Source organism: Bos grunniens, chromosome 15 (assembly GCF_055505025.1).
Source record: "Bos grunniens cultivar Pamir isolate PY7600 chromosome 15, Bosgru_T2T1.0, whole genome shotgun sequence".
In the NCBI taxonomy this organism is placed as follows: domain Eukaryota; kingdom Metazoa; phylum Chordata; class Mammalia; order Artiodactyla; family Bovidae; genus Bos; species Bos grunniens.
The window spans coordinates 55,198,267-55,342,445 of NC_141179.1; the positions used below are offsets into that span (position 1 = coordinate 55,198,267).

General features: G+C 45.6%; 2 protein-coding genes, 1 long non-coding RNA gene and 1 pseudogene across 3 annotated transcripts; 2 read left to right on the forward strand and 2 right to left on the reverse strand.

Moving 5' to 3' along the window:
* Positions 1 to 276: 276 nt before the first annotated feature.
* LOC147358281 (uncharacterized) lies at positions 277 to 3,915 on the reverse strand. The gene is made up of 3 exons (XR_015142190.1): positions 2,959 to 3,915; positions 771 to 1,148; positions 277 to 421 (listed from the first exon to the last, which is right to left on the reverse strand). It is a non-coding gene; the product is annotated as an uncharacterized LOC147358281 (long non-coding RNA).
* A 3,765-nt stretch (positions 3,916 to 7,680) lies between these two features.
* On the reverse strand, positions 7,681 to 92,320 carry MAP6 (microtubule associated protein 6). Its single transcript, XM_086340879.1, has 4 exons — positions 89,978 to 92,320; positions 29,833 to 30,046; positions 27,006 to 27,205; positions 7,681 to 9,695 (listed from the first exon to the last, which is right to left on the reverse strand). Exons 1-4 carry the CDS (start codon positions 91,360 to 91,362, stop codon positions 7,823 to 7,825), a joined length of 3,672 nt encoding a protein of 1,223 aa, XP_086197005.1. The 5' UTR covers positions 91,363 to 92,320; the 3' UTR covers positions 7,681 to 7,822.
* A 31,808-nt stretch (positions 92,321 to 124,128) lies between these two features.
* Positions 124,129 to 124,466, forward strand: LOC147358283 (TP53-regulated inhibitor of apoptosis 1 pseudogene; annotated as a pseudogene).
* A 3,460-nt stretch (positions 124,467 to 127,926) lies between these two features.
* MOGAT2 (monoacylglycerol O-acyltransferase 2) lies at positions 127,927 to 143,586 on the forward strand. The gene is made up of 6 exons (XM_086340880.1): positions 127,927 to 129,658; positions 134,863 to 135,041; positions 139,735 to 139,939; positions 140,249 to 140,423; positions 141,028 to 141,227; positions 142,648 to 143,586. The coding sequence occupies exons 1-6, from the start codon at positions 129,568 to 129,570 to the stop codon at positions 142,800 to 142,802; spliced, it is 1,005 nt and encodes a 334-aa protein (XP_086197006.1). The 5' UTR covers positions 127,927 to 129,567; the 3' UTR covers positions 142,803 to 143,586.
* Positions 143,587 to 144,179: the final 593 nt, after the last annotated feature.

A 144,179-nucleotide genomic window follows, 5' to 3' on the forward strand; every position in this document is an offset into this window, starting at 1 on the left:
TACAATGTAACCTGATCATCCTTCCATAACACAGACGCAGAATGTCTAGTACATTGATAACATCATGTTCCTAGGATTCAGAGAGTTAAAAGTAGCAGATACTTTAAGATTAAAAAATGTGCTGATAATGGGAGATGAATCCCATAAGAACATAGGGGCCTGCCACCGGAGTGAAGTTTCTGGGTGTTCAGTGCTCTGGATCATGCCAGGAAAGAGATACTAGTTGGGGTTCTTCAGAGAAACAAAATGAATAGAAGACACAGCTATAGACAGGTGTATATAGAGATAGAGAGATATAAGGAGATGTATTATAAGGAACTGGCTCACTGGATTATTGAAGCTGAAAAGTCCTGTGATCATCTGTCTGTAAGCTGGAGAGCTAGGAGTTCCAGTGGTATAGTTTCAGTTCAAGTTTGAAGGCCTGAAAAGCAGGAGAAGTGATGGTTAGTTCCAGTCTGAAGGTAGGAGAAGACCAACATTCCAGCTTGAAGATAGCCAGGCAGACAGCAATTGTTGCCTTACTCAGTCCTTTGTTCTATTTCAACAGATTAGATGAGATCCACCCATACTGGGAAGGGCAATCTGCTTTATTCCATCTATAAGTCTAATGTTAATCTCATTCTTTACAAACACACCTGGAATAATGTTTGACCAAATATCTTGGCATCCAGTGGCCTAGTAAAGTTAACATATAACATTATCACATCCTGCAAAGTAAAAGGAACTTGCTGTACTTTCTGCTTCCTAGTAGAAGTAAGAAAGAAGCATACTTGCTGGGTTTCCATGTATTTTGGTGGCAATATATGTCACATTTTGGAGTGCTGCTCTGATTCATTTCATTTACAGAGTAACCAGTAAGGTTGCCAGCTTCAAGTGGAGCATTGGAGAAGGAAATGGCAACCCACTCCAGTGTTCTTGCCTGGAGAATCCCAGGGATGGCGGAGCCTGGTGGGCTGCTGTCTATGGGGTTGCACAGAGTCGGACACGACTGAAGCAACTTAGCAGCAGCAGCAGCAGAGCAAAAGAAGGCTTCCAGATGTCCAGGCTGAAGGGCAGGCAGCTCTTTCTCATAGCCTTGATGACTCAGCTGATGCAAAGTGATTCATGTGTTTGCAGCAGATGGGGATGAAGTCAGCCTGTGGCAAACCCTGAAAAAAGAACCGCAGTGGAGTGTCTAGGAGTCAGGAGCAAAGCCAAGTACTCCTTGGTAAACAATTTTCCTCCTTTTGAGGAAGAGCTCCTGGCTGGCTGCTGGGCCTGCTGAGAAAAAGTCCCTGTGTGGAGGTACCAACAGCTATGAAAAATTAATGACTGTCACACACAATCTTCTCTTTTCCCAAGAATACTTGGGTGTATGTGCCCAGTGATTGCTTACTGGAATATTGGTGAGTCCTGAGTCAGGTATGAGAAAATCCTCTATTATTGGAATTGGGTTTCTTCTCCCTCCAGAGACTATGCAATTGCCAAGTTCACCAGTAATCTCCTTATTGTTAGTCCAATGGATACTTTAAAAAATCACTTTGGAAATATGGACAATTTCAAATGTGCATGAAAGTTGAGAGGATAGTGTAATGAACTTTCAAGTACCCATCACAAAACTTCAATAGTATTGACAGTTTCAACTTCAACTGTATTGACAACTTACCCATTTTGTTCAACGGATGTTTTTAATAATCTGTCTCATAGGGAAGCACTCATGTCTCTGATCCTGTTGACCTGTACTTCCTTGATGCTTTCTCCAAGGTGAATCTTTTCCAGTTCTCCTCTGACCTTGCTGCTGCTCCGTGGCATGCTCTGCTCAGAGCCTCCTTCCTCTCCTACCCCTGAAATGTTGGTGCTTCCCCAAACTCTGTCTTGGACCTTTCCCTCACTTTCCACACTCTCCCTGGGTAAATGCAGCCTTTCTCATGGCCTCACATAACTTCCCAGGGCTAGCGAAGCCCACATTTTAATGAGATCCCCATCTCTGCCTTCATCTCAGACTCCTGTTCCAGACTGAGACTACAATATCCAGAAGTCTCCTAGATACCTCTCTCCTTGTCTCAAAAGCATGTCCCACTCAACATGTACCAGACTGAGCTTGTCCTCCTGCTTAAACCTGCCGTTTCCTGTTTTCCTATTCATCTGTTCAACACACAGTTATTACATATCTATTGGGTGTGTAAGAAAGATTGGAAGATTCTGAAATAGGCAAAGAAATCACTGTTATAATAAAAAAGATTGACAATAACAAGTGTTGACAAGAATGTGGAGAAGCTGGAATGTTCATATGTTGTAAGTGAGAATACACAATGGTGCAGCCCTTGCCCCCCAAGAATTAGTTCTATGTCCATGGAGGATGTTAAACTGCATGAGCCTAGATGGAGAGGGGGTAAAAGTGTAGGTTTTGACAATGCCCTGACTTGGGAACAGGAGTGTTTAGAAAGGGCGGGGAGCTGGGGGTCTGGATTATGGGGCCTCTGAGGGATGTGGGTGGTGGCAGGAATATCTGGGGAACGATGTTAACACCACACAACCTGGGCAGGCTTAGGGAGCTCCCCAGCCAAGCATGGCTCAGGGGCATGGGGCCTGCAGTGCCCCTCTAGCTGGGTTGGGGCAGCCATCATGATAACCATCACGTGTCTTCCAAGAGGCCTAAGCCTCTTGGACCTAGGGAGGGGGGAGGCTTCAGGAAAGTGACTAAGATTAATTAGAGTTCCTGCCTACCCTGGCAGGGAGAGGAGGAGCTTCAACTAGATTTGATTTGATTTGTCAAAATAAGAAAATTCCTCCTTTCTTACATCCTGCGTGCCATCAGGTAATTCACATACAGATTTGCAAACTGTGATATGTGTGAGGTAAGAGGGGGTGGCCATAGAGATAGAAAAAAGAGGGCAGATTCATTATTTATTTAGCTGGCAGAGGGCATAGGTCTTAGTGGCAGACTGGAAGCAGAGGCTGGAAATGGATGCAATTTACCTCCCCAGGTTTCGGACTGAGACTGGGGTGCATTCCCCATCCCCTTCCTCTGGATGTCCATCCTCGCCGCCACAAAGACTGCGGAAGGTGCTGCTGGAATAGGACTTGGCCCTGTGATCTGCCCCGAATCCGCAAGCGCCGTCTCCTTGCTACTGAGAATGCCAAAAATGTGCTCCGGCGGTACCCGCCCTCGCACCCCCAGGTGTTAAGGGCGGGGATCACAGCGCGAGAGGAGTTAAATATCAGTCTTTCCTCAGATCAGCCACCAGGGGCTCCAGCGAGGCCTCCCCCCAGCTCCTAAAGGGCCCCCCGGACCCGCCTTCGGGTGGCGCGCGTCTGCGGGTCCCCAGGCTTCTCTAGGCAGCCTTCTCTAGCCCAGGGCCAGACCCCGCGCCCCGAAGCTTTGGCAACTGGAACCGGGGCTGGCGGTGCGAGCTTAGAGTTTACAGCCCTGGGGCCACGTCCGATCCCCAGATTCGGAGCCTGGAGCCAGGTTCGAGGCTCTTGGGCGAAGACTGAGCATCTTCGTGCTCCGAGTCGCGGATCCCTGCAGGCTTCCAAAGCAGGGGCGCAGCCCTCTCAGGCAGCCGCGTCTGTGTGGGCGGGGTTGCTGGCTGCGGCCAGTCCGGGTCCTTAGTCTGGATTCGCCAGACAGCGAAGGGGAGAGACAGAGAAGGGTGGGGACAATGCGTGCAGGGGAGGGGCTGGGAAATGGCTGCCCCTGGGAAGAACGAGGTCAAGGATGAAGTCTGTATCTGAGAAGGGCTGAGCATCTAGTTAATTTCCCGCCTCTCCCTGCCCCAGCCCAGAACGCGGACCTTGAGCCCCGCTCTTTCACTAGGCCTTCTTCCAATGCAGTGGAGAGCTGGGCGTGATGCAGGTGAGGCGGCGGCCTGCAGCTCAACCCTGGGCTGGAGGTTTTCGGCCTCAGAATTTCCTCTTATCATCAGGACCATTCTACAGATGAGGAAACAAGTGGCTGGCGCTGGACTGGAGGTCGACCTGCTCCTAAGCGGAAGCTGCCAAATTCCACAGCTTCCTCTCCCTCACCTTTCGACTGAGTTGCACTCTCTCTCAGCTTTTGACGCTGGGCATCATCTCCGTATTGAATCACTCCTGGCACCACAGGCCCTGGTTTCTCCATACAGCTTTGGACGAGCACTTCCTCAGCTTCCTTTGTGCCTTTCTCTTCCTACCTTTAACAAGTCACCAGAGCCTCAGGCTGGGTCCACTTCTCTTTCCATTCTGACACTGTCCCTGAGGAAGCTTAGCAGGGGCCATGGGGGGCTGACTCCCAGACCTTGTTTCCAGGCAGCTCTCACTTCAGAGGGGGAGCCCTGGTAGCCTATGGCTTTCTGGACATTTTCCCCAGGTGAGATGTTGCCCATTCAGAGATAGCACCATCTGCCTGGCCCACGGAAATGTGTGTGACTTGGGACTGGGTGTGTGGGTCAGAGGGAGAGCTGAAAGGAGGAGGGGTGGTATCCATACACAATACTGCTTTAGCCTCAGTGTGGCCTTGTCTTGTCTGCAGGGCCCTATTAGAATTCATATAGCAGTAAACTTGTGATGGGCCAGGAAGAATCCTCATAATCGGTGTGTGTGGGTGTGTGTGTTTATAGAAGTGGCTGCTGCTTCTGCTGCTAAGTTGCTTCAGTCGTGTCCGACTCTGTGCGACCCCATAAATGGCAGCCCACCAGGCTCCCCCATCCCTGGGATTCTCCCGGCAAGAACACTGGAGTGGGTTGCCATTTCCTTCTCCAATGCATGAAAGTGAAAAGTGAAAGTGAAGTCGTTCAGTCATGTCTGACCCTTAGCAACCCCATGTACTGCAGCCTACCAGGCTCCTCTGTCCATTGGATTTTTCAGGCAAGAGTACTGGAGTGGGGAGCCATTGCCTTCTCCATAGAAGTGGCTAGTGGGGGCAGAAAATCCTGGTGCTATTAGGAATAGAGTGAGGAGACAGGCTTGGGGTCAGTTGCTTAGAAAATTGGACCATTTGGAAATCATCAGTACTTCCTGTGATTTCTCTGTAAGAAAATTTCTCTGTGCTCCTTTAAAAAGAGCCCTTTGGGATTTCCCTGGTGGTCCAGTGGTTAAGACTCAATGCATGGGGGCATGGGTTGGATCATGAAACTAAGATCCCACAAGCTACAGGATGCAACCAAAAAGAAAAAAAAACAAGAGACCTTTAAAGGGGTTAATGACCATAAGGGGTCTCAAAAGTCTTAAAGGGGTAGGAGTGTTCCTTGGGAGCCAGCTTTGTTGGAGGCAACAGTTGCTGCTTCCCCAAGGGTCCCAGGCCCCTGAGGACTTTGGTTCCTTTTTATTTGTTTTAAAAATATTCATTTATTTGGCTGCATCAGGTCTTTGTTGTGGCAGGTAGGATCTTTCATTGTGGCATGCAGGCTCTAGAAGGCACTGGCTTAAGTGCCATGTGGGATCTTAGTTCCCTGACCAGGGGTCAAACCCACATCCCCTGCATTGGAAAGCAGATTCTTAACCGCTTGACCACCAGGGAAGTCCCAGGGCTTTGGGCTTTAAAGGGTAGGCTACTGTGACTTACACCAGTGGGATTCTAGCAGGAAGCACCTATGGGCAAGGTGGGCTTTAGCCTCCGCAGCCCCCCAGATTTTTTCCCAGTGATACACTCACAGCCTACAGGACTGGCTCGCCTCCACCCGACTTCCCCCCTGACATCCTGGGCTTCAGAAAACTGGTCACCCCTGCCTGCTCTCAGTTGTCTACTTCAGAGGCCTGCTACACTCCTTGGTCAATCCCTCATGCAAATCAGGTTTCTTTCATTCAAGGACTTCCAGAGGGGGCTTACCCTGCCCGCCCACCCCTGCCCCGGCCACATCCATGATACCCCTTCCTACCTCTGCTGTCTGTACTTCATGGCTACTTTGTCTGAGAAGCTTTCCTGACTGCCCCTGCTAGACATTTTTTCTTCACTCTCCTCTCAAAGTCGGGCCTTTAGTTGGCCTAGGGCTTCATCTGACACCAGCTTTTATTGTCCGAAGTAGGACTTCTTTACCTCTGTGACCTCATGCCCAGCACGGAGTGAGTCACAAAGTGGGTGCTAAGGACAAGTCAAACTGCGTGCATGAATGAGTGGGGGATTTCAGGCACTGTTTGAGAAGTCCTGGCTGAGCTGTCCTGGATACTGAGTGAGGACTAGCAAATGCTAGGATCTGCTTCATGAGTGTCCTGGGACTCTTCTGATCGGAGGCCTAGTTTTCTCAAGAAGCACGACCTCTGGATGACCTTTGGGACCCTTGGCAAACAACTGTCATCCAGAATTAACCTGGGCCAGCTGGGCCCCTGTTCCCATTTTCCTCTGTAGGCTTCTGCTCTGAACAATCCAGGACTCAGCCTGCTGTGGTTTGATATCTGTTTGGTACCTAGACTTTCATGGAACTTGACCTGTGAAATAATAGAAAATAGACGTGTTGGTCTCTGCCCCTGGTTCCTGGCACAGAGCTCTTAAAACTCTTGGAATTTCTTAGGTGATAGGTGTCTTTTGTTTTATTTTATTTAAAAATTTATTTATTCACGGCACTGGGTCTTCATTGTTGTGCACGGCTTTCCTCCAGTTGTGGCAAGTGAGGGCTATTCTCTGGTTGTGGTGTGTGGGTTTCTCATTGCAGTGGCTTTTCTTGTTGCGGAGCATGGGCTCAGTAGTTGTGGAGTACAGGCTTAGTTGCCCCTCAGCATGTGGAATTTTCCCAAACCAGGGATCAAACCTATATCCCCTGTTTTGTCAGGCAGAATCTTAACTACTGGACCACCAGGAAAGTCCAGGAATGTCTTTTGTTTTAATGAGGAGACTCTTGGTGGTCTCCTGGATAGCTTCGGGATGGAAGCTGGTCGCCAGAAACACAAAGTCACAATTAGAAGCTTGGAATTTTCAGCCCCACCTTCCATCTGCTGGGAAGGGGAGAGGGGCTGGAGACAGAATTAATGTTCCATTATGCCAACATGATGAAGTTGTCATAAAAATCCCCAAAGTTTGAGGTTCGAAGATCTTCCAGGTTGCTGGAGTTACTGGGAGGGTGGTGTGCCTGGCCAGGGCATGGAGGCTATGTGTCCCTTCCTCTATACATTACCCTATTCTTTTCTCCACCTTGGTGTGTTATTTATCCTTTTAGGATAAACCAGTAAACATAAATGTTTCCCTGAGTTCTGTGAGCCATTCTAGCAAACTATTGAACCCAAGCAGAGAGTTGTGGGAACCCTGATTAAAGCAAGTCAGTTAGAAGTACAAGGTATAGCCTGGGACTTGCACTTGGCATCTGAAGTTGGGGAGACAAGGAGGCAGGCTTGTACGATGAAGCTCTTAACCCGTGGGAGCTAATGCTGTCTCTAGGTAGATAGTGTCAGAATTGAGTTAAATATAGGATCCCCAGCTAGTGGTAGATAATTGCCTGATGTGCAGAAGTCCTACCCCCTACCTGTGGTGTCACAAGTGAAATGTGGTTGGAGTGTGACAGTGAAGGGGAAAGACAAGTATGTCCTGCCTACACCCTCACAATGGGGTCCAGTTGTCAGGATCCTAGCATCTCCCACCTACTCCCATCTCATGCTAACAACTCACAGGAGCTGGGGATTTCTCAGATGGCCCAAATGAATAAATGCAGAGCCCTGCATGCCGGCTCTCCAGTATGCACGGTACACACACACACACACACACACACTCAAATGAATCCAGAGAGACACTGGTGAGCCAGAGAGACCAGTTTTATTAGATTCCAGCAAGACTATACAATATGTGTTTCATGCAGATTAAATAAGTGTCTTCGCTGCCCCTGAGAGGGAGCACTTTCACCTCCAGCTCCTTCTTTGGTATGTCAAGGGGTGAGTGTCAAGGGGAACCATCGACATATTCTGCATGGGGAACAGTTGGGATCATGACTGGAGGTGGTGGTGGGACCGTGGGCAGCTGAGGGCTCCTGAGACCTTGAGTCTTCAGAGGCTTAGGAACCACAGGACCTTGGTCCTTTGCTGCTGGTGGCACCTGAGGATCTTGATCTTTCAGAGGCACCGGGATTATAGGAACTTGACTCTTGACAGGCTCCAGGACCACGGGGCGTTGATCCTTGACAGGCGCTGCAGTCACAGACTCATGATCCTTCAGAAGTTCTGAGACCCCTCTCCCTTGATCTTTGACCAGCTGTGGGACCACTAACCCTTGTTTCTCTACAGACTCAGAAAGCACAGAACCTTCCTTCTTCACAGGTTCTATGACCATGGCACTTGGATCCTTCAGTTGCTCTGGGACCATAGGACCTTTGTCCTTGACAGGTGCTAGGACCATGGGGCCTTGGTCTTTGACAGGTGCTGGGACCATGGGGCCTTGATCCACAGGCTCAGGGACTGTGGGGCCTTGGTCCTTGACAGGTGCTGAGACCATGGGGCCTTGATCCACAGGCTCAGGGAACGTGGGGCCTTGGTCCTTGACAGGTGCTGGGACCATGGGGCCTTGATCCACAGGCTCAGGGAACGTGGGGCCTTGGTCCTTGACAGGTGCTGGGACCATGGGGCCTTGATCCACAGGCTCAGGGACCGTGGGGCCTTGGTCCTTGACAGGTGCTTGGACCATGGGGCCTTGATCCACAGGCTCAGGGACTGTGGGGCCTTGGTCCTTGACAGCTGCTGAGACCATGGGGCCTTGATCCACAGGCTCAGGGAACGTGGGGCCTTGGTCCTTGACAGGTGCTGGGACCATGGGGCCTTGATCCACAGGCTCAGGGACCGTGGGGCCTTGGTCCTTGACAGGCGCTTGGACCATGGGGCCTTGATCCACAGGCTCAGGGACCGTGGGGCCTTGGTCCTTGACAGGTGCTGAGACCATGGGGCCTTGATCCACAGGCTCAGGGACCCTGGGGCCTTGGTCCTTGACAGGTGCTGAGACCATGGGGCCTTGATCCACAGGCTCCGGGACCGTGGGGCCTTGGTCCTTGACAGGTGCTGAGACCATGGGGCCTTGATCCACAGGCTCAGGGACCGTGGGGCCTTGGTCCTTGACAGGTGCTGGGACCATGGGGCCTTGATCCACAGGCTCAGGGACCGTGGGGCCTTGGTCCTTGACAGGTGCGGAGACCATGGGGCCTTGATCCACAGGCTCCGGGACCGTGGGGCCTTGGTCCTTGACAGGTGCTGAGACCATGGGGCCTTGATCCACAGGCTCAGGGACCGTGGGGCCTTGGTCCTTGATAGGCGCTGGGACCATGGGGCCTTGATCCACAGGCTCAGGGACCACAGGGCCTTGGTCCTTGACAGGTGCTGAGACCAGGGGACCTTGGTCCTTAACAGGTGCAGAGGCCGTGGGGCCTTGATCCTTCAGAAGCTCTGGTACCATGGAACCTTCATCTTCAATTCTTGCTGGAACCATAGGACTTTGATTCTTTAGAGGCATGGGGGCCAAGGAATCTTGGTCCTTGACTGATGCTGGGATCACAGAACCTTCTTTCTTTAAAGGCTCAGGGACAGTGTGATCTTGATCCTTAATTGATGCAGGGAGTATGGGACCTAGATCTTTCAGAGGCTCCGGGACCACAGGAGCTTGATGCTTCAGAGGCTCTGGGACTGTGGGGCCTTGACCCTTTGAAGGCTCTTGGATCCCAGGACCTTGATCTTTCAGAGGCCCCGGGACCACTGGACCTTGATCCTTGTCTGGCTCTGTGGCTACAGGACCTTGATTCTTAGGTGAATCCCTGGTGGGTTCGACCTGGCTCCTGCAGAGGAGAGAGAGGTTGTCACTGTGAGGGCCAGCGCTTAGACCAGGGACAGGGCAGAGCACAGATTGCCTGTTAAGTCTTGCTCAGTGGAGCCTGGGCAGGGCAGCTCCTGCTGGGGAGTCAGGAGGAGAATCTGATCTCCAGATCCTTAGTATAGAATGTGGGGTAGGGTGAGAGGCAGGCTGGGAATTGGTCATTCAGTGTGCTTGCCAATTGATTATAACCAGCAGGTGGCATGGAGGGCGGCCCCCAGGTGGTAGTGGCAGTACTCTACTGGGACTCAGAGTCTTCCAGTGGGCATCCTAGCAGCCTGTCTACCCCACACTCCCCCCAGGCCTCTCTTCCTTCCTCCAGAATAGGTGGGGTCCATCCTGGGGGCCCATCTTTGCTCTCCACTCAGGTGACCCTACAGGCTAAAACGCTTCTGTTCTCAGAGCTTCCCAGACTCCTCCCTTTCCCTGACCCCCTTGTTAAGTGCTCAGGTGGGAGGGGCAAGGGGTCCCAAGGCACACATGAGAGAAAGAGGGCAGTGGGAAGGTCTCTCTTCCCCACCTCCCCTAAAAGGGTAAAAAGTATTTTATCACATTGTTTAGGACAGCTGGCTGGGGTGACAGTAAAAAACAGACCAGCTTTTAATCAGTTTTATTATAGCTTTAAATTCTTGTATAGACCATGTACCCCACTGTCACCTGCAGCATATTTGGTGGTGACTGGCTGGGACTCCCCATTCAGACAGTGAAGAGGCCCTGCTCCCCTCGCTCTGTCCCCACTCTGGCCCCCTTTACTCTCCCTGGGCCAATCAAGTCTTTACACTTAAACCCACTTCAGTATTGTAACTGTTCCTGTCATTTAAAGCAGGTCCTGTAAGACTTCTAGATGTACACTTTCTTAGCTCATTCTGCTTTTGTCTCTCTGGGCCTCAGGTGTGTCATCTAGTTCACTGGGTAAAATGATATTTACTCAGAAATTTATGATGATTAGAAGTTATATACATAGATCACCTTGTACTGTGTTCTATGTAATATTGCTATTATTTTTCTGTCTACTTAGAAGTAAAGTTACACATATTTGGACTATTTTTATTCTGACATGTCATCCCAGTCCAGAAGCTTCTTACCATATTTAGCATCTTGAGCCTCCTAGGAACTGACATTTCTCAACAGAGTACAGAGTGCCACAGGCATCTTGTCCATCCAGTCCCTCTGGATGTCTTTGAGCATCACAGTGGAAGAGAGGGGCCGGGGTGGCTCCCTAGTTCAGAACAACACAGAGCACAACTGCCCTGGTCACATGGACACAGCTGGCTACCTTTAGTAGGACCCTAGTGTTTATGGAGGGAGCAAGGCTACGAGAAGCATGCAAAGTCTAAGAGTGGCATTACAATACCTCTAATACTTGGTGGTTGGCCAGAGAGGAAAAGTAAAAACCGAATTCAGAGGAGAATCCATCAGGACATTGATTAGATAATCCTATCGAAGTGAACTACCTGGATGGAGTCATCCCAAATGGGGTGATGAAGCTGAGACATGAGACAAAAGAGGTGACTATGGCTTAACTGGATGTCGGGGCTTGGGTTGCAAAACCTATCCCACTGGCAGGATATGGGGCCAGTGTCCTCTGCGGGCATGGAGATTTAAAAGAGAGCCAGACCCACAGCATGGAGTGCAAAGTACCTTTCCCTGGATGTTTGTGCCACTGGTTCCCATGCCTTGCCTCATTTTTCTGCTTAATGAACATTCTCAGCCAGCTATGAGCTAACCCCAAAATTGCTCTGATATACACCTCTATATTGATTTGGTTAGTAAACTTGTTTCCTTAGTAAGTGTCCTTAATTATGGAAAGATTTAGAATTAGATTAGAAGTGATAAATAATATTACCTTTGGGGGTATTAAATTTAGGAAAAAAATCTGTGTAGGTTTAGTTTGAAAGTATTGACGCTGTTTAAAATAATTTGCATATTATATCTAATATAATAATATATTATTATAATATATATATTTGGCATATTATATTTAGACTAGTTTTGTGATTCCAACATAAAATGTGTAATGGAATAATTAATTTAGAGTTGTTTTAAGTTGAAAGATATAAGACAATTTTATAAATTTTATAAACAATGATGAACTTTTATTACAAATTGATAGTAAACATATTTTTAAGCTTAATTTTTAAAAAAATTACTAATAATTTAAAAAATTTAGGGGAATTGAATTAAGTTATAAAATGCTCCTTAAAAGGGTTTGTTCCATTTTACTAGATTTTTAAGTTTGTTACTTTTATAAATTAAACATTTCTTTTTAAAACCAAAGCAGTCTTGGTTGGTCTTCCTGTGAACAAAACCACTCTCAAGTGCAACATAAAACTCTCATTGACATTGACTGGCCATCGCTTGGTTCCATGGTGGCCTGCCAGTCTCCCCATCTGTAAAATGCCCCGCCACTCACAGTGCCCTCTGTGTGAATGAGACAGAGCCGCACACCCAGGGTGGCAGCCGGTGTGTGGTTGGTGAGTGATGATGGGCCATGTTCAGCCCACAGGCCAGCTGCCTAGGGGCCTGGTCCAGCCTTCGGGAGTCTGGGTCTGGTGCCTTGAGCCAGCTGTACATCTTCTCAAGACAGCATACAGGACAGGCTCCTCCCGCCTCCCAGCCTGTATACTCTCTCAGAAACTAGAATGACCTGCTGGCTTTTTCTTGGCTTCTGTGCTGCTTATTCCCTGCCAGATCTTGGGCAATTACTCGACCACAACAGACCTCAGTTTCCTCATCTGTAAACTGGATGACAATACAAATGCCAGAGAGCATTATGACAGAGGATCAGATGATCCTGTTTGGGTCTGAAATCATAATTGGTGACATTTGTAGGGAGCTTTGGTGCCTTATGGGCTTCCCTGGTGGCTCAGACGGTAAAGAATCCACCTGCAATGCAGGAGACCTGCATTTGATCCCTGGGTTGGGAAGATCCTCTGGAGAAGGGAACAGCTACCCACTCCAGTATCCTGGCCTGGAGAATTCCATGGACAGAGGAGCGTGGCAGGCTACAGTCCATGGGGTCACAAACAGTCGGACACGACTGAGTGACTTTCACTTTCACTTTCACTTTGGTGCCTCACATAAGTAAGTCCATAACCACAGTAACTGTGTAAGAGTTTACCGGACGCTCACAGGCGCATTATTTTAGCTCACTGGAGCCTCTGGCAGCCCTGGAGGAAGGCAGGAAGGTGGTGGGCAGCCTTGCAGCCTCACGCTCTTGCACTGTCCTCTGGCCACCCTTGCTGCTTGACATACTTTCAATGTTTGTTTCTTTGTTTCTGCTGCCTGGATTGCCCTCTTTCACCCACTTTCCCCTGTCTGTCCCTGATGGCTCAGCTCGGATCTTACCTCCTCACAAGGTCTTCCTGGATGCTCCAATTAGTTTTGCCTATATCTCCCTGCAGCACCATTTTATAGTCTCTCCCTGCATTCATAGATACCCTGGTTGCATGTAAAGCTCCCCCCCGCCCCATTTGACTGTGTGCTCCCTGAAGGCAGGGACCATCCACCTGGCCTGCAGCCCCAGTGCCCAGCACAGTACCTGGAACAAAAAAAGGTCAAACAGAATCACAAATTACTATCGCTGAAACCTGGTTCATCATCTATCCCATGGCCCCAGCCAGAAATTCCGAGTCATCCTAAATACCTTCTGCTCCCTCAAAGCCTTCACTCAATCCATGAGGAAGCATCTTTTCTGGCTCCTAACATGTATCTCCTAAAGACTCACATTTCTTTCCCTCCCTACCTTCCCCCCAAGCTGTGCCGTCATCTCTGTGGACCACTGCCACAGCCCACTAACTGGTATCTCTGGCCTCTTCTCCAACATAGTCTTCATACAGAAATAAAAAAAAAGGAGCAAATCCTTGGCACTTCCCTGGTGGCCCAGTGGCTAAGACTCTGCTCTGTCAATGCAGGGTGCAGGGTTCAATCCCTGGTCAGGGAACTAGATCCTACATGCTGCAGCTAAGACCTGGTGCAGCCAAAAAAAAAAAAAAAACCCAAAGGAAGTCTTTTCTCCTGCTGAGACATCTTCAAGGCTTCTCCTTGCACTGAGAATAAACAAGTTTTACCCTGTTCCACCGCCCTCCCTCGATGACCAGCCTGCTCCCATCGCCTTCCAGCCACCTGTGCCCTAGCCTCTCAGCACGCCCTGCTCCTTTCATTCACAACTTCGCATGTGTTGCTGTCTCCTCCTGGGACATTCTCTTGCTCCCTCTTCCTTGCTAATCCTGCTCATCCTCCAGGGAAGCAGATGTGACCAGGCCACTGTACAGGTTCTCTTGGTCCCTGACATTTTCTTTCCTATCCCTTATCACAGATAATTACTCGCATTCTTTTCCATTAATGTTTCCCCTTCTAGACTGAAGTGTTCAAAGGGCAGGACCATGTCCATTTTGTAAATCATTGTACCTAAAACAGTACCTGACTCAGGGAAATCTCTGACTTGTCCAATCAATGAATAAATGAGAGGCTTTTCTGTACCGGGCTCTGTCCTATTTGCAAAATGTAATATTCCTAGGTTATATGAGAAAACCAAAGTCTTAGAAACTTAATTTACTGCCTGTTTTCCTGTTTCCATGGTGACAGGCAATGCCTCCTGGGTATATACACGCTGACATTGAAGCCAAGCTTTATTAGAGTCTGGAAGTAGGATTATCAAGCCCTGCCTGAGACTGGAGAAAAGGCTTTCTTCCCTCACTGATACTTGCCTTTGCACACAATTCTAATCTCATAATCCACCTGTGATTTTTTTACTTCCCAGATTGACTCCTGATGCACCATCACAGCAGGCCCCAGTTGAGGCTGTGTTCCTGGCATAGGGCCTTGTTTAGAAATCAGGGGCCTGTGGACCCTATCCTTGAAACCCCTGCTTCCTCAGCTTTGAAAAGCTCTGAGAAAGAAAGAAACTCATATGTCAGTCTAGGTACTGGGTATTTTAAACCTAGATTATTTCTTTTTCAGTGAAGAGCAGTCTGCTGGAGGAGAAAGTACACTGACGGGACTCGCGGCCAGAAGAGCTGGGTTCAAAGGCTGACTCGAGTCCATCCTAGCCGCGGATGTCATCATGGACATCCAGGCTTCCAGCTTCAGTTTATTAATCTATAAAATGGGAGAATTCCCCCTTCATTTATGGGAACACTCATGGCATGACCCCTGGAATGCAGGAGATATTTCATAAACTTAGTCCCAAAAGGAGCTTGGTGATCTGGTCCAATGTCTTATTCTACAGACGGGAAACCAGGCCCAGAGTGGGCAACCAACTCCCCACAGCCACACAGCTAAGAAATAGCAGGTCCAGGTCTTAACAGAGGCCTCTCAAAATTCACTGGGTCGGTGGGAGGGATGAGCAAACTCACTTGAAGCAAGGATGGGCAGGAGAGACTGAGAGGGGCCAGGCTGTCTGTGCCTCATGGGCCCTGCAGGAGGAGGAGGGGGGACAGTGGGCCAGGCGATTTCACAGCTTTGTCTCCTTCTGTCTGCCTCCAAGGACCCTGTACAGATGCGCACGTTTCCCAGACACAGAGCTCCCAACATATTATAAGAGATGCAGCTACCCGAGGGAGAGTGTCAAGGAAACTGCCTTTGAAAGGCTTGTTATTCTTATAAAGAATTGCGGGAGACAAGGCTTTCTCAAAACAAGAACTCTTGTCCCACCCCTGTCTCCCATGAGGCTCCATGGCCTCTATTTTAGCAATTATTATGGTGTTTGGTAATTACCTGCCTCTCCCCACCAGCTCGTGCATCATGAGTATCTAGTGTCTGGCTCCTAGTACCTGGCAGATATTTGTGGGAGTGCTGGGTAGCTGGCGTAGAGCTATTTCTCTTTATTCTATCAATATTTGATGTTTTTTCTCTTTTATCCATTCACTGGACCAAGTTTGCTGAGCCCGTGCTCTGGGTTAGGCCGTGTGCTGGGGGGCACAGGTGGGCATGAGGGAGGTGGGAGCCCCCCACTGTGGGGACCACACCACGAACGCTGTAAAGCTCCCAGCGCACCAGGACCACCAGCCTTGGCCCCAGGCCCTCATCTCCCTATGTCTCTCCAACCAGAGAGGCCTAAGTTCCTTCAGTGCAAAGACATCACTGTGCTGGGCAAGTCCTTCCTCTCTGGTCCCAGAAAGCACAACTCCGCAGAACTGATCTGAAGGCGCCCAGGCTGGAAGGACAGATCGGAGGGTCATGGGTCTCCTGAACTTGGGCTGCTGTCTCCCCACCCAGCCCCAGCTGCTGCCTGAGCTGCTCAGGTCTGCGGGGTAGGGCACACCCCTGCACAAGGCAGCCCACCCTCTGTGGCCAGGACCCTGAGCAGATGCTTGGATTTCTGTCAGCGCCACTCCCTCCCATCCCTGCCCTGCTCTGGATCCTGTGCTCTGGGGTCACCCTTCCAGAGAATGCCCTGTTGACTGATACGTGAGGGTAGTTGAAAGGACAGCAATTGTGTCCGAATCCCTGACTTCTCCGGGCAACATGTGCCCCACCACAGCTTGGAGCCCTCACTGTTCCGCTCTCCTCACTACACATCTCTGTTGGCTCCCTTCCTTTGGAAAGTGTGACCCCAGAACTGAAAGGGATGTCCCCGTTAGGTCTCCAGACAGCACACCCCTCCTCTGCCCCAGCACCTGTACCTCCATGGATACAGCCCCCGCTGTCGTCTCTCAGCAACTAATGGTTCAGTTTCAGGGTCACTTCCTGAGTGAAATCACCCTGACCCTCTACCATCAGGGCTCAAAGACCCCTTCTCCTGTGTCCCCACATCCCCGCTCTGTGCCCACACCCTCGCCTAGACACAGCAGCCTCCATCAGGATAGCTGTCAACAGTTTTGAAGCTGCCTCTCCAGAAGGGGGCTCTTTAGGGCAGAGACCACATCTGCTTCCTTCTCCTTCCCCTCTCCTTCCCTCCCTCCCTAGCTCCTTCCCCATCCCCCGCCTTCCCCTTCTTTTTACTCCCTCCATCCTTCCATAGGGCTTCCCTGATAGCTCAGTGGTAAAGAAGCCACCTGCAATGCAGGAGACCCAGGTTTGATCCCTGGGTTGGGAAGATCCCCTGGAAAAGGGAACGGCCATCCACTCCAGTATTCTTGCCTGGAGAATTCCATGGGGTTGCAAACAGTCGGACACAACTGAGCGACTAAACAATCCTTCCACAACATTTAATAAATGCCTCCTAAGTGACAAACTGCTGACCAGAGTGGAGAGCTAGAGTGCCGTAGCATGGGGCTAGCACCACAGGAGGACTCCACCCCAAATGGGAAGCTTAAAAACAAACAAACAAACAAACTCACACAAGATAAAATTCGAACAACTGTATTTACATGATACACACATGCTTTCCTATTTTTAACTGCCTTAGCACCTTTTTTGTCCTCCCAAACTGCAACCTTCTTTTATGGTTTTCTAAGAGGACTTCATATTCAAGGCGGCACATTGTATTCTCACAGCAGCCCATCACCCAGGCAGATGGGGTTCACTTGTGTCCCTGTTTTCCAAAGGCAGAAGCAGGGCTCCAGAAAATCACATAGTGAGCCTGTTAATGCCAAGACCTTAACTGAGGACGACAGACTTGCAGTCAAGCGCTTTCCTTTCTGCAACAATATCCCTTAGGGATGTGACTTCAACCACAGAGATCCCAAATTTGTCTGCAGATGTCTGAACTAGGTCTGGCTTGACATAACTCTGATTGGTTCTGCATGGTCCAGGAGGCTACAGTCACTGAATTCTACAGGTCCTCAGCTCTGAGCTCCCAACTGCATCTCCTGAGAGTTGCCCCTCTGGGACTCCAACATCCAGCTCCCCTTTGCCTTGGTCCTTCCTGCATCTACTGCACAAGGACTTCCTTAATTTACCTCCTGGTGTTCAGCAGACCCTGGCAAAGAAGATAGTCTCAGAAAGCTTGTACATCCTGGTCTAAGAATGCCCATTTGCACCCACACCTGTAAGCCCTACCTGTATGGCTGCCAGTCAGTCGATCAGCCTGGGGCTACACAGAGTCCATCTATTTGTGGCTTATCAGCACAGGAAGAGCAACTAGGACGATGGCTAGAAAAAAAGGCTGCCACCACAAGGCTTAATTCTGGGCGCTAGCTGAGGGGATGGAGGGGTGGGTAGTGGGTAGTAATGTCTGAGCAAACTCAGCATCTGTGACCCTCATCTGACTCACTTTCCAAAGATGATTTGAGTACTTAGGGTCACTGAGGTCTTTGGAGCAAGGAAGGGATAGGATGAGGAGATTGCTCTTGCAGGAATTCTTTACAGTAGGAATCCTAGAGATGGTCCCAAGTGCTGGACAAGGAATGGGTTTCAGTCACCCAAACCTGGCTCCAAATCCTGGCTCACCATGTACAAGTTGTGTGACTTTGTTATCTAATCACTGAGTCTCATTTTTTTTTTTTTTTAATCTGTGAATCGGGATGGTGCCTACAGTAGACTCTCTAGCCCTATTGTGAGGATTAAATGGGAACAAGTGTGTAAAGGCCACACACATGCTCCTTCCCTTCCCCTAGGTTGTGCCACCTCTGCCTTTTACAAAGTGGCACTAGACAGCTGGAGCAGTTTCCTAGTTTGGATTTTTCTCCACCACTCCCAGATCTCCTGATGGCTTCCCTGATGGCTCAGATGGTAAAGAATCCACCTGCAATGCAGGAGACCTGGGTTTGATCCCTGGGTTAGGAAGATCCCCTGGAGAAGAAAATGGCAATCTACTCCAGTATTCTTGCCTGGAGAATCCCATGGACAGAGGAGCCTGGCAGGCTACAGACCATAGGGTCACAAAGAGTTGGACATGGCTGAGTGACTAACACCAACTAACACTAACCAAGTCCCCTGTAGACAGATGTATCCCTGTTTCTGTTTTATTTTCCGTTCTTTCTTCCTCCCTCCCTTCCTTCCTTCCTTTCCTTCTTTTTCTCTTTCTTTTTTAACCTGGCCACACTATGTGTGGCATCTGGGATTTAGTTCCCTGACCAGGGGTCAAACCCGTGACCCCTGCAGTGGAAGTTTGGAGTCTTAATCACTGGACCTCCAGGGCAGTCCCTGCTTTTTCCTTTTTACTGTTAAATACCTTTTCTAGATATAACCTGCTAAGAACTAAATAAATTCCCGGTTGTATAGTAGATATTTTAAAAGCTTCCTTGGTTGTCTTAACACCAGGAAGGCTAAGTCAAGAGCATAGTTGACTGTCTTAATGAGCTATCATGAATCTGATAATCCTGCTAAAGACCCTTTTAAAAATGTGAAGTGCTGGACTAAGGCAGCCAGACGTAATGGCTCAGTTCTTATCTAGCTGGGAACTTGCAAATCCATCTTTGTCCTTCTCCCCATCCCATCTAAAGCAAAGGATGGGCTCTTGAGCCATTGATCAAAAATTGGTTTGGTGTGTCCAGAGTGAATCAGTGAAAATGACCAGGTAATTGCAGAAATAGAGTCTGCACCAGGAGATTGATAGGGTGCTCGGGGAGGAGGGGCTGGGGAAGGGCTGGGGAGGGGAGAGGGCAGCAAGAGCCAGTGCTGGAGGGGCTTCACCTCAAGCGGTTGCATGGCAGAAAGAGTGGATTTGCCGTGTGTTGCTCCAGCTACCACCACTCTGTTGGGGTGAAAGGTGGTAAGTAATGGAAAGTGGTGGTCAGCAAGCTACCCCCAAAATCAACTATGACAAGGGTGTTCCAGAGGCCTTCTGGAAGTTCACAGGGGCCTTCGCATGCCACCCCATGAGGCCCTCTCATAATAATCCTCTGAATCACAAACAGGATTTTCTGTTACCACCAGCTACCCCACACTGGAACCAAACAGATTTGGATCACACTGTATCCCTTGCTCCTACTTTCTGAATCTTGGGATCACATAGATCTGGGTGGTGATGGATACCTGTATGCTTGTTATCCTCTTTGAGGCTCAAAGAAAGTAAGAAACTCAGCCAAGGTCACACAGCTAGTAACTAATGGAGCTTGGATTTAGAACTTGGAGAAGGAAATGGCAACCCACCCCAGTATTCCATGGACAGAGGAGCCTGACAGGCTGTAGTCCATGGGGTTGCAAAGAGTCAGACATGATTGAAGCAACGGAGCACTGTCCGCTCTAATTCTCAGCCCTTACGTCTAAGACATACCCCTTGAGAGATGCCTCTGCCATCTCAGAATTAGGAGCTCTGCACTGGGCAAGGGATGGGCTCAGCCAGCCTCTTAAGATTACCCTCTAACCTCAAATCTATGTTTATAAAGTCAGGACTGTTTAGGAAAAGCATCCATATAAAGTACAGAGGGGGCTGACCTGGAGTCTGGCCTTTTTAAAACCAGCCATTGACACCTCTGTGCTCTCCTGCTGCCATGACCTTTCTCAAAACCACCCCTGTCATGTGAGCAAGCCAAGTTACTAGCAGAATAAAGCCTTGTGGAGGCATGGTGGTGGGTATGGAGGCAGATGGTGAATATCATCATTCATTCATTCACTCACTCTTCATTCAACAAGCACTTTAGAAGACATTATCTGCAGGAGACAATGGGCCAGAAGCTAGGACTACAAAGAAGAGCAGAAGGACTGAGTCCTTGCCCCGCAGGGGCACATTCTTGTGGGGGGACACATACACAGATATGAGCAGACACAGTACATGTGCTAAGTTCCATGATGAAGAACACACAGGGAGCATCTTACCCAGCCTGGGAGGTGCGGGAAAGGCTTCCTGGAGCTGTCCCCTGGGCGGAGTCTTGAAGGATGAGTTAGCCGGGTGGAGAAGCAGGAGAAGGGCAATCTGGGCAGGTGGGGCGGCGTGGGTAAAGCATGGAGGTGAGAAGCAGCATGGTGCGCTGGGCAGACACAAGCTTCTGCGGGCCGAGAGGAGCCCACAGACGGTTTAAAGCAGGATGTGACATGATCAGAATTTCATGTCCTATGGATCCCTCTGGCAGCTTAAACCAGTACCAGTGACAGCAATTTGTGTATCTGAGTATCTGAAGCTCCCTTGGCCCCAGATAAGATGTTTGGATTGAGATAGATATAGACAATACCAAATCAACCAGTGACCGAGGGCCACTTATATGAGGACAAGGGACAGAGAGTTAAGCTCAGTTCCACTATTTGAAATAAAAAGCACAAGGTGATGGTCTCTGAGCAAAGCCCTCCAATGTCAGGTTTGGACACCAGTTTTATCTTGGTATCTCCAGTATCAAGTGTATTTTTTACGAATGGAAACTGTCGGAACATTCTGTATTCAATAACCACGCATTTTAGTCACCTGGTCAGTTATTTTAGCACCCTAAGGAGAATATCTATATATTTAGCAGAGACAATAGGTCAATTCATTCAGGATGTATGAGCCAGTTGTGTGTGAAGACCTGACCCAACTCTTACTTCCCCTCGTTTGTATCTAGTTCCCAAGATTTAAAGGGGATCCTAGTGAGCCTGCAGATGCCGGAGCAGATGGGGCCCCTCGAGGGAGTGAGGATATAACTTAGTTAGGAATCCACCTCATCGGAACCCTGTCTCCCTTCAGGCTGCCGGCCCCACCTTGGGTGAAGGGCAGAAGCAGCCCAGGCTGCAGCGCAGGCAGACACCCTTTCCCTCCGAGCTGCCTTGGCCTGTCTGTCACCTGGTGGAAACGCCTGCTCCACTACATCAGGAAGGGTCAGTGGGACCACATAGAAAGGAATGCTTTGTAAGCAATCAGTAAATATAAATTCTTAGAATGTTACTGTTTAGGTTTGTGGACTCAAGGTAATTCAGTAGCTGGAGTTCTATAAAAGCATTCTTCTTAATCAGTGTTTGCCTCAATCTACTTCATACATTGTCAGAGATTAATTATCAGAAAGATGAAGAGATGAAGAACACAGACCTCTCCAGTACTGTACAGGGAAGGTGGAGGGGCCTGAAATGAGCTCTACGTAGTGTCCACTATGGGTTCCCTAGAGCCATCAAGTCATTTCATCCTCACTCCTCTCACCTGAGGTGCGTATTAGTGTCTCCATTCTCAGAGGAGGACACCAAAGCTCAGGGAGTTTACTGTATGTCACAGACTTGCCTAGCTGGCACCGACTTCCATCCATGAATCTGGTAAAGCCTAAGGGCACTGCCACTGTTAACCTGTATTCACATGCTGAGGAAGAAAATATGTGATGATGGCAATTCTGTTATTAGAGCTACTCTAGGATGGCCGAGTGTCATGAGGATTGATGCATTAATGGCAGTGGGATGGAGAGCTTTGGACCACGTGCCTGGTTCTGCGTGAGGAGAGGCTGAGGAGGGAACTGCTGCCTCTCCTGTCTCAGCTTGGCTTCACCACCATCAAGCCCGCCGCTGTTCCTGCCCTGTTGTTCTCAGCTGGGGCTGCGGTAGGGTCTCCCCTTAACTGTAGATAGTCCATGGCCCATGTCCAGAAAGAAACTTTCTATATCTGAGGCCCTGAAAATGTAAAACGCCCTAAGGCATTTTACCAGGGAGCGAGCCTTGAAACCACCATGACACACAGAGGGGGTTCACAGCCTTTGTTAAAGAAGACTGGACAGTCCCTGTGAGTCTACAGGAAGCAGCCTGTGCATTTTTAAACCATAGTGGACAAAAAATGAGGGAAGAACTTCACTAAGAACACACAAACTCTAAGGAAGGATTAAACTACACTTACATCTAATGTCTTAATAGCATTGGGGACCTATTTCAAAATCAGAGGCTGGTTTTAACTTTGCTGTTTCAGAGAGGTGGTGATAGTAATGGGTGAGGATTTGCCTCCAGGGCTTGGGAAGCATCAGAGAGCACGGTGGAAATGAGGCCAAGGCTCTGGGCGAGCCTGAGCACTGGGTGCTGCCCACCTTCCTGCTCCTCCACTGCCCACCCTTGCCCGTTCTCTGATTCTGAGAGATCTCGCCTTCTCCTGGGTTAATCTCAGTGCATCGTCTTCTCTCTCTGCCTCTGTTTCTACCTCTTCTGCCTTTTCACCTCTCTCAAGCACGAGTTTTGATAAAAAAAATTCTTAACTGATCAAAAGAGAGTTAAATAGTATACTTTTATGTGTGTTTTATTATTGAACAGTATTTTGCATTTCTGCCTCATACAAAAGCAGGCAGGTGGGTGTGGAATGTTTTCTGTTCATTTGGAAAACAAATATACAATGCTTTTTTTTATACATATATGTGACCCTTGATTATTCTGACCACAGCTCCTCCCCAAAGTCCAGATTTTTGAGAACCAGCAACAGAATGAGTCCCAACCTAGAGCTCCGAGCCTAGGGCAACAGAGGGCTTGTGGCTGGTGCCCGGTGTGAGAGTGGGGGTGAGCAGCATAATGGTAGGAGCATGCACAGGTAGGGTACTAGCTGAGGGTGTGGATGGAGACCCTGGTTAGTGACCCCACCCCCCGCCGTGGCATCAGGATGTACACACTGCCCTGACCCTCCCCGAATGAACCACTCCCCAGGACTGAGCTCACCTGGTGTGGGGCCCCCACACCTCTGCTTCTGGCCAGCCCTGGCTCTGTTCACTTGGTGACCACCTGCCCATCCACGGACACACGGAATCTGCCAGAACAGATTCTTCCTCCGTGTCTCACTGTGATTGGAGGTGGGGGGTCTCAGCCATCCTGGTTCTCTGCTCGGGGCACAATGCCCAGCACATGATAGATATTCAATCAACACGCACTGGAAAAAGGAAGTGGGATCCCGAAGTACAGAATCTTTCATCGCCCATTTCAGCAGAAGGATATCAAGGTGGGCACCCTTGGCCCTGGTTCTGGGGTGCCCATGCTTCTGCTCTCCCACCTGTAGGCCAGTCCCTGCATGCCCCCCACACCCACATCCCACCCACTCTCCAAGGTCCCCCCACTCATCATGAAGCTTTCTGATTCTCCATTCCCGGTGGGAAGAATCCTGACCTCCATCTGAGCTCCCCACTACCTGGTCTGTCGTTGCCTTGTCTGGATTCTTTTATGGCAGTTTCCACACTCCCGCGTTAGGTACACGCCAAGACTGTCACCCCAGAACCCACACAGTGAGCTAGCCCCCAGGGAGTGGAAACTCCACAATGACCAGATTAAATGAGTATGGGAAGGCATCTCTGCCACCCCTTGGGAGGAGAAAAACCAGAACAGACAGTCCTGCGGGTTGATAGGAAGAGGGTGGGGGTCAGGAGCCAGCCTCCCAGCTTGGCAAGGCTGTGCTGACCGCCCACCCCCAGCAACAGGGTATCAAATCGTTACACTACCTTGTTGGCCACTGGGTCTCCTGGTCCATCGTCGCCTTTCCCAACACTTAGCTCTGACTGCTTGCAATTAGTATCTGAGAGGCAAGTATCTAAAAGAGTCAAGCTGTGTTACAGAGGACCCCCAGAGAAACTGCAGGGCACAGCTCCTCTCGGGGAGAGCAGCTCAAATGGCAAAAGGTGGTTCCTTCACCTACTCAGCTGGGCCTTACCAAGGAAAATAAGATCAAGAAAGTGGTGTTCGTCTTTAGCATTTATTTATAATTGGAAAAACCGTTTGTTTGTTTGTTTCTGAGCAAGCACAGACCACAAGCACGGCACAATCAATTGGCTATACATGAATATTTTTGTCATTTTCTTACTAACAGCAGGAATGAAATAGCACCAAGAAAGGTGTGCGCTACACATACATAGACAATCTGTGGTACGCAACAAAACCCAGGCCACAAAATCATAATTAGATGCTTCCGGTCTGCCTTGAGAGCAAAGGCATCATGGGAGCACCAGCGGAAAAGGGACAGCGTTAAGGACCCGAAGCACAGCTGCAAGGATCGGGTTTGCGGGCGAGTGAAGCAGATGGTGGGGAGGCTCCAGTCCTCACTCTTTCGTCAGGGGGGTTCAGGGAACTGCAGGGAAGTGTATAAAAATGGGCCGAACAGGCATCTGAAGCTTGGCCGCCTTCAGAAAGGCAAGGCCGAAACACTGCTTGTGAGGCTGAAATCAGTTTCAGTCAGCATGTTTGGGATGCAGAACAAGACCGACTGAGTTTTATTTGTAAACAGCAGAAATCAAAGGAGGTTTCTTGCCAGTGAAGTGACACATTCAAGAGTCAAAGTGAACTACCAACGGATTTTCTCAGCGGGAGGTGCTATAAAGATGGGCAGACTGAAGACGTGAAGAGACACCCTACAGGTCATGGAAAGCCTCAGGTGGGGCAGGGAGGAAGCTCGGTGCCTGGGGCTGCAAGGGGGCAGGAAACACTACAGTTTGGACAACGCAAACTTGGATCAGACACAGGGATAAGTCCTATGCACCCTGGTGGTGCTGTGGTGGAGCCAGATTTATACACACTACCCATCATGGCCAGCTCCCTGTCAGGCACACAGGCCTTGAACAATCAAATGTTGAGGGAATGGTCCCTTGTGTGATGTAAAGTTTGGTTTACTTGATCTGCAAAGAAAACCAGATGACTATTCCATGGAGAAATTCAAACTGTGGCTAACATCAACATGTTTGATGAATACCAGGTATCTCAAGAGAACGAATGGACGTTGGCGAGTTTCCTGGACAAAGTTAAGGTCATGTGGATGGAGCTCTCTGACACTGTTTAGACCATTTAGCAAATACCTGAATCAGTACTCAGATCTACTCTAGTCCCTTCCATCGAGGCATCCAAATCTGTGATTCACAAACGCTGACACTCACTCACATCATCTACCTCCCTCAGTACTTCCCCTCACAGTTCCTTCTCTGGAACTGCCTTTTGGAAGATGGCGGAAAGGCCTGCCTGGCCCAGAGCTTTGTTTATGCAGGTCCTGTCCTCTTAGGAAATAGGGCCTGCGTAGTGAAGGCTTAGTTAATTTACAAGAGACGTATTAATAAGCCCGAAGGGGACAAATAAAACGGTGCAAATGGGGATTTTGCTGCTTGAACAGTCAGAATATGAGAGAGCTTGTGGAGGCTCTATTTCCCCCAACCTGAAGGACCTAAAGGGACTTCTGAGGTAGGGAACTGTGAGGACTTCACTCTTCACCGCTTTCAGGACAAAACAAAAGTACTTCTGAAGAGGCCCCAGCAATTTCAGAATGCTGGTGACAGGAAGCACCCTGCATACATGAGAAACAAAGGATACCAAGGAACGTACACGCCATCAGGTTTGCAAATGTAATTGTTCCGGTAGGTATATGGGGTCTTTCCACGACTCCCTGACTAATGCCCACAACACAACTCAAACACAGCTGGGGTGGCACTGCCACCCCTGGCTGCTTTGGCCACACAGACACAAGATACACAATACAGGGAGAGCTGCTTTTCTTCAGGAATGAGGTAAAAAAAAAGATGCTTGCTAATCACCGAGCAGGGAACGCTCCTCGTCTTAGGCTAAGTCACAGAAATCTCCCAGAACCTGAAGTTCAGCACGTTCCATCCTCTCCAAGAAACAGAGCAAGAACGGTCCAGGCAGGGACAGTAACCATTGACACAGTAGCCGCTATGTCTGCTTCCTGCTGTGTGTTTCTCAGAAGCAAGAAAGCCACATTCTAAATACACTATCGTTACACCTTGAACTTCCTTCCTCCAGTCCCCTGTAACGAGTCACTTTGCAAAATCAGCAGCACTGGATAGGTTGGGGGTTAACAGGAAAACAGTCTCACTTCTGTCACCTTCCTATGATGTCTGGAGGGTACCTATGACACCTAACTATTTTGCCCTGGCCTCGTGTTGGTCATCAGTGGCACATCTCTTACTCAGCATAGAGTTTAAAGCCCACTGATAGGAAACTAAATGTAGTCATCTGTTTTAAGCAAAAGAGTCTATGAAAAAATTACTTAACAAACACAACTCATTTTATTGAGATTAAGGCCAAAAACATTTTTTTGTTGTTTTTTTAAAAAATATTTCCACAAATCTTGTCAATTGCTGAAGCCCAGGTCAAGCTTCTATAGCACATGATAACTCTGCGAATTTTGGAGAAGAACACCTTTACCTAAGTTCAAAATTGATCACCGGCGCAGACGCTGGGGAGGAACAGGAGGAGGATGCCCCACATTCATGTCGAAGCATCAGGACAGTTCCTCTGGTGTCCTCCTGCCTGCCTCACCAGGCGTGCCTGCCCCTGCCCGGAGGGAGGCACTGCGCTGCAAGTCAGCCGCTGACGGGTCCAGGGGCCCCGTGGCATGGCCCTGTCTAGATCTGGACAGGAGGCAGGTCGCCTGGTCTCTGAGCAGGATCCCCTGCTCAGAGAAACCAAAGAACTCCTAGAACACTCAGGACCCATGCAGATGGGAAGCCTCTAATCAATTTTGTGGCCTTTTTTGTTGATTAGTGAAAGAAAAAAAAAAAGGAAAAAGAAGAGAAGAAGAAAGAGAAGTGCAGTGCATTACTCTTTAGCCTCAGCCAGCTTATTGTTCATCTCTGCGCTCTGCTCCTTGTCGGCGGTGGGAGGGGCGGTGCGCGCACCCTCCGCGCTCTTCTTCTTGGATGCCCGGCCCGACGCCCCCTGCTTGTCTTTGGCCTTCCTCGGGGGCTTATGGCTCACTGAGGTCTTTTTTGCTTTGGAACTCTGGAGACTAGGTTTCTCCACCTGCACGGAGAGACAGACAGACCGCAAACAGAAACACAGAGGGGGCGGGATTTGGAGGGAGAATTTAGAGAGAAGATGTAATTAGTGGAAAGATAATGAAAGCACAGGACTCTGAGAAGCATGGCATGTAAAGCCGCTTTGCTGACGCCTGGTCACCTGGCATCTCTCACCTGGAGCCCCTGGTCCCCCATTCTAGCTGCCCTCTTGCTAGCCACTCTGGCTTCTGATGCCAGCTCTGGCCCCCATTCCCCTCCAAGGCACTGGACTGTATTTCTGGGCTGCTGTCCCTCCCCGTGGGAAGATTGTACCTCACTATCCTGCTCAACTCAGGCAGGCGCGGGAGTGGCTTTAGTCAATGAAATGTGAGCAGAGATGAGGAGTCCCCCTCCAGGCAAAAGGCCAGGGGTCGGCCCACGCTTCCCAACTTACTCCTTTCCTCTGCCACAGAGAGGCCACTGCTCACCCTGAGTTTCAGCCTGAAGGGGTGTGGACATGGAGAGCTGCAGCCCACCCATGGTGGACACATGGTAATAAGAAATCAACCTTTGTTGATGGAAGACATCAGGATTCTGGTCTTTCATTCACAGCAGCAGCCGATCTTCCCTGTTTCTGACCTCCGGTGGACAGACGTCCTCACTGAGAGGCTTGGGCAGGCAGTCTCGCCCAGTGAGGCCTTCAGCGTTGCCCAGCATCCCCTCCTTCTCCCTGGCTGGCTCCCCAGATGGTCTTCTCCAGAACTGCCGTTCAAGTCCACTTTGCTCTCCCCAAGTTTTCTCTGCTAGTTCTTCCCCCCGATTCCTAGAAGACAGCTGTGGCTTTTCTTTCTCAAGAATTCTGGGCCACTGGATATGATCCCCCAATATGTTACCCTCCTCCCATCCATCTCTGGATTTCCGTTCCCCAATCTTCCCTCCTTCCTCCACTCGAATCTTCTTTTGTCCAGAGCCAACCCTACATCTCAGCCCCACTTCATCTGTAGAAGGGGGACAGAGACGATGCGGGGCCTCACCAGCTGGGTCATCCACTCAATGAGGTTCAGGGGCTCTCAGTCACTGTCGACCTATCAATAGGATCATCCTGGCTTGCCTAGGCCTGAGGGCTTTCATGGAATATGGAACCATTAATGTTATAACTGGAGTAGTCCAGGCAAACCAGGTTGGGTAATTCCCTTACCTGTAAACCAGTCCTGGACCAAAGAGGAAACTCCGCTGGACTACAAGACTTTAGGTCAAAGCAGAGCAAAGCCTACATAGGTTCTCAGACTTTTTCTGCTATTATAGAAAGGAGAGCTGATACTTTCATGATTCCATGTGGCTTGATATCATAGAATAAGTTATGGCATGTGTGATTCCAGCCTCAACAGCAGAATCTCCAACAGGCTTTTCCCCTCTCATGATTGCACATTGGGATACAAATAAGGCAAAGCATTATTGGATGGCATCACCGACTCAATGGACATGAGATTGAGCAAAACTCTGGGAGATGGTGATGGACAGGAAAGCTTGGTGTGCTACAGACCATGGGGTCACAAAGACTCAGACATGACTTAGTGACTGAACAACAACAATCGTCTTCATAGGAAAACACCCGAATCCACTGTATCTTCCTTAGAAATGAAAATCATTCACAAACTGTTCATCATAGTAACAAATTACTTGGAACACTTCTTGCAGCTGATGTGACAGGTGTGTTCTGACAGACTAAGGATTGCTGCTGGATGGAGGGAAAGGATAAGAAAGAGCCGGTGATTTTCAGGGACTCGGGAGGTGAGAAAGTGTCCAGTGATTGGAGCAGAGGATGAGGCAGGAGCTGGGTGGGAAAGAAGTCAGGCGAGGATGCCCCCATGTCTGGGCTAGCCCCTTCAGGGGCAAAAGCACAGTTATTTTAAGACAAGGGGGTTTAGGGCTCAGGTGAGATTTTCTACCATTTCTTTCTGAGTTTCTCAAAATCAGAAGCTAGTTCTCTGGAAATCTAACAGTTTTTAAGCTGTTTTCATTTTAGGAAATGTGTGCTCAGTCGCTCAGTTGTGTCCTACTCTTTACGACCCCATGGACTGTGGCCCAGCAGGCTCCTCTGTCCATGGGACCCTCCAGGCAAGGATACTGGAGTGGGTTGCCATTTCCTATTCCAGGGGATCTTCCCGGCTCAGGCATCAAAACCTTGTCTCTTGAATCTCCTGAATTGGCAGTCTCCTGAATTTACCACTGACCCACCCGGGAATCCTTGTTTTAGGTAATGTTCCTTTAGAAATTCTGTTTTGATTTAGCAAAGGTTGGGGTTCCCTTGTGGCTCAGCTGGTAAAGAATCCACCTGCAATGTGGGAGACCTGGGTTTGATCCCTGGGTTGGGAAGATCCCCTGGAGAAGGGAACGGCTACCCACTTCAGTATTCTGGCCTGGAGAATCCCATGGACTGTATAGTTCATGGGGTTGCAAAGAGTCAGATAGGACTGAGCAACTTTCAGTTTCACTTTCCCGGTAAGAAGCCACTCTGTCTCTATGTGCTAAGACGGAAAGAAGGGACTTTAAGGTTAAGGACCAGAGTTGGCAGTAGCCCCGCCCCCATCTCTGCTACCATTAACCCCTCCATGTCAGGCTGCTGATGGGTCCCCAGAAGATCTGTCTCACCTTTGGAGGTTCCTTGAAGGGCTCGCTGTAGAGGCTGCGTATTCTTCTGCGATCAATGACCTTATTGTCAGCTGGGGTTGGCTTATTGGCCTCCCCTTTGAACTGGGCACTGTAGCTGGTCTCATGAGCCATCTTATCATCTGGGGGCTTGTACTGGGGCTTGGCTTTTATGGGTTTCACAGGCTTGATGTCCGTCCATGCTCTGAATTCATTCCTGCAAATCAAAGAAAAGCTAAGTGATTCGATACATCCTCTACCTGGCAGCAGGGCCTTCTCTCAGAGCTGCAAGCACAGCAAGCTCTCTGTTAGCGCCCGTCATTCTGACTGATGTGTGGCTGAAGAGTGACCTCTCTCTCCTCCTGTAAGCATCCGTTCTGGCCCAGTCAAGGTAGATTGTGGCAACAGCAGTAGTACCTCAGAGAAAGAGTGCAGGCTCCCAGCTCCCACCGCTTGATCGTGGACAAGCTGTTCTAATCTTTGGGCCTCCTTTTCACAATATCTAAAATGAGGCTGAGAGAAAAAAAAAAGATCAAAAACTAAGATCATGGGATCCAGTCCCATCACTTCATGGCAAATAGATGGGGAAACAATGGAAACCAGGACAGACTATTTTCTTGGGCTCCAAAATCACTGCAGATGGTGACTGCAGCCATGAAATTAAAAGACACTTGCTCCTTGGAAGAAAAGCTGTGACAAACCTAGGCAGCATAGTAAAAAGCAGAGATGTTACTTTGCCAACAAAGATCTGTCTAGTCAAAGCTATGGTTTTTTCCAGTAGTCATGTATGGATGTGAGAGTTGGACCATAAAGAGAGCTGAGTGTCGAAGAATTGATGCTTTTGAAATGTGGTGTTGGAGAAGACTCTTGAGAGTCCCTTGGACTGCAAGGAGATCCAACCAGTCCATCCTAATGGAAATCAGTCCTGAATATTCATTGGAAAGACTGATGTTGAAGCTGACACTCCAATACTTTGGCCAGTTGATGCGAAGAACTGACTCACTGGAAAAGACCCTGAGGCTGGGAAAGATTGAAGGCAGGAGGAGAAGGGGACGACAGAAGATGAGAGGGTTGGATGGTGTCCAAACTTGATGGACGAGTTTGAGCAAGCTCCAGGAGTTGGTAATGGACAGGGAAGCCTGGCGTGCTGCAGTCCACGGGGTGGCAAAGAGTTCGACATGACTGAGCGACTGAACTGAACTGAAAATGAGGCTGAAGACTCAGTCTTCAGTCGTTTATGAGTTCAGCACATATGACCTAATGCTGCTGTGTGTGAGGTGAGGGAGTTGTGACTGTTACATGGACAGTCTGCCTGGTAGGTTGTGGTCAAACAAAAAATGCCAGTTCTGTCCCTTCGTTTGTTGTGATGAAGACATTTTGTAACCCTGAATCCTTAGTTTATTCCTCCCTGTGATAGCAGAGGGCTTGATTTTTGTGTGCTGCCTGAAACTTAACAATCTCAATCACTTTAGGTGAAAGTCCTTATGAAATGTCTAAATGCCTGCAGATCATAAGTGAACTGTACTGAACACAACTGGATGTCACCATGAGGACTTGTGTTGGGATGTATGATGTATAGGAGAGTCTTGGTGGGGTTGGTGTAAGTGGCTGATGGCTCTTACCCCAGTGATCCCCATCTGCTGCTTTTTACAGTCACTGTGCCAGGCTGCTTGTTCATAGCACTCTCTCTCCTGGTTTCTGATCTGTTGCAGGACTGGAGAGGAGATGGTGACAATGTTCAAAACAGGGTGAAATTAATATCGCTGCTGATGGAGGCCACCAAGTTTGTCCTGTTTGTTGAGTGCAAGACTTTGAGTGCCTAAGCTCTGTAGCTCTGAGGTTTTTCTCAGGTTTCCCTTCATTTGGGGCTGTGAGAAGCTGTGGGAGAGGAAGAGCCAGTGTACTATCTGTCGAGTTAGGTTCTCCAGTGCCCTCTCTCATCCTCATGGTAACTCCCTCCTTTGGGGCTCAGACATGAGTGCCACCAACAAGAGGCCCCAGGGGACAGTAGAGAGAGAGCTCAGACTGTGATGGAGACACATGGATTCTAGCCCTGGCTCTACCTCTAGGTAGCTGCTGAGAAGGTTTCTCCCCTCCCTGAGTCTTAGTTCCCTCATTTGTCAGAAAAAAAAGGCTGACCAGATGATGTCCTTATAATGTCCTTCAGGCTCTGAGGCTCTCTGAGTTGATACAGCTGGTTTGGCAACACTGAGCTACACACTGGTCATTTGAGCTCCTGAGGGGCACAGGCTCACGTGTGAACAGAGAGACTACAGTTTCTTAAGAGACCTTCCCCAAGCTTCAGGCTCACCTTTCCAGTGTAGCTGGGACCTCCACCTAGATGCCCCCACCAACTCAAACTCAGCATCCCTCGAAGCAAATCATTCTGTCTCCCCTGCCAAGTCGTCTTCTCTTCTTGGACTCCCTTGCTGCTCCTTCTCACTCACTCACCCACCCACCATTCATTCATTCATTAAACATTTACTGAGTGCTTAGGTCTGCTTAGGATGCTGAGCTCAAGGCGAGGGAGTGGGAGGGAAGGGAGGACAATAAGGGAGGCTCCGTGTAGGAGAAGGGTCTGGGAGCACAGGGGAGGAGCTCCTGGGCCAGGTTGGGAGTTGAAGGACAGGTTCTGGAGGGAATCACAGAGGTTGGCAGAGAGCTGACCGAGAGAAGGGGTGGGTTCCAGGTAGGATGAGGAGCACACAGAGAGGCGCAGCCCCCCAGGGGGATGTGTGGGAAGCTGGGGTGACAGGGCTGAAACCTGGGGGGGACATGAGAGGCTGGGTAGGTCATGAAGTTCCTGCCAGTCTGGCCAAGGGGATGGTCTGGACTGTAACAGGGAGATGCCAAACGAGTTCAAGGTGCATGTGGCCAGTTTCCTTTTGGGGAAGAGAACTTTGGAAGCAGTGTGAATGGGGACAGAGCAGAGGGGTGGGGCTGGAAGCAAGAGGGCTGTGCAGTGAGCTGGGAGGAAAGCAGAGGCCTGAACTGCGAAGAGGGGTGGTGCTTGGAACACAGCGCTGAGGGGATGGGCAGGACTTGAACTCCACTGAGCCGGGGGAGGCAAGGCTCAGAGAGAGATTTGGGGGTTTGTGGAATGGGGTGGGGGGATGTTACCTATGAGCCAGGGAACCTTGGAAGAGAGGGGATTTAGGAGGAGGATTGACACCCTCCTGATTCTCTTAATGGCAGCACCTACTTAGCTTCTAGAGAGCTTTTTGATCCTCTCCTCTTTCCTGTGCTGCTACTGCTGCTAAGTCACTTCAGTCGTGTCCGACTCTGTGCGACCCCATAGACGGCAGCCCACCAGGCTCCCCAAGTCCCTGGGATTCTCCAGGCAAGAACACTGGAGTGGGTTGCCATTTCCTTCTCTACTCCTCTTCCCTACACCTCTGTAGACTCAACCCATTGCCACAACCTGACTTCTGAGCCATTCTGTCTCCACAACAGGCCCAGCTCTGGCTTGGGTTGTAGCTGGGTCTCTGATCACTATTACCTGCCTGAGGTGCCAGGCCCTCCCTCCTTCCTCCCACTCTCAGTTCCAAAGCACTGATACTTGGCCCAGGTCTCCTGGTAGCCAAAGCAATAAGAACCTGGCTCCCAAAATATGATGGCAGAAACCTGGGTTCTCTGCTCCCACCTCTGCCTACTTGCTACAGAATGAGGTCTGAGGTAGGTATATACCGGCCCTAAGCACTGTTTCTAGGTCATCTCTCCTGGGCCAGCTTTCGCAGCTTTCTCTCTACAGTGGCTGGCAAAGGTCTCACTGTGAGCATTATCAATGGGACGTGTCCTTGAGGGGACAGCTCTGTAACCCTGGTCTTGAACAACTTTGATACATCATCTCTATGTGGGATGTGTTAATGAGTCTCATAATAAGTTCACCACAGTTACAACAGGCTGTTAGGTTTAAACCAAAATTTTATTACCTAGAACTTTCTTTGAACCCTCCACAAAGCCTTCCCCAGCCACATGGAACAACTAATCATATGTCATAAAAGAAGAATTATGTACCATTCATTTGTTACCTCTTATAAGCTGGAAGATTGTTTTTGTATATTTTCTATAATCCTTACAATGACTTTGAAAGAAGGTAGTATTATTTTTCCTTTTATGAAAGAGGGTCACCAAGGCTCAGAGAGGTTAAGTGGCTTGCATAAGGCCACACAGCTGGCAAATAGCAGAGTTGATTCTCAGCCCAGGTCAGTCGGGCCCCACAGCCCACCTCCTTCCCACTGCACTTGGACGATGTGCTGGAGCTGCAGTGTGCCCGAGACCCGCCCCCCCCCCCCCCCCCCCCGGGCAGGGTCCGGCCTGCTGTCTGCAACGCCCTGGAGGCTTTATGTGACACAGACTGGACAGAGAATACCTGTGCTCCTCTGGCCCTCAGATGCTCCACCCAGAGCAGTGTGGGCCACACGCCCAGGTCAGTCACATCTAGTATCTCTTGTCATGAGTTTCATGGTTCCCTGTAAACATCAATTCCCCTTTCTCTGCAACTAGATTTCCACTTGTTCACTCACTCACTCATTTGTTTGGCATTTGCCAAACTCCAGCCATGGCATGGCACGTGGCCCACAGAGAGGAGGAAGCCAAGGTAGAGGTCTCTACAGTTTAGTGAGTCAGGGTTTGTCCATGTGGGATCCCAAGGAAAACCCGAATGAAGCAAATGGGACAGAGTCCAGGAGGAGAGAGGGGAAAAGATGCTCTGTTCTAAGGGGTGAGGTGGGGAAGGGGGCACTGAAAGATGCAGATGGAGAAGTGGGTGGGGGGAATCGGGCAGCAGTGAGGTGTGTGGGACAGGTTCAGAGGGCAAGTGACGCGCTCAGGGAGTGGGTGGGTGGGGCTCTTGGAGGGATGGCAAGGTGACTGGGTGGGCAGGAGCTGGGAGCAGGCCCCAGAGCCTGGAATGCCATGTCAGGATGCTTGTTCGAGGCCTGGGGAGCCACTGAACACTGCTGAGCGAGGTGACTCACTGTTCCTATTCCTCCACCGACAGTATCCCCTCCTCGTGGACTCTCCCAGTTTTATTCTTCAAGGCCCAGTTCAGGGCTCTCCTCTTCCAGGAACCCCTCCTGGATTTCTCAGTCCAAAGTCTCCCAGTTCTTGGCTCCTGGGGCCTCTACTGTACTATTTGACTCTGTGGTTACCTAGCAGTCTCACGATGCTTTAATTCTTTCATGATTCTATTTGTCTCTCTTGGGAGATAAGATGCTTAAGAGAAAATTCAGAACAGAACTCTCCTTCAAGTCCAGTCTCATTTGCATGGCTATAGAGCCATATTCTTTAACTTTTCCTATGGCAGACTGCAGGTTAGGGGCCTGGCTGGGTGAGGACCCCAGTCCCCACCCCCCTGCCAGGGCCCTTCCCTCACCCTGGGCCATCATTCAGAGCCATACTCCATGTCTTTCCTATATTCTTTGTAAGACTGAAGGGTTTGGCATTCAGTAGGCATTTACTCGGAGAAGGCAATGGCACCCCACTCCAGTACTCTTGCCTGGAAAATCCCATGGACCATGGAGCCTGGTGGGCTGCAGTCCAGGGGGTTGCTGAGAGTCAGACACGACTGAGCGACTTCACTTTGACTTTTCACTTTCATGCATTGGAGAAGGAAATGGCAACCCACTCCAGTGTTCTTGCCTGGAGAATCCCAGGGACGGGGGAGCCTGGTGGGCTGCCGTCTATGGGGTCACACAGAGTCGGACACGACTGAAGCGACTTAGCAGCAGCAGCAGCAGCAGCAGGCATTTACTAGAAACAGCTGTTAGTGGAGTTCCTTTCTGGTCAGCTCCTGGCCCTCCTCTGAGCCCCTCCTGTCCACCCAAATGGGGCAGTGCTTGCTCCTTGGAGACAAGAGAACATCAGAGACTTCTATCTAGTGTTCATCATGCTGAAATGATGACGGCCTCACCAGCGTGGCTCCTGCCTTTGCTGGAGGCCCTTTGTACCAGGCACTGAGCTCTGTTATCTGTGTTTCCCTGCTGCCCTGCAAAGCACAGCAAAACATCCAAGAAATATTTGGAGGATCAAAGAAAATCAAGTGTTCTGTTCTACTGCAGAGACTTGTGAAGGCTGCTTATATGTAGGGCTTCTATTATTACTTAAAGCGTTAGTTGCTCAGTTGTATTTGACTTTGCGATCCCATGGATCGTATCCTGCCAGGATCCTCTGTCTGTGGGATTTCCCAGGCAAGAATACTGGAGTAGGTTGTCATTTCCTTCTCCAGGGGATCTTCCCAACTCAGGGATTTAACCTGGGTGTCCTGCATTGCAGGCAGATTATTGCTTAAACCACCTCCCTTAAAACTCATGAACTGCAGGTCTTAAGTCCTTTTCCCTTCCTAGGGTGAACATGCGAAGTCACCCAGCTTGCATAGACTCCATCCTCCCTAGATGGACGGGAGGCACCCAGCACCCGGCTGAGCGAAGCTGCCCTGGTGGGAAAGGGGCTGACTGGGGGCCTCGGGAGCAGCTGAGCCTCAAGGCAGGTAAGGAGAAGAAAGCTTAACAAACACTTGCCCAACAGCTACTTATTAAAAGGCTGAGCCCTTTAAAAATCTAATCCTGCTTTAGCCTTTGAACACCATGAGTGGTCACTGTTATTTACCCCATGCAGAGTATGAGGAACTGAGAACAGAGCAAAGGGAAGGGACGCCAAGTCAGTAGAAGCTGGTATGCGGTGAGGCAGTTACTGGAGCGCAGTCTGCCTGACTCAAAGGCCTTCTTGTGTCTGCTTCCCTGCACTTGGGGATGGCTGTGTAACCCACCACTAGCTCCTGGCAGTAAACACAAGAAAGCACTGCTCTTCAGCCCATCTGGTGCGCACTGCAGCAAGGCTCTGGGTAAACTGGGAGGGCGCCCCTTCTCCCCGCATCGGCCGGCTGCTGCCCTGGCCTCCTGGAGTTGTTCCTCATCCACAGCTTTTCCTGTATCAGGATGTAAGGAAGTCACGGGGACAGGATGATCCAATCACTTTGCCAAGGGTCCCCTGTGCCCGCCATAGCAGACCCCCAGATGGACCCCATTACTGGAGGGTCAGTGCATGACTGATGTCCTAATAATCCCTGAAGGGGCAGAGAGGGTTTGAGACTATGATGTCTCTCCATGGTGGGTCAGCTGCACAGAGAAGTGGCTCCACTACCATGCTCAGATCTGGGCTTAAGGACTCCTTAAAGGACGCTGCTGATGGCTCCACATGCTAGGAAAGCCTATGGAGAAAGCCTGGGCTGGTCCCCAGGCCCTAGCCAGGGATGGCAGAACAGGCCCAGGGCGTGCTGTCTCAGGGGGAAACAAGATTTTCCTGACCTGCTCTTTCAGGACTTTTAAATCCCAGCCTGGTCATGTCCAGAGTGGCTGCTGAAGCAGGGCTTTTAGATCGTGCTAACCAGGTGAAGTTTTTAAAGGGGTCAACAGACACCCTACCTTCACCTTCTCCTGTCCAGCCCCTCTGCCCACCTCATCTGGGCCCTCAGCACCTCTTCTGTCTCCCGGGACCTAGCATCGGAATCCTGGTCCCTGTCTCTTCATTCTGACCCACATGAGACACGCTGCAGGGTAAACCTGACTCCAGCTCAGCTGTGGGCACACTGCTCCTCTCTGGAAACACCTTAGCTGTTCCCAAGGTCCTGAAGGACCAAGTTCCCAGCTGAGGGCCCTTCTGTCATGTGTCATGACACGTGGCAGTCAGAAGGGCCCTCAGCTGGGAACTTGGTCCTTGAGGACCTTGGGAACAGAAGAACTGTACAAAAAAGATCTTCACAACCCAGATAATCACAATGGTGTGATCACTGACCTAGAGCCAGACATCCTGGAATGTGAAGTCAAGTGGGCCTTAGGAAGCATCACTACGAACAAAGCTAGTGGAGGTGATGGAATTCCAGTTGAGCTATTCCAAAACCTGAAAGATGATGCTGTGAAAGTGCTGCACTCAATATGCCAGCAAATTTGGAAAACTCAGCAGTGGCCACAGGACTGGAAAACGTCAGTTTTCATTCCAATTGCAAAGAAAGGCAATGCCAAAGAATGCTCAAACTACCGCACAATCGCACTCATCTCACACGCTAGTAAAGTAATGCTCAAATTCTCCAAGCCAGGCTTCAGCAATATGTGAACTGTAAACTTCCTGATGTTCAAGCTGGTTTTAGAAAAGGCAGAGGAACCAGACATCAAATTGCCAACATCCGCTGGATCATAGAAAAAGCAAGAGAGTTCCAGAAAAACATCTATTTCTGCTTTATTGACTATGCCAAAGCCTTTGACTGTGTGGATCACAATAAACTGTGGAAAATTCTGAAAGAGATGGGAATACCAGACCACCTGATCTGCCTCTTGAGAAATCTGTATGCAGGTCAGGAAGCAACAGTTAGAACTGGACATGGAACAACAGACTGGTTCCAAATAGGAAAAGGAGTTCATCAAGGCTGTATATTGTCACCCTGTTTATTTAACTTATATGCAGAGTACATCATGAGAAACGCTGGACTGGAAGAAACACAAGCTGGAATCAAGATTGCTGGGAGAAATATCAATAACCTCAGATATGCAGATGACACCACCCTTATGGCAGAAAGTGAAGAGGAACTCAAAAGCCTCTTGATGAAAGTGAAAGTGGAGAGTGAAAAAGTTGGCTTAAAGCTCAACATTCAGAAAATGAAGATCATGGCATCTGGTCTCATCACTTCATGGGAAACAGATGGGGAAACAGTGGAAACAGTGTCAGACTTTATTTTTCTGGGCTCCAAAATCACTACAGATGGTGACTGCAGCCATGAAATTAAAAGACGCTTACTCCTTGGAAGGAAAGTTATGACCAACCTAGATAGCATATTGAAAAGCAGAGACATTACTTTGCCAACAAAGGTCCGGCTAGTCAAGGCTATGGTTTTTCCTGTGGTCATGTATGGATGTGAGAGTTGGACTGTGAAGAAGGCTGAGCGCTGAAGAACTGATGCTTTTGAACTGTGGTGTTGGAGAAGACTCTTGAGAGTCCCTTGGACTGCAAGGAGATCCAACCAGTCCATTCTAAAGGAGATCAGCCGTGGGATTTCTTTGGAAGGAATGATGCTAAAGCTGAAACTCCAGTACTTTGGCCACCTCATGTGAAGAGTTGACTCATTGGAAAAGACTCTAATGCTGGGAGGGATTGGGGGCAGGAGGAAAAGGGGACGACAGAGGATGAGATGGCTGGATGGCATCACTGACTCGATGGACGTGAGTCTGAGTGAACTCTGGGAGTTGGTGATGGACAGGGAGGCCTGGCGTGCTGCGATTCATGGGGTCGCAAAGAGTTGGACACGACTGAGCGACTGATCTGATCTGATCTGATCTGATGATGTGGCCTGAGGTGACCCTTCCAGCTTCCTTTATCTTCATCTGTTCCATCACTGAGTGAGCATTTTCTGCATGCCAGGCACCTTGTAATGCCCTTAGACTGCACTGTCCTATGCAGTCCTCGTAGGGACCCTGTGCCAAGGGGACCATCACTGCCCGGGAGGACGCCATGGCCCCATAGCCCCAGACACAGACTGTGCTCTCCTGCCATGCTTTCCCCTTCCTGGCCGCCATTCTCTCCACACCTCCAGTCACTGAAGCACTGCATGACCTTCCGTGCCGGGCTCCAGTGTGCTCCCCTCTAGGGAGTTCCCAGGTTCATTGCCGAATCCAGCCTGCCTCCTCTGACCTTCACCTCCTGGTAGCACTGACTGTGCTCCAGCTTGTCCTAGGCTCCCTGTGGAGACATCTTCCTTCCCTCCCAGACTGTGCCTGCGCTGAACGTCAGGACTGTCTCCCTCTGTGTGTAACCCTCACTGTGCCCTGGAAAGGGATTCAGAATGCTGCCTCCACCACACCCCTGTGAACAGCTGAACACGAAGTCCCTGGGTTGCCCCCGCTGGGGAGGGGAGATAAAGCTGCTACACAAGCATCTCATGGCCTCTACACCACTTCTCACAGTCTGTCCACAAATTCCTCAACACTCTTGCCTTAGTGTTAGCATCAGTCGTTCACTTATGTCCAACTCTTGGTGACCCTATGGACTGTAGACTTCTCTGTCCATGGAATTCTCCAGGCAAGAATACTGGAGTGGGTTGCCAGTCCCTTCTCCAGAGGATCTTCCCAACCCAGGGATCGAACCCAGGGTTCTCGCATTGCTTGGGTTGTAAGAACCTGAAGGAGAACATTTTGCAGCCTTCACTAGAGGTAGGAAAGCCTCCGATGCAGCAAAGTTGGTTAAGAAATAACGTGCCTTGGGGCATGGTCACAAGCAGAAACAAAGAAACTCAGGCACTCATGGGAGAAAATGATGCCTCAGTGCACACAGCACATGCAGGGCTTAGGGAAGCACAGGTAGGGAGGTCAGGGAGGTGCGAACAAGCAGAGAACAGAGATGGTGGTTCCGTGGCAAGAGCGCAGGCTCTAGAATGAAATAAACTGGGATGCCATCTCGGCACTCTCCATCAGCCCCTCATCTGCTCTGCAGCTCAGTGAGCTCATCTGGAAACTCTTGGACAGGGCCTGTTTCACAGGATTGATGAGGGTTTAAATGAGAATGCATTAGTTGTAGAAGGCCTTAACGTCAGAATTACCAAATCTATGGTGGATAATTATATACTAATGTATTTAGTTTTCATTACAGAGTCACGTGTTCAAGAAAAATGATGGCACGTCTTCTCCATTCCAGTCACGGAGCTGGAAACACAGTGTGAAAGCCAGATGCTGCTTCTGCCTCACTGACCTTGCAGTCACTCGGGAGGTCTAAGCAATTACACAGACATCAAACATCCGTCAAGGCTATTGTTTTCTTCTGACCACTGCAGCCAACGTTCCGGTGCCCGAAATGCACAAAATGCGGACAGAAGCTCCCAGTGGCGAATTCGTTTTGTTTTAAATGATTCATTCTGAATGCATTTCATGTTAAACTCAAACAAAGTGGCATTCAACGAATGCCTGATTAATTGAATCTCCAATACGGAGGGTCCACTATAAGCAGATGTTCACTTCTTAAGGCCTTGTCCCACTTAAGCACATTTTCCTGCAGTGATTCAAGGGGAGATACTGAAAGAGCAATTACAGAGGGAGAGACGAAGACAGGCGGGAGCTGGGTAATTGATGAAGCCAGGTCCCAAAAGAGGAAGGGGGAGGGAAGGCGTCTGGGGAATGCAGGGAGGATTTGGCCTTGCAGAGACATTGTACAAGAAGAGAATAGAGGCTAGCCCTTCGTTTCTCATGTGGAAAAGCCTGACGTTTACAAGAAACAATGGAAGAGAATTATAGAGGACAGTTTTACAGCTGTGAAGAATATCTACATGCATTAATTGGTATAAACCACTTCTTAGCAGAAGTGAAGGCAGAATAATAGATTATTCCCAACTACAATCAAATATAAATTCTACTTCTCTGCCCATAAGCTCAGATTTATTTATTATGTGTCCTAAGTCCTTGGGAAAGAGAATTCTTTCTCCATTCTCTTGACAACGGAATTCTCAACAACATTCCTCGACTGCTTTATGAGGAAAGAAAACCGCACTTTACAATCCTAATGGTTTAAAATCTTCTTGTGGATGCACATCAGTGATTTGTGTTGTCATGGAAACACTGTCTTCGTTCAAAAATCACGTCTACACTTGTTATATTAAAGTGTTCTAGAAGGGAAGCGGGCTCCTTCTTGAACTCTGACAGAGGCAGTCAGTGAGTGATGTTGGTTGCCAAGCTATTGTCAGGAGTTGGTTAAAGGACGCAGGATTTGTAGATGAAAAAGAAATGAATATCCCTGAGCCTAGAGGGTGGCAGGAGGCTTAGAAGTTCTCTTCTTCCAGAGGGGAGTGGATGGTCGCTTCTTCCAGCCAGAGATGTCTGGGTCAAGAGAGGGGTGTCATGATCTATGCAGGTGTATGTGCTTCGTGCATCTTTCAGTTTCTTTTGTGTGAAAGGAAGAAAAGGGACTCTTATGGAGAACGCCAACATTCTAATCATTTAAGATTGGTCTTCTTACCCATTAAGGTCTGGTATGCACACGCAACACTGTGTATGATGGCTTTCTAAAACAAGGAAAGCACACACTGGGCAAAAATAAATTGTCAGTATGTAAATTTGGAAGCTAATCTAATGTGAACAGAGAATGAAAGGACAAGAATCCTCCTTTCTCTTACATGGAAATATCTGGCATGGACATCAGATGGCAAAAACAAGTGTTGGGACGTGGGTCCCCTCGATAGGTACATGGCTCATTCTGCAGGTCACTGCCATCTCGGCCTGTCACGGGCTGAGCGGGGCTCACAGGCCCCTGGGCACCGGGGCAGCAGTGCCTCACATAAAGACACGCGCGTGGACTGTATATAATCACGAGGTGTTGTTCGGTCTCTAAGTCCTGTCTGACTCTTTTGCGATCCCATGGACTGTAGACCACCAGTCTTCTCTCCCCACAGAATTTCCCAGGCAAGAATACTAGAATGGGTTGCCATTTCCTTCTCCAGGGGATCTTCCCACCCCAGGGATCAAACCCGCGTCTTATTGGCAGGTGGATTCCTTACCACTGAACTACCAGGGAAGCCCATACTTTAGAATACAGATAGACAAAAGTGAAAACTGCTCGAACTAGGAGTCAAACATTTGTTTCTATACAAATTCAGATTGCAGTATCTATGCTAGGAACTGTAGGGAAGAAAAAGGGTGCAAATAAGAAACTTACAGTTGGCAGAGTGAGAAAGCTTGGTGGTGAAGGTAAGCACACACACAAATACGCCTCACGCAAAAAAGAGTAAGAGCTAGATGAGAGACTGTGAGAAAATTACAGTCAACTCCCTCCTCGATCCCTTACTCTCATGTTGGCATTATTATCTTGATTTATTGGTGGCAGGAATGCAGGGGTAGTTGTGCTGCAAGATCACAGTTGTCTGGTTGAGGCTTCTGTCTTCTGGATGGCTGTGTCCCCAAGGACCCGTGTCTATTACTAGCAGAAAGATGGTTCCTAGGATAGGAAATGGGAACCCTTAGAGTTGTCCCCAAAATGGGGAAAGAGTGCTGCCTCCTTCTGGGTAAACCTAGAATTCTGGGGGAACACTCCCATGAGATGATCTATAAAAAGTGGTTGATACACCTTGTATGATATACCTACTGAAGTGCTTGATAAATATGTTTCCTCATTCCTTGTTCTCTGTATAGGAGGGATTTGTAAATCTTTTTTAAAAAATAAAGCTGATGCTGAAGATATCATTTTATGACTTTTTGAGATCTATGCTAATTTATTTAAAGTGTAGCTCCATTATAAGGAAATACTAAGAACAACTTTATGTCAATAAACTTGACAATATAGATGGAATGGACAAGTTCTGAGAAAGATGCAAATCACAAAAACTGACTCAAAAAGAAATAGAAAATCTAAATAAATGTATTTCAAGTAAAGAAACTGAATTGGTAATTTTAAATCTTTTCACAAAGAAAATACAAATGCCTGGTGATTTTTCTATCAAACATTAGAATTAAAATTCACATTGTTGAATTCTATCAAACATTAAGGAAAAAATAAATACCCATCCTAACAATCTTTTTTAAAAATAGAGGAAGAGAGAACACTTCCCAACTCATTTTAAGATGGGTAAAATCAGGTATTACCCTGATACCAACCCAGTGAAACACATTATAAGAAAACTATAGGCTAACATTACTCTTGAATATAGATATTAAAACACTTAACAAAAGATTATCAAATCAAACCCAGCAATATATATAAAAAAGTTAAAGCAGCATTAACAAGCGAGCTTTATCCCAGGAATGCAAGTTCGGTTTAATATACAAAAAATAAATTCTGTAATACGTCATTTTCATAGAATAAAGAACAGAAATCATATGATCATTTTTAATAGATACAGAGAAAACACTAGACAAAATCTAACACCTTTTCATGATTAAAAAACTCTGTAAACTAGGAACAGAAGGAAATTTCCTCAGCCTAATAAAGGACGTCTGCAGAAACACTACAACTACCATCATACTCAATGGTGAAAGACTTGATGCTTCCCCCTAAGATCTAGAGTAAGATAAGGTTGTCCACTGTCATTATTTTTATTCAACATTACAGTGGAGTCAATAGCCAGTATAATAAAAAGGATAAAGAAATTAAAGGCATACAGATTAGAAAAGAAGTAAAATTATCACTATTTGCATATAGCATTAACTGGCATTTAGAAAATCCTCAGGAAACCACAAAAAGTTCTAGAACAAAGGAATGAGTTTAGCAGGGTTACTGGATACACACTCAATATACAAAAATTAACTGTCTTCCTACAGACTAGTCACAGACAGTAAGAAAATAAAAAATTAAAAAATCCATTCACAACAGCATCAGAAAGAATAAAACACTCTGGAACAAATTCAACAAAAGAAGTGCAATGCCTGAACACTGAACACTACATAATATTGCTGAGAGAAATTGAAGACCTAAACAAATGAAGACCTACACAATGTTCTTAAATTGGAAGATTCAATATTGCTAAGATGGCATTCTAGAAATTGATCTATAAATTCAAAGCAAATCTTATTAAGACCCCAGCAAGACTTTTTGTGGAAAATGACAATCTGATTTTAAAATCGATATAGAAATACTGGAGACCTAGAATTTATACAATTTTTTTGAGAAAGAGAAACAAAGTGAGTATTGCTATTTCCTTATTTTAAAACTTATTATGAAGCTACAGTAATCAAGTGTGCTTCTGGCACAAAGATGGAGACATAGATCCACAAACAAAATAGAAAGTTCAGAAATTGATCTTTGTATACATTAGTGTGTTGAAGTTGACCTATCCTAACTCACAGAGCTGACTGTCAAATTTTCAGAAATGTGGTGAGCTGATTGTTAAATTTTTGGTAGCTTGAAATTAGCTGTGTGAATGTATTCATACTAGGAAATTGGCCAATACTACAAATTAAGCCCTTTCTTTTCCCCAGGAAGTTAGTTGTTAAATATTTATCATCATACCACTATTCACAAATTTGTTTTCGACAACGGTGCTAAGATAAATCAATGGAGGAGAGGATAGTCTTTTTAATAAATGGTTCCAGGAAAACTGGGTGTCCATATGGAAAGAAAATTAACCTCAATCATTGCCTTATACTACATACAAAAATTAATTAGAATGGAGCCAGATGAAATTCTAGGTCAGTTTCTAGGATGCCATAGACCTAAACTAAAAGTAAACTCAAAATGATACAACTCCATAAAGAAAACATGGAAGAAAGTCTTATGACTTTGGAGTAGACCAAGATTTCTTAGATATGACACAAAAGCCAAAAAATGATAAAATATAAAAAGATAAATTCAGTTCATCAAAATTAAACATTTTTACTCTTCAAAAGACACCATTAAGGGAAGGAAGAGACAAATCAGAGTCTGAGAGAAAAATATTGCAAAACACGTACCTGGTTAAAAAAACAATCTGTATCTAGAATATATAAAGATCTCTTATAGTAAAAAGACAGACAACCCAATTTTAAAATGGGAAACCTACTGATAGACACTTTACTAAAGAAGACATACAAATGGCAAATAAGTACATGAAAATTTGTTCAACACCACAATTTGTAGTGGTGTTGAAATTAAATTAAATTAAATTAAATTAAATTAAATTGTTAAATTAAATTAACAAATTAAAGCCACAGTGAAATACCACTACACACTCACTAGAATGGCTAAAATAAAGATCACTGACAACATTAAATTTTGGCAAGAATGAGGAGCAACGGGATCTTTCATACATTGCTGAAGTGAAGTGAAGTTGCTCAGTCATGTCCGACTCTTTGCAACCCCATGGACTGTAGCCCACCAGGCTCCTCCGTTGCTGATGGGAATGTAAAACGGTACAGTTATTTTGAAAAAAAAAAAAAATTGTTTTTAAGTTAGCCACACACCATTGTGCTCATTCACTTTAGTCGTGTCCAACTCTTTGCAACCCCTAGGGGATGTAGCCTGCCAGGCTCCTCTGTCCATGGGATTTCCCAGGCAAGAATACTGGAGTGGGTTGCCATAGCCTCCTCCATGTTATCCTCCTGACCCAGGGATCAAACCTGTATCTCTTGTGGCTCCTGCCTTGCAAGCAGATTCTTAACCGCTGAGCCACCAGGGAAGCCACATACCATATGACCTAGCAATTCTATTTCTAAGTACCAAAGAGAAATACACTGCAAACAACAGATACAGAAGTGTTAATAACAGTATTATTCATGGTAGCCAAAAAAGCTGGAAACAACCCACATAAATATTTAACAACTAATAAATGAATAAAGAAAATGGTAAATCCACACCAGGGAATAATATTCAGCAACAATAAGGAATGAACCAATATGAATGAAATCTCAGAAAATATCATGCTAAATGAAATGGCCAGACAGGAGATACAATGCATTGTTTGATTTTGTTTATATAAAATTCCTAGAAAAGACAAACTGTAGAAACAGAATGATCCATGGTTGGCTAGCAGGAGGGCTGGTGATATTCTGACACTGTTTGCTTGCCCTAATGCATAAACTCATTAAATCGCATCAAACCGGACTCTTAAAAGGGGTAAATTATTTGTCATGTAAACCATACTTCAGTAAAGCTGTTAAAACATCCATCTGGATCATCCTCTTTCCTCACATCCCCCCTCATCTTGCAGAGCTGATTCCTGCCTCCTTTGGTGCCCTGGGACTTCTCTGTACCAGCTTCTGTGTCTGATTGCTCACAGCATGCTCTTGGTTGTTTCCAAGACCATCTGGGAGGCCTGGGAGGACAATGGGGACTTCTAAGCCCTCTCTGTGGCCCAGGTGCTTAGTTTGGAGGCTGGAACATTTCATCATGCACTCAACAGTGTTGATGAACAAGTAGACATGTACTCTTGTCTTTGCTTTTTTTGTTTTTGTTTTGGTTGCACAGCATGTGGGATCTTAGTTCCCTGATCAGGGGTTGCACAGGTGACCCTGCAGTGGAAGCATGGTGTCTTAACCATTGGACAGCCAGGGAAGTCCCTTGTCTTTACTTTTTTGATTGTAAAAGTAACACGTAGTTGTCCATTTTGATTTTTCCTATTAATTGGTAAGAATCTCTGTAAGAGTTAGAGATAAAAATATGGCATAATATTTCTCTGCCACTGTGTTTCCCAGTTTGTCTTTTGCCTACATCTCTATGGCTCTATCTATGTCTATGCAAATCCCAGTGGCCTGCCATGGCCTTCTGTTGGGACTACAGCCCTGCTGCCTGGGGCCTCAGGGTGTTTGGATGAGTCCACGATGAGAGACCCCAGTGTTCTACAGCAGTCTTCTGAGCATCGCTGGAAAGCTGTGTACATAAGGCCTGAGAAAGGACAAGAGTCAGTGTGGCTTCCTCGCTTGTGGTTACATCCATATATAAGCTTTAAATTTGCACATGGCCTAATCTATAAATTTTTTCCTTTATGCTTTTACTCTTGAGGCTATGCTTTAAAAGTCCTCTATGTCAAAATCATATAAATATTTATACCTTTTCCTTTGTGCATTTATGTATTTATTTCCTTTAAATCTTAAGCCATTGGGAATATATTACTATTTTTACATAGACTGCCAAAACAGACAGAGCATCACAGTACCCACTATTGGCAAGGATGTGGGGAAACTGTAGCCTGGTCCAGCCCAACAGGGCTTCTCTGTAATCCCAGGGCCCAGCAGAGGGTCTGGAACATCACACGTGATCACTGCATATTTGCTGAATTTGTGAATTTAGTGAATGAAGTGAATGAAGCTTTAAAATTGCTATCCTTTGATCTCACAATTCCATTCCTAGGAGCTTGCCTTAAACAAATAACTGGACAAGAAAGTTTTTTTTTTTTTTCATGTATCATAACACACTTGGTTATCATCATGTGTGAAGGCTGCAGATCATTGCTCTGTTTGGAAATAGGAATACATTCTCAGTCTGACAGTGGAGCGTGGCTCCAGAAATTATTAAATAATATTGAGCACAACAGTATTAAACAGATGATCCCCATGATGCCATTTTTCGTGCATTTAATGCCAGTTTGTTTGAAGTGATACTGCTTAAATTCTGCCTTCGACTGCCCACGCTCCACTCGTCTGAGGTCAGAGGAGCCCTGAGATGCAGCAGGGAGAGGGCAGCCTGGCAGGAAACAGGTGGGTGGTCTGGTGAGTGAATAAAGGACTTCATTTACCCAGGCAGACTAACCTTGCATGGCTTCAATACCATTCTTTCTCTCTATGTTGTAAGTTTACTTCCAGGAAGTCTTTCAGCAACCTGCAAGCCTGAGGAAGCAAGAGGCCATCCTCAGAGGCATCAGAGGCTGAGAGAATGTGAGCCCATGTTCAGGCCACACAGTCTGGAGGGGCTTCTTCAAAACTGGGGTCCAGAATCTCTTCCTGAAGCTACTGTGTAGAGTGCGGTCTTGTTTGTTGCTTGCCTGGGTCAGAGGCCAGCGTAACAATGATTGGATGTGGCCGACGCCTTTACAGGCCGGTTGCTAGGGGGCCAGAGAAAAGCTAGGGCTGCACTGCATCTGTCTTTCTTCCTCTCTGTTCCAGGGCGGGAGGAATTCACTTGTTCACTCTTCAACCTTCTGTGTAGCCCTTATGGCTGGAGGTCCCCCGAGTCCAAGACTGGGGCAAGAACTTACCTGGGCTGCACCTGCCAGTCAGGGCCAGATCTGAGCCCAGGTCTGTGCAATTCCACGTGTCAACCCCATAGGCTGTCCTGTGAAACCTGAAACACTCCCATTACTCTGTGTGTTGTACATGCCTGTCCTTACCTGGGATATATTATTCTTTCCCTTTTCTTGGCTGGAAAAACTGCTATGTCCAGACGCAATTCAAATACAGGCCCCTACAGAGGTTAGACACGAGCCTGTATAACACAGGGGCTGTTAGGAAAAGGTCTGTGTTTCTGACATGGGCAAATGTTGGCTGTGACTAGATCCTGCCTGACCCCCGGCCGCATCTCGATTGAGCAAACAGGATTGAACCCAGCGCATCACACATAGCAGGCACCCAAACAATATTTCAAGTCCTGTTTCACGCCTCTGAACCTCTGCTAGCTCTTTTGCTTAATAGGCACCTGTGCAGCATCAACGAGTAACATGAAGTATGAACTTGACTTACAGGAACTTTCTGTCCCTTGGGGCAGGAGCCCCACCAATACTGGAAAGCACGGGCGAATGGCAGGGCCTGAGGAAGGCAAGTGCTCCAGAGTTGGTGGCCTCCCACCCCAAGGAATCTGAGGGCATTCAGAAGGTGAGTGGGGGTTTATAGAGAAGGGGAGGCACTGGCATTTCTGGAAGCAGCATGGAAATTTCTTTCCCTCTTTGAGTTCTCCAGGGCTGTTGAGAGAAAGAAGATCCCATCCATAAACTAAGGAACATAGCCCGTACTTGGAGCCATCTCAGAAACATCCCCAGAAGCAGCCTGGAATGGCAGGTTCTAGCTGGGAAGGTCATGAGCTTTCAGCTGGGAAAACAAAGCTCTTCAGAACACCTAGCCTTTGGGGGAAGCAATTAATATTTCATAGGTAACTTCTTTAAGATCAGTGACCTGCCTTCTTTATCTAACACGCTGGGCAGGTCATCAGAGGGGTGACTGAGGGGGAGAGAAGAGAAGGAATGTGTCGGGCCAACAGGGAGCCACTGTCACCCTGCTTATTTAACTTATATCCTGAGTACATCATGAGAAATGCTGGGCTGGAAGAAGCACAAGCTGGAATCAAGATTGCTGGGAGAAATATCAATAACCTCAGATATGCAGGTGACACCACCCTTATGGCAGAAAGTGAAGAGGAACTCAAAAGCCTCTTGATGAAAGTGAAAGAGGAGAGTGAAAAAGTTGGCTTAAAGCTCAACATTCAGAAGACAAATATCATGGCATCTGGTCCCATCACTTCATGGGAAATAGATGGGGAAACAGTGTCAGACTTTATTTTTTGGGGCTCCAAAATCACTGCAGATGGTGATTGCAGCCATGAAATTAAGATACTTACTCCTTGGAAGAAAAGTTATGACCAACCTAGATAGCATATTGAAAAGCAGAGACATTACTTTGCCAACAAAGGTCCATCTAGTCAAGGCTATGGTTTTTCCAGTGGTCATGTATGGATGTGAGAGTTGGACTGTGAAGAAAGCTGAGCACCGAAGAATTAATGTTTTTGAACTGTGGTGTTGGGGAATACTCTTGAGAGTCCCTTGGACTGCAAGGAGATCCAACCAGTCCATCCTAAAGGAGATCAGCCCTGGGTGTTCTTTGGAAGGAATGACGCTAAAGCTGAAACTCCAATACTTTGGCCACCTCATTCGAAGAGTTGACTCATTGGAAAAGACTCTGATGCTGGGAGGGATTGGCAGCAGGAGGAAAAGGGGACAACAGAGGATGAGATGGCTGCATGGCATCACCGACTCGATGGACGTGAGTCTGAGTGAACTCCGGGAGTTGGTGATGGACAGGGAGGCCTGGCGTGCTGCGATTCATGGGGTCGCAAAGAGTCGGACAAAACTGAGCGACTGAACTGAACTGAACTGATGTACATGCTAAGTCATATCCGACTCTTTGTAACCCTGTGGACTGTAGCCCATCAGCTCCTCTGTCCATGGGATTCTCCAGGCAAGAATACTGGAGTGGGTTGCCATGCCCTCCTCCAGGGGATCTTCCCGACCCGGGGATCGAACCTGCATCTCTTACGCCTCCTGCACTGGCAGGCAGGGTCTTCACCACTAGTGCCACCTGGGAGGCCCCACTCTCACGTAAATCCCCACCTCAGCCCCACAGCACATCCTCTCTGCTGTCTTTGTCTCCTGACAAGCTGGCATCTTTCTCTCATTGGAGGTTCTTGAGGGAAGGGGCTGTGTTCCCAGAGCAAGTCCAGGGCCAGGCACAGAACAGACATTCAGAAAAGGCTTGTCAAGTGAACACGACTGCAGGAGAATCACAGAGGAGCAGACCTGGACAGCCACGCCGAGACTCTCAGAGGCTTATATAAGGGGCAGCGGAGCAATAAAGGGTTAGACTTCGGAGCAGGGGAGTGATGTGATGATGTGGCTGGGAGGTACTTTGGTTGGTGACTTGGGGACAATTAGAGATGGGGGAGATGGACTGAAGACTGCACATTCATGTATGTTTTAGTAAATGATGATAGAATCACAAACTTAGTGTCAGCTCTGCTAACAAATTATTGACTTCTGCGCTGAGTACCTGCAGCAGTTATAAGATGGTTTTCCTCCGTTGAGGGCCTGTGCTGTGGCAGGTGCTCTGCACTCATTATTTAATCATTTAATCCTCAGCACTGCCTTTCCAGATGGATATGATTCCTTTCCATTTTAAGGGTGAGGACAGGAAGCTCAGAAGAGTGAAGTGACTGTCTAAGGCCTTAGAGAGCCTAGGGGCCAGGCAGCGGGGAGAGAGGCTAAGGCACTCCCCGTCTCTGAGGGCAGAGGAGAAAGATAAGCAGGCCTGAGACCTGTGGTGTGGGAGGTGCTGTAATCGACAAACACAGGGGAGACCAGAGCAGGGCGCTAACTGTTCTTAGAGGGTGATGGACAGTCCCACTGTGACAGGTGATTGGAGAGACGCATTACTTTTTTCTTTTCTTTTTGTGGAGTGAAACCAGACTATGCAGAACCTAAAAAGAAACAACTAAAAGCAGAAGGAAAAGTATGAAGAGCATCACTGCATGAGATTCTAAAATCATCTTCACGCTTATAATCATTTAACACAGAGGCTCCTGCGTGTGATTTCCTAACAATGGGATAAGAATGTCTTTCTGCTTCAGGAAACTCTGGGGCCATTAGCAGAGTCCCAGGGACTCTGGGAGAAAGATGGTTGATAATCCAGCAGCAGATGGGTCCACATGGGCCACCACTTAATTAGGGTGCTGTGAGGGACAGTGTAAGAGACACATGAATTAGGGGTGGTGGGGGAGAGGGCACCTAGGGTGCTGTTGCATGAGAGACAACATCAAAGGGCATCAGGGACTGAGACACCCCCAAATAGCCACTACTCTCTGCAAGCAGCCCTGCCCGTATGTCCCCTGTGTGTTCATATGCATCAGTGCATGTGTGTGCCTGCTCTGGCCAAGCAGTAAGAGGAGGGAGGGTTGGCAACAAAAGGAAAATGAAAATGAGTGATCTTCCCACTTGGAGACTGATTTGCTTAGAGATTAATCACGATGAGGGTGATGGCAGTGAAGGTGGCTCACATCACAGAGAAACTTCTCGGTGCCAGGGACTGTTGGAAGTCCATTGTGTGCATGCTCTCCTTTAAGCCTCATGGAGGACTTACGAAGATAGCTCTATTATTATCATTCTCATTTCACAGATGAGGAAACAGGAGCTGAGGGTGTTAAGCACTGTGACCTTGGATGGCAATAAGAGGAGTTGCTGGAGGTAATTTATCAAGCGACTTCAAGGCTGAGATCTGTCGTGATGAGTGGGGGCCTCAAGGGAACCCCACACAGTGTCCACAAGAGAGTCCACCCCCCACACCTGCCGGTCCAGAGAGCACCGATCACCACGACTGTGCCAGTCCAGATTAGCACCCTCCTGGTTCCCTCTCTTGGCTCTTACTCCCTGAATACCAACCCCTGCAGGGTAAATGCTGAAGGAGGGGAGGAGGACAGGCAGGGCAGAGTGGGGGTACAAGCCCCAACACAGACTTTCGTTCTGCAGCAGGCAGAGCTGCAGGAGGGGAAAAGTCTTAACTTGAAATAGATGACATTTGACTACAATGTGGGACTGGACTTCTTATTGACTGGAGGGCTTTTCATTCACTGAAATCTGCTGTACAAGTGATGGGACTTGCCCAAAATCTCGTGGCAGGGTGGGAAAAAAACTTATCCCACAGAATAAATTTAAAGGGATAGTGGAGGCAAAAATAAAATCATCTTACTATTCTGTCCTATCTTACAAGTTACTATTAGTGAAAACCTACTGTGTGCTGGAAGCTTTCATAATTGATTCACGTACTTGATCTAGTTTAATCTCAAACCAATCCTTCAAGATAGAAGTTACTATTTCCTATTTCACACATTAGAACATGAGGCTCAGAAAAGAAAAGTCTATAAAGTCACAGAGCTGGCAGAGTGACTCAGACTCACAGGGACTCCACACCAGGATCTTTCTCCTGTATCTAGATGCTGTCAGGTCAAACTGAGCCGAGGAAAATTGGGATGGGTGCTTCTTTGACATTCTCAATCACCAGTACATTTATTCTCCATTAATTTCGCTCTCACTCAATAAGGACTTCAGTACAAAGGATAAAAGGCTTTGGTCCATGCTGTATAGCACATGGAACTCTGCTCATTGTTATGTGGCAGCCTGGATGGGAGGGGAGTTTGGAGGAGAGTGGATAAATGTATGTGTATGGCTAAGTCCCTTCTCTGTTCACCTGAAACTACCACAACCTTGTCAATCAGCTATATCCCAACACAAAAATTTACAAAATTGTAAAAAGGTGTTGGTCTAAATACCAAGTGACTCAAAGGGAGCCAAAGGGATTGGAAAGCAAACAGTTCATTCTGAAGATGCCGTTGCTTGACTAACAGTCAAAGGACTACCACAAACGTCAGGAGCCATAACTAAATGAAACAATGAAAGAGGCTGGATCTGGATCTGAAGTCAAGTTGGGAAACAAGGCTTAGGTCTTACTGGCAGGGCTGTGCTGGTGTTCTATAGAGCAAGCTCTAATTACAGGGCAGGAGCGGGTAGGAGGGGAGTGATGGCTGAGGAGGGAGAAGAGATGTCAGGGAGAGTAAGTCTGGCTGACATAGGAGCAAGAATTCTGACTCTTGCTCATAGGATAAACATTTTATTTTAATATCTTCTGTTAATACATTATAATTATCCACAGAAAGGAGCTTTCTAGAGAAAGGGAAAGACCAGGATCTAGCTTAGAAAGATGCTTGACAAAAACATATGGCTGGATTCCGGTCTGTGTCTCTGTACATATGTGCACACTCTGCTGTGATGATAATCACCAGCACAGTCGCCGCCACTGTCTTCATTGCAACTGATGTCTCTGTCTCACCTGCTCCCTGAAATCCGCTTGCCAGAGTCAGAGGATGAGCAGGTGACTCGGGCTCACACCTCCCACTTTGCTCAGTGAGTCTCATGCCTTTACCTGATGTTGGTATCAGGGAACACTGGCTTTATAGAATGAGTTGTGAAGTGCTCCTTCCTCTGCTGTTTTTTGGATGAGTTTGTGGACGATTGGTATTACTTCTTCTTGAATATTTGGTAGAATTCACTAGTGTATGTATCAATTTATTTTGGGGAAACCCATTGCACTTAGCACAGAACTGATATTCATTAAAGGATACTGAGATACAGAGGAAAAACTAGTGGGGAGAGGGAGGAGGGAGGGGCAAAACAGGGGCAGGGGATCCAAAGGCACAAGCTACTATGTATAATGGAAGGAAGCTCCAAGGGTATACCGTACAGCACAAGGGATACAGCCAGTAATTTACAATAACTATGAATGGAGTGTAGTCTTTAAAAATTGAGTCTCACTACATCATACACCTGAAACATATAACATTGTACATATAATATTAACATTGTTGCTATTTAGTTGCTAAGTAATGTCTGACTCTTTTGCAACCCAATGGACTGTAGCCCAGCTAGTCTCCTCTGTTCATGGGATTTTCCAGGCAAGAATACTGGAGTGGATTGCCTTTTCCTTCTCCAGGGGATCTTCCCGACCCAGGGATCAAACGTGGCTCTCCTGCGTCGGCAGGGGCAGGTGGATTCTTTACCGCTGAGCCACCAGCTATTACACCTCTATGAAAACTTTTTTTAACTTAAAAAAGGATATTGAGGGAACAAATCTGTTTCTATAATTTTGTGTCTTATCTGATAAAACTTATTATAAACATTTTACTTAAACATGGAAGAGGCTACTTGCTATATCATAGAATATTACAAAAGTCCAGAATGGAGGTCACTTTCCCAACTATTTATACCAGAACTTGAATTTTTATAGTTGTGACCTACAATCAGTCCTAAAAATAAATTCCCTCAAATTCCTCTGGCTGCCCAGAAATATTCACTCGACTCAGCCTGCACTGAGTTCCAGCTTCCTCCTTTTCTTTTTCCTAAACTCATTCCCTGTTCACTAGAAGAATCCATAACTGCACTTCAAATACAAAATGCTTAGCTTAGAAAGTCTTCAAAAAAGGTGGTGATTTTCAGTGTTGCATTAATTAAGAGAATTTATTACCTTTTAAGAACAACTGTCCTCCAACTGTGACTGGTAAACATCACCAGTGAAGCTGTTATTAGTGAAAATTCTACTGCTTCTTCCCTTGAGGTTAAGTCATGGAATCTGTATGTTACCAGGCTCCTTGGGGGTGATTCTGATACAGTTGGTCAGAGATCTAATACAGAGTTGGTCAAGTATTCTAATACAGTTGGTCTAGTACAGTTTTCATTCTGAGAAACATCACTTGAAGGTTACCATGATTGTGTGGATGGAAAGTAATAAGTAAAGAAACAGGGTCTGGGAAGGGCCTGACACAGCCCAGGTTCAAGGCACATGCTGGAGCCAGTATGACTAGTTTAAGTATAACCTGAATGACCTCAAAGAGGGTTGCACTTGTGTAGAAAGTTAATTGTTACAGGCTTGTAGACCATATCCAGGTATTTGGGTCACTCTTACACAATCTCCATTCATTCTCAACAATAGCAAAGCCTGGCCTATCAGAAAGAGCTTGGATCTGAATCCCAAACATGCCATTCATTAGCTGTGTATCCAAGAAAGACACCTGCCTTTTCTAAGCCTCAGTTTCCTCATCTGTAAAACAGTGGTAATATCGTCTACCTTGCTCTCATAGTGTGATGATTTAATGAAATTCAGCAACAGTATTTTCTTACCTGACTTTTGCCCTTTGCTAAGCCCCTTTCCTGCCCCTCCCCCAGATGGGAACATTTAGCACAGGGCTGTCAGGACACAGCACAGATGCACTTTCACAATTCTGACAATGGTTAGCAGTCGGGTGGCTCTCTGAGCTAAGAAAACTCAAACATGAAAAGGGGCAAAAAAGAGGCAGATTAAAAGGCTGGTGACTAGAAGATCACAGGCTTGCTTCTGAACACAAACCTCAGCATGAGAGCAGTGAAACTCAATTGAAGGAGAAAACACTTAAATCATGGGTGCTTTGATATATTTAGGGGGAGACAGGAAGGAATACCAAGGTCAGATCTAAAAGGAGATCAATGAGAAGTGATCATTTCTGCCATCCCAGGAGAGAGGCACTGAGTATCCAATTATGCTACTTAGATGGAATCATACAATTCCATCCAGCAAATACTACCTGCTGAGGCATTTCTGGTGTATTTTGCTGCAATGGACACCAAGTGTGTGAGTGAGTAAATGTCTAGGAATGGTGAAATTACTTCTGCAGGAATCGTATAGGCATTTTTACTTTAAATCAGCTAATCAACAGATACTCTAAAATTATGAGTCTCTTTTTGATTTTTTTTATACCCACTTCCTACTAGAGCTTTGGGGTTCAAAGATTAGTTCTGTGACCTTGAAGGCATGTTACTTTATCTCCTTGAACCCTTTATTTAATTCTCACTTCAATTCTATTAACTATATTCTGCAGGGAAATGAGGTATAGGGGGTACTTTACCCAAGGTCACCTAGAAAGTGAGTGGCAGACAGAATCCGGACAGGCTTCTCTGTGTTCTCACTTATGCCATCTCTGGGCATTTGCCCAAGGATACCAAGTCAGGTGGGCAAGATCTCCTTTACGTTTTTTTCCTGGGTCTTTCCATATCTAACCATCTGGGATTATAATTTGCCAGAGGGAAGATTAAATGTGTAATTTTCTGTAATTTTTTTGTGCAAAGGTGTGTAAAGAAATGCCTCTCAAAAACGGACAGTAACAAGTAAAGCCGGCTCCGTGAACTTGATCTTCTACCCCAGTTCTTAGATGTAAGTCAACATGTTTATCCCTCTTCTTTCTTCTTTTCTCACAGAATAAACATACTTCAGTTACCACCACTTCTGCTGCTTCTTTTTTTTTTAAACCAATTTACAATCTACTGTTTTCTAACCGTCTACTATTCAAAAAAGACAGAATGATCTCACGGGTATATATAACAAATTTTCAGGTGAAGAGTAGGAATCTTCTGGACCAGGAAAAGGTGGAAAGAAGAAACTAGAAGCTACCGGGAGAGTTAATATTGTGGAAATGTGGTGGGATTTTAGAGTTGATAGATTGTGGAGATGATTCAACCCAATACAGTAGTTACATAGATTGGGAAAATGAAGCGGTGAGAGGGAGAGTAACTCCATGGAGTCACATAAAAACTAGTGGCAGAGATGGAACCAGCATTCAAGCCTCTCAGCTCCTAGTCCAGGTTTTTTTTTTTTTCCTTGTACCAGAATAGACTGATTATTATTACTTAACTTTTTATTTTACATTGGAGTATAGCTGATTAGCAATGTAGTGACAGTTCAGAATAGACTGATTATTTTAAAGTTGCTAACATATGCTGTTAAAAACAAGAAATAATACTTGCACAAAAGCTAAACAAACAGGTCTCGATGTAGGTTACAGAAATATTTCACTTGAGTCACCATTTAGAAGGCATTAGAAATCATCCCCTGGAGAAGGCAATGGCAACCCACTCCAGTACTCTTGCCTGGCAAATCTCATGGACAGAGGAGCCTGGTAGGCTGCAGTCCATAGGGTGCGCTAGGAGTTGGACACGACAGAGTGACTTCACTTTCACTTTTCACTTTCATGCATTGGAGAAGGAAATGGCAACCCACTCCAGTGTTCTTGCCTGGAGAATCCCAGGGATGGGGGAGCCCTGGTGGGCTGCCATCTATGGGGTTGCACAGAGTCGGACACGACTGAAGCAACTTAGCAGCAGCAGCAGCAGAAATCATCCCATTGTGTCCTCCAAGTTCCCTGGCATTTGCTCATAAATCCCCATCCCGCAGGATGTGTGAAGGCAAATGATCCTTTCAACAGATCCACCTGCCTATTATTCTTCAGGTTAATCCTCCCATGACTTGAAATTAAATCTCTCTCTTTTGGCAGATACACTGAGCAAACAGGATTTTCCATCAGTAAGTACTGAGGGATGGCTGAGTGATGCTCAGTAATTAACTCATTCATTTATTTGATGTGTATTAACCTAGATTCTGTGGACAGGAGATTGGGATACAATAGAGGCCAGAACAGATCAAGTCCCTGCTGCCTTGGACAGAGTGACATACATTATGGTGAAGGGAGATGGGCAATAGATCAATAAGCAATTGTATAATAAATGGTGGAGAGTTCTAACAAGACTAATAAAAGTGACAGAGAGTCACAGGTGCCTGTGTCTGTGTGTGCTGTGCTAGCAAGTGTCCAGGACAGCCTCTCTGATGAAGGGACACTTGGCAGAGACCTGATGAAGTGACCCTTGTGAATGAGCAGGGAAGATTACTCCAGACAGGATCCTGAGATGCTGAGGCAAGAGCTGTGTGAGGAACCAAGGCCAGCGTCCATGGACTGGAGTAAGGTGGCAGGGAGGGGGCAGTGGGAGACAGAAGCAGGAAAGAACAGGCAGATCGGTGGGCCTTACTGTGAGTGAGGGATCTGGTTTTATTCTGAGAGAGTTGGGAGCCACTGCAGGATTTGAAAAGACCTCATCTGGTGCTGAGCACCAGGATTCAGTGGTCATTTTAGGAGGCGAAGAACAGACACTACTGCAAGGAGGAGTCAGGGAGGCCGGGGAGAGGCTATGTCAATAGTCTCCATGAGAGAGCACAGGTGAGTGGGCTCAGTAGCTGTGTCCCCATCCCAGGCCAGGCAGATGAGACTCAGTGGAGATGGGTGCTGAATGAATGAGTCATCTTATACAGCATCTATGTGAACAGTGCTAAAGGCAGATACAGGAGAAAACTTACTTCACTTTATGGGAAAGGGGGCAGAAATGACAAAGAGGTGATGAGCTCCATCTTGACGCTTAAGAATGCACCAAAGATGGGGAACTTAGGGTTTTCATGGCTAAATGGTAAAAAAAAATTCACAAAGACCCGTGTGGTCTGTGTCCTGAGGGAAGAGAACAAGGGGGCGTATGGCAGTCAATGGCCAGACGGTGGGGAGCCAGACCAGCTGTGCTGAGCAGCCCCTTCTCATTCCTCCATTCTTCAGGCCAAGAGTCAGGCCCGGAAGGTCTGGGCAGGACAAAGGCTTAGCCTCCAGGGGCTTCTGACCTGGTTTCAGCAAAATGACTTTGAGGTGCTGGCACCAGGGACCAATGACCCGGATGCTAGCTCCCTTACTGGACGTGTCTTTTCCAGTTTTATGAGGCCTTCCCCCACATTCCACCCCTCCCCTGCCCTTACCATGGCCGGGATGAAGGGCAGAGGGGCAGTGAGGCTGCTCATCATTGTTGTTGCTGCTCTTCGTTTCTAGAAGTTTTAGGGGGCTCACTTAGGAATGGGCTCTTCCAACCACAAGAAAAACTTAGATGTGTGTTGATTAAGAGTTATGCCAACATTTTTCAAAATATCATGCAGGAAAAAATTCTCCCTTTTCTTCTAGTGAGGCTTCAAGGGCTGTGAAAACTGCATTTGTCATTTGTAATTTCTTTGCTATAAAGAGACGCCCCTTTTATTATTCTTTTGCAGAGCTTTCTCACACCAAATTACTAATGAGGTAATTATCAACATGATAATTACTGCATGATTACTAGGGGAGTGCAAGGGAAATGCAGAACAGAAGCAGCAGCCAGGGCCTGGGTTGTTTCATCAGAGATTCGGTAAGAATGGTCTCTATGAAAGGCAGTAACTGAAAGTTTTTCAGTTCATAAACCAAGAGCTACATCCAGGGTTTTATAAAGTAATTAGTTAGAATCATGCCTTTTAGCCGCAGCCCTGGGAATCAGCTATGACAAATCTAGACAAAGTATTAAAAAGCAGAGCTATCACTTTGCCGACAAAGGTCTGCATAGTCAAAGCTGTGGTTTTTCCAGTAGTCAAATACGGATGTGAGAATTGGACCATAAGAAGGCTGAGTGCCAGAGAACTCATGCTTTTGAACTGTGGTGCTGGAATAGACTCTTGAGAGTCCCCTAGACAGCAAGGGGATCAAACCGGTCAATCTTAACGGAAATCAACCCTGAATATTCATTGGAAGGACCGATGTTGAAGCTGAAGCTCCAATACTTTGGCCACCTGATGGGAAGTGCTGACTCACTGCAAAAGACCCTGATGCTGGGAAAGACTGATGGCAGGAGGAGAGGGAGGTGACAGAGGATGAGATGGTTGGATGGCATCACCAACTCAGTGGACATGAGTTCGAGCAAACTCCAGGAGATGGTGAAGAACAGAGAAGGCTGGCGTGCAGCAGTCCATGGGGTCGGAAAGAGTGGTACACGACTGAGCCACTGAACAACAATGAGAACTGGGGATCCAGCATCTTCTTGAGGCAGACTGGCCGGGAAAGCAAGGGGCCCCTGTAATCCAACAGCTGTCTGGAATCCCCCCTTACCTCTTCCTTCCGTGAAACCTACATGAGCCTCACGGAATTAGAGACACAACAATGTGGTGGGGAAACACACCTCGGAGGCCTTCTAGGAGGATTAACACAGCAATGCCAAGGCCAGGCAACACTGCTCACTAAGTCTTCCTCTCCCAGTCACCACCAGTTCCTATAGCGCCAGCTGCCAAGACCCCAGTTAGGCAAGGCCCAAGGACCCAGCATTATTCATAATTCTTACATATTTTCCCTTAAAAGTGCCCAAATCACTATGTTAGTCTGTCAGATCTTATTTTTAAAAATCTGAGCTAAAAATACAAACTGTGGGTAAACATGGAATTTGAAAGACCAAACAGCTACGCTGGAGGCCAAGCCGTGTGTGAGCCTACTGGCCATCTGAGGGGGACTTGGCTCCTTGGCTGTGTCCTTCCTGGGGCCATCGGAGAATCTGTAACATCAGCCTCCCCCAGCAGTTAGCTGCAGACAGCCGGGGTGGAGGAGGCAGGGCTGGGGCGGCATCTTTGCTGTCCTGTGTTTAATACCGAGCTCAGCAGATGCTATGTGAGGCAGACAACCCAAACACGTTTCTTGTTTTAAGAGATACTGAAGGCTAGCGAGGGTAACGGTTGGGATAAGTACCTAAAATCTCTTTACGTATGTATTTTGCCCTGTAGATTCTAAAATACACCTAGCTTACTTTCCTTAGGCTGATCTCCAACTTCAGTGTCCCTGAAGTTCAGCTAGGGTGGAAGTGAGTGGATTTATAACATGCAGATCCTGGGCTCCACCCTCACAGTTTGATTCTGGGTCCCAGGAAGCTGCATTTTAAACAGACCTTCCGTGTGGTTCTGACACAAATCTATGGACTGTCACAGGGAGAGAAACACTGAGGTATTCATTTGTTCTGCATAATAACTTTGATATAAACTGAATGAAAGTGAAAGTGAGGTCGCTCAGTCGTGTCCGACTCTGTGCGACCCCATAGACGGCAGCCCACCAGGCTGCCCCGTCCCTGGGATTCTCCAGGCAAGAACACTGGAGCGGGTTGCCATTTCCTTCTCCAAATGAATATATAAACTGAACAGATGCAGATATACACAAGATATAAACAGAATAAACTTCGGTCAGAGGGTTTAAGTGATTTGCCCAAGGTGGGCAACTTGCGGAGCTAGGGCTCCCTCCCTTTGCCCTGTCTTGCTGAAAAGCCATTTTTTTTTTTTTTTTTTGGGCTATGCCTCATGGTATGAGGGACCCTAGTTCCCCCACCCACCTCCTCCCCTCCACCCTCCCAGGGTCCAAGGATCAAACCTATGCCCCCTTCAGTGGAAATACAGAGCCTAACCACTGGACAGCCAGGGAATGTGAAAAGCCATTTCTTCCATTAGCCGCTGTCAGGACAAGTATTTTTGAAACAATCCTTTCCTCTTAATACTCCAAGCGTGCTTCCTTTTTTTCTTTTTTACTTACAGTTTTTCTCCTTGTAGAGTGGTAGAATAGGAATCTGCCTTGTCTCTGCAGTAGGCATGTGCTTTATTTTTTATTTTATTTATTTTTTGCTTTCTTTTTTAAAAATTTTAATTGGAGGCTAATTACTTTACAATATTGTATTGGTCTTGCCATACATCAACATGAATCCGCCACAGGTGTACACGTGTTCCCACTCCTGAACCCCCCTCCCACCTCCCTCCCCATACCATCCCTCTGGGTCATCCAGTGGCACAAAGACAGAAATATAGACCAATGGAACAAAATAGAAAGCCCAGAGATAAACCCACGCACCTATGGACACCTTATCTTTGACAAAGGAGGCAAGAATATACAATGGAGAAAAGACAATCTCTTTAACAAGTGTTGCTGGGAAAACTGGTCAACCACTTGTAAAAGAATGAAACTAGAACACTTTCTCACACCATACACAAAAATGAACTCAAAATGGATTAAAGATCTAAATGTAAGACCAGAAACTATAAAACTCTTAGAGGAGAACATAGGCAAAACACTCTCTGACATACATCACAGCAGGATCCTCTATGACCCACCTCCCAGAATATTGGAAATAAAAGCAAAAACAAACAAATGGGATCTAATTAAAATTAAAAGCTTCTGCACAACAAAAGAAACTATAAGCAAGGTGAAAAGACAGCCTTCAGAATGGGAGAAAATAATAGCAAATGAAGCAACTGACAAACAACTAATCTCAAAAATATACAAGCAACTCCTGCAGCTCAATTCCAGAAAAATAAACGACCCAATCAAAAAATGGGCCAAAGAACTAAACAGACATTTCTCCAAAGAAGACATACAGATGGCTAACAAACACATGAAAAGATGCTCAACATCACTCATTATCAGAGAAATGCAAATCAAAACCACAATGAGGTACCATTTCACACCAGTCAGAATGGCTATGATCCAAAAGTCTACAAGCATGTGTTTTAATCTGGTGTTTTGGCCTCTGGGGCCTTACTGACCTTGGGGAGACTGTTCCCACCTCTACTGCTGGGCTAGCCATTCCTAGAGAGCAAACAGACCTTTCACATGCAAACCGCCCAAATCCAGTGCCCACCCCCATCACCTCCTTTATTGGGCTTTCATTCTTGGGCTCCCACGCTCCTGCTCTAACCACCCCAGACAACTGTAGACAGCCTCTATGCCCCAGAGCCCACTGGATTTGTTTAAACTAATCAATCCCGACCCTGCTCAGCCTGCTTACTCTGCCTCACCCATTCCTTTCTGTGAAACAAAGCCCTCTGCCAAGGTTTTCCTTCTGCCTGCTGACCAGCCCTGGTACTGCCCCTAAGGAGCCCTGCAGTGCCTGTGCGGCCTGCCCTTCCTCCTGAGAACAAACTGTCTTTTTCTGATGTGTAATGGCGGTCCTCTCCTGAAGTGTTGACTTATCACACCTGAATAATAATAAAGCCTATACTTTCTAGCAGCCTCCCAGAGTAAACCAGAAGCAACCTAAGGGCAAACTGTCTCTCTCTGAATCTCTGTTTAGATTAACTCAGATTAACTCACAGATTAACTCAGTGTCTTGTTCACTATGGGTGTTCGAATATATTTGTTGAATTGATACTAAAATTTAATCAAGAAGCCTTCTATCTGTGACTTCGTTCACTTTGGGGGATTTGAATTTTAAGTAAAATTTGAAGCTGCCCCAAAACTGTTTTTTTTTTTTTTTTTTTAAGCAGAAGTGTACAGCTAAACAGCATATGGTCATATGGTGGTTGAGTTATTGAAACTGTGGGTAGAATCTACTTCACCTGCCTTCATTAATCAAGGTCTTTTTAAGACTTGCACATCCTCCAAGCAGCGCTTAGCCTAAACAATATGATGTTGGCCTGAGCTGTTGTCCAGGAACGTGGAGTTGGCTGTGTCTTTTTCGAGCTGAGCTGATGAAGGCTGGATAGGACCACCAACCATTCAGCTGGGCATGTGTGAGTGTCCACCCTCCATTCAGCGCCCTTTTGAATGTGCAGTCTCTCCTGCGCAGAACAACAGTTGTCACACCTTTTCCCAATCACTTTTTCCCTGCTCCCTGAGCCTCAGACCACCTTGCTTCTTTATTCTTTACCTCCTAAATGCCCTGAGCCACTTGCCTTTGGGAGGCAGATCTGAGGCTTGTTCTCCTGTCTCTTCGCTTGGCTGCCTTGTGAATAAACCCTCTCTTGGCAGCAAACTTTGACGTCTCAGTGTTTTGACTTGCTGAGCATAGGGGAAAATGAACCTGGTTTGGTAACAGGATCACAGGCTCCCTTCAGTCATTCAAGGACAGTATTTACTGACACTAAGTTGAAAAAGACACATTTCCTGCTTTCCAGTTTGCCAGGAAAAGTTTTGACTCATTAATAAACTTGTAAAAGGACAGGAACATTTAAAAGGGCAGAAGCACATCCAATCAAATAAGCTCAGCTATTTATATAGAGTCTCAAATGGACTAAGCTGGGAGTATTCCTGTGAAAAGGATGTGAAATATGTGAGCAGGCCAAACAAAAAGATGGAGCTGAAGGCTGCTTGATGAGAGAAGAGTGCTCTGGACCAGTGCTCAGTCACTGGCCTGGTCCAGTGCTCACTGGACTGGCCTGTCTAAAACTGAACTTGCGGCTTCCCTGGTGGGCCAGTGGTAAAGAATCTGCCTGCTAATGCAGGGGACATGGGTTCAATCCCTGGTTTGGGAAGATCTCAAATGCCATGGGGCAACTAACTCTGTGCACTGCAACTGCTGAGCCCACATGCTGCAGCTGCTGAAATCCCCCGTGCCTAGAGCCCATGCTCTGTGACAAGAGAAGCCACTGCAACGAGCTCATGCACTGCGCTGAAGGCCCAGCACAGCCATACGTAAATAAATACAAATTCTTAAAAAAACAAGGAGTTTAATGCCTCAGGAAATTTTGAGGCTATTAGAGTAGCCCTTATTGAGTCCCATTTGCTCACACTGCCCTCACTCATCACCAGTAGCCCTTATTACAGCCCTTCTGTTATCACCTCTGTGGAGTGTCTTGTTCTAGGTCACACACAACTGAGTGAACCCATCAGAAAAGAGTTGGTGTCAACAATGAACTAATCTGAGAAATACTCTGTTTGAAATGGCATCTTGGTCTCACCAGTACTTTGCACATTTCAGTGTGTGGAGCCACTTTTCCTCAAATATGACTGGTCACTCGAGGACGCTGTACCTGCTGTGTGGCATAAGTACTCTTGGGGTGACAGGAATGATCGGGCTTGGTTGTATCAGGAAAATTTGGAGAAATGATCTAGATATAGAGTTCTTACTCACCATGCCACATTCTATGTCCAATACATCAATTCAATGTCAATGCTCTTCCTAAAAATATCTCAGCAAAACAATCTCCTTTCTCTTCTTCCTTTGGAAGTTGCTTTTCTTTATGCACAGGCTTCACCAAAGTAGCTTAAATGCACAAGAAATGCTCAATTCGAAAACTGGTGAAACGACTGAAATGGACACCGCTGGCTCAGATGGCACAGTAAGCCATCACTTAGGAATATCCACTTCAGATCAGTTTGTCATTTTGCCCTTAACCATTCATTTTCAACCAGGCAGCTCATTGATGCAAGCGGGGAGGGGTAGGGGGGCATCTCATTACAATTCCAATGGTTTTTTTTTCCCCTCAAAGCTAAATGCCTGACTCAAAAGAACCTTTTAGAAAGCAGGATACAGAACTGAAAATGCACGATTTTAACCTTACAAAAATATGCATAGAGAAAAAGACAAACACACATCAAAATTAAAGCAGCCAATTATTGAGTGGTGGGATATGAGGTGATTAGAAACTTCATGTTTAACTTTTCCGCTAAGTTGTACTTAAAAAAAAAAAAAACAACAAACCTATTAAAGTAAGGAGGGAGAGAGAGAAGGAAAGAGGGAGGGAGGAAGAGAGAGGGAGAGAAATGCTAACATTTAAACAGCCTCAAGAGATCCTTCTGGGCGCAGCTGTGTGAGTCACACTGCTGTCTGGAGCTTTCCTCCCGGGGCCAGACACTGGGCTGGCTGTGCTCATGCCTCACCCTTGCTCTCATGGCTGATGGCCTCCCACTCCATTGAACACACATGAGTCTGTCACTTCTGGTTCCACTTGATTTCCACTCTCCCCTCTGGCTGGTGGCCCCGAAGCCCTCCTGGCAACCTCCACACTGGTTCCCATGGATACCCTCGATCCTCAGACAGGCGGCTGCTCAGAGCAGATGGTCGCTGGTTCTGGGTAAGGCACAGGTTGGGGGACATGGGAGTTGCCCAGAACTCTGCAGCCTCCTTTTCCCCTCCTCCCAACACACTGAACACAGACATAGACACAGACACACACACACACACAGAAACGTTTTTCCCTAGATCCTGCTTGGTTTTGGCCTTGACAAAGAACTCATGACATTTCAAATATCACAAATGCTACAACAACAATGCTAACATTTATTGAGTACCAACCACCTGCCAGCCATTGACCTATGAAGCACTTTGCATGATTCGAACACGATTATTTGGACCAAGTTTTTTTGTGATTAATGTGATTCTTGATGTGCCTATGAATAATCTCAAAAGCATACTGAAATTTCAAGTTCCTGGGTCCAAACTTAAAAATGCAGATTCAGGAGATCAGGCATTGGACCCAGGATTCTGCACAGGGGGCCAGGGGATTCCAACACAGTTGGTCTGGACCACTTGAGAGAAAGCCAGTCCTAGCTCAGGGATGCCCAGACTTTGGAGTACCCATGGAGTCTGTTAAAATGCAGTCTGACTCAGGATACCAAAGGCGGTCCCTGAGATTCTGCATTTCTGATTAGCTCCCAGATGAGGTTGATCCTGCAGGTCATTGGAACACATTTTGAGTAACAAAAACCTAAACGGTCAGTCTCCCAGAGGCTGGTTCATGCAGGACTTAGCCGCCAACAGCCCAATCTGTGACCCCATGGACTACAGCTTGCCAGGTTCCTCTGTCTATGGGATTTCCCAGGCAAGAATACCAGAGTAGGTTGCCATTTCCTTCTCCAGGGGATCTTCCTGACTCAGGGACTGAACCCTGGTCTCTTGCATTGCAGGCAGATTCTCTACCAACTGAGCCACCAGGGAGATCTCAAGCCATGCTGCTGCTGCTGCTAAGTCGCTTCAGTCATGTCCGACTCTGTGTGACCCCATAGACGGCAGCCCACAGGCTCCCCTGTCCCTGGGATTCTCCAGGCAAGAACACTGGAGTGGGATGTGCCGGGAAGTTGACACCATGGAAATCAGCAAATGCTATTAATACAAATGAGCACACGCTTTCTTGTTTTGCTGATTGTTCAGACTTAAGCAAGTAATAGGGTAAATGTTTATAAAGCAGATTAAACTTAGTTCATTCGCTCAGTCATGTCTGACTCTTTGCAACCCCATGAATCGCAGCACGCCAGGCCTCCCTGTCCATCACCAACTCCTGGAGTTCACTCAGACTCACGTCCATTGAGTCCGTGATGCCATCCAGCCATCTCATCCTCTGTCATCCCCTTCTCCTCCTGCCCCCAGTTCCTCCCAGCATCAGAGTCTTTTCCAATGAGTCAACTCTTTGCATGAGCTGGCCAAAGTACTGGAGTTTCAGCTTTAGCATCATTCCTTCCAAAGAAATCCCAGGGCTGATCTCCTTCAGAATGGACTGGTTGGATCTCCTTGCAGTCCAAGGGACTCTCAAGAGTCTTCTCCAACACTACAGTTCAAAAGCATCAATTCTTTGGCACTCAGCCTTATTCACAGTCCAACTCTCACATCCATACATGACTACTGGAAAAACCATAGCCTTGACTAGACAGACCTTTGTTGGCAAAGTAATGCCTCTGCTCTTTAATATGCTATCTAGGTTGGTCATAACTTTCCTTCCAAGGAGTAAGCGTCTTTAAATTTCATGCTGCAGTCACCATCTGCAGTGATTCTGGAGCCCAGAACTGGACATGGAACAACAGACTGGTTCCAAATAGGAAAAGGAGTACGTCAAGGCTGTATGTTGTCACTCTGCTTATTTAACTTATATGCAGAGTACATCATGAGAAACGCTGGGCTGGAAGAAGCACAAGCTGGAATCAAGATTGCCAGGAGAAATATCAATAACCTCAGATATACAGATGACACCACCCTTATGGCAGAAAGTGAAGAGGAACTAAAAAGCCTCTTGATGAAAGTGAAAGCAGAGAGTGAAAAAGTTGGCTTAAAGCTCAACATTCAGAAAATGAAGATCATGGCATCTGGTCCCATCACTTCATGGGAGATAGATGGGGAAACCGGTCTGTTGTTCCACGTCCAGTTCTAACTGTTGCTTCCTGCTCTGCATATAGGTTTCTCAAGAGGCAAGTCAGGTGGTCTGATATTCCCATCTCTTTCAGAATTTTCCACATACAGTACTTGGATGCAATCTCAAAAATGACAGAATGATCTCTGTTTGTTTCCAAGGCAAACCATTCAATATCACAGTAATCCAAGTCTATGCCCCAACCAGTAACGCTCAAGCAGCTGAAGTTGAACGGTTCTATGAAGACCTACAAGACCTTTTAGAACTAACACCCAAAAAAGATGTCCTTTTCATTATAGGGGACTGGAATGCAAAAGTAGGAAGTCAAGATTAAACTAAAAAGTGTGCTATATCTGAGGTTGTTCCATTGTGAACAGCACAAAAAATTGAGGAAATATTTTTCCAGCACTCAAAACTATTATCTGAGCAAAGAAGCTCACAGCACTGACTAAAGAGTGAAGTTCTAACATGTCTTTGCATCTTCATTGCTTCCTTTTCACCTCTTCTTTAACAAAAACAAAGGTAGTGGCTAACATTAGTCAGAACCACACTCGTGTGCCTTAACATCAATATCTTTGCAGAGTCAAATGGTGATGAAGCACACAGTCAGTCTGGTTTGTGATCTCTTTGGTGGTGGTGGAATTGTAAAAACTGATGGTGGATGTGTTAGAAATATAAAGTCACACTGAAGTTATAGGTGTATGAAATTTACAGTAAATAATATTATGCATTTTATTATTTGTCAAGTGTGTGTTCACATCCTTTTTGTCAATAAGCTATATCGGGAGCTGGTTGTTAACCATTTTCAGCACAACACTGAAGATGTTCCTCTTTTGTTTTCTTACAGCAGCCCAATCTTGCCTTTTTAAAAAAATAACTATGAGTCTGTCATCTATAAACACACAGTTTCTTCTTCATCCAGAATGCAGACTCCTTGGTAGCAGAGACTAGAACTTTCTATCTTATAACCCTGCTAATTAACAAGGTTCTTGGCACAAAGGAGGATATTGGTAGGTGCTGAAGGCAGATCTGACTTCATCTATCATGTCTTTCTTGAAATTCACAGTTGGTAGAACCAGCTAATTTTGTACACCTACAGCAATTTCCACCTGGAGAAAGAAATGGCAACTCACTCCAATATTCTTGCCTGGGAAATCCTATGGACAGAGAACCTGGTGGGCTACAGTCCACGGGGTGGCGAAGAGCTGGACACGACTGGGTGACTAAACAACAGCAGTTTCCACGTATCTCATACATCCTTCCTGGCGGTCCCAGAGATGGAACTCAGAGTAGGCCCTTGATTATATGCAGAAACAAGTAATAATGATAAAAGCTGACATTTCCTGCATATGTTATATGCCTGGTGCTTCTCTAAGAGTTTTACATGAATTAACTCATTTGATCGCCACCTCAATAAGGTAGGTGCTGTTATGATTTATTCTCATTTTATAGATGAAGAATGTGAGATTTAGTGAAGTCAAAAAGCATGGCCAAGGTTAAGGAGCAGAGCTGGGATTAGAACCCAGGTCATCTGGCTTTTGGCATCCAGGGATGAATAGGTGTATGCATGGATGGACAATTTGCAAAGCAGCTCCTCTCCTATGTGGCTTCTGGTTCTCTATGTTATAGATGATGTTTTCAACACGCTGGGAAACAGGAATTCTTATTTTTAGAGGTGAAAGGCTATAAGCGTATTTCTTTCTTTGAGGTTCCTCTCAAGAATCCTGCCTGGCCCTGAGCTTTTCTCCAAGTTTGTTCTGGAAGTGCTGAGCAAGGTACCAGGACCTTTGTCCTCTGGGTTCCCACTGATGGCCTGCCAAGTTCTCTGCCCAGGACCTGATTCTGCAACAGCGTACAAACTACTGCTCCAGTCAGGGGGAGCGTGATCTGGGGAGGGGAAGATACAGTCTCAGAGGACCTGTTCAGGGCTACAACGTATGCTTCCCATTATCAGCTAGGAGACCGTAGGAAAGGTGTTCAACCTCTCTGAGCCTCAGACAACAAACCTCTACAATTGACTTGGGAAGACTAGTTATAATGTATACTAAGCTACTATTGGGTTGGCCGAAAAGTTCATTTGGGTTTTTCTGTGTGGTGTTATAGAAAAACCTGAATGAACTTTTTGGCCAACCCAACATTAATGCTGATAATTAATATTTATGATACTTGTACTGAATTATGGGTCAGGGGCTAACCCAAGTTGTTTACCCATAGTAACTAATTTAATTCTAAAAATAATTCTTCAAAGTAAATACTATTATCCCAGTTTATAAATGAGAAAGCTGGGTTTAAATAAGTAAGCAATCTGCACAAAACCAGAACTATTAAGTCACAGAGCTTGAATTCCATCCAGATTTGCTAGATACCAAAATGAGCCACTATATTATGCTTCCTTCTCTGCTATACTAGTCTATGGAGAAGCTTTGCAATATTGTACTGGTGTTCCAAGACAGTGAATTAAGACAAAATCGAATAAATTAGAGGGAGGGAAGTTATAAAGGCAGAGAAATATTGTAATTAATAGCAAATAATATGATCATTTACATAGAAAAACCCAAGAATGGAAATTCGGTTGAATAAGCTAAGCTCTCCCTGTTAAAACACATAGAAATCAGGATAACTTATAATAAAATATAATAAAACTCTTTTTACATTGAGAGATGAGCCCAAAAGAAATAAATGAGAAACCTCAGGTGCCACAAACAAAGGCACCTCCACATCAGAGCAGTAAGCTTGAGAAGTGACTCCACTATGGCCAAGGGGGACCTTGGACCCCAGCACTGGCTCTAATGGTAAGGAGACCTGGCCTCTGGAGGCTAGGCAGTGGAAACTGAAACTCCTGCATGGAACAGGGCCACAGAGGCGCCCCTGCTGTGTAAGGGCGTCGCTGACCTAGAGTAGTAACAAGGAAGCCCCTTTCTGCTAAGGGTCCAGGTAGGGGTGTCACAGTCCCTCAATATCCTAAGCGTGGGGGTGGAGTCCCTAATTGTGCACAAGTGCTCTAGGGGGCCACTTTTACAACCCACAATAAAAACTTTAAAACCATGTGAGAAATGGTTTGCCATAATGATTAGTATCCTAAGAACTTGAAATAACATTAAGACCTGAAAGAGACTATTTAATAAATGTTGAAAGACACAAAGAAAAAAAATCATAATAAGACCATGAAAAAAAGAACAGCATATTTGAAAAAATCAAATAGAACTTCTAGAAATGACATACTATAGAAACAAAAAACTCAGGGAATGAAGTAAAATCATATGTGTGAAAATGAGTGACATATTGAGGACATTATCCAGAATTAAGCATAAAGAGATAAGATATATGAAAATATGAAGAATTTTCAAAGACAAAGAGGATATATGAGAAGAAACAGTGTATGTAAGTTCCAGGGGAGAGAACAGAGAAAATGGGGAGAAACATTATTCAGAGACACAGGTCAAGAAATTCATGGAACTGAAGAAGCAATGCTTCTTCAAACTCAGGAAAACGATAACACTTAAGCAAAAATATAAGTCCATGAGGCAACTTGCTATGAGATAGAGGGAATTTTTTAAATTGGGGGGAAAATGACCCTTCAAACAAGTGGATTTGGGTCACTGGTCTTCCACAGAGAGGAACACGAAAATGTGTCCCTATCTCACACTAAACAGGAAAACTAATTCCAGGTGTAAATATCACAGCCCTCAATGTGTAAAAATAAACCTTGAAATTGTCAGGAGAAAACATAAAATAATGTGTCTCTCTCTTTGGGATAGTGAAGTATTTCTTCAATTAGGAGTAAAAACATAAAACATAAAGGCAAGGACTAAACACAGTAAATACATTAAAATAAAAATTTTCTGTGTGACAAAAGACACTATAAATAAAGGTAAAAGACAAGCCACAGGGAAAAAAAGGATTAATAATCGGAATCAATGTAGCTGAACAGAAAAAAGATAACCTCCTCATAATACAATAGCCACAATGAATATACAATCCACAGGAGAGGAATGCACATTGCCAAAAAACACACGAAAAGCATCTTAATTTCACTGAAAATTAGGGAAATGTGAATTAAACAACATACCATTTCCACACTATGAAGCTGGCAAGAATTTAAACTTTAAATTCTGACATTAGAAGAAAAAGGGATACTTTTATACACTATTAGTTGAAATAAAAATTAGTCCAGCAAATTTCCAATATCTAGTAAAATTCGTATAACCCAAGATCCAATCATTTCCTACTTAGCTCTTAAATATTTTCACAGAGAGACATATACAAGAAAATTCATTGCGGCATTATTTGTGATAATTAAAGTTTAGGAAAACCAAAATGTAAATAAAGATAAATAATAATATGTGATATATTCATTTGCTGGCAGATCATACAGCCGTTAAAAAGAAGGAACTGTATATGAGTGGATGTTTACATGTGCATATTTGTTATTTCTTTCCCTTTCACTTTTCACTTTCTGCATTGGAGAAGGAAATGGCAACCCACTCCAGTGTTCTTGCCTGGAGAATCCCAGGGACGGGGGGCACCTGGTGGACTGCCATCTATGGAGTCGCACAGAGTCGGACACGACTGAAGCGACTTAGCAGCAGCAGCAGCAAGATATATAATGTTGAGTGAAAAAAATAAAGTCACAAAATGATACATAGCATTGGAGGTCATTTAAGAAAACACACACACACACATACAGCAATGTCTTACACAGTTTATGAATAAAGAGGTGTGCACACCAAGGTTGATGGTGGTGACCTCCTGGGGGTCAGAGGGAGGGGCAGAATGGGTCTGGACCAGGTGGGCTAAAAGATGTTTTAACACAAAAATGAATGAAAGTAAATATAATAGAATAATTTTTACAATTCTGGGTAGCAGCAATATGGGTGTTATACTATTCTTTGTGGAGTATTTTTTAAAGTTCCAAAAAAGAAAGAAAATAAAAAGTGCTTTGAAGATTTCTTGGACAAGATGGCATCAGCTATTTAGAAGGGAATGAGAGCAGTATCAAATGGATGAAACCAAATCCCAGGCCACGAGCTCCCTCTTCAATGTCACTGAGTGTTCCCATCACGGTCACACTCTCTCCTCTACTTGGGGTTGTCTACTGAAAGCCAAGGACAAGGGTGCTTTGGCATCATGCACGGGGGTCTTTGAGTTTGGTCCTGCAGCATTGGGAAGGACTTTAGGGGGTGAGGGGAGCTGGGCCAGCCCTCTAGTGACAGGTGAGGAGAACGTAGTCAGTGGAGGAGAGGCTTGTTCAGGGTCACCCAGGAGGCAGTCATCAAGGCTCACCTTCATCCTCCGGGCTTGGCTCAAATGCTGCTTCCTCAGTCGGCAGCTCCAACTCCTGGTTGGAGGCCTGTCAGCTCTCATTAAGTGCTCTGTTAGTGCCTTGTACTTCCCCTGCCTAGAATTCCTCACAGCTGTGTTTAATATGAGTTATGGGAATGCATGTTTAACACCGTATCTATTGTACTGCTTACCCGTGGTAAATCGCGCCTGTCTTGCTCATAGCACTAGTCCAGCGACTCAAGTGCAGAGCCAAATCCCTGAGTGACTGCACTCCTGGCCTCTAGGCTTCTGTGCACTTGGATTCCATGCTCTTTCTGAGTATTAATATTTTACAATTGCAAGACCTAATGGTTTACAGAACACATCCACATCCATACAACCTATGATATATAATATTGCCCATTTTCTGGAGGAGGAAATTGAAGTTCTTAGACTTGAAATAACTTCACCAAGGTTACATAAATGGTAAACAGGAAGGCTGGAATTTGAACTGAGTTTTATCTGATGCCAAGACATTTGGTTGATCTACTGCACTGTGGCTACCAGATCAGTATCCGTGACTATTAATTTACTGATGTTCCTCACTAGTTTCCTCAGAGCTCGCCTCTCTTCTTTTGCCCTCAGTCCTAAACACCTTTCTGGTTAAAAGCATTCATGCTTCTGCCAATGCAAGATCTTCTGCTTTTTCCTCCTTTTCCATCATCATCATCACCATCTTCTTCCTCCTTATCTATCTCCCTGCTATTGAAGTAGGAACAGACAATGAGTAAATTAGGATGTTCTGAACTGTGGACCTCACAATCATTTCCCCAGAGCCAAGCTCAGTGTCTTATACATAGGAAGTACTTGATAAATAGGAATTGAATTAAATTGAATGAATGAATTGAATATGAATTGAATCTACTCATTCATAAAGTAATACTCTCTACCAAAATTCCTCTGTCTAGATAGAGATTAAGGTAGCACTTATAAAATATCACCTTCTTACAAATGTTGTTTGAAGTAGGCTACTAGGATGTGCTAAAAAGTCTCCACAGAGAATGGTATTAGATTAGATTCTTAGCAGCTAGAATCACCAAGTCTCCAATTCTTCAGCCTGTCTTAGGCTAACTCTGGAGGGATGCTGGATCAGGGGCTTCTTTGAGGAGTCAGATAAAACTCTTATGAGAGCGTTCTTCCATGCTTTACTTAGGTGCTGAGTCCTAGGCAAGTGGGTTAAGTCTCAATGTACTTTTTAACACCACTTTTTCCTTGTCTGTTTAAAACAAAAAACAAGCACACGTTCCACTCCTGGGGAACACCAAACAGATGATCATAGCAGCCAGAGACTAATATATTTCACAATGGCGACTCCCGTACCTTGTATCCTTGTTGCTATGAGTGATGGGCTGGTTACCCATTATATATGAAGACAAAGAGACTCTCACATACATCAGTGCCCTGTTGCTCTTCAGTTGTAAGGAAACAAGAGAGGGACTATGTCACTTGGGAAGAAGAGACGATGTGCTAAATCAGGCATGGTCAAACCAAGTATTCTCAGGCACTCTGTTCAGGACGAAATTTGCTACTTAAATTCAGAGTCTGAATCTTGGTAGCACAGTGTTCTGTCCTCAGTAATATAGATCAGAGATTGGCAAACCATGATCCATGAATCAAATCTAGCCCTCAAGCTGCTTTTGTTCAGCCAGGAGCTAGGAATGGTTTCTGAAGATAAATGTTTGCAATCAATATGAAGAAAAAGAACACTAATTTTGGATCCATTTTCAGCAAATGTTATCCCCCTAAAGAATACAATCTTCTCATTAGTAGACCTATTATTATTATACTTTGAATTTCATCAATGAAACTTTTTGGAAATTTATTATTTCTGGCTATATAAGGGCCAGCAAAGCCTAAAATATTTACTATTTTTCCCTCTACAGAACAGATGCTGATCACTGGTCAAGACCTATCTGGACTTGGCACCTGCTGTGTCATCCCTCACACTTGGACATCTGTCATATCTGAATAGATGTGGTTCCCCAAATACACTCCTTGCTACACCTGTTCCTGCTGTCCCTTCTCCCGCTGTCCCTTCTGCCTGCAGTGTGTCACCTCCCTGCCCACCTGATAGTGTGTTTCTACTGAAATCTGACCGAGCCTTCAAAGTTCATCTTAGGTGATACCCTCCATCCTGAGTTCTTCCCTGATTCTTCATATCAGACTACAAACACAAAAAATCTTTTATCTGAGTATTTTATGGATCTGTTCCCAGAATTCAGAATGTGTGCACACAGAAGGGCAAAACTACCTCTTTATATTAGCCAATTGGTTCTCAAACCTACTGAGAGTGATGAGGAGGAGCGTTGCCATTTATTTAGTGCTTACTATGGGCTAAGCACTGTGCTAAATGCCGAACATACATCATTCATGCATTTGTTCAATTAAAATCTATTTAGCATCTCCTAAAAACCATGCACTAAGCTTGGTTCTGGGAGTGCAATGGTAAACATGACAGGTGAGAGAATCACAGATTTCATGAAACATTAAGTCATTTGAAAACCTTGCAAGATAGGTATTATTGGTTCTATTTCACCAACCAGGAAACAAAATCAGAGACAATAGGTTAAGTAACTTGACCAAAGACATACAGTTAATAAATGGTAAGCAGGATTTGAATGCAAATCTCCAAATAAAGCTAGATATCTGGGAGGAGCTGGAATTCCTATTAAGTACTGTAGTCTTAAAAGGCCTTCTTGGTTCTTATCTCATTGGGAAAAACCTCTAGGAAGGACTACATAGTTCCTATTTTTTGCTTTCCTGGTGGAACGACTCTGCTCTTGACACACTGCACAGGTCCACTTACTCAGGAAGTGGTCCCTAATTCAGACTGAGTCAGATCCCCCTTTCCTCTCAGTCTGGATCGGTTCAGTCGTGTCCGACTCTTTGCGACCCCATGGACTATCGCACGCCAGGCCTCCCTGTCCATGACCAATGCCCAGAGTTTACTCAAACCTATGTCCATCGGGTCGGTGATGCCATTCAACCATCTCATCCTCCATCTTCCCCTTCTCCTCTTGCTTTCAATGTTTCCCAGAAACAGGGTCTTTCCCAATGAGTCAGTTCTTACTTCTCCACTTTTCTCCAGTAGCATACTGGGCATCTGCCGACCTGAGGAGTTCATCTTTCAGTGTCATATCTTTTTGCCTTTTCATACTGTTCATGGGGTTCTTAAGGCAACAGTACTGAAGTGGCTTGCCATTCCCTTTTCTAGTGGACCATGTTTTGTCAGAACTCTCCACTATGACCTGTCCATCTTGGGGGGCTCTACATGGCATGGCTCATAGTTTCATTGAGTTAGACAAGGCTGTGGTCCATGCAATTGGTTTCATTAGTGTTCTGTGTTTGTGGTTTTGCCTTGGGCTTATTTCTATTATTGCACTTACTATCATTACTATAATTTTCTTATTATGTTTCACTTTAGACCAGGAACCCTTGTAGGACAGATTCTGTGTAATTTATTTCTACATCCCCAGGTTCTAGCATAGTGCCTGATACCAGATGTGGTAGATATTAAATAAATGAATCAATGAAAGTCTTATTGGTAACCTGCTCTGTTTCATTCTCTCAATGATAACAACAAAAGTGGGCAGCACTTACTGATGGGCAGACACTCATACAAGCATTATCTCCCTTCACCTTCATCATGACTCTGTGAGGTCACCACTGCATAATTATCTCCATTTTATTGATGGTTTCCCTGGTGGCTCAGATAGTAAAGAATCTACGCACAATGCAGGAGACCTGGGTTCGATCCCTGGGTCTGGAAGATTCCCTGGAGAAGGGAATACCCACTCCAGTATTCTTGTCTGGAGAATTTTATGGACAGAAAGCCTGGAGGGCTATAGTCCATGGGGTCACAGATAGTCGCACATGACTGAGTGACTCACACTTTCACTTCACTTTATTGAAGAGAAATACAAAGGGTTTCTCAGGGTCCTGACTGAAGTGACTTAGCAGCAGCAGCAGCAGGGTCATCAATTTTTAGTTAGAGAGAGATGATGCAAATCCTAGTTTTACTGGTCACCAAATCCTTTACAGCAGGGATTCCAAGGCCCTGGGCCACACAGTACCTCCTGTCAGATCAGCGGTAGTGTTAGAAATAAAGTGCACAAATTAGAAATAAAGTGCACAATGAATGTAATGAGCTTGAATCGTCCCTAAACCATCCCTGCTCCCTGGTCTGTAGAAAAATTCTCTTCCATGACACTGGTCCCTGGTGCCAAAAAGGTTGGGGATCGCTGCTTTACAGGGCTCCAGGACATCACCCAGGACTCATATAATCATCCCTCCATGAATCTTCCAACAGAATTAACCAGCCCTAATTGCAGCCCTTGAGAACTCGGATCCTGATTAAACCTCAGCAGGCCCTGCCTGGTACTTAGATATTTGCATGTTGTGTTGCCTTCCACATAAGACAGCAAGCTCCTGTACAGGGTGGTGGAGGGGAGTGGGGTGGAGGGGAGTGGGGTGGAGGGGAGTGGGGTGGAGGGGAGTGGGGTGGGGGGGGCTGGGCATCCATTTCCATGTGCTCTGCACCTTGAATCCTCATAGCCCATAGCCCCAGCCCCTGCATGCTCTTAAGATGCTGCATTGAACTTGGAATAAAAATGATATTAAGCCCACTATATTATTATAATGATGATATTACGATCAAATAAATCCAACCTAATTCCCTGCTTTTATAGTATAAGCCTCTTTCACCATGAACTAAAAGCCCTGAAGGATAGAAGGATTTAGAAAGAGGATGGAAGGTGGATGGGACGGAAAATTGTGAGCAAAATCCAGCAGTGGTTATGTGTGGAGCTTGTCAAGGGTCAGCTCAGCTGGTGATCCGGCTATATCACTCCCTGGGGTCCCTGAGATTTTAATGTTCAACCAGAACTGAGAATCTGCAGGAAAAAGCATCAGGTGTGCGAAGAGAGCAGTGGGAAAAAGTGCTGACTGCTCCAGATATATCAGAGCCTGGGAATCCTTGACCAGAGGCTAAGCTGCTGAGACCTTGCCCTGGAAGGGAAGAGCATCCATAGGGAGCCCAGGACAAGGAGGCTTGAAACCACTTGTCCTTCTGCCACTGCAGAAGATGGTGAAGGAAGACAGTATAGGCTTAGGAGAGTGGAAACTGGGGGACAGACAGCTGCCCTCCCAGGAATGGCATGTGGAACTGTGGGAACAAGGCAGAGGGCTGCTTAGTCTGCACAAGAAAGACACAGCTGGAGGCTGGAATGAGGAGAGCCAGGCTTCTGAACCAGCTCAGCTACTGACTGGTGGTCAGTGACCTCAGCCCCCAGACGGCCCTGACTCTATCCTTCATCTTTTAAGAGAGAAAGGTTTACCTTAAAAGGTCATGATAAAGTCTAAATTAAAAGGTATGTTAAATCAGTAAGGCATTGTGTGCTCAGTAAATGAGGTTGAGACTCAGTTATGTCTTGAACAATCTGCTTTTTTTGCTTTCTGCCACTGACTGTTTTTCTCCCACTATTATGGTTTAATGAGGAACAATTCTTAAGGGCCACTCTAAGATATTCCACAACATGGGCCAGCTTTTTGATGTCATTGCAGGAAATAGACAGTGACCACAGGCAACAACACAGTGAAAGGAACTCAGGGTGGGTTTTGCGGTTTGGGGCTTGGGCCCTATTTTCCCACTGAAAGAACTATATCAGGCTCATTGCTACAAAGCCTCTTCATTCAGTTTGAAAGGAAATACACACCGACAATGGACTGTGATGGATCAGAAGGATGGACAAGAACACTACTATGCTATGTGTGTGCAGGTAGCTTTTGCAGGACTGTGGTGGCCATGCTCTCGGTCTCAGATGAGAACAACACAGACACGTGCACGCCTTCCTTGACTGACTCTTCTGCTCGTCCCTGAGATGTCGGGGCTGCTGGGCTCTGGCTGCAGCATGTTCTTCTTCTCACCCCCTTTCTTCCCACCCACTCTGACCCCCACGTGCTTGATCCTCACTGACAGCTTGATATCCAGATATTTCTTTTCTGTTATGTCTTTTCTCCTGAGCATCAAATTTGTATTTCCATGTATTTAGTTTGTAATTTGTTTCTCATTTTTTATTGAGGTATAACAAGCAAAATAAAGAAAGTCCATAAATCTTAATGGTTCGGATGTATGTTGTTGTTGTGGTTTAGTCGCTCAGTATCTGACTCTTGCGACTCCATGAACTCTTGCCTACCAGGCTCCTCTGTCCATGAAATTTCCCAGTCAAGATCACTGGAGTGGGTTGCCATTTCCTTCTTCAGTGGCTCTTCCCGACCCGGGGATCAAAACCTCATCTCCTGCAGTAGCAGGTGGATTCGTTACCACTGAGCTGCCAGAGAAACTCTAGTTCGTGTGTATGGACCCACACAACCACTACCCAGAGCAAGATATATAGCATTTCCAACATCTTGGCCAATTCTCCACCCCACTCCCAGAGATTGTCACTGTTCTGACACCGATCACCATCAGTTACCTTTGCCTGCTTTGTAATTTTATATAAATGGAATCATTCAGTAAGTACACTTCTGTCTGGTTTCTTTCACTCATCATTGTGTCTTTGAGATCTATCCATATTATTGAGTATTGTGGTAATTTTCTTTTCAGGTGGCTTTCAACCAAATCAATTCTGGCATACACAGAGGGCTTTTGGCAATGTCTAGAAAGGTTTTTGACTGCACAACTCAGAGCTGAGTAACGTGGTGTGGAATGATACTAGTAAGGAGTGGAAAGAGAGATGTGGAAAGTAAGGAGCTGCATTTGGGTTAGTTTTACTTTTTAGCTATTATTAAAAAAAGCTGCTATACACATTCTTGTACAAGTCTTCTGCACTTATTTCTGTCAGGTGCCTACTGTGCAATTGCTGGGTCATAGAGCAAACATATGTTTGATTTGAATAGAAAATGCTAAAGAGTTTTATAAGGTGACTGTAGCAGTTTACACCCCTTTCCAGCAGTGTGGGTTTCCATTTTCATTTTCTATTGAATACCTCCATGCAATCCTTCCAAAGACATCTCAAATTTGACTTATCCAAACCTATGCTATCTAGCTGAGTACACGACTGTTTCCCCAGACATCCAAGGCATCCAAAGGAAACATCCCAGACTCTTCCCTTTCACTTTCTGTCGATGTTCACTTAGCCATCGTCTCGTGTTATTCGGTACCATCAGCGCTTGTTTACATCCTTTCCTGGCTGGAGGCCTTCTTCATCTCTTACCTAGACTCCAGCTTCCTTTCTGGACTCTATGCTCCTGGTCTAATTCCCTCCAATCCATCCTTCCCACTGCTACCAAAGTCACCTTGGCTAATATCCAAAACCCAATCCTGCTTCTTCATTTGCTTGTAGGATAAAGGAGCTGGTCCAGCTTGCCTACCTGGTCTATTTCTCACCATTCTATTCTCATCCAATGAGACCTCTAAGCTCTGCTACTGCTGCCGCTAAGTCACTTCAGTTGTGTCAGACTCTGTGCGACCCCACAGATGGCAGCCCACCAGGCTCCCCCGTCCCTGGGATTCTCCAGGCAAGAACACTCTAAGCTCTACCGGCTGACAATTTCTCTTCTGTACTTTTACTCAGACGGATCCCTTCCCCGTTGAATGCCTAGTCATCTTTGAAGATTCAGCCTACCAGTCACTTCTCTACTGAACCCTTTCCTGATAACCCTCAAATCAAGTAGATTTAACCCTGTCTCCTCTGTGCCCCACCAAACCGTCCATAGACTTTTGTTAGGGCACTGATAACTTTTCAGCACACCTGTATCTGCCTAATAAACATAAGCCTTCCAAGAGCAAGGACTACTTTGTCTTCCTAGGAATTAACCAGATACAGAGAAGACACTAATCAATATTTGCTGGAGTGAAGATGATTTGAGACAATACAAGTTAATATGACTGTGGAGGAGACATGCTGTGTAGACAAAGTGTTGGACAAAGTCTGTGCCTTCAAGTTTCATCACTTAAAGATAGACCAGAGGACTCGTGGGTCCTGAGCTCTAACAGGGAAGTAACAGAACCATTTCTGCAGAGCTGCTACATAGATTACAGCAGAAAATGCATCCAAAGTTTCTAGCAGCCTGCCAGGCACATGGGAGACACTTGATTAACCATTATTATTATTTCTAATGGTGAAAACTAGCATTTTTAGTGAACAGCAAGAGAATTTTTAGTTTGCTGGTCAAGGTCCATTTTCAGTTTTCTTCATTTGGCAGAGAATTAGCAGCGCACTTGTCTATGTGTCTACAACTGACAATCTGAAAAACCAAAGCTGCATTGATCACAGAGATGGCTCTCTTTAGTTTTAGTGGACACTGTTGGATTATTTGAGTTTTATATCTGGGACACTGAGTGGTTCTTTGTGATTGTAGATTTAGAACTGTCACTGCCTTGACTGCTTTTTTGAAGCTCACAGATCCATTAGATGCCTTTTTTTTTTTCTAGGAGAGTAATCAACTATTAATGTGTGTATCTTATCTCCTCTCCTCTCCGCTTTGTGGGTTAGTCTCAGTAACATTATATCTAACTGTGCAAGGTCAACCAATGATCCAGAAAAATGCTTTGCACACAGTAAATCCTCAGTAAAAGTTTCCAGGGTGGCATAAGGTTTTTCTGAGATAGCTGCCCAATGTGGTTTCCACGATTAATTTCTTTCCTACTTCTCTTCCCTCCCTTCTGATCAATGGTTTGCCTTTTTCATGGTTATTCCTTCTGCTGTCAGTACCCTCAATGCATGTATCCCTCAGGGCTCCATTCTCTGATGGCTAATTCTCTCTACTTCGTTTCCAGGGTTGATTTCACCTCCTCCCATGTCTTTAATCATTTCCACAGGATGTTTCAAATCACAGCCCTGAACTCTCACTACACTTCAGATCCATTTATTCAGCTGCCCCTTGAAACTTCTCGTCAGATATGTCATAAACAATTCAAATTCTAGATACTAAAAATAAGCTCAACTTCCACTCCTGACTTTTTCTTCTCTACATTCATCATAGTAGTCTAAATAAAAGTCTGTTCCAATGACTAGGACTGTTATCAGTTATGCAAACCAGAAAAATTTATTTTGAATTTATCCTCTTCCTTGCATCTCAATTAATCACTGAGATCTGTTTTTCAGTAACTATATGTACTATGCTTTAAATTTCAAATCCCAAAGCCACAGTCCAGGCTTTAACATTCTCTCTGGATTATTCCAATAGCTTCTTATTTGCCACCCTTTCTCTCACTTCCCCAGGTCACGAGCCGGTGGGACATTTATAAACTTTAAATCATATTCAACTATCATGTAGTTCCTGAGCCTAGATTCTTTCAGTGACTCATTTCTTTAAAACAGAAAATCCAAACTCTTTTAGCCAGGGATATAAAACTGTTCCTAGTATGACCTCTCACAGCATAAAAAGTAAAGGAATAGTTAAAATAAGAGGAAAGCTTACTAAAAAGGGAGATGATTTACAAAACCAAAATGTGACTCTGAAAAAAAGTGAACAAACCTTAATAAAACAATTATGAAAAAAGAGAGAAGGCACCAATTAAGTGTGAGAGAGGATTTAACTGCAGATAAGTGGAGTTGAATATAAAATCCACAAGATAACGCTATGAGGACTCATGTCAACAAATTTAAAAATTATAAAAAAGTGATCACATTACCTTGAAAAATATAAATTACTAAAAATTGGCTCAAGAAGAAATACAAAAGCTGAATAAATGAGTCACTATTAAAGACATCAACTTGGTAGTAAAAAAAATAGTCTATTCACTAAAAAAGACATGATTACAGAGAGCTTTACAGGAGATTCTTATCAGCTATTTAAGGAGGAACATTTGTTATAAGCATTGTTCCAATAACTGATAAGGAGAAAAATCTGCCTGTCTAATTGTGTAGATATAACCACAATCCAAATATTGCACCAGAGTGATATAAAAAAGGAAAAAGTTTTAGAATAATTTTACCTATGAATATATGTGCAAACATTTCAAATAAAAAGTAGCTAAAGAATTCAGCATCACAAAATACATTTTTATCTAAGTAAGATTTATCCTAGGAATGAAAATATGGCTCAACATCAGAAAAATCTATAAACAGACTAAAAATGAAAACCATATGACTTTCTCAGTTGATGGCCCCAAAAATCATTTAATAAAATTCAATACAAATCCATAGTTTTTGAAACCCCTAGAAATTAGTATAAAGACAAGTTTCTTAGCCTGATATGATGCTGTCTCCTAAAGACACAGAGCAAACCTCATACTTAACGAAAAAACTTTAGGAGCATTCCCATTTGTCGCAGACAAAGATGCCCGTCATCTACCATTAAAATTATACTGGATATCCCCACCAATGTAGCAATATACATACACACAAAAATACACGAATATCAGAATGAAAATGATAAATTGGCATTTACTAAAAGTATACATTATCTCCACAGATGGCCCAAGAGAATCTAAAAACAAAATTAGAGAGTGGTAAAAAGTTGCTGAATATAATATGAACATATAAAAATTAATACATATGAGCAACAACAAATTAGAAAATGTAATAAGATATATGTTGAAAGCAAGAAAGCTAATTTTAAATAGCTCAGAAAAAAATGATAGTATGGTATTAGCTCAGATGAATGGAATAGAACAGAGATCTCAGAAATACTCAAGCATGTGCAACCTATGTGATAAAGAGATATCAGTGGGGATATTAATGCAGAAACTAACTTTAAAAAAGTATATTGGAATAAATGACTTTCCATATGGGAAAAGGAAAATTAGATCCCCACTTTATTCCATACATAAAGCTAAGTCCATTATGTTATTAGAGGCTTAAATATAGAAAAATAAAACTTAAAAACTATTTTGTATGTGTGTATGTTGTCTAGTAGCTAAGTTGTGTTTGACTTTTTTGCGACCCCATGGACTGTGGCTTGCCAGGCTCCTCTGTCCATGGGATTTCCCAGGCAAGAATACTGGAATGGGTTGCCATTTCCTTCTCTAGGGGATCTTCCTGATCCAGGGATCAAATCTGAGTTTACTGCTTGGCAGACGGATTCTTTACTATTGAGCTACCAGGGAAGCTGTATGTGTGTACATGTGTGACTTTTGCAGAGAAAATTACAAAATGTAAGCGAAGGACAAAAATACAAATAAATGGCAAAAATACCATATTTGTGTATGGGAAAATACAGTACCTTAAAGATAGCAAATCTTCCCAAGCAGTGTTTTCCCAAGTAAAGCTTGAAGTTTACTTGCATCAAAATTACCTAGAGTGCAGGACTTCCCTGGTGATCCAATGGTTAAGAATCCACCTTGCAATGCAGGAGATGTGGGTTCGATCCCTGGGCAGAGAATTAAAATCCTACATGCCTGTGCACTGCAATGAAGACCCTGCATGCTGCAGCTAAGACCCCACACAGCCAAATAAGTAAATATTTTAAAAATTACTTAGAGTGCTTGTTAAAATATAGATTCTTAGGCTCCATTTTAAACCTGCTGAATCATCGTGTTTGAGGATAAGGCCAGGAATCTGCATTTTAGGAAGCTCTCCAGATGATTCTCTTGTGAACTAAATTTTGAGAAACTCTGCCTTAAGGGAAGAGGGTATAACCTGAATTGCACATGAGAATTATCCGGGGGCAGTTTTAAAAGACTCACATGCACAGGTCATACCCCAGACCCATTAAATCAGAATATCTGGCAAGGCAGTTATGTAACAGCATTTCTTTTTAGCTGTGCTGCAGGGGATGAGGGACCTTAGTTGCCGACCAGGGATCGAACCCTCACCCCGCCTCCCATACAGTGGAAGCACGGAGTCTTAACCACTGGACTGCCAGGGAAGCCCTTGCAACAGCATTTTTAAAGTTCACCAGTGATTTCATTGTACAGCTCAGATCGAGGGCCACCACTGCCCTGGTGAAGGCGCACCTAGAATCAGGTCTCTAAGGTTTGCTGCCCTTCCCCATTTGAACATTTCTTCTAGTGCTAACCGAGTAGGAATCCCACTTTATTTTGATTAAGGAAAACACAATTTCTTTACATAAGGGTTATCACCTTTTGGTGTCCTGAGATTCCCGTCTGATACATAGCAGGGACTTGGTGGTCATTTTCCAAAATTAATTCAGCTAAATGAAACAGAGTGAAATGAATCAATATGTAAGTGAATAAATTCTTCACCAAACTCTAAAAAGTTCACTAGATTCAACAAACCTATATGGTCGTTAGGCACAATATTAAGCTGTGAGAGATGAACAACTTCTCGTTAAGTGTTCCTATCTGGTAGGGGAGGCAGATAGAGACAAAAGTATCCTCCAATCAAGCAGACAATGAGAAGTGCACAGAATATGAAAAGGAAGTGAGAGAAAAAATAGTCCCTCGTGGCAGGACCTGGAGGGCATTGTTGAAAGCTAGTATCTGAGATTGGCCTTGAAGAGTTGCTGGGATTTAGTCGGGAAGATACTAGAGAAATAGGCAATTGCCTGTAGGTATAGGGCAGTTCTGTGTTGTTGCTGCTTAGTCGCTTGGTTGTGTCCAACTCTCTTATGACCCTATGGACTGTAGCCCACCAGGCTCCTCTGTCCCTGGGATTTCCCAGGCAAGAATACTGGAGTGGGTTGCTGTGTTCTTCTGCAGATCTTCCCGATCCAGGGATTGAACCTGCATCTCCTGAATTGCAGGCGGATTCTTTACCACTGAGCCACCTGGGAAGCCCAGGGCAGTTCTGAATAGCATAGCCATGTCAGATGGACCTTTCTCTAACCTTTATGGAAAACTGTGGGGATAGTAAAGACTCCTTTTCTTTCTGATTTACTTGTTATCCCTCTCATTTTTCAAGTACTATTTTACCTCTGGTTTATTAATTCTACCTCCTGGTGCCCCAGCTGATTTCTTCCAGGAAAAGTTGCTTATTAACATTTCTATGGGGAGCACCTGCTACCCCATCTATCACTCTTAACTAATGGCTGGGACAATGGGGTTGGCTGAGAGAGGAATTTTAACCGCCTCCTATGACTTATCTATTTTCTGATTGAGAATGCTAGGTCTAAAGTCACAGATAGCTGCTCAATGAGATCATCCTTAACATTAAAATGAAAATAAAGACATGTTTCTCAATTTTTATAATATCACTTATGTAATATGAATGTAGTGAAAATCAATTTCATGATTACAAATAATTCTAAAGATACCTCAGATACCACTTGAATGCAAAAATACCTGGCTAGTCTGGATAAGCTATGAATTAGAACTGTTGAACAGGGACTATTTCTCAAAATCATAGCATCAAAGGACATTTGATGTTAACTACTGATTGTATACTGCAGGGGAAAACTAAATAGCTTGTATTGATATATGACTCTGGATGAATATATATTTTATATTACATACCAATATATTAAGCTGATGGATTGTGTATCCTTTCTCTAGTTAAGCAAACTACTCACAGTGATGTTATATGACTGATGTCATTTGTGAAGACCATAAGATGAACTAGTCACCATGGTATGAACTACCATCATTTATGTAGAGTGACAGAAGAAATGGATTTGTCAACCAAATTATTGGTAAAATGGAGCCCAGTTTGGCTTTTAAGGTGATGTAAGATACAACAGCATACTTAAATTCAAGAGATCCTCAAAATCCTAGCAAGGAAAAGGATGTGAGAGAATAAGGAGGAAAAAAATCAAGTTTACAGATAAACCTATAATTTCCAGGCATTTTTTTCTTTATTGTACATTTAATTAATTATCTTATTTCTTCGTATCTGCTTTTACCCAAAGTGCATTTCCCTATTATTAATTTTTCTTCTGGAACAAAAATAATATTAAATTTCACATCAAATTTGTCATGTGCTTAAACTGTCCATTAGAGAAATTGATGTCTCTTAGCAACACTTATTCTCTTAATGCTTTCAAACCCTTCTGATTACACAGCAAAATGGAACTACTGACCCCAAAGTCATATGCATAATTAAATTTTACAGCAGACTCAAATTAGAAAAAAATTTTTTTGAGGTACCCAGAGATTTTTCTGGACAGGTTGATGAAATTCTGATAGCTATGAAAAACCATTCTTGACAGCTGCAAGAGCATAGTTCCCCTATTCAGTCCAATCACTTGCAGGATGTATGTAATTCTAACTAGCAGTATGACAGCTTACAGCACAGTTAGGGTATTGTTTAGGAGGAAGAGGCTATAAGAACAAAGGTACATCCCAAAATATTTGGAGTGAATTGTCTGAAGGGTGTTTTTTTTTTTTAATTTATCATTAATTGGAGGATAATTGCTTTACAATGTTGAGTTGGCTTCTTCTGTACACAACGTGAATCAGCTATAAGTATACATATATCCCTTTCCTCTTGAGCCTCCCCCCACCACCCTATGAAGGGTGGTTTATACCCTGACTGTCTGGCCAATCGCTGATGGACAAAGCAAGTCCTACCAACCTGGAAACTGAGTAGGATCATCAAATGAAATTTGAGAGTCTGGATCTCTCTTGATTGGTATTGACTATATTGAGGTGCTCATGCTCAGTTGCTCAGTCGCTTCCCACTCTTTGCGATCCCATGGATTGTAGCCTGCCAGGCTCCTCTGTCCATGGAACTTTCCAGGCAAGAGTACTGGAGTGGGTTTCTGTTTCCTACTCCAGTATTGAGGTGAGAGAGGTTGATTCTGTCTGGTAGGTGGTAAGTTTCCACCTGCCTCAGGGTGGTAGATTGGGAGTATGATGATGAAAAGATCAGTCCAGAAAACTGATGTTAGGCCAGCCTTAGCATTCTTAGGGAACAAAGTGGAGCCTTATAAACAAGAAAGCCATGGCAGAGTCATAAAACTGTATCTTGACTTTGCTTTTGTAGTCCCCTTGCTTATTCATTTCCTTTCTTTTCTTTTAGATCCTCCTTGGTAACAGCATAAAGATTTTGTGAACATTCCACTCTCTCACAGCTAGAGCCAAGAGAAAAGATCTGTGTCCTTGCCTGACCCAGAGCTTTAAAAGGAAGTGGTGTACTCCTGGGTGACCAGTATGATCATGATACTGGTAAACGAAGAAAGAAATGCCAGGTGGGAGGTAGAATTCAAGAAGAAGGAATAGGGGCCAATTGATAAGCTTCCCCTTTTAACTGTGAAATGCTTTCCAGAGGCAAAACCTGGGAGGGGTCTTAACAAAAGACCTTGTCTATCAATGCTGTTCTCTCCTCAGCATAAGAGGGAGTGTCTGTCATATTTACTGGAGAGGGACATCAGTGTGATGAGGCTACATATAAGGTCCTGGCAAAAGACACTAACTCTGCAGTCCTCCTGTCCACACCCTTCTGCAGGAAGGAGGCCGCTGGCTGTGGCATTCATGAAGGACCCCATAAGTCACATTTTGCACACTTCTAGCTCAATCACTCATCAGGAACTTCTACTTCCCCAGAGACCCCAAGACCAATGCCATGTATTCAGAGTCAATAGTAATCTGTTAGCTAATTGTTTTGGTTAGAAGCATAAGGGCAGGACTGAAAGCTAAGCATTCAGAAATATGTATTAAAGGGAGAAAGGGTGAGAAAGCAGACTGGCAGGGCTGAGGCGGCAGCAGAGGGAGAATTCTAGAAAGAAAGAGAGTGAATGAATATGCTCCGGTTTGAAGGCATTCATTTAAAGGGAATTTACATGTGCTGAAGAGGGGGTTCTTGATGGTAACAGGATGAGAACCACATCTGGTGAATAAGAAAGGCATAGGGAGAAGGCTGGAAGTGTCTTGGACATGGAAATCAAAATAATGAGAAGGTCAGAAAGGAACCAAGATGTACTAATTACCTACCATGTGCCAGGCATAATTCTTCTGAATCATCTCATTTAATCTTCAAAATGTCTAGCACAGTGTTCAGCATATAATAGGTGCTCAAAAATAAGTTGAATATTTAATATTAAATCAGTACATGAGAAGACAATCTAAGAGAAGAATCTGTTATCCATCACATCTTACAGATAAGAACCCGAGGCCAAGAAGGGTTAAGAAACTTGCCCAATGTGTCACAAATAGAAGCGTAAGCAATCTGCCTTCAAACCCTAGGGGACTGAAGGAGGAGGGTGCTCTATAAGCGTCTGGCAGGGAATCTTGAAAAGGGTGTGGTGCTTGGGTGTCTGCCAAGGACTGAGATGGAGGAGGGAAGAAGGAAGGGTTGGGTGAACCAGGCTAGGGAGGTGGGGAAGGGATAGAGATCACTCTATTTGGGGGAGGATCTGCCCCGCAGGAAGGCACCAAGACTCTTTGGTGTCAGCTGAGCCAGCAAAGGGCAGCACCCAGGCTAATGAAGCCGGTGGCTTGGGTGGGGCAGAATGGACACAAAGCCTGCGAAGAGACTGCAACGGTCTCTGTTGGGCAGGCAGCGACTTGGGGTGGGGCGGGGATGGGGAAAAGATGGCTGAAGTGGTTAGTGAAAGACTTCAGCAAGATGGGATGGCTAACAGCTTTCACAAAAGAGTCAAAGAGCAGTCGGCCAGGAGTGGGGGGAAGGAGGGGGTGTGTTCTGGAATGGGAGCGGGAGGCCAGGGATGCCTGCGATGCGGGAATCTATGGGAGAGGGTAAGGATGACCAGCCCCGAGGCCTGAGCTGTGGACCGCGTCTCACCTGTAGGAGCTGCTCACTGCACTCGCCACCTCCTCGCGGATTTGCCTGTTGAGCGCGTCGGCCGCAGCACGCCCTCTGCCCGCCTCGGGGCCAGTGGCCTGGACCTGGTCCTGGGCCGCGGGCAGCGGCGTCTGCTCCTGCCCCAGCGCCTCGGCGCGCCGCACCATCCAGGCCGGCCCGGGCTTCTTGCGAGTGTCGCGCTCATCGGCACCGGACGCTTTTCCAGCCGCAGGGACACCTGCTCCGCCAGGAACCGCCTCCTGCTCCGGGGCCTCGGCAGCCTGCACCAGCCAGCGCTCCTGGCTCTGCGACACCTCGGCGCGCCGCACCATCCAGGCAGGCCCGGGTTTCTTGCGAATGTCGCGCTCATCTGCGCCGGACGCTTTTCCAGCCGCAAGGACACCTGTTCCGCCAGGGGCAGCCTCCTGCTCCGGGGCTTCAGCGGCCTGCCCCAGCCAGTGCTCCTGGCTCTGAGGCACCTCGGCGCGCCGCACCATCCAGGAGGGCCCGGGTTTCTTGCGAGTGTCGCGTTCATCTGCACCGGAAGCTTTTCCAGCTGCAAGGACACCTGCTCCGGTAGGGGCCACCTCCTGCTCCGGGGCCTCGGCGGCCTGCACCAGCCAGCGCTCCTGGCTCTGCGACACCTCGGCGCGCCGCACCATCCAGGCGGGCCCGGGTTTCTTGCGTGTGTCGCGTTCATCTGCGCCGGACGCTTTTCCAGCCGCAAGGACACCTGCTCCGCCAGGGGCTGCCTCCTGCTCCGAGGCCTCGGCCGCTGGCACAGGCCAGCGCTCCTGGCTCTGCGGTCGGCGCTGGGGGGCACGGAGCGCAGGCGCTGCCGCCAGGGAAGAAGTGGCGATCTGCACGGGCTTGGGGATCCACGGGTGGTCCCCGCGGCGCGGCAGCGGCCAGGCACGGAAGTCCTTCTGGTACTGGGTCTCGCGCTCAAAGGGCGCGTCCGAAGGCTGGTATTCGCTGCGCGGCCGGCAGCTTGGCTCGGGCCGCTGCACCTTCCAGGCGCGGTAGTCCTGCCGCATCACCGAGTCCGCGGGACCCACGCTGGAGGTGGAGCCGGAGCCAGAGGTTGGGCCGGGTCCGCTCCGGCCAGAAGAGGCCCCAGACTCTCGTTCTCCGCTAGGCCCTGGCGCCGGCCCTGTTGCCCGGGCAACCGCATCCCCGTCGCCCTGGGCCGGCTGTGTTTCTATGGCGACCGTGCGCGCCGAGGGGGGCGCGGGCGCCGGCTGTTGGTGCGACGGCGGGGCACCCGGGTGCTCGGTGGCCTCCGAGTACTTGGTGAAAACCAGCGGCACGGCGATATCCGCCTTGTCCAGCTGGTTCCAGAAGCGGGCGATGCAGCAGGCGCGCGTGATGCACGGCCACGCCATGGTGCTCGCTGCAGAGCTCGCCCTCCTTCTTGCTGGATTCTAAAGCAAGTCCCTAATCTTCCTCAGTCCCCTGGACCGACCAGTCTGGTTCCCACCTTGTTTTCCTTGGTGGCCTGAGCTACTGCTCCCTCCTTTCTCAGAGAGCACCCGGGAATGTCGGGCTGGCAGAGCTATTACTGAGATAAAAGTCGGTAAAGTCCTTCGATACCTTGCTATAAACGCCTCCTGGAGCCGCCGCACAGGTCTCGGGAGCGCGTTCTGCTGCGGGCACCGCAGCGGGAGACACGGCGACCCGGGTCGCCGGGCGAGGGCGTCTGGGACGCGCCCCTCCCTGCGGCTGCGGCGGCGCGCAGACCCCGGCAAAGCGAGGCGACGCGAAGCGAGGTGGCTGCAGGCTTAAGCCATGGCGCAGAGGAAGGGCCGGGCAGTGCGGTCGCAGGGTCGCGGACAAAGCTCTCTCTTCTTCTCCCCGCCGGCGTCCAGTCTCAGCTAGCCACCTAGCAGGGCTCGGAGGCGATCACCACTCGAGGAGACCGAGCATTGCTGCCGCCGCCGCCTCTCCCAAGGATGCTGCAGCCGCCGCCGTCGCCGCCGCTGCCGTCTCTGCTGCAGGGAAGCGGCCCCACCCTTTTCTGCCGTTCAGCAGAGGGGGGAAAAATCCAGGAAAGATGCTGAGAGAAAGAGCGCTGCAGGAAAAAAAATCACCTGCTGTCGTCAGCGAGCGCTGCTGGGAGCTCGCCTTCTCTCTTTCCCCTCCCTCTGATCTGGCAGCTCCTCCCTCTTGAGCTCCTAGGCAACCACAGAATCTGGGGCCTAGGTGGGTTCAAGTCCCAGGCTCCTTATGACTTGCAGTCTTTACTCTGGTTGCCTCCGGACTGGGAGCCTCAGGCTCCTCTTGTGTGAAATAAGGGTTAAACATGGGGGAAGGAGGGAGATTCAATTTAAAAATACGGAGGAAACCCCTAGTGATATGTCTGTCCCAGAATATATGTTTTTTTTTTTTTTAAAGGAACTTCTGTTACTGGCCAAAATCTATGGCCTGGATTTGAACCCCTTTGACTGGCTTCTGACCTAAGCACCTGTCAGTCTTACGCACAGGCTTTGCTCATATGTGGAGGAAACTGCAGGCTGATGGTACCTTAGCTGTTCTCTTTCTGGGGGACCCTTTGCAGAGAGGGATGTCTTAGAATGTCCCAAGAACTACTGAGTCCCTGTTCAGCCCAGGGGCCGCACAGGAAGAGATGAAGTCAGAAGAAAATTCTCAAAAGGGGCCTAAGTGAGGAGGTTGGGGTGGGTGGGAAACAGCCAGATACTATCCTGGGAAAGGGTAGGGCCTGACATGCAGTGGCTTTCTGCCATGTTCCTGACCCCTGGCCTTTGCTCTTCTTCTATCTGGGAGGCAGAAAAATTTTGGAGTCAGATGTTCCTGCTTTTGCTCAGACACTTACTACCTGTGTCACTTGGACAAGTTGAGTCATCCCGGACTGCAGTCTCCTTACCTGGAGGAAATTATAGCTACCTCATAGTGGTTTCGTGAAGATAGTTAAGGGCTCAGAGCAGAAGCTTTGAGTCAAATCAGATCCTAGAGGATTCAAATCCTGGCTTTTGCATGCCTTAGCTCAGGGCATGGGCACATTACTGCAAGTTTCTGACCTTTAGTTTCATCCATGAATGAGGGTGTCAGTTCTCAACTCACAAGGTTCATCTGAGAATTAAAATGATAATCACTAAAAACCCTTGCCACATCTGGAATATAGCAAGGGTTCAATAAATGGTAGCTATTAGTATTCACAGAACCCACCCAGGGAAACCCAGAGGTGGAGCTTCCCAAGCAGGCCAGTCTCTTGGACACCTTCTCCAGCAAGACTTGTTCTTCCAAGCATCTCCTTTTGGTATCTCCTTGCACTGTCTTCCACTTCTGACTCCTAGCCACATTCACTGGCCTATAGCTCTGTTTCTCTCCAATACAGCCAGAGTTTTCAGCGTCAGTTAAGTTGGGCGGGGGTGGGGGGACATTGATATCTATGGGGGAAAAAGTAATTTATGTGTTTAGATTGGGAATTGATTTCAAAATATCACTCTTTTTAAACCTTAGAATCAAACACAATGAGAAGACAGCTCTGACTAGTCAATTAAATGCTGAACTTCCTCCTATGTGGGTCTTTGCCTGTTGGTAACTTGATTTGAGTTCCATAAATAAAATGATGCCTGGCACTGTTTTCCAGTCATTAGGAGATACATTTCTATAAACAAAATAATCTGGTCCTGCCCTTCCTCTCCCCAGTTCTGGAATTTCCTGGGATTTGGCTTATGTCTTTCTAATAACAATTTCCAAAGATAAAAAGAGGGACTAGCAATTGGAGTTGGAAGTCATTAAGAGTCATTGAGAATTTATCCTTCCTTAATTTAGATGCCCACTCTGTGCCTTGGGTACTATAGAACACAGATGGGTTCTAGCTCTAGGGCAGCCCTTGATTACAGGGGTGTATTATGAATGGACTGGGAGACTGATACATAAATAATTAGCAAATACTATGGTCAGCATAACAGAGGTTCATTCACAAGGTGCTGAATGACTAATGATGGCTGAACAGGAACTCTCCTAGTCAAGGTGTAAGCATTAATAAGAATGCTCCAGGCAACTTCTTTAAGGGGCTTCCCTAGTGACTCACACAGTACAGAATCTGCCTGCAATGCAGGAGACCCAGGTTCGATCCCTAGGTTGGGAAGATACACTGGAGAAGGGAATGGCAATCCACTCCAGTATTCTTGCCTGGAAAATTCCATGGACAGAGGAGCCTGTTGGGGTACAGTCCATGGGGTCGCAAAGAGTCAGACACAACTAAGCGACTTTCACTTTTAACTTCAGGCATCTTCATCATGAGTATCATCTTCCACATTCATTCATTTAGATTTTTAAAATACGTTCAATTGTATAATCTCCTTGAACCATCTAATGGCCCAATGGGATAATCAAGTCTAATGGTTATCTGTTACATGGATTGCTTAGCATCAATTCTGATGATAACAACACCTCATTAGTTGACTTTGGATATGCCTCTTTTCTAATTTGGGTCCATATGATTTGGGTGGGTTTAGCCTTACTTAGTCCACCTTCCAGAGGTGACTCTGTGACCCACACCCGTTTACTAGTCCCTGCATCATTCTGGCCAAAGTGACTAGTGACTGACACATGATCCGTATTAGACCAACTGGAGGAAATCCTAGACATTAGCTGAAATCACCTATAAAGAGCCACTGCCTTTTTTACTGAATTGCTACATGGGAGACCACGAGGCTACTGACCATCTTTGCCATCACTCGGGGAGGCTGCCTGCCTAAGGCTGAAGCAAACAGAGACAATCAGAAGAGGATGCAGGATTCTGATGATGTCAATGAAAAACTGCAATTTTCCCCCTGCACTCATTCTCTCCTTATATTCCTTCTAGTAGCAGAAACCTCCACGTTTTAGTTGGGCTCTTGTTTACCCAACCAGAGACATTTTCCAACTTCCTTACAGCAAAGAGCAATTGTGTGTGCTTCCAGGCCACTTCCTTAAGGTAGGTGTTTGGGTTCAACTTCATCTTTCTCCTTTCCATAGCATAGAATGTGGGCATGGCAGATGTAAATCATCACCTGGGCATTAAAGGATAAGAAAGTTCTGGTGCCAGGATTTAGCCCTGGGTCTGGGAGGATAGAGAGCAAAATAGAGGGAACTTGTCCTGGGTGATATCCTAGAACTGAGCTCTCTCAGCAACCTTGGGCCACCTGCCTGCTTCTGCCCTGTCATGTGAGTAAGAAATACACTTTAGTTTGTCTGAACCACTGCTCTGGGGTCTCTGTTTAGCTTTTTAGTCATTTGAGCATGTGGATCTGGTCATGCTTGAACTAATATGAGGTACATGAAAACAGTGTGAAACTAAGATGCATGTGAGATGGGAGAGGATGATCAGAGTTAAAGTATTCCGAAGTCCTTATTTGTTTGTGAGGAAGAGAGATATTGATTCATTTATTAACCTAAAATATTTATTAACTTAAAGATGCACATCGGAGGAAAGAAAAGCAGATATAGAAAACTTTATTAAGGCCTGCAAAAGGGCAAAACTAAGCAAAGAAAATATATAGAAAATAGAATATAAGGTGGTGGGAATATTTTCAAGTATATATATAAGTGACTGAAGTAAATGCACATGACCTAAACTTTGCATAAGGACTTCCCTGGCAGTCTGCTGGTTAAGAATCGACTTGCTGGGGCTTCCCTTGCGGTCCAGTGATTAAGACTCTGAGCTCTCAATGCAGGGGGCCTGGGTTTGATCACTGGTCAGGGAACTAGATCTCACATGTAGCAACTAAAATCCCATGTGTTGCAACTAAGACCTGGGGCAGCCAAATAAATAAATGAAAATAGGTATTAAAAAAAAAGAATCTATTTGCCAATGCGGAGGACATGGGTTCGATCCCGGTCCAAGAAGATTCCGCATGGCTCAGGGCAACTAAGTCCACAAGCCACAACCACTGAGCCCATGTGCCCTAGGACCCATGCTTTCAGCCCCCGCTTGCTACAACTAGAGAAAGCCTGCACACAGTAACAAAGACCCACTCAGCCAACACAAACAAACAAAAATTAAAACAACAACAAAAAACCAACAAAACTTTCCAGTTAAAAGACTGAGAATGTCAGATTGGAGAAAAACACAAAACAAAGCAAAAGGCAGCTATATATTGCATGTAGGAAACATATTTAGAACAATGACACATAAATGTGAACGGAAGGTGACAGAAAAAGAGGTAGTAGGTAAATACTAATCAAGAGAAAGTTGATACCATTATATTAATAACAGACAAAGTGATCTTGAAACAAAAAGCATTATTGGAGATAAAAATGAATGGTCATCATATAAAAATAGAAGAAACAATTCACCAGAAATATACGACAAAGTCTGTATCTAACAATACACCCTTCAAAATATATACAGCAAAACTTGGTAGAATTTATTATTTGTTTATTTAGGCTATACATTTATAGTACATTTATTATTTATTTATTTATTTAATGGGTCTTCGTTACTACACAAGGGCTTGCCTCTAGCTTCAGCCAGCTGGGGCTACTCGTGGTGGTGGACAGACTTCCTCTGCTGCAGAGCCCAGGCTCTAGGCTCACAGCTTCGCTAGTTGCATCGGGAACTCTATAGCTTGGGCTCAGTAGCTGTGTCACTTGTGTGTAGTTGCTCCAAGGCATGTGGAATCGTCCTGGATCAGAGATTGGACCAGTGTTCCCTGCATTGGCAGGTGAATTCTCATCTACTGCACCACCAGGGAAGTCCCCAAACTGGGTAGAATTTTAAGAAAAAAATGCACAACTCCATAATTATAAAAAAGAGGTTAAAAATTAACAACTAAGTAACTGGTAACAAACATAAAACATTCAGAATGTAGAAGATTTAAGAGTTAATAAGCTTGATCGGATGATTCCTACATTCAACAATTAGAGAAAACACATTTTTCAAACTTACATGATGTATATATATAAATTTAGCATACAGTAGGCTGCAAAACTAACATAAACAAGTACCAAAGATTCATGCAAATCACTTTTTCTGATGATGGTACAAAGATAAAAAACATTTCTAAACATGTGGATGTACTTCCACATGTTTAGAAATTAAATAACAAAAATACTTCTAAATAATCCATGGGTTTAAAAAGAAATTATAATGGGTACTAGAAAATATTCAGTGCTGAAAGAAAATGAAACCATTATCCATCAAAGTTTATGGGATGCAGCTAAAAACAATATTCACAGGAAAGTTATAACCTAAATACATACTTTAGAAACAAAGAAAGATAAAAATACTCTAGTGATTAGACTTAAAAAATTAGAGATAGTCCAGAGCAAACCTAAAGGAAGTAGAAGGGGAAAAAATAAAGTAATAAGATAGATAATACATATAAAATAACCCTACACTAGAGACTTTAAACAGAGAAGGCAATGGCACCCCACTCCAGTACTCTTGCCTGGAGAGTCCCATGGATGGAGGAGCCTGGTGGGCTGCAGTCCATGGGGTCGCTAAGAGTCGGACACGACTGAGTGACTTCACTTTCACTCTTCACTTTCATGCATTGGAGAAGGAAATGGCAACCCACTCCAGTGTTCTTGCCTGGAGAATCCCAGGGACGGGGGAGCCTGGTGGGCTGCTGTCTATGGGGTCGCACAGAGTCGGACACGACTGAAGCGACTTAGCAGCAGCAGCAGCAGCAGAGACTTTAAAAAAAGAAAAATCTAAAAGCTGCTTCTTTAAAATAGACAAGTCTCTGACAGATTGATGCAGAAACAAAAATCGCACAGCAGCAATTTCAGGATAGTAGGAGGGACAATTGTAGATACCGCAGAGATTTAAAGACTCTTTGGCAAACACTAAAAATTACTGTCTGCCAATAAATTTATAAGCCTTGTGTGGTAAAAGCCTCCAAGATGGCCCACAATAACCTTGACCCTCTGGAAGGCATAGCTCTGTGTAGTCCTCTACCACACTAGAGCTGACCCATGCAACCAGTAGGATACTGTAAAAAAGATGGTGTGTGAGTTTCAAAGTCAGGTCACAGAAGACATTGTGGCTTCATCTTGATCTCTCTTGAATCACCCACCCTAGGGAAGCCAGCCACCATATTGGGAGGATATTCAGGCAAGCTCAGCTCCAAATGATGAGGAACTGAGGCCTCCTGCTCTCAGCCATGTGAGTGACCCAAATTAGAAGTGGATCCTCCAGCTCCAGTCAACCCTTCAAATGATAGCAGCTCTACCCTGACACAGAAGTACCTGGCTCAGATCAGATCAGATCAGATCAGTTGCTCAGTCGTGTCCGACTCTTTGCGACCCCATGAATTGCAGCACGCCAGGCCTCCCTGTCCATCACCAACTCCCGGAGTTCACCCAGACTCACGTCCATCGAGTCAGTGATGCCATCCAGCCATCTCATCCTCTGTAGTCCCCTTCTCCTCTTGCCCCCAATCCCTCCCAGCATCAGAGTCTTTTCCAATGAGTCAACTCTTCACATGAGGTGGCCAGTCATTCCTAAAGTCCTGACCCACAGAAATTATATGAAGTAATATATATTGATTGCTATTTAAAGTTCTAAGTGTAAGGGTAATTTTAAAAATTTTAAATGAACTTTACATACTTATGTGTATATTTATTTTAAATGTATTTATTTCTTAGAGCTGTTTTAGGTTCACAGCAAAATTGAGCATACAATACATGGAATTTTCATATACTCCAGTCAGTCCCCAAGCTCATACAGCCTCTCCAACTACCAACATCCTGCACCAGAGCAGTATATTCATTATGCTCAATGAACCTACATTGACACAATCGTCATTCAGAATTCACAGTCTACATTACGGTTCACTCTTAGAGTTTTACACTCCATGGACTTTGACAAATGTTTGACATGTAACCACCACCATAGTATCCTACAGAACAATTTCACTGCCTTAAAAATCCTCCATGTTCCGCAGATTCATCCTTCCCTTCCCCCTTGCTCCTGGCAATCAATGAACTTTTTACTGTCTCCATGTAGCAGTATGTTAGTCTCTCAGTTGTGTCTGACTCTCTGCGACCCAATGGACTGTAGCCTGCCAGGCTCCTCTGTCCGTGGAATTCTTCAGGCAAGAATACTGGAGTGAGTTGCCATTTCCTTCTCCAGGGGATCTTCCTGACCCAGGGATCAAAACTGTCTCCTGCATTGTAGGTAGATTCTTGTTGTCTGAGCCACCAGGGCTTCCCTACTGTCTCCATAGTCTTGCCTTTTTCAGAATATCATACAGTTGGAATCATTAAACATGTAACCGTTTCAGATTGGATAATTTTCCACTGAGTAATAGGCATTTAAGGTTCATTCATGTCTTCATAGCTTGATATTTTATTTCTTATTAGCACTAAATAATATTTCATTGTTTGGACATACCGTAGTTCATTTAGTCATCTACTGAAGAATATCATGGTTGCTGCCAAATCTTAACAAATATAAATAAAACTTCTATCAATATTTATGTGCAAGTTTTTGAATGAATATACATTTTCAATTAATTTGAGTAAATACAGCATGGTTACTGCATAGTAGAAAAGTATACTTAGTTTTGTGGAAAGTGCTTGTCTTCCACAGCGACTGTGGAAGATGTTTTACATTCCCACCAGGAATGAATGAGAACTCCCGTAGCTCCACATCCTTGCCAGCATTTGGGGTATCCGTGTTCTGGATTATGGCCTTCTTAATAGTTGGGCAGTGGTATCTCATTGTCTTAATTTGCATTTCCCTAATGAGATATGTTGTGGAGCACCTTTCTATATGCTGATTTGCCATCTATACATCTGCTCTGGGGAGGCGTCTGCTCTGGGGAGGCGTCTGCTCTGGGGAGGCGTCTGCTCTGGGGAGGTGTCTGCTCTGGGGAGGCGTCTGCTCAGTTTGCCTCCTTTTTAATCAGGTTGTTCGTTTTCTTATTGCTGAGGGTCAAGAGTTTCTGTGCATTTTGGATAACAGTCCTTTTTCAGATGCACTTTTTGTCGATATTTTCTCCAGGTCTGTGACTTATCTTTTCATTCTTGTAACAGTGTCATGACCACAGACACAGGAATGATACCAAAATAGTGAAATCTTTGTATCTTAGAATTTAAAATGGGTAGAATGTTAGAGTCATAAAATATTTATGAGTCCTAGAATTTAATAATTAATAGAAGTATACAATCCTAGAATCCTAGAAAAATGAATGCTAAAATTGCTACAATTTGAGAATAACTGAATATTCTTTAAAACTCTTTATTTACTCGTTGCAGGCTTAAAAACTCCTTTATTGAGCTAAAATAGGAATTCTTACAGTTTCTATCTTTCCTTGAGACCACCCTCGACAGCATTTTAAAGTCGTATTCAAAAACAACTGTTATATCCCTGTTCTTCTCTTCTCAGGATGAAGAGAAAGTCACCCAGTCATGTCCTACTCTTTGCGACCCCGTGGACTATACAGTGGCTTCCCTGATAGCTTGGTTGGTAAAGAATCTGTGTGCAATGCAGGAGATCCTGGTTTGATTCCTGGGCAGGGAAGATTCTCTGGAGAAGAGATAGGCTACCCACTCCAGTATTCTTTGGCTTCCCCTGTGGCTCAGCTGGTAAAGAATCTGCCCACAATGCGGGAGACCTGGGTTCGATCCTTGGGTTGGGAAGATCCCCTGGAGAAGGCAAAGACTACCCACTCTAGTATTCCGGCCCAGAGAATGCCATGGATTGTATAGTCCATGGGATTGCAAAGAGTTGGATGCAACTTTCACTTCACTTCACTTCGGGGTAAAATATTCCTAATTCTTTCACTTATCATATGCAAATATATGAAAGCCAGATACTTTGACATGCTATAGATCTCCTGTTACCCATCAAACTTTCATCCACTATTTTAACAATTATTGATGGCTCTTGCCTGAAACAGTTATTATGCTGTTTGCCAAACAGTGATTTCCTAACTCCATCATTCCTTCTATATTTATTAGTTGACATCATTGTTTATACCAGCATGAATTTTTTTTCCAATGGGCATAATTTTTGTTACTATCATTTTTTATTTTGATGCTCAAAGTGTTCCAGATTTTCACAGTGGGAGCCACTTGATATGACTCTGCAGCTTCCCTTAAATAAAATGATACAGATATATATTAAGGTCCATGAAGAACACACTCCCTATCTTCTCTTCTCCGAAGTTACCTCCAAAAGAGGATGGTATAGATGCATGTTTTTGTACATGCATTACATACACATGTCTCTACAATAAATTTGGTATTTTTTTTTCCCTGAGTGGTATCATACTTAATGAAACTTTTCAATGTGCCTTCTCCTTCATCCATACTGATATAGCTTGATTTAGTTAGGCCATTTCAACTGCTCTCTAGTAGTCTGTTGCATGATAAACCACTTAAAAAAATCTACACTTCCACTGATGAACAGTTAGGATGCTGCCATTTTTCAGTTGTTACAATTGGTAGGGCATATTTTTCCTTATGTCTGTCTCCATTTGAGAGAGTTAAAGCTTAGGCAGGTTGATGGGGAGTCGAGGGCCTTTCACATTCTTTTGCCTTGGTCAGGGTAGGCTGCTCAGGCAACAATATATCTTGCTCATACTTTCCTTAAGCCTTGTGCAACAATGTATGTTGCCTGAGAGAACTAGCTTTTCTTTAGAGCTGGAGCTAATGAATACACAGAGGTAATATATCTTAATCATGGGTATGATTTTCTTAGTCTCTATGTGAATGATTCTAATTGCAACAAATCTTTCCTGGGAACCTGTTTTCTCATATCACTGCTTACTAAGAAATAATATATCTTGCCCAGAGACATTCTGCCAGGAACCTGTTCTCCTTGACTAATCTTAGGTCAGTGTTATTTGGGGATGTATGTTGTGGGAGAAGGGATTTGGTAAAACTTTTACAGCCTTGTACAGCCTTGAAGTGCTCTTTTTATCTATTTTCAGCAGTCAATTGAAAAGTATATAATGCCCTGCTTAAACTAATGAGGCAGGTACTCTTTCCACCACCTTCTGATGTCTTTGTCAGAAGTTTTCTCTGTCCTTTCACTTTAAATAAAAATCTTTGCTGCACGAAGCTCTGAGTGGCTGAGACCGTGTCTTTGGTCCCAGAGTTAAATCTTCTCCTTTGGAGACGATGAACTCGGCACCCAACACTGTAAGCTATCACATTGCCTATATGAGAGTTCTCCAGGGTTGACAATCCAGAAGTAAAATTTCTAAGCCATACACTATATGCTTCTTTTAATACAGAAGGAACAATTTGTTCTCTAAAGTGATTTTACCAATTTACACTCTCACCTGTGATGTGAGAGTTCCTGTTTCTCAGTATTGTCACCAATATTTGGTATTAATAGACTTTTATAAAATTTGCCGGTCTGAGGGATATGAAATGTTGTATTATGGGTGTTTAAATTCAAATACTTTTCTATGGGGATGGTCTTGATCCCTGTCTCCTGTACAGTGTCATGAACCTCCATCCATAGTTCATCAGGCACTCTGTCTATCAGATCTAGTCCCTTAAATATATTTCTCACTTCCACTGTATAATCATAAGGGATTTGATTTAGATCATACCTGAATGGTCTAGTGGTTTTCCCTACTTTCTTCAGTTTAAGTCTGAATTTGGCAATAAGGAGTTCATGATCTGAGCCACAGTAAGCTCCTGGTTTTGTTTTTGCTGACTGTATAGAGCTTCTCCATCTTTGGCTGCAAAGAATATAATCAATCTGATTTTGGTGTTGACCATCTGGTGACGTCCATGTGTAGAGTCTTCTCTTGTGTTGTTGGAAGAGGGTGTTTGTTATGACCAGTGCATTTTCTTGGCAAAACTCTATTAGTCTTTGCCTTGCTTCATTCTGTATTCCAAGGCCAAATTTGCCTGTTACTCCAGGTATTTCTTGACTTCCTACTTTTGCATTCCTGTCCCCTATCATGAAAAGGACATCTTTTTTGGGTGTTAGTTCTAAAAGGTCTTGTAGGTCTTCATAGAACCGTTCAGCTTCTTCAGCGTTACTTACTGGTTGGGGCATAGGCTTGGATTACTGTGATACTGAATGGTTTGGCTTGGAAATGAACAGAGATCATTCTGTTGTTTTTGAGATTGCAGCCAAGTACTGCATTTCGGACTCTTTTGTTGACCATGATGGCTACTCCATTTCTTCTAAGGGATTCCTGCCCACAGTAGTAGATATAATGGTCCTTTGAGTTAAATTTACCCATTCCAGTCCATTTTAGTTTGCTGATTCCTAGAATGTCGACATTCACTCTTGCCATCTCCTGTTTGACTACTTCCAATTTGCCTTGATTCATGGACCTAACACAATGGCACCCCACTCCAGTACTCTTGCCTGGAAAATCCCATGGATGGAGGAGCCTGGTAGGCTGCAGTCCATGGGGTCGCTAAGAGTCAGACATGACTGAGCGACTTCACTTTCACCCATTGGAGAAGGAACTGGTAACACACTCCAGTGTTCTTGCCTGGAGAATCCCAGGGATGGGGGAGCCTGGTGGGCTGCCATCTATGGGGTCGCACAGAGTTGGACACGACTGAAGTGACTTAGCAGCAGCAGGCAGCAGTAGCATGGACCTAACATTCCAGGTTCCTATGCAATATTGCTCTTTACAGCATCGGATCTTGCTTCTATCACCTTAAAGCTCAACATTCAGAAAACTAAGATCATGGCATCTGGTCCCATCACTTCATGGGAAATAGATGGTGAAACAGTGGAAACAGTGTCAGACTTTATTTTTTGGGGGGGGCTCCAAAATCACTGCAGATGGTGATTGCAGCCATGAAATTAAAAGATGCTTACTCCTTGGAAGGAAAGTTATAACCAACCTGCTGCTGCTGCTGCTAAGTAGCTTCAGTCATGTCTGACTCTGTGCAACCCCATAGACGGCAGCCCATGAGGCTCCCCCATCCCTGGGATTCTCCAGGCAAGAACACTGGAGTGGGTTGCCATTTCCTTCTCCAATGCATGACAGTGAAAAGTGAAAGTGAAGTCGCTCAGTCGTGTCCGACTCTCTTAGCGACCCCATGGACTACAGCCCACCAGGCCCTCCGTCCATGGGATTTTCCAGGCAAGAGTACTGGAGTGGGGTGCCATTGCCTTCTCTGATGACCAACCTAGACAGCATATTAAAAAGCAAAGACATTACTTTGCTAAGAAAGGTCCATCTAGTCAAGGCTATGGTTTTTCCAGTGGTCATGTATGGATGTGAGAGTTGGTCTGTGAAGAAAGCTAAGCACTGAAGAATTGATGCTTTTGAACTGTGGTGTTTGAGAAGACTGTTGAGAGTCCCTTGGACTGCAAGGAGATCCAACCAGTCCATCCTAAAGGAGATCAGTCCTGGGTGTTCATTGGAAGCACTGATGCTGAAGCTGAAACTCCAGTACTTTGGCCACCTCATGCAAAGAGTTGACTCATTGGAAAAGACCCTGATGCTGGGAGGGATTGGGGGCAGGAGGAGAAGGGGATGACAGAGGATGAGATGGCTGGATGGGATCACCGACTCGATGGACCTGAGTTTGGGTAAACTCCGGGAGTTGGTGATTGACAGGGAGGCCTGGCATGCTGCAATTCATGGGGTTGCAAAGAGTCAGACACGACTGAGTGACTGAACTGAACTAAACTGAAATTCAAATACTAGGGATGTTGGGCATCTTTTCATGTGCTTACTGCCTGTTGGAGTTTCTGTACATTACCTGTTTGTCTATTAGGTTAACTTTAAAGAATTATTTTGAGGTCTTTATCTATCTTGCATATTAGTTACTGTGGCTTGTATGCATTGCAAATATCTTCTCTCAGTGTGTGGCTTATCCTTTAATCTTGTTTATAGTATAGTTTGGCATACAGAGGTTAAATTTTAACACAATCAAATGTATCAATGTAATCAAAGATTATCAAACTTTGTGGGTTGTAATTTTTGCATCTTTAAGAACCCTTAGCAGGACTTCCCTGATTGTCCCGAGGTTAGGAACCTGCCTTGCAATGCAGGGGATTGGGTTCAATCCCTGATCAGGGAACTAATATCTCACATGCTGTGGGGCAACTAAGCCCTTGTGGCACAAGTAGAGAGACCACGTGCTGCAATACTGAGCCCGCATGCAGAATGAAAGGCCCTGCATGAAGCAATGATCTTGCATGCTACAACTAAGACCTGCCACAGTCAAATAAATATTTTTAAAAAGAACTCTTAGTTACTCTGATGTTAAATATTCTCCTTTATTGTCATTAAGATTTTTGTTTTTATATTTTTATCTATCCTTTGTGTATGATGTGCTTGTGGCAACCTCCCATTCTTCCTGACTTACCATGATCCATTTAAGTACAGTTTCCATCAACACTGTACTTCCTTGTCTTTCTGACTTCCTTATAGCCAGAAGTGGTCACATGACTTGATTCTATCCAATGAGGTGTTAGCAGAAGGCTTCTTGAAGAAAGTGCAAAAATACTGCAGAGAGGCCCCTGTACCCATCACCTATCATCTCCCAATGGTAACATCTCAAATAACTATAGTACAGTACCAGAAAGAAATGGACATTAACACCATACAATTAAATAGACTACAGACCTCACTTGGATTTTACCAGTTTTTGCAAGCACTCATTTTGTTAAGTATGTCTTTTGCATAGTCTATGACATTTTATCACATGTATAGATTTATATAAACACAACCACAATCCAGATACAGGACTGTTCTTTCACCACAAAGGATCTCTCTCTTACTTGCTCCCTCTTCATAGTCACATCCGTCCCTGATTTTCCTGGTGGAAAATGCCCAGAGGAGATGTGGCCGCTACTAGTCTGTCATCCATCTCTAAATTTTTGAAGTTTGAGAGTATTGAGATTGCTTTTTTTTTTTCCCCCACTAAGAAGAGTTTCCTGAAGATCTACCAAAGTTGTTGTATATTTCACTAGTTTGTTCCTTCTTATTGCTGAACATTATTCCTTTGGTTTAACCATTCTCTTACAGAAGGAAATTTGCATTTTTTTTCCCAGTTTGTGGAGATTACAAAGAGAACTGCTATAAACATACCTGTACAAGTTTTTCTGCGAGCACGTTTTCATTTCTCTAGGATAAGTGCTCAGGAGTGCATTTACAAGTTGTATGTTAAGTGTATGTTTAACGTTTTATAAAGCACCGTGTGTTTCCAGAGTGGCTGTACCATTTTACGTTCCCATTAGTAATGGATGAGAGATCCAATTCTATCAGTACTTGGTGCTATCAGCCTTTTTCCTTTTAGCCATTCCAGTGAGTGTGAACTAGTATCTCATCATTTTAATTTGCATTTCCCCAGCAGCTAGTGATGCTGAACATATTTTCATGTGCTTCTTTGAAATGACATATTTAAAAACTGTATCTTTCACTGTACTTATAAACAAGATAATTGAATTTATGCATGTATTGCTCTCTATTCAGGAGTCATACTAAGCTCTTGAATTAGTTTTAATAGTTTCTAGATGAGCTTGAACTTATTGTTCACAAAAATGACAGTGTTGCCTCCTTCCTTTTTATTTACACCTCTCACCTCTTTCTATTACCCAGTTGTTCATAATGCATCCCTAGAATTACTGTTCTCAACTTCAATGGAAATGTTTCCAGTATCTCACCATTAGGAATGAGGTTGATTCATCTATCTACTCCAATTTTACTAAGAATTAAAGAAAATTGAGAATATATGGTGAATTGATCAGATGTCTTCACAGTCTCTTCAGAGATAATCATGTCTCTTCCACTTTTATCTTTCAACATATTTAACTATAATTTAATTACTAAAATCAAGCCATTCTTGCCTTTTAGGTATAATGCCAGTTTGTGGTGGTGAGTCATTCTTTTCATGTGCTTCAGAATTCTACTTACTAAAATTTTGAGGATTTTTGTGTATTAATACTTATAAACAAGCTTGGGTGGTTTTCTTTTTGCTGAGGTTTCTTGGTCACAGTGGCCAACAGTGTTATGATGACTTTACTAAAAGCATTTGGATAGTTTCCTTTTCTGTGCTAACAGCTTAAATGGAACTGGAGTTATCCCTTTCCTAAGGACTCAAGAGAACTCACCTGTGAATCATCTGCACCTGGGGCTTTTCGGGGCAGCTCCTTGCCACCTGCGAGATGGGTCATGTAATTCTCCAATTTGAGGCTCTTCAATGGCTTGCCAATGTCCTTAGAATAAAATTTGACTCCTAACCATGGCCTTCCAGGCCCTGCAGGCCCTGGCCCATGTCTGTTAACAACCTCCTTTCATACATTCACCTGCTGTTCACAGCCTCACTGGTCCCCTTTTCAAACCTGAAACACACCAGGCTCTTTGCAGTCCTACAGCCCTTGCATTTGCTGGTTTCTCTGCCTGGAATGTTCTTCTTTTTGCTCTTATATTCAGTGGCTTATTCTCATCCTTCAGGTCTTGCTTAATATCACATATCAAACAAGCCCCCCCACCCCCAGCCATCTTGTCTGCTGTGAGGTCCTTTCTTTCCATCTCATCATTCTCTTTTTTCCTTAAGGTATCACTCATGATGCTCTGTTATTATCTTGCCAACTTTTTACTTGCTGACTGTTTGTTACATCACCTTCCACCCTACTGTGGACTGGGAACTCCTTTGAGGCCCTTGGAAACTTGCCTGTCTTAGGGACTCTGTATCCATTCTCTACAACTCTGTTTGGCACACAGCAGATAGCCAAACAAATGAGCAAAAAACACTGCTGACTGAATGAAATAAACAGAGGACCAGTGAAAGGAACACCATTGTCTGAAAAGAGATAAGGAATCACCTAGGGCAGTGCTCAGGTTTGTATAGGTTGAGATGACAGCAAAAGAGCCAAGTGGAATAGGCATCTGGAGATGTAAGAACTGAGTAAACTGAAACGCTGACTTGGGAGTTACCCTTAACCATCTGTTAATGCACTTAATCATCTCCCCACTCATCCATTAACCCATGTGTCTCTTCATTCATCTGTCCATATATGGATATATTCATTCATGGATTCAGTCTACAAACTTTTGAATAAACTGTGAGCTAACCATGAGCCAAGCCCTGGGCACCTGGGTTACACTGACCAATAGACAGTCTCCATCCTCAAAGAGTATAAGTCTGAAAGAGACGGGAGAATAGAGGACATAAACAATAACAGATTGTATTAAGCACTGCTATGAGGTAGCTACAAGTGCATAATACAGAGCATAGCCAAAAACACATGGATAAAATACAGAATTTAATCTTGAGGGTATGCCAGAAATTAGGGAGCGATGGAAAAGAAATGCAAAAAAGCAAAATGGCTGTCTGGGGAGGCCTTACAAATAGCTGTGAAAAGAAGAGAAGCGAAAAGCAAAGGAGAAAAGGAAAGATATAAGCATCTGAATGCAGAGTTCCAAAGAGTAGCAAGAAGAGATAAGAAAGCCTTCCTCAGCGATCAATGCAAAGAAATAGAGGAAAACAACAGAATGGGAACACTAGAGATCTCTTCAAGAAAATTAGAGATACCAAGGGAATGTTTCATGCAAAGATGGGCTCGATAAAGGACAGAAATGGTATGGACCTAACAGAAGCAGAATATATTAAGAAGAGGTGGCAAGAATACACAGAAGAACTGTACAAAAAAGATCTTCACGACCCAGATAATCACGATGGTGTGATCACCCACCTAGAGCCAGACATCCTGGAATGTGAAGTCAAGTGGGCCTTAGAAAGCATCACTACAAACAAAGCTAGTGGAGGTGATGGAATTCCAGTTGAGCTATTTCAAATCCTGAAAGATGATGCTGTGAAAGTGCTGCACTCAATATGCCAGCAAATTTGGAAACTCAGCAGTGGCCACAGAACTGGAAAAGGTGAGTTTTCATACCAATCCCAAAGAAAGGCAATGCCAAAGAATGCTCAAACTATCGCACAATTGCACTCATCTCACATGCTAGTAAAATAATGCTCAAAATTCTCCAAGCCAGGCTTCAGCAATATGTAAACTGTGAACTTCATGATGTTTAAGCTGGTTTTAGAAAAGGCAGAGGAACCAGACATCAAATTGCCAACATCCGCTGGATTATAGAAAAAGCAAGAGTTCCAGGAAAAACATCTATTTCTGCTTTATTGACTATGCCAAAGCCTTTGACTGTGTGGATCACAGTTAACTGTGGAAAATTCTGAAAGAGATGGGAATACCAGACCACCTGACCTGCCTCTTGAGAAATTTGTATGCAGGTCAGGAAGCAACAGTTGGAACTGGACATGGAACAACAGACTGGTTCCAAATAGGAAAAGGAGTATGTCAAGGCTGTATATTGTCACCCTGCTTATTTAACTTACATGCAGAGTACATCATGAGAAACGCTGGACTGGAAGAAATACAAGCTGGAATCAAGAATGCCGGGAGAAATATCAATAACCTCAGATATGCAGATGATACCACCCTTATGGCAGAAAGTGAAGAGGAACTAAAAAGCCTCTTGATGAAAGTGAAAGTGGAGAGTGAAAAAGTTGGCTTACAGCTCAACATTCAGAAAACGAAGATTATGGCATCCGGTCCCATCACTTCATGGGAAATAGATGGGGAAACAGTGTCAGACTTTATTTTTTGGGGCTCCAAAATCACTGCAGATGGTGACTGCAGCCATGAAATTAAAAGACGCTTACTCCTTGGAAGGAAAGTTATGACCAACCTAGACAGCATATTCAAAAGCAGACATTACTTTGCCAACAAAGGTCCGGCTAGTCAAGGCTATGGTTTTTCCTGTGGTCATGTATGGATGTGAGAGTTGGACTGTGAAGAAGGCTGAGCATCGAAGAATGGATGCTTTTGAACTGTGGTGTTGGAGAAGACTCTTGAGAGTCCCTTGGACTGCAAGGAGATCCAACCAGTCCATTCTGAAGGAGATCAGCCCTGGGATTTCTTTGGAAGGAACGATGCTAAAGCTGAAACTCCAGTACTTTGGCCACCTCATGCAAAGAGTTGACTCATTGGAAAAGACTCTGATGCTGGGAGGGATTGGGGGCAGGAGGAGAAGGGGACGACAGAGGATGAGATGGCTGGATGGCATCACTGACTCAATGGACCTGAGTCTGGGTGAACTCTGGGAGTTGGTGATGGACAGGGAGGCCTGGCGTGCTGCGATTCATGGGGTCGCAAAGAGTCGGACACGAATGAGCGACTGAACTGAACTGGAGGGGAGGAGCTTACGAGAGCTGCCAAGCAAAGGGAGAGGCAGTTCATGGTGATAAAAGGAGAAGTAGGAGAGACACTATATGACAGTAAAACAAACAAACAAATCTGGGCTTTTAGAGTAACCATACTTTGAATCCTAGCCCTTATCAGCTGGGTAAGTTTGGAGAAATGATTTATCTTCTCTGAGCTTCAGTTTTCTCTCTGGAAAATAGGGATAACAGTGCTAACCTCATAGCAATGTTGTGTGGTATATCCTGCCTGATACATGGTAGATGCTCATGATGATGGTTGGATAATGGTGATGGTGGTGGTCATGGTGGTGGTAGGGATGATGGTGTTTGGTTGGTAGTGACAGTGGTGGTATTGATGATGGTAGCTGGCTGATGGTGACGACAGTGGTAATGGTCATGGTGGTGGTGATGTAGCTGAAGCAGTGGTGGTGGTGACGATGATGATGGTGATGGTAATGATGGGGTGGTGGTAATAATGGTAGCGGTGATGCAGATGAAGATGGTGGTGATGGTCACTGGAAAACAATTTAGAGAGCTTACCTCGTGCTTGTTGAGCAGTCTTTGACTTGGATTTCTGGAGGCATTGCCCCTTATTAGAAGAAAGCTGCAAGAAGTTTTGGTGGACAACAGAAGGGTGGGTCAAGTTTGTGCTGCCATCTTTTGCAGGATGACTGTAATTCTGGTGGAAGCTGGACACAGGCTATCTGCTTTCTGTAAGGAAAATGCATTAGCTACAATCCATTAAGCTGGTTTGCTGACTCGAAATCTTTTATGATGAGCACTGAAATTAAGTGATTATGTTTTTTTCTATTTTAAAAGATATGCCTTCCTGCTGGGCTTAAATAGTAGGGTTGAGCTCAATGGTCAGGGGCACCGGTTTTAGTTATAATCAATTTTCTCTTGATGAATATGGAGGACTGTGGCTTGTAACTTCACCAAGAGGACCCACATTTTGCCTTCTGCACCTCTGCAGAGTGGTGGAGCACCAGGGATACTGAGGGTGGGGAAGAGGGAGCAGAGCCTGTTGGAAAACACCAACTATTTCTGTCTAACAGTCCTTAAAGGGTGCTAGTATCACCTGCTTAAAGCACCCACCACTATGCCCAGTACCTATCAGCTATGTGGCAAACAGACCTCTCATTTTCTTCCTCACATAGGCTTGGCATCCTGATAGGTAACCTAGTGGCAAGGATCACCTAAAAAGGGCAGGAAACCAGGACATGAGAGCCAAATTCAGTGACTGGTGAGACTGTGGGTTCAGAAATGGCTGGAATGAAAGATACTACTCTTTACTACACGCCTACAGACTGCCAAGCACTGTGCCAGAGGCTTCATGTTTGATCCTTTCCATAGCCATGAGTTAGCATTATCCAATTAGTCTTGCAAATGAGGAAATCAGGTCTCAGAGAAGGGAAATGACTTGCCCCAAATTATCAAACTAATTCAAGGCCGAGCCAGCATGCGAGTCCAGGATTTTCTGATTCCAAAGTCTCCACTCTTTCCATTATACAGCCCCATGAGGCTGGAATGCTGGGGACATGGGGTCCTAAAAATGGAGTATCGGAAAAGAGATTGAGGTATGGGACAGCCAACAGAGATCAGAGATGTCTGATCTCTCTTCTCTTAGCTCAGGGCCTAAGTTCCTGGAGGAGCCAAACTTCTAGAGAGCTAGGTCTGAGCCAGCCATATGTGAGGAGAGGGCATGGGAAGTTGGAAGGTGCAAGATGAAGGTGGGAAAGCATGTTCAGAATTTCCAGGATCTCCCCCTACCCCAAGCCTCTCCCCTCTTTCCTTATCCCCAGGTCCTCCATGGCACAGTGCATGCCAGGAGCCACCTGGCTCTGGTATGAGTTCAGCCTTAAGCTCTTGGGGGAGCCAGGCTTCTGCAAAAACACAGAGACATTTTAATAGTCTCATGGCCTCATGGCTTGGGGCCCACAAGCTTTCCAAGATCTTACACAAGTAGTTAAGCTCCAAGAAGAAAATTATATTGACTCTAAAACATGAGCAGATAGACAGCAATATCAAAATTAATAAATGTTTAAATGTCCACAAATGCAGTATGATGCCAACTAGTCACAGGCATCCCAAACTAATTAACTTAGAATAAAGTTAAGTTACAAAACAAAATGAATAGTTAACTCTTCACAAAACTCAGAATTATAAAAATCCTTTTCAAAACTTTTACTGCGAAAAATGGTATTTGATGCAGGAACCAGTTATAATGCTTGGCACAAGTTTATTATGCTTGCCGGCCTATGAAGGCCTCAGGAGGCCTCTGCTGGCCTTGCAGGGCTGGGTCCCTTTGAGTCATAATGGTGGCCATAGAGGAAGCTGCTGCTGATTTCCTTGCAGAACTGGGTATCATAATTCAGTATACAGGGACATAGCTGGGGGCCATCTGCCATCAGCAGTTGTGGTCTCCTAGGAAACACTGGAGAAGGACAAGGAGCAAGGCGGCTGATTGGCTACACATAGGAGACTGAAACATCCATCTGTCATCTGCTCTGTCTGGGCGAGGAGAGCAAAATGCTCAGATGCGGGTTTTAGCAGCTCTTTCTGGCTGCTGCTGTGTGGAGAAGAGGCTGGTTGGAGCAGAAAAACCATGGAGGAAGCTGTAGCAGGGTCCAGTGAAAAGGTGATGGTTGTCTGGCCTGCAGAAAGGGGCAGTGGAGATGGAGAGAGGAAGATGGATTTGAGAGATGAGCATATGGTAGAAATGGCAGGACTTTGTAAATAATTAGATATGGGAAGTGAGAGAAGGAAGAGGCCCAGACTGGGGGTGGAGGGGAGGGGTACATGGTGGTGCTGGTGACCTGATGGCATCAGGGGATACAGGAGAGCAATGTTTGTTACACGCTGGTGTCAGTTTGCATCATGCAAACCCAGTAGGCTTGAGGGGCTTGTGGGATGTCCAACGGAAACTGTCCAGGATGCAAAGTGATGTGCTGGCTTCACAAGGTGGGCCCAAGGTGAGGACACAGATGAAGGCATCCACCCACAATAGACAGAGCATGTTTATTTCACTGTGGAACCATAGAGCAAAGCCCTCTTCTAGAACCTTGGGCTTTCACCTTATACACCATTCATTCAATCTATCCATGAAACCTCCTCTGATGTTCACAGCCTGGTGGATAATGAGATATGAATGAGGGCAACTGTGCTGCGAGGTGGACAGGGTTCCCCAGTGTCCATGCTGTGGACTCTGCTCTATCCGGTGGGTGTGGTGGGGTCATAGCAGACCGTGTGGAGGAGGATGTATTGAATTGGGCCCGGGAGGTTGGGCTGGCTACCTATGAGAGAAATTCCCTATGGGCAGAGGAAAGAGCAGGCTAGCTCACGGTGCACAGATTACAGGCTAAGGGTTTTGCCGTGGCCATTTGGGATTGCAAGAGAAAAGGAAAAGTTCCAAATTAAGACTTGCTGAACCTCTTCAAGGTGCTATATTAGCTTCCCATCACAATTACTACAAATTTAAAACAACACAAAGCTATTCTTTTATACTTCTAGAAGTCAGAAGTCTGAAATCAGTCTCATTAGGCTAAAGTCAGGGTATCAGCAAGGCTGACTCCTCCTGGAGGCACTGAGGGGAGAAGCTGTTATCTTGCTCTTTTCAGCTTCTGTGTTCTTTGGCTTGTACCCTTTTCCTTCATATTTAAAGTTCATCACTCTAGCCTCTGCTTCCATCATCACACCGCATTCTCCCATGATTCTCACCCACCTGCATCTTTCTTCTGAGGACAGTTGTGATTGTATCAGGCCCACGAATAATACATAATCCAGGACAATAGCAAACTTCTTTAATCATGTATGCCATGCCTCTTCTGCTATGTAAGGTAGCATTCATGTCTCTGGGGGTAGGATGTGGTCATCTTTGGGGATCATTATTCAGCCTGCCACAGGTGCCCAGTACATTCATCATCCCCAGGGTATGGAGAGAAATCTCAGGCTCTGGAAGCCTGTCTGGTCCAAAGTCCAGGCGTTCAGTTTCTACTCCAGGCAGACTCTGCAGCGATTCTGTATGGAATCTGGCCATTGTCCTTGAGCTCAGAAATTGCCAAGTTTCTGATTAAGTTGTACTGCAATATTTAGGCAAACAAGGTATGTGGGGAACAGAGGAATTGAACAGAGCTAAACAAGCTCTTTATAACAGGACCTCAGCATGCTATGTACTGTAACTCTCCAAATGCAACTCATCATAAACTTTTCTGCGATAGCAAGGCTTCACTGAACATAGTTTAGGCAGTGCTGCATAGCGCAGGCTACTGTGTGGGGTGTTTAGCCTGAAGGGGAAAATGCCACAGAGGAGGAGGTGCTTCCTTCAGCTCTGAGGCACGTGAAAGTGAGAAGGAGAAAGCCTCAGTCCTACGTTTTTTAATTTAATAAATGTACCTTCTAGCTGCTGGATATAGACTGGTGAATTATATAATTGTGATTCTTGCCCTATAGGGGTTTACAGTCTATATAGTAGATAAAAGTAAAAATGATTGATTTTAATACCACCCCGTGAGATAAAGGCTTTGGAAGAAATGTCCAGGATGGAAGAAGAGGGAATAACAGGGTGTTCAAAGGTGTCATTTACATCAAGACCTGAAGAAGAAGGAAATAGCAATCATAACGTTGGGGCAAGAACACTCCAGGCAGAGGACAGCTTGAGCAAAGGTCCTGAGGTGGGAGGGAGTGTGACGTGGATAAGGAACTGGAAGGATGAAAGGAGGGCAGTGTGGCTAAAGCACGTGAACATGAGTGGAGAAGAGGAGAAGGTTGGCAGGAGGAACTGCCAGAGGGGCCAGATCACGCCTGCGCTTGTGGGCCAAGGTGAAGAGTTTGGAAGTCATTGTGTAACTGTTAAGCAAGCAAGCTGCATAATTAAAAGAAAAAAAAAAAACAGTTATAACACAGTGATAACACTGAAGAACAGACGACAAGAAGCCAGTGGATAAGTCTTGCTCCTGCTATGTTCCCAGTATCCAGAGCAGTGCCTGACAAATAGAACGTGCTCATTTGACAACTATCTGTTGGGTGAATAAGTCAGTAAGAGAAGTAGGACCCTGAGTACAGAGGCCGTTGTGGTAGTCCCTGCAGGTGAAGGAGAAGGGAGATGGGTGGACGTGGAGGCATTCAAGATGTATTTTGGATCTAGAAACGACAGATGTTACTGATTGGTTGAGGGTAAGGGGAATGGTAGTAAGGGAGGATTTAGACTATCTCCTGGCCTCAAACTACTGGGTGGATGATGGTGACATTTTCTGTGAAGGAGAAGACTTGAAGAGGTTAAGGAATATTGGAAGTGAGAGTGAAAAAGAGAACCAAGAGTCCATCCTTGAACATGTTAGTCATGAGATGCTTTTGAAATATCCAAGAACAGATATTAAGTTGACAGTCTGGAGGACAGGTAAAGCGTGTATTTATAAACTTGGAAGTCATCACACACAGATGGGCATTAAAACCATGTCATGAGCAACATCACCCAGGGAGAGAATGTGAATGAAAGAAGAAGATGGCCAGGACATAGGTGGATTCCAAATGGTGGTCTTAACTTCAGACAACACTACAAAGCCACAGTAATCGAAACAGCATGGTATTGGCACAAAAGCAGACATGGATCAATGGAACAGATTAGAGAACCCAGAAAGAAACCCACACACGTATGGTCAATTACTCTTTGATAAAGGTGCCAAGAATATACAAGGGTGAAAAGGCAATCTCTTCAGCAAGTGGTGGTGGGAAAGATGGACAGCTGTGTGTTAATCAATGAAGTTAGAACACTCCCTCATATCATACACAAAAATAAGCTCAAAATGGCTTAAAGACTTAAATATAAGACAAGACACCATAAAACTCCTAGAAAAGAACATAGGAAAAACATTCTCCAATGTAAACTATAGCAATGTTTTCTTAGGTCTCCCAAGGCAACAGAAATAAAAGCAAAAATAAACTAATGGGACCTAATCAAGCTTATAAGCCTTTGCACAGCAAAGGAAACTATAACAAAATGAAAAGACAACCTACAGAATAGGGGGGGCAATATTTGCAAATGAGGTAATTGATAAGAGCTTAATTTCCAAAATATACAAATAGTTCATACAGCTCAATATCAAAAACACAAACAACCCAATCAAAACATGGGCAGAGGACCTAAATAGACTTTTCTCCAAAGAAGACATCCAGATGACCAAGAGACACACAAAAAGATGCTGCTACTGCTAAGTCGCTTCAGTCGTGTCCAACTCTGCACAACCCCATAGACGACAGCCCACCAGGCTCTGCCGTCCCTGGGATTCTCCCAGAAAGAACACTGGAGTGGGTTGCCATTTCCTTTTCCAAAAAGATTCTGAATATCTCCAATTATTAGAGAACTGTAAATCAAAACAATGAGGTATCACCTCACACCAGTCAGAATGGCCATCATCAGAACGTCTGCAAATAATAAATGCTGGAGATGGTGTGGAGAAAAGAGAACCTTCCCATACTGTTAGAATGTAAAATGGTGTAGCCACCATGGAGGACAGTATTGAGATTCCTTAAAAACCAAAAAATAGAGTTATTATATGATCCAGGAATCCCACTTCTGGGTGTGTATTCTAAAAAGATGAAAACTCTAATTTGAAAAGATACATGGATCCCAGTATTCATAGCAGTACTATTCACAACAGCCAAGAATGGAAATAATCTAAGCGTACATTAGCAGATGAATGGATAAAGAAGTGGTGGTATATATATATATATATACACACACACACAATAGAATATTAGCCATAAAAAGAGTGAAATAATGCCATTTGCAGCAACATGGATGGACCCAGAAATGATCATACTAAGTGACGTAAGTTAGACAGAGATAGAAATGATCATACTAAGTGAAGTAAGTTAGAGACAGAAATGATCATACTAAGTAAGTTAGACAGAGATAGAAATGATCATACTAAGTGAAGTAAGTTAGACAGAGACAGAAATGATCATACTAAGTGAAGTAAGTTAGAGACAGAAATGATCATACTAAGTGAAGTAAGTTAGACAGAGACAGAAATGATCATACTAAGTGAAGTAAGTTAGAGACAGAAATGATCATACTAAGTGAAGTAAGTTAGAGACAGAAATGATCATACTAAGTGAAGTAAGTTAGACAGAGACAGAAATGATCATACTAAGTGAAGTAAGTTAGACAGAGACAGAAATGATCATACTAAGTGAAGTAAGTTAGAGACAGAAATGATCATACTAAGTGAAGTAAGTTAGAGACAGAAATGATCATACTAAGTGAAGTAAGTTAGACAGAGACAGAAATGATCATACTAAGTGAAGTAAGTTAGAGATAGAAATGATCATACTAAGTGAAGTAAGTTAGACAGAGATAGAAATGATCATACTAAGTGAAGTAAGTTAGACAGAGAAGGACAAGTATCATAGGATATCACTTATATGTGGAATCTTAAAAAAGATACAAATGAACTTCTTTGCAAAACAGAAATAGACTGATATAGAAAGCAAATTTATGGTTACCAAAGGGGAAAACAGGGGCAGGGATAAATTAGGAGCTTGGGAGTGACATATACACACTACTATAAATAAACAGATAAACAACAAAGTCTTACTGTACAGCACAGGGAGCTATATTCAATATTTTGTGATAACCTATAATGGAAAAGAATCTGGAAAACAGTATATATACATGTGTATAACTGAATTAGTTTGCACTGTATACCTGAAACTAACACAATATTGTAAATCAACAATATTTCAATAAAAACAAACAAAAACAAGTAAACAAAAAGGTTATATTATTGTGATGATCTGGAGAAATCTGTTTAACCCCTCTGAGTTTGTTTCTTCCTCTGTAAAGCAAGTAATTCCTCCTCCTAGGTCCATACTTCAAAGCACCAGACATACAGGAGGGGCTCCACAGGGGACACAGCCCTAGGAAGGCTTAGAATTCTCCATGCTGACAAAGCTGGAAAAGGGACAGATTTAGCTACTCTGCAGCCAAACCTAGCAGAAATAGACCACTTAGCCATCTCTGTGAGCAAGTTCCCCTCAACAGCTCTGCCTATTACTCAGGCTCCTCTCCAGCCCTCGCCAGCCCTGCACTACAAAGAAGTCCACCCTGCTTGCAACTCCAAAGAATCGCCACCAGAGGGAGCGCCTCCCCAGGGCTGGTACTGGTTGGCTCTCTTCCTTCCATCCCAAACTCTTCTCGCTTTCTCTTTACTTGCTTTCTCCTTTTTTGTTTTGTTTTGTTTTGTTTTAATTTCAGAAGTATCCGAGAGTCTTAAAAAGCACAAGAGTCCAAATAGAATCTGGACAGCTCCCAAATCTTCTGTATTGTTTCTGCCTTTTATTGTCTAGTTGTTATTTACTAACAATCCTGTTCGAAGACTTGTTAGAACCTTGAGAATTTGACCATTTAATTTGGGCCTTAGGAACCTCATTTCTTCAAGGAGAAGGTGATTCCACTGAAGAATATGTTATAATCCAGAAGTTTTAGGAATACAGGCTGGTTGGACAGACGGGCTGAGGAAGGAGCTCTGACGGGCTGCTTTCTCAAACAGCTTGAAGTGAAGGTGGGATGTGAGAGGCAAGTGGACCACAGATACTGGAAAAGGGTGGACGGACCACAGGATTCCACGTGGTGGCTACAACCTGCTGGTGGACCCAGTAGCACCAAGGGCTGGACAGGAGCACAGCACTCAGCCCCTGGCCCTCAATCAGGCCGCTGGCCTGGGAGAGGGGCGGGGATAGGGATTGGGGGCAAGAGGTGGGGCAACAGAAGTGGGAATAGGGCCAGGGGTTAGAGAGCAGAATCATCTTCTCCTTAAAGAAATGATGCTCCTAAGGCCCAAATTAAATTGTCAAATTCTGAAGGTTCTAACAAGTCTTCGAACAAGATTGTTAGTAATTACAACTAGACAATGAAAGGCGGAAACAACACAGAAGATTTGGGAGCTGTCCAGATTCTATTTGGACTCTCAGGTACTTCTGAAGTTAAAACAAAAAACAGAAAAGGAGAAAGCACGTAAAGAGAAAGGGAGGAGAGGTGGAGGGACAGTTTAGGGTGGAAGGAAGAGTCGAGGGTCAGGCGTTCGCGGTCAGGGTTTGGGGCTAGGGGGGCGAGGGCAAGGTTAGGCATTGGGTTGGGGGCAGGAGATGGGGTCAGAGACAGCGGTGGGGCTGGGGAGGGGGGAAAGTCAAGGGTGGAAGGGACAATCGGGGGCAGGGGTTGGGGGATAGTCAGGGGCAGGGGGGAGGCGGGTGTGCGCGGGCCCCTCGCTCCTCGATATGCCGTTGGAACTCGACCCTGATGCCCCATGGGGTTCCAGCATCCAGACTGTTAAGGTTCTTTAGCGCCGGGCTCACCCTCCTGGACAACGTCTTCTAGTCGTGGAGGAGGAAGTATTGATACACTTCTTCCCACTGTCCGTCTTGCGCTTCGCCGCTTTCTGCTGTCCACATGGTTGAGGAGAAAGTTCACCTCCACTCTGGCCGAAGCCAGAGAAGCGCCGGCAGATGTCACCCGGCGTTGGAAGGCGAGGGCGTCCGCGCTCACCGCGCAGGCGCAGTTCCGCCGCTGAGCCTGCGCGACCGCCGCCCGCGGGTGCGGGTGGGTGCGGAGCGGACCGGCCAGCCAGCTGCCCGCCCTGGGGTAGCGGTGTAGTGCACCCCTCTTTGGCCGCTCCGCTGGATGTGCAGGTCTCCGCCCTTATTTCAGTTTTTTAATCAAAACAGTTCTATCCTCTCGGTCTGTCTCTCATACTGGGGACACAGGATTACTGAGCTTTGAAGATTTTTATGGGCTGTTCAAGAAAGGAAACCAGTCATAAACATGGAATGGAGAGTGTGAAGAAGGGGAAAGAAGGCTCTGGAGTCAGGAGGACCCAAACCGAGCCCAGCTCCTGTCTTCTGTGACCTGAGACTTTAGATAGATCACTGCGCCTCTCAGAGCTGTGATGGGACCAGCATTTATATTGGAGAGTTGTGAGAATAATGTGAGATGCCAGTTTTTATGTGTGTAAATTAGTGATACCAGTAGCACCTACCTCATTGGGTTGCTTTGAGAACTGAATGGAACAATGCACATAGATCGCCTGTTTCTTAGTAGACACTCAAAAATGTTGGCTCTTTTAAAAGTATTAATACAAAGAACAACTCATAGTCCTGTAGGCCCTTGATCTGAGTTATTTCCCTTATAGCTCTAACCTCATCTGTTCTATAGATGTAGAAACAGGTCCAGAAAGGGTGGGTGCTTCCTCAGGATCACCTGTAGAATGCGAATCAGAGTAGGGATCACTGTCTACCTTTAGTGCCCGGTATAAAGCCAGCAGCAAAGAGAAATCCCAGGCTCTTAGGGTGAACTGTCAAAGAGGGTTTTCTTCTTCTTTTGCTAAAGTTAGGAGGCCACCTGGATGGCAGAACAGACGGACCTTGCCCACAGGCATGGGGGCTCAGCACCCAGCAGCTGATACAGTCTTCTGCACAGTACTCACCTCCTGCACTTGACTTTGGATTCAGATCCATTTGGTTATTTCTAGTTGGCAGTTCAGCCTGCTTTCTGGGCGCTCAGAGGAAGTCAAGGTCTTTTACCAATGAGTTATGATTGAATTCCTAATTCCATGCTTATCAACCTGCATTCTCTCAACACCTTATGTTCCAGATACTTTAATTAATTGATCCAATAAATATTTGAGTGTCTCCTTTGTAGCCAGATGAGGGAGGTCTTGCCCCTTATAGGCTTGAAAGGGCAAGGGGAGGAGCTACCACTGGAGCCTGGGGGAGTGGCAGGATGGAGAGGGTTGCCTGGCAGGATCTGTGCAGCCAACCCATGAGACCCAGAGGGAGGTAGTAGATAATAAGAAACACAGAAGAATGCAGGAACAAGGAAGCACATATCTCAAAGACAGGCAGATGGCTGTACTGAGGACCTAGTGTTAAAATTAACCGAAAATTGGAAATACCAAGAAAGAGTCAAATGGAAATACTAAAATTATTTAAAAAAAAAAGAGAGAGAGAGAGAGAGAGAGATGAAGAGCTCTGGGCTCATCAGTAGACTCAAGATATCCAAAGAAATGATTACAGATATTGATGAGAGGTCAATAAAAATTACCTAGACTGAAACACAAAGAGAAAAAGAAGTGAAAACAAACAACAGAGCTCTAAAGAGTTGCAATACCATATTGAACAGTCTAACACCCATGTAGCTGAAATCCCAGAAGGAGAGATAACAGAGCAGAAGTATTCAAAGAGGTAGGCTGAAAATGTTCCAAAAATAATGAAAGTGATGAAATCATAGATCCAAGAACACAGAGACTCTCAACAGGATTTTCTTTTTTTAATCTTGATGCATTATATTAAAATTTCTGGAAACCAAAGGTAAAGTGAAAATGTTGAAGGCAGTCAGAGAAAAAGATACATTACATTCAGAGGAACAAAGACAAGAATTGCATCTTTAAAGAGCTGAAAGAAAAAATGTGGTCAACAGAAAAAGCTATTCCAGTGAAGATATCTTTCAAAAATTTAGGCAGAAACACAGATGCTTTTGGACAAACAAAAGCCAGGAGAATGAATTCCCAATTGTCTTGTGCTATAAGAAACATTAAAGGAAGTTTTTCAGGCAGAATATATATGATACCAGAAAAAAACCTGGATTTATAGTAAGAAATGAGCAACACCAGAAATAATAACAATGAAGACAAATGCAAAATACTTTGGGGGCTTTCCAGATACATAATCATACTACCTGCAAGGGATGGATTGACTCCCTTTCTCCCCCATTCTTAGGCCTCTTCCTGATTTCTCTTACTTTTCTCCTAGTGCCGCCAGTACAATGTTGAGGGCCTCTTTGGTTTATTGCTGATCTTACGGAAATACCCTTAGTATTTCTGTGTTGTTAGATTCTGGCTTTAGGAACAAAGTGTATATATTTTATCATATTAAGAAATCACTCATAAATTTCACTGTGTGGAGAGTTTTGATCAGGAGCTTTTTCAGCATCTATGGAAATAACCATATGATTATCTTCCTAAATCTGTTAATCTGATGTAATATATTAATGGTTTCCCTAATCCTTCCTGTTCATGGTATATGGTGACGTGATGTTGGATTGTTTCCTAATATTTTTGAGTGTAATATTTCTATTTTCCAGGCAAGAATACTGGAGTGGTTTGCCATTTCTTCCTCCAGGGGATCTTCCCAACCCAGGAATTGAACCCTTGTCTCCTGTGTCTCTTGAGTTGGCAGGCAGATTCTTTACCACTGAGCCACCTGGGAAACCCATTTTATTCAAATAGTTTGCTTTAATATTCACAAGTAATTCAGTCTATAGTTCTGTTTTTCATGCTGTTTTCTACAAAACTGAGTTTAAATATCAATGTAATACTTGCTATAGAAGAAAGAAATGGGAAGTTTTTCATTTTAAAAGCATTGCAAACAATTTATTGTGCATCAGAGGTCTCTATCTTTACAGATTTGGCTAACTTCTATGAAACTTTCTGGAGCTGATTTGTGTATGTGTGTGTGGTGGCGGGGAAATTCGTTGGTAATGTTCTCTGTTTCTTCTATGGAAATTCATCTGCTTAAGTTTTCTATCATTAATTGGCTTGTTTGGTAAATTGTATTTCCTTAGGAAACAGTCAATTGTATCTAAACATGCAAATGTTTTTGCATTAAAGTTTGCAAAGTAGTTTCTTTTGATTTTTATTGATTTTCTTTATTTATTTTTTGGCACTCAACACAGCTTGTGAGATCTCAATTCCCTGACCAGGGATTGAACTTGGGTCATGGCAGTGACAGCATTGAATCCTAAGCACTAGCACACTAGGGAACTCCTTCTTTTGATTTTAAAAATTTCTCCTGTTTCAATTATATCTCCACTGTCCTTTCTTTCTTACTTTGTGTATCTGTGATTTGTCCCTTTTATTCTTGATTACATTAGCTAGTAGTATGTTTTCTTTCATCCTTTTTTCAGAAAACTAAAAATTTAATTTATTCGTTAGAGCTGTTTTTTTCCCAAGCCTCTCATTCATTTCTACCTTTATCATTATTATTTTCTTCCTGTGGTTTCTTTGTTGTTCTTTTGCTGGATATTGTGACGTGTGTCCCCTAAGTTGTATCTGACTCTTTGTGACGCCATGGACTGTGGCCCACAAGGCCCCTCTGTCCATGAGATTTTCTAGGCAAGAATATTGGAATGGATTGCCATTACCTCCTCTGGGGGATCTTCCTGAGCCAGAGGTCAAACCCAAGTCTCCTGTGTTGGCAGGCAGATTCTTTACCACTGAGCCATCTGGGAAGCCCAGATATCATGACTTGTGAATTAATTAATTAATTTTTCCTTTCATTTTTATTCACATATGTGTTTCCTCAAAATGAACTGTGATTCAACATTTTATGAATTCAAACATCCAAGAGAGAATTTTTGAAAATTGTTGAGATAATTTCAATATGTATATGGAAGAGTAGGAGTGAGTTATAGCCTGGACACTTTTAAGATAGAAGAGCAAGCAGGCTTGCCCTCCCAGATTTAAGAACTAAATAAATAGTTAAGATTGTGTGGCACCAGCAGATATAGATAAATAGACTAATAAAAGTGAATAAGAGTCCTGACACAGGCCACATGTGTAGAAATCTGTTGTATGACAGAGGTGGCACGTTACATCATTGGGGAAGAGAGAGGTGTTCAACAAAAGGGACTGCCCAGAATGGTTCTCATATGTTAAAGATACAATTGGAACCTAACTCATACTTGTACACATAAGCATCCAGAAAGGGCTTACCTATGAAAAACAAGCTTTAAATTCTTAATGGTAAATATAGGTAAGAAAAATTTTCTGAATCAGACCAAGCAATGACTATTTAATAAAAGGCTGATAAATAGGGATATATTAAAATGTAAAATGTTTGTTCATCCAGTGACACCTTAAAACACAAGCTAAAAATTGGGAGAAGAGATTCACAACATGTGTAACCAACAAAGGTTAGTATCATGAGTGTATTAAAATTTCAAATTTAGGTAAAAAACACAAGAAACAGCTGATGCCATGAACAGCGTAGGGGAGGCTTGCACTGATGTGAAGCCCAAGTACAGTGCTTCAGTTGCAGCTTTGCTGAGAAGCTCCTCAAGGGGGATGGCTCCGGAGACCTGTGCCCTGACCTCTTCAAGCTCTACCAGCAATGTGTTCAGAAAGCATAAAGGAGAAGGAGATTCCTGTTGAAGGACTGGAGAGTTCATGGGCCATGGCAAAGAGAAGCCTGAAAGCTCTTCTTGACCTTGAAAGTCACCTTGAAGGTGGACTCCTCAGATCAGGAAATTGAGTACTCTGGATCATGTCAATTAAAATTGAAGATAGCATTGATTTGATGCATTTAAAAGGGAGGAGTTTCCTTTCCTCCTTAATATTTTTTTTCTCAATTGTAAAAGATGATGAGCCATCACTCTTTGCTTTGAGATTTCTGGTTTTGTAATCTCAGCAGGAACTCAGTGTTCTGAATAATGGGATATTTGAGATTGTGGTTGCAATCTGAATGAAATTTGCCCATTCCCATCCATTTTAGCTCACTGATTCTTAAAATGTCAGAGTTTACTCTTGCATCTTCCGCTTGACCACGTCCAATTTACCATGACCTAACATTCTAGGTTCCTATGCAATATTATTCTTTACAGCATCGGACTTTACTGTCACCACCAGACATATCTACAACTGAATATCGTGTCCACTTTGGCCCAGCCTCTTTTATTCTTTCTGGAGCTATTTCTCCACTCTTCCCCAGTAACATATTGGAAACCTATTGACCTGGAGTGGGGTGGGGGCTCATCTTCTGGTGTCAAATCTTTTTGCCTTTTCGTACTGTTCATGGGGTTCTCAAGGCAAGAATACCAAAGTGGTTTGCCATTCCCTTTTCCAGCGGACCACGTTTGGTCAGAACTCTCCACCACAAACCATCTGTCTTGGGTGGCTCTGAGTGGTATGGCTCATAGCTTCATTGAGTTACACAAGGCTGTAATCCATGTGTTCATTTTGATTAGCTCTCTGTGATTGTGGTTTTCTTTCTGGAGGCTGTGGAATTGTAGTTCTTGCTTCTTCTGTCTACCCTCTGGTTGATGAGGATAAGAGGCTTGTGCAGGCTTCCCGATAGGAGGGACTAGCTGGGGGGGAAACTGAGTCTTGCTCTGATGGGCAAGGCCCATGCTCAGTAAATCTTTAATTCAATTTTCTGCTGATATTGGGTGGGGCTGTGCTTCCTCCCTGTTAGTTTTTTGGCCTGAGGCTTGCCCAGTCCTGGAGTCTACAGGCTCTATAGTAGGGCTAAAGGTGATCTCTAGAAGGACTTATGCCAACATGTGCTTCCCAGGACTGCTGTTGCCAGTGCCCCATCCCTGCAGCAGGCACTGCTGACCCATGCCTCCATAGATCCTCTAACACTCACAGGCAGGTCTCACTCAGTCTCTTGTGGGGTCACTGCTCCTTTGCCCTGGAATGCACAAGGTTTTGTTGGTACCCTTCAAGAGTCTCTGTTTCCCCCAGTCCTGAGGAAGTTCTGCAATCAAATCCCACTGTCCTTCAAAGTCAGATTTCTTGGGGATTCCCAGTCTCTTTGCCGGATCGCCAGATTGGAAAGTCTGATGGGGGCCTAGAACTTTTGCAACAGTGCAAGAACCTTTTTGGTATTGCTGTTCTCCAGCTTATGGGTTGCCCAGTCGGTGGGTATGGGATTTGATTTTGGCGTGATTGTGCCCCTCCTACTGTCTCATTGCAGCTTCTCCTTGGTCCTGGGATGTGGGGTATCTTATTTTGGTGGGTTCCAACCTCCTGTCAATGGTTGTTCAGCAACTAGTTGCTTTCTGGGTGTTTTCACGTGTTCACTAAAAGGATGCACAATGTGAGAGTTGTAAGTTAAGTTTTACTTGGAGCAAAATCAGGACTACAGTCTGGGGGACAGCATTTCAGATAGCTTTGAGAGACTGCTTCAGAGAGGCCTGGGGGAGAAGATCAATATATAAGATCTTGATGAAGCGGGAGTTCAATGCAATCCAATGCTTACTGTACAAAAGGTTTTCTGCTAGTCACGAGGAGCCAATGTCACCATGAAGGGATTGAGTGATTTTCTAAATATGAAGAGAGGCAAGGATTGGGATCATGAAATCAGTTCCTGAAAACATCCAACAATCTAAAGATCTACTCCATCAGTTTCCCTAGAGCAGAGAATGCCTCACTCGCCACCCTGAACTCCCCTCAGTGGATGTTGAAGGTCAGCGGCTGCAGCAGCATAGGGTTCAATCTCCGCAGACACAGATGGCAAATGTTTTTGTTGTTGTTCAGTAGCTAGCAAATGCTCTTGGCAGGTGCCAATTTGTAATTGACACACAGGAGAAGATGAGCACACATCCTGTTACTTTGTCATCTTTTTACTATGACTTCATGGCAAATCACTTGATGGTCCCGTCACTTCATGGTCCCATCACTTCATGGTAGATATAGAAAATGTGGAAACAGTGACTCATTGGAAAAGACCTTGATGCTAGGAAAGATTGAAGGCAAGAGGAAAGTTCGATAGCATCACCACTCAATGGACACAAATTTGAGCAAACTCCAGGAGATAGTGAAGGACAGGGAAGCCCAATGTGCTGCAGTCCATGGGTTTGCTAAGAGTTGGATGAGACTTAGTAACCGAACAACAACGACAACCTTACAAGGGTTGTCAGATCTCATATTAAGATGTGAAAGCTTTGTGAATGCTGTGGTGAACACCATTTCAGAGCTCATGGTGTAGTTCAAGAGTTCAAATCCTTGGAGAGACTATGGAGGAAGATCCTAAATTACAAAGATTTGCTGCTGCCAGTTTTTAACGTAAGTCAATGAATTAAGTCAACCTGTATGTAATAAAAATGCCAAAATGCTGCATCTAGTTGAATGAGGGGATGAGGAGAAAAGAGTTAGCTTTATTTCCCTTGTTTACTCACCCTGCCCTTAATGCCTGTAATCATGAAGATGGAATAAATTGTTCCATTTATTTAGTTTCTATCATTAAAAAAAAAAAGCACAAAAAAACACTGCAGAGGAATGGATGAAAATCAAGAATGAGCTTTTCAAAGAAAAGGAAATTACTATGACTAAAGCCATGTGCAACATGCGTATTCAGGAAATGCAAGATCCCAACCTTAGCTGGCAAACAGCCCAACACTAGCAAACAATAATAAGTCTGACCACACCACGAGGCCAGCATCCAGCTGATCTCAGATACATTCCTGGTGAGGGTGTAAACTGGTGCTGCCGTTTTGGGAAAAGCCTGGCACTACTGCTCCCCAGCTCCTGCAGTCACACACCCTTTGACCCAGCAGTCCCTCTGGCTGTTGAGAGGGAGAAAGGACACAGAGACAGAGACCAGTGAGGACCCTGGTATCAGAGATGATCAAAGAGGCTGGTTGTGGGTGTAGCTTTCCCGTACAAGAGATATTTAAATCAACAGAAGTCTCATGGGTGAACCTGTGATAAAATGATATTCAAATGGCCAATGAATATTTTAAAATGTGCTCAGCCTCCTTAGGCACAGAGGAAGCCACTGTGAGCACGACAAGTGTCCCCACGTCCTCACTACAAAGGGTTAAATGCTGAGGAAGATGTGAAGCAGCTGGAATTGCTTGTGAAGCTTGTGGGTATAAATTTGTACAATCACTTTGGGAAATATGTGACTTTATACAAAAAGACCCAGCTGTTCTATTTCCAGGCACATACTCAACACAAATGTATATTAATGTGCACACCTCACCTGCTGTGTGATACATAAAAGAGCTGTGAAGACTGTAGATCAGAATTCTCATCAAAAGGAGATTTTCTATCCCTCTTTTTTTTTTTTTTTGTACTATGTGAGACAACAGATGCTAACTAAATCTATTGTAATCATTCATAATGTATCTAAATCAAACCATCATGCTGTATACCTTAAACTTGAACAATGATGTATGTCAATCTTTTCCTAAAGAAAAAAATTGGAAAAAACAGAAAAGAATGCCCACAGCACTACAGTTCATAATAGCCAGACTCAGGCAATACCCTGCATGCCCCCAGCAGATGAACTGTGGTATATTCACCCAGTGAAGTCTTATGTACCAATGAGAAAAAACACTACAAATACACACAATTTGGATGATTCTTGAAATATAATCTTGAGCCAAAGAACCAGTCTCAAAAGAATATTTTGTGTGAGACTCACTTGTAAATTTCAGAGCAGACGAGGCTGGTATGAGGTTTGGGGAAGAGAGGAGTGACAGGCAAGAGCGTAGGTGCTGGTCAGGTCCTACTTGTCCATCAGAATGGAGATCACACCAGTGTGTTCACTCTGGGACAATGTATCACTCCTACACTTAGGACTTGTGCCTTTTCCTGTATGTTTGATATATTTCAGTTCAAAGTGCACATTTAAAGGAAGAGATTTAGGAGAACCGACTATGAGAGGTGAATGGAGAGGGACAGAAAAAGTCTAGAGTGACGCTAAGGTTTTGGCCTGTGTAACCAGGTCACTGGAGTCCCCTTTCCGGAGATGTCAAAGAGCAGAGGAAAAGCTGGCCTGGGCAGGAGAGGGAAGATCAAGTTCAGTCTAGACAGGCTGTGAAGGAGACTGAGCAGACTACTAGGGAGGATGTCAAGAACCTACTTACATAGTCAAGTCTGGAGCACAAGGGGAGGTCAGGCTGAAGATGCAGTTTGGAAGTGCTTGTCCTGTAGACAGACTCCAAGGCCGTGAGCCTGGATGAGGTCTCTGCGGGAGAGAGGAGGGAGGGTCCAGGCACAGAGTGGGCAGGAGGCCCCTCAAACACTTAGCCTGGTGAGGAAAAAGAGCCACCGTGGAGACCCAGGAGCAGCCAGAGGGGCAGAAGGGAAACCAGGAGAATGTGGTGTCCACAGGCCAAGTGGTTTCAAGGAGGAGGGAGGGACCAGCTGTGTCTGAGGCCGCTGAGAGGTCAAAATGAGAGCTGAGAATTGACCACTGGATTCAGCAGCGTGGAGGCCACTGGTGAACTTGTCAGGGGCACTTCCACAGCACAGGAGCTGTTACTGTGTATTTGTGGAGGGGAACAGCGGACATGGCAGAAGAGGGGAGACAGCTACTGCAGCCAAGTCACTGGGTAGATGTGAGGAGGACAGAACTGCCCTGTACTCAGTGCTTGACTGTCAAGTGTTGGGCCAGATTCAAGCAAAAAGAGAAAGATATCTGGCAGATAAGGTATCGCCTGAGGAGGCAAATGTCCTTCCGTTCCTCCTTCCTTTAGCTGACTCCAGGGCAGGTGGGTTCAAAGGTTTCTCCTAGGAAACAGATTCCTGCCAGGGTGAGGGCAGGGAGGCATTAGGCTGGGCCGGGGTGGGTGGGGCACCCTCCTCCCAGACTAATGCTTACTCAACCTCCGGCAGCAACAAAACCAGTAGGTGCCTCAGACCACAGCAGAGCTCAGAGAAACCTGTGGAATCAACCGAGGAGACAGCATGGTGAAGTTCGCACCCTTGTCCGTGCCGTGGGAGCGCAGATTGCAGACCTTTGTGGTTCTGCAGTGGATTTTCTCCTTTGCGGTCCTGGGTAAGATGGGCTGTGCTGGGGGAACAAGAGACCATGGGATTCTTCATCTCATCTGCTGGCACCGTACTAGTTACGAACGGTTCCCCCCAGGGCTAGTGTTCAGCCTGTGGACAGACCCTACTAGACTGGGGTTAAAATATGGACATACTCTGTACAGGCTCTGAAATGGTCAATAGCCATTTCACACACTCACACAAACATGCATGCACACACACACGCACGCGGGTACCATGTATATACTCCATGTTCTCCCTTAGAACCTCCCCAAAATTTTGCAGCTAAAGCATTTATCCCCAGGAAAGCAAGAAACCCAGTTCCTTACCGCTGGCATCCTTGATGACTGACTTGTATCTCTGCTCTAAAGGTTGTTGGGACATTTTAAATGTCCCTGCTACTGCTACTGCTAAGTCGCTTCAGTCGTGTCTGACTCTGTGCGACCCATAGACGGCAGCCCACCAGGCTCCCCTGTCCCTGGGATTCTCCAGGCACCTAGTTACCCCCATTACACAGATGAGCAGGGAAGCTGAGTGCCTTAGATGTGCAAGGCTGTAGGTCTGGGCTCCTGTGCTGCCAAAGGACGAAAGGGAAGGAGGCAGAGGGTTGAGAGACGACTGAGATGTGGGAGGGGGTATGGAGCAGGGAAAGGAGGGGTACCCCAGGGCAGGGGACAAGTCCCTTGGCTCCTGGACGAAGGGTCCTGGGGGCCCAGAAGCAGGTAGGCTGATGCCTGAGGATCACAGGGTGGGGGTGGGGGTGGGGGGGGTGAGGGACATCTTGCTCACCTGGCCTTGGTGGAGCTTTGCCAACACCAGTGTGTCTGTCTGCCTTCATCGACCCCCAGCTCAGCCCAGGACCTGGGAACATCAGGAAGAGCACAGGGAGGTCCAGCAGCCCTTGGCCTGGAGCTAGAGCGAGGACAGTTGAGAAGAGAGATCTGGGCCAGCTGGTGCCGGGAGCAGGAGCTTGTACCTTGTCCCTTATCCTGGGGAAAAAGGGGAGCCCCAGGAATGTTTAGGAACGGGAAGAGCACGGTTCAGCCTGTGCAGTACAGGTCCCAGTGCTTGAAGCCTATGGATCTGCTGTGTCTGGAGTACGGGGGATGGACTGATGGCAGGGAGTATATATAGGGGAAGCTGAGTGCCTGATGCCAAGCTATATCAGGGGTCCCCAGTTTATGTGGCAAGGGTCAAATCCAGCCCACTGTTTTTTTGCACTTGTACAGCCCAAGAATAATTTTTACATTTTAAATTCTTACATAATTTAAATGATTACGGGCCTATGTAATATCCTTCAAGTTGCCCCATAGAGTCACAAAAATACAAAATATTTTCAATCTGGCTCTTAAAATAAAGATTACTTACCTAGATCTAGGGAGGCTTCCAGTGGGTGTGGAGAGAAGGGACCCCTTCCAAAGACACTCAAAAGATGGGTCCACAGGCAGGATTTATAGGCTGGCAGGAAAAATAAGGGCTTCCAGTGGGCCAGTAAATGCTGGCCTACAGTGAACAGCTGGTTCACACTGGACACAGAGCAGGCATTTGGGGCAGGGGCAAAGAAGTAGCCAGAAAGTTTAACAAGGACGTGTCACCAAGGACTCAGGGCCCAGAAACAAATACTTTCCAGTTGGTTACTTGTTTCCTGTTTCTTTTCCTCTCCTCTGTAGCTCACACACTCACACAGGAAGGTAAGCTCCCTTCAAACAGTTGGTCTTGTTCTCAGCTGAATCTCCAGCTCCCAGAAGAGTTGGTGTCCATGAACATTTGTTGATGAATGTCTTGTCCCATCTGACTAATTTGCTGCGTGAGCTCAGCCAATTTGCATACCCTCTCTGGGCCTCTGTAAAGTGGGGTTTTACATTTTTCTTGGTGTTATGAGGGTAGGGTAGAGGTTTCCCTTCCTTAGGGACAGAAAAGATCCCCAAGTTTGGTTTTGCCAGCTGACAGGAGTTAAGGGTGATGAAGATGGTGGGGAGTTCCTTCTAAGTGCAAGGGCCTCTTGAGTGGGTTTTTCCTAATCTTAATATGCTACGTTAGTTGCAAAAACCAGCCCTTGCTGTTGTAACACATCCAAACAGAATGTGTATCCCACAAGTGAAAGACTTCCCCAAATCCTACCCTCTAGGGAGCCACTATATATATATATATATATATTTTTTTTTTTTTGGCCCCTAGCAGCAAGGCTTATATGAAAGCAGCAGTAAAAGCACAGAGTCCTAACCACTGGACTGCCAGGGAATTCCCTCCAGGGAGCCACAGTTAACAACTCAGTTTTATTCTCTATAAGCAGTTTTCTTACGTTTTATTTTATTTTTTTTAATATGGACCATTTGAAGTCTTTATTGAATTTGTTACAATATTGCTTCTGTTTTAAGTTTTTTGGATTTTTAGCCCGAGGCATGTGGAATCTTAGCTCCCTGACCAGAGATTGAACTCACACTCCCCCTGCATTGGAAGGTGTGGTGGTAAAATATATATAAGGTATACTTTGCATCTGAACCACTTTTAAGTGTACAGTTCATTCTCATTGACCATCATGATTATCCATTTTCAGAACTCTTTTCATTTTCCCCAAACTGAACCTCTGTGCTCATTAAACAAAAACTCCCATATCTCCCTCCCCTAGCCCCTGCCAATCAGCATTCTCTTTTCTATCTCTATTAATTCGATTGGTCTACGAACCTCACAAAAGAGGAATCAGAAAGGATTTGTGTGGATATGTGTGACTGGCTCTATCTCACTTCGCACAACATCCTCAAGATTCATCCTTGTTGGTGTTCCAGAAATCCCTTCCTTTTGATGACTGAATAATATTCCATTGTGTTATTTGCAACATTTTCCATCCTTTCATCCATCCGTGGACTGATGGCCATTTAGGTTGCTTCTACACTCATTGTGGGTTGATCACTTTTTTGTTTGCCTTAAATATTTTTTTAATAAAAATCTTGAATGGGAAAGTTGTAGAAGAGTAGGAATAAAATGCCACCATTTTCATGAAAAAGAACATGTCCACGCTGGTAGATGCTCATGTATGGAGGATGGAAGGATACTTGCAGATCTGGAGGGAAGAGGCAGATGCCTGGAGACAAGAATGGCTTGGTGGTTGACTTAGATTTTTAAGTTGTTTTTTTTTAAGTGCAAATATTTAATGTGAAAGAAAATTATAAAGAACGTCAGTTAGGACACTCTACCTTGGGGCAAAATCAAAGGTCTACGTGGGTTGCTCCTACTTTCAGAAAACACCTCTAGGGAGCAACCCATGTAGACTGGAAGTCCCTAGAGGTGGTTTTCTGAAAGTGGGAGCAACCCATGTAGACCTTTGATTTTGCCCCAAGGTAGAGAGTCCTGGTAAATCCCATGGACGGAGGAGCCTGGTGGACCGCAGTCCATGGGGTCTCGAAGAGTCGGGTACGACTGAGTGACTTTACTTTCACTTTTCATTTTCATGCACTGGAGAAGGAAATGGCAACCCACTCCAGTGTTCTTGCCTGGAGAATCCCAGGGACGGAGGATCCTGGTAGGTTGCCATCTATGGGGTTGCACAGAGTCGGACACGACTGAAGCAACTTAGCAGCAGCAGCAGCAGCAGGGGAGGGAGATATGCGAGTTTTTGTTTAATGAGTATAGGGGTTCAGTTTGGGGAAAATGAAAAGAGTTCTGAAAATGGATAATCATGATGGTCAGTGTGAATGAACTGTACACTTAAAAGTGGTTCAGATGCAAAGTATAAGTTATATATATTTTACCATCATAGAAATTTAAAAACAAAACAAAGCACCCTAAACACAATACTGTGGAAAGTCAGCTCCGTGAAGGCAGGAATTTGTCTGTTGTTCAGACTGAACCACCAATGCACATTATAGGTGTTCAATGTTCTGTGAGCACCAACCTATTTTCTCTGGTTTATGAATTTTACTACTATTCAGATTGGGTCAAAAGTCCCCTCTTCCTGGAAGCCGGCCAGGAATGACAGACCCAGTCTACTCTACTTTCACATTCAGTACAACTGGAGGCTGACATTTTAACAGTGTGAGTGCATGGTATTGAGTGGAAGGAATGGGATGGGGCAGGAGAAATATTCTCTGAGAATGATGCTCCATTGGCATCCGGTTAGAGTCAGCCCCTCAGACCTCCCGACCCTGAGATGAAGCCAGGGTTAGCCTGCAGCAAGGGACTGGGAATTGTTGGTAAGAAGGTATTTCCTCACTTGACCAGGTTATAGCCATGCTGCATCCCTGACCCATGGGCCAGCCACGGGTTGGCCCCTTCCTTCCTCTCTCCTTCAGCAGCAAAGCACACGGTGCTCAGAGGAAACAGCATGAACAAAAGCTAAGAGACTGAAGGAACTCCATCTCTCATGTAGATACACTGAACAATTTCATGTGGCCAGAGTATAGGGTCCATATGGGTGAATGAGGCTGGAGCAAGATGGGGATCAGCCAGCTATGCAGAATCTGAATGCCAGGCTGAGCTACATGGGCTGTTTTTAAAGTTATGAGAAAGTCATGGAAGGACTTTAATTAGAAGGGGGATCTGGCCGGATTTATAAATAGACAGATGGGCAGAGAGTGTGCAGAGAGAGGGCTGGGCAGAAAGCATGTCTCCTTTTTCTTTGGGGTCCTGAAGGGTGTACACTAGAAAGTATTAATCTAGTCACTTCTCTCCCAGGCATTTATTGAGCACCCAGTGAATACAGACTACTTAACTGGACAGAGATGGGGGTGGAGGGGCAAAACTGGAACGAGTAAGCAGCCTGGTACAGTGGGGAAAACTTAGTGTGGAGTTGGGTCTGCTAACTGCTGCTAAGTCACTTCAGTCATGTCAACTGTGTGTGACCCCACAGACGGCAGCCCACCAGGCTCCCCTGTCCCTGGGATTCTCCAGGCAAGAACACTGGAGTGGGTTGCTATTTCCTTCTCCAATGCATGCAAGTGAAAAGTGAAAATTGAAGATGCTCAGTTGTATCCGACCCTCAGTGACCCCATGGACTGCAGCCTTCCAGGCTCCTCCATCCATAAGATTTTACCTGGCTTCAAATCCAGGCTCCCAGTGTGACACTGGACAGGCTGCATTCTTTCCTCCTTGAAGTCTAGAGAGTCTCATGCCTTTCTCCTCGGTGAGGGCTGGACAGGACAGTGCTGTTAGTTGTAGGAGGAGAGCTTGTTCCTTCATTCCTCTGACCACTCATCTTCATGCTTCCCTTCCCAGCCCAGATCTGCATTGCTGTCTTCATAGGCCTCCTGTTCACAAGATTCTGGATCTTCAGTGTCCTATATGCAGTCTGGTGGTACCTGGATCTATCCAAGCCGTGGCAGGGGGGCAGGCGCATTGAGGCCTTCAGGCGCTGCGTCATATGGAGGTACATGAAGGACTATTTCCCCATCTCGGTGAGTAATGGGGTGGCTGGGATGTGGTCAGGACTGCAGTGCCGGACATGTCCATGGCAAGTGTGGTCCTCTGTGCAGTGGACAAAATACTGGGCTGGGAGGCAGGAGCTGGGCTTCCACCACTCTGTGGCCCGGGAAGGAGTCAGCTTCTGTCTGGCCAGGATGTAGGGCCACTGTGAAGATGGATGAATGAACAGAATTTGAAGGAGCTCTGTGAGCCATATATTGTGGCACACGTTAGGTATCTTACAGATGTTAAGCCCTCAGCAGCCATGCTTAGGGGTGCAGGTAATAAGGTTCTAAGAGATCATCTAGCCCCACACTTCATAAGATGAGGAGACTCACCCCTAGAAAGGGACAGGATGTGATCAAGATCACATACAAAGTTCTTCTACTGGTTTAAAGTTTGTCCATTGTCAGTTTAGAGGGACCGGGGAGAGGACAAGGAACTTGTTCTAGGTTCTCTAACCTGCCTCTCACTCTGGTACATTATGCATACTTGGACAAGGACTTGTTGCATTCTGAATGTATCCTGGATACATTTACAAATGTATCCAGTGATCACACCAATCCCTGACACCTGAGTTCTTCTGAATCTCTGACTTTCTGACTCAGGGCACTTGATGGCCATTTGGACACTTGACCCTGGACCCAAAGTTCAGGCCTGAGTGGAACAGGATCCTTGATTTGAGTGAACTGACCTTTGACTCCTTTCCTGAATCCCAGACAGACTAAAGTCTTAGATGTAAGCAACTGGGCGAGGATGATTTATTGACCAGATAGAATGGGGAAGGCTATAGGGACACAGAGAGGTGCCAGTAGGGACAGGTGGGCCTCCTCTGGAAACAGGAGAGTGAGTGGACAGTGCTGAGCTGACCTGAAGGGACCAGGTTGGGGGGTGGTCTTCCCAGACCCCATATCTGCTTCCTCGGCAAGGTGCCCTCCCGGGACCTTGTCAGCAGAAGCTAGTAGGGTTTGCTGGGGCCTTAGAGGAACCATGGGGCTGCCGCAGGCAGAGTCCCTCATCCTCACCCCAGAACCTCTCAACTTTGAGATTATGAATTCCCATCTCTCTCTGTCTTCTTCCCAGACCAGGGATTACTCTTCTGTGCCAGAAAAGCCAGAGTTTCCGTGGGGAAGTGTTGTGACTTCAGCCACCAAGCCAAGGAAAAGCCATAAGCAGTTTCTGGCCTCAAGTAGAGCTTTCTGGCTCTTTTTGTGGATCCTGTCCCTGTGGTCTCACTCCACACTGTGAGCTGAATCCCAAGTCCAGCAGGGAAGGAAAGGTGGCCTGCGAAGGGCACAGCGCAAGTGCAGGCCCAGAAGCTGACCAAGGCATGGTTTCTGAGCATTAGTGTGGCTAAAGCAGAAGGTACACTGGGGATGAAGTTGGAGAGGTTTTTAGGGATAAGATAAGGGAGACCAGTGGGCTTCCCAGGTGGCGCTAGTGGTAAAGAACCCGACTGCCAATGCAGGAAATGCAAAAGACATGGGTTCAGTCCTTGAGTTGGAAAGATGCCTGTAGGAGAGCATGGCAGCTCACTTCAGTATTTTTGCCTGAAGAATCCCATGTACAGAGGAGCTTGGTGGGCTCCAGTCCACGGGGTCGCAAACAGTCAGACACGACGGAAGCGACTTAGCACGCACATGTAAGGGAGCCCAGTGCAGGCTATTCCACAGAAATGAAGTCTTCAACTGAAAGCTCTCCAGTGGGCTGTCTTCCTGCCATCCTGGGGCCTCCAAAGGGCCTCCTTTGCACCTGGAGTTTCTGCCAGTTGCAGAAAATGATTCTGTGCCTGTCTTATCCACTATTCTCCTGCTTCTGCCCCACAGAGGATTTCTAAACCCTGACACTACTGACAGTGGTGGGACACTGGACACTTGCAGAAATTCTACCTGCACAGTGGGCAGACTCTTGCCTACAACAGGCCTTTGGCATTACTGCCTACAGAAGGCGGGCAATGCCACCTAGTGTCCAGCAGAGGGCGGGATGATGAGCACTTTGACTTGCTTGTCCGGGCCTGGAGCCTGCAGGGGTGAGGCTATGGCCCCAGATTCTGGACCCCTGCACTTCTCAGGAGACCCTCCAATTCTTCCACACAATTCTACAGCACAGGGCTGGAAGGGATCTTACGATGGCTAGGAAGTAGGGGGTCCCAGGCAAGGAGTCCACCCTCGACTGGAGCTCCCACCCATTCATAAGCCTCTGTACTCTGTGTCAAATGAGCCTCTGTTTCTGAGCTGCCGTCACCTCTTACTGATTTTATGAGCTAGGGTCTATTGGGGGAATTTCAAGCAAAGTTGGGAAACTATTATATTTCTGAGCCTTGGATCTTTCTAAGTGCAACATTTGGGCTTCCTGAAGAGCTAGTGGTGGAGAATCAGGCATATTCCCCCAGGAGGACCTGTCTCCATCTGCTGTTCCCCCTGTCCCAGCTGGTGACATTCTGCATACATGGTCTTGCCCTTTGCTTTTCCACCTGATGAGTGATCGTGGCCATCTTCCCCTATCAGGACAGGAAGAGTTGCATTGCATGTCCCTATGGCTATACAGTGGCCCACAAGAAAGTATTTCATAATTTGTCTAAATAGGCTCTGTTGATGGACATTTGACTGGATGCCAAGTTTTGGTATTACCAAAGGGAAAAAAACAAACAAACTTCAGTTAATAATCTTGTTCAGATGCTGTTTTGCACAAGTGTGAGAAATTCTGTGGCTGAATTCCTTGGCAGTGGAATTGCTGGCTTAAAAGGTCAGTTACATTTTTCCATTTTAATAGTGATAGATATTGCTTCATTGCCTTTAAGGGGGTTGTAACAAAATGATTTTCCCACTAGCTGAGAAAGAGAATTCATAAAGTACTTCAGTATGGGGAGTCAGGTATGTTTTTAAAGAAACATACTGAGATGGGTTCCTAAGGAACACCTTTCCAGGTGAGAATAACCAGAAATATCTCTGCTTGTCCTTAATTTCACATTCAATAAATTCCCACTGCATGAGTGAAAGAAATTTGCCTTTATCTGTGAAGCAATGGTAACTCCACCTAAGGTCCCCTCAGACTTTCTGCAAACGGTCAAGGGGAGCCAGAGGGCAGAGTGGGGGAGGGAGTTTGCAGAGATCAAGTCCAGGTCAAGGACAGGACAAACTGGGACTGCTCAGTTGCGGTAGGGCAGACAGGCTCAGACTCCAATGCTGTCCCTTGGGTCCACCTCCAATGCTATCTCTTGGGTCCCTGCTCTGAGATGGGCGGCCAGGCCTCTGGGGCCTGAAGGTAACAAGAATCCTCAGGGCCAATGCTTAAAATTTCAGCTTGTTACCTAGATGATCTTTCACGGTGCCAAAGCTGAACCTGAGTGGAATGGACTGCCCGCGCCTCGAAGCGCAAATTACAAGGTCTGGGTAGTCTTGCCAGGGGCTTAGGGCTTGGGTCAGGGGCCTCAGGGCCTCTGACTCTAAAGGCTGTGCCTCCCAGAGCCCAGGGCTCTGTAAAGGGTGGGCCCTGCATTTCCTGGCAGAGTGGGGAAGGGGTTGGTCACACACAGAATCACTGGCAGTTATCTTTGCACATTGAAGCCTGTCCAGTAACTGGTGGGAGCAGCAGTTTGTTTTTAAAATTATTTTGTTTTTGGCTGTGCTGAGTCTTTGTTGCTCTGTGTGGGCTTTCTCTAGTTGCGGATAGTGGGGATTACTGTTCATTGCGGTGTGTGAGTTTCTCATTGCAGTGGCTTTCTCATTGGGTTTCTCTCTTGTTGTGCAGCATGGGCTCTAGGCACGTGGGCTTCTGTGGGTGTGACTTGTGAGCTCAGTAGTTGTGGCACACAGGCTTAGTTGCATCACAGCATGTGGAATCTTCCCGGACCAGGAATCGAACGCATGTCCCCTGCATTGGCAAGCAGGTTCTTAACCACTGGACCTCCAGGGACGTCCAGGAGCAGCATCTGTTAACTCAGTTCTGCCCCCTCTGTCCTCATCCCACTTTGCCTGGAAGCTGCTGGTGATGCACAGCTCTCCTCTTCCACTCCTTCTACAATGTCTGGTGGTTTCTGGTGCACCCTCTGTGCCGCAGGACCAACCAGACCTGGGGAGAGCTGCCAATAGCCAGGGGAAGAGGTGGACAGATGGTAATGAAGGTCTGACATAGGGGGAACAGAGAGCCATCAGGGAGACACTTGAATTGTACGGAGGGGTAAACAGGACTAAGGCCAACCTCCAGGTCTGCAAACTCTTTCAACCACCCTGATATAGCTAGCGAATTCTCACTCCCAGGTCCTAAGTGCTGAGTTTTCTCATAGGGAATATTGTTAGAACAGGGCTGTTTGAGTGGCAGCCTTGTGTGTGGCCCTTGATGGTATATGAACTATGACAATTATGATTATCCTGTCCTGTAGTCTTGGTAATTCCAGGGAACTCACAGACCTGAGATTCTCAGCAGAACGTAGGCAGGGCAGGGTCAAATGTCCACATTTAATACATTGAAAGCTAGAGAGGGAGACAATTTGTCTGAAGCTCACAGCAAGTCTGAGACTTGGATGGCAAGAGGATCTCCCTGGGTGCATTCACATGCATATCTCCATCCTCCTAAGAACTGGAGGCTCAGAGAGGGGGAGCAAGTTACCCAAGATCACACTGGTGCTGGCAGAATGGGGGAGGGTATGAGGTACAGTTCTGATTCAGCAGGGTGCTGTCCCTGCAGCTGGTCAAGACTGCCTATCTGGACCCCTCCCGGAACTACCTTGCTGGCTTCCACCCCCACGGGGTTCTGGCCACCGGAGCTTTTACCAACCTGTGCACAGAGAGCACCGGGTTTTCCTCACTGTTCCCTGGCATCCGCCCACATCTGATGATGCTGAACTTGTGGTTCTGGACTCCTTTCTTCAGGGATTACATCATGTCAGGGGGTGAGTTTTCCCAACCCTGGGTAACCCAGTTGGGTGAGGGCTGCAGGCATGGAGGAGGGATTTTACAGAGGGCTGTCAACAGTTCTGTACTTCTTCCAAGTGAATGTGTAGTGGAGAAGGAAGCTAGATTCAAGGAAACACTTCCCACAGCTCTGTGCTCGGTGATCCACTCAGTTGGGAAGACCTGAAGGGCTCAGTCCTAGTCCTCAGGGAATTCACAGTTGGGAATTGGAGTGGAGCCCAGCCCACATCTCTGCACATGGTCCCTGCCCCTTCACCCCATACCTAACCACCTTTCTCTCTCCCCAGGGCTGGTCCCAGTAGACAAGGAGAGTGCTGCTCACATTCTGAGCAGGGAAGGAGGTGGCAACCTCATGGCCATCATTGTTGGGGGCGTCCAGGAGGCACTGGATGCCAGGCCTGGAGGCTACAAGCTGGTGCTGCGGAACCGCAAGGGCTTCATCAGGCTTGCCCTGATGCATGGGTATTGGGAAGAGGGCTCTGGGTTCAACTGGAGATTGGCAAGGATTGTGTTTTGGTGGGAAGACAGCACAGATGAATCCATTGACAGTGAAGATTCTGTGTTGGTGATCGATGTACTGTCTCATTCCCAAATAGCCAGAGAAGATTCTAGAAGGGAGATTTGGTGATTAAAGGGAATAGGGTCAAGGGTCATATTACTGAAAACTTGCATTACATCTGAGTCTAGGGCATTTGGGAGAATGTTGTTTGGGGCACAGCTTAGAGCTGTTCTCTTACCTTGAAGCATCTGTGAAGGATACAAGCTAACTGGGGAAGAAGAAATTTTTCCAGAAAGTTTGCATGTTTTATACCTGGAATGGCTCTCTGAAGCATTCTTTCTCCTGTCATGGTGTGACTGGAAACCCATGGTCCAGAGAGGAGCCATGACCTGCCTAAAATCACAGAGCAAGGCTGTGGCAGGTCTGGAGAACAGCCAAGGCCTCCTACTTTTGCCCCAGGGCTCTGTCCTCTGCTCCAGTTCCTGCTCACTAGGTCCCTGCAGGAGGCTAGGTGACCAGCTTGTGCCTTCTTGCCCCTCCACACTCACTTTCTCCTGTCTCCTCTAGGGCAGCTCTGGTACCTATCTTCTCCTTTGGGGAGAATGACATATTCAAGCAGGTTGAGAACTCCCCTGGCTCCTGGGTGCGCTGGTTCCAGCACCGACTTCAGAAGACTGTAAGAGTCTCCATCCCACTCTTCTATGGCCGTGGAGTCTTCCAGTACAGCTTTGGTCTTATGCCCTACCGCCGGCCCATCACCACCGTGGGTGAGCCTAGACTCGGGCTGGGAGAGGAAAGGGCTACAACAGTAAGGGGCTAAAGCTCATGTTGCAAAGGGGAATAGACATGAGCCGAAGACATCATTGAATTTCATGGAGTTCACGTTCCAGAGTGTGAAACAGACACACAGGCAGATAATCCTGATGACAGAAAATTTGGGATGGGAAATCTAACCAAGACAAAAAAAAATATGGTCACCACTACTGATTACTGGGCACCTGCTGTGTATCAGGTACTGCACTGACTGCTTACATGCAGCAGCTTAGTTTTCCCAACAACCTTGTAGGCAGTGATTATCATCACCATTTTACTAAAGGCAAACTGAGACTCAGAGAAGGTAAATCACTTCCAAAAGATCACCCTGTCCTTGATACAAAGTTGAGGTTTGATCAGGGTTGATTTGATTTTTTATGATGCCAGAGAGGAGGGTTTAATTCTGACAGGAGGATCTTGTAAGGCTTATTGGAGAAGTGGATACAAGGGAAGGGCATTCCAGGTCTGATAGTATTGTGTATAAAGTAGCAATCAGCAGGCTGTGAAGGAGAGCCTGAGGGATTTCCCTGTAAATAATGGGCATGGGCCTTAGTGCATGGATTTAGCACCATCTTTGCAGCTATTTGATTGTCTCATTTGCTTTTGTCTTGGATTCCAACTAGGTTTCAATGGCAAAGCTTGTAGAGTGAGGTCTTTTCATCTCCACTCACCCAGTCATTTCTTAGCTGAGTACAGACTTGGCCAACCCTCTACACCATGACTTTCCCTGGGTTGTCTGGTAATATTTTCTTGAATATAATTCACAACTGATGCCTCCAGAACCATTCTCAAGAGAGGAAGACAGGACAGCTGCTTTCTGAGCCAGGCAGAACTTGAGGAAGGAGGTTGACAGATCCTCCCATGTCCTCCCTAGAATAGGGGGCACTGAAGGACATCGTGGAGGGAGAGGAGGTAGAAGGCACTTGGGCTGTGGGCCACCTCCTCCCAGACATACAGACACTTCCACTCATGGCATCTGAGACTCCCAGATCCACGTGTCCATGAGGCTAAGAGCACATCCTCAGGGCTTACAACCAGTCACTGATTCTTCCTAAGTGACCCTGACCAATTTACTCAACCTCCCTGAGTCTCAGTGCCTCAGCTGTCAAATAGGAATAATAGCAGGTTCTATCTTCTTAGGATTGTTAGGATGACATAAGAGATAATAATTAAAACACCAGCTGGTGATATTGTTAATATGTCAGAATCTTGGAGTTGCCCTAACGTCTCAGAATCTATGACCCAAAATAGAATTGAAAGGGAAGGAGAAAGAGTGCTTACCTGCTCAGATGACCATTGTGGTGGGAACCCCGAGGGTCCCTGTGCCTTCAATGGTTCTGGCTCTGAGCCACCACTCCCTTCTATGTCTTGCAGTGGGGAAGCCCATTGAAGTGCAGAAGACACCACATCCATCCCAGGAGGAGGTGGACAGGCTGCATCAGCACTACATGAAGGAGCTGGAAAACCTCTTCGAAGCCCACAAGCTCAAGTACAACGTCCCCAGAGACCAACACTTGGAGATCTGCTGAGTGCCTCCCCAGAGGAGAGGCTCCTCCAAAGGGCAGTGCTGGCATTAGGGAGGATGGAGGAAGGTTCTGTGATCCCAGAAGGCTTCATGGAGGTGTCTGTTGAACACATCTCCAGAGCCTTCTGGAGACTGACTCCTGCATCTCCACCCTATGCCAGGCCTTGGGTCACAGCTGGCTCCTTGGCAGAGGAGACCAGACTCTGGCATAGGTGATTTGCTCTCCTGCACTGATTCCTCTGTAGTGGGCCTTTTCCTTCATTCTGCCCACCTGAGAAATGGGAGAGAATGATGTGTGGTGTCTCTGTCCTCTGTGGTCCTGTCACTCAATGGGCAGGACAAGAACAGCTCCAGTTAGCAGGTTTCTCTTCCTCTGCCTTGAATGACAGCACAGAAGCAGCCCCCAGCTGCTACAAGCTCTCCCATCCTTCGTTCTGCCTATCCCAGCTCCTCCCTCCCTGAGGTGAAGAGGAGGGTGAGGCCACAACCTCCTGAATTATTCTGGCACCTTTGAGTTTCTGAGTCCTCCGAGCCCCAGAGTGGCAGCCAGAGGGGCCAGAAAGTGGGGAAGGAGACTGTAGCTCTATCACTAGCTGAATGACCGCGGCAGACCTCTTCACCTTCCCTCTGAGTCTCAGTTTCCCCCAGGGACTAAGATGACCTCTGACCTCAGCTGTGATGTCACATTGGCTGAGAGCTCCGTGAGTCAGCCACTGTTCCTCCTTTGTAACTTCAGCCCTGACTGTGACACAGAAGGGAGCTCCATAAATGTCAATTCATCAATGAAAGAATTCTGTTCAGCCTTCTCTTCCTCTACTCTTCTCCCCAACTGGGAGCCTCACATTGTGTCCCAGCCTGGCCCTGCAGCCCTTCTGCTCTGTGTCCTCTTCCCAGATGGTGGATCCGATGGGCCAGAGAATGGCATGTTACTCCTTCCTCCCTGACCAGTCAGCTCCAACTTACCACCTCTCCCCTGTTCTGTGGGAGACAAGGGGGAGGCTATGTGCAGACACAGGGCAGACCAGCCAGAGAAGGAACATGAAGAGTGAATGGTCAGTGTCTGCAAGCAGGGCGGTAGGGGACAAGCTTCTGATAAGGAAAATTCTGGGTCACTGGCTCTGGGATATGTGTCATGAATGATTGGACAGGATGGTAAGGTAGGACCAGTACTATGAACGCCCACATCTGGAGTGGGAAAGCAGGTTCTTTTCCCTCTAGAAGCTAATCACAGCAATAAGTACAAATGGGGTGTTGGGGGTGGGGGGAGTAGGGAGAAATTCTGTGGATGTAAATTTAGGTGAAATTGATGCTTTTGAACTGTGGTGTTGGAGAAGACTCTTGAGAGTCCCTTGGACTGCAAGGAGATCCAAACAGTCCATTC

Coding starts and splice junctions, on each gene's coding strand:
- MAP6 (XM_086340879.1), bottom strand. CDS start 91,362: ATGGCGTGGCCGTGCATCACGCGCGCCTGCTGCATCGCCCGCTTCTGG. Junction 30,047..89,977: donor GCAGTGAGCAGCTCCTACAG/GTGAGACGCGGT, acceptor TTTGATTTGCAG/GAATGAATTCAGAGCATGGA. Junction 9,696..27,005: donor AAGCTGGCTGAGGCTAAAGA/GTAATGCACTGC, acceptor TCTCCTCTGCAG/GAGCCAGGTCGAACCCACCA.
- MOGAT2 (XM_086340880.1), top strand. CDS start 129,568: ATGGTGAAGTTCGCACCCTTGTCCGTGCCGTGGGAGCGCAGATTGCAG. Junction 139,940..140,248: donor GGATTACATCATGTCAGGGG/GTGAGTTTTCCC, acceptor CTCTCTCCCCAG/GGCTGGTCCCAGTAGACAAG. Junction 141,228..142,647: donor CCGGCCCATCACCACCGTGG/GTGAGCCTAGAC, acceptor TATGTCTTGCAG/TGGGGAAGCCCATTGAAGTG.